General features: G+C 44.7%; 1 protein-coding gene across 2 annotated transcripts; it reads left to right on the top strand.

The window, feature by feature from the left end:
* Window positions 1–32,537: 32,537 nt before the first annotated feature.
* LOC148522979 (monocarboxylate transporter 2-like) lies at window positions 32,538–106,431 on the top strand. 2 transcript variants are annotated; one of them, XM_088473447.1, is made up of 5 exons: window positions 32,538–32,586; window positions 43,626–43,859; window positions 94,883–95,026; window positions 102,116–102,970; window positions 103,463–106,431. In XM_088473447.1, exons 2-5 carry the CDS (start codon window positions 43,655–43,657, stop codon window positions 103,753–103,755), a joined length of 1,497 nt encoding a protein of 498 aa, XP_088329573.1. In that variant the 5' UTR covers window positions 32,538–32,586; window positions 43,626–43,654; the 3' UTR covers window positions 103,756–106,431. The 2 variants fall into 2 exon arrangements, with proteins under 2 accessions (XP_088329573.1, XP_088329572.1); XM_088473446.1 differs by lacking the exon at window positions 32,538–32,586 and adding an exon at window positions 33,245–33,326.
* The last annotated feature ends 37,748 nt before the right edge of the window (window positions 106,432–144,179 follow it).

The raw sequence follows: 144,179 nt of genomic DNA, 5'->3' as shown, positions 1-144,179 counted from the left end.
AATGTCGGTAAGTATGGTGGAAGGTGATTCGCAACTCATGGTGAAGTTCAGCAAGCTGTCATGTCCTGGCTATAGGTGCTGGACACTGATTTCTTCTATGCCGGGATAGATGCCTTGGTGTATCTTTCGAACAAATGCTCAGACAAGTATTGGGACTGTGGAAAAGTAATCTGTACCAAGGCCATACTATTGATAGTGAGAGGTCTTGTTACCTTATTTATTAAACCACCCTGGTACTTTCAAATAAAGATAATAGACGAATCCTCTAAAACTGGGTGCACACTGACAGATACATTGGCCGATCAATTGATCGGCCAATGTATCTGCTGCCCGACATATCGCATTGGCTGTGCTGCACAGCCGATGGACAGTTATGTCTGCAGACCGCCTGCACACACACGGTGGCAGCCGCGAGGAGTGGGGCTAGACACGCCCCCCGCCCGCCGGGACATGCCCCCTGGCCGCCCGGACCCTCAGCAAGACACAGATGATGGCCATTCAGTGTGTATGAACGACCATCTTCTGCAGATATATCTGTCAGGTGTGTACCCATCTTTACACAATCCTGTGCAGATTTCTAATGAGTTTGATACTTTTTGTTAAAAAATTATATAATCCCCCTAATAACTCCAAACCTCACCCAACACTAATCAAAATAATTTAATTATTATCTTTCAGAGCGTTGCATACCTACAGTACAGTAGGTTTGACCATTTCAGTGTTAAGCAATTTAGGGCAGAGAATGTAATAGGCCATACAATCTAGGGAGGGACATAAATCAGGGAATGTCCCAGGTCCAAAATGGCTTCTCAGCTGCCTATTATGGAACCTTTCAGCAATTTCCCCTTCTGTACTTACACAATATATTTATTGCTGTCCTTAAAGACAAATGTTTTTTCACCCAAGGTTCTGGGGAAAAGATCCAAATTCATACCCAAGCAATACCCCTATTTATTTAATAAATAATGATATTAAGCTAATTATTTTTATCTGGCCTTGGGTAATCTTCCAACTAATATTGGCCAGGTAGGGTTTATCTAATTAGACAAAACAATGGACTAAAGGTGCCTATCCACTAGACGGTTAAATTGAGCAATTGAATGATATTGATCGTTCAATCGTTCATAAATCGTTTGCAAAAATGTCTAAAATGACCAACGATGCGCGCGCCCGCCGGTCGTTTAGACATCTGTCATCGTGCAAATATGCTGGACAATCTGGCGATATCGTCAGGTTGAGCATGTTTGCAGATGATTGATGAGCCTGCACTGACCGACTGCTCGTTCAGTGCAGGCTCATCATAGACCGAGAAACGACTGCGCGATTACAATGTCGTAATCGTGCAGTCGTTTTCATGTCTGCTAGTGGATGGGCACCTTTAGGGCATGATTCACTACTGATCGCAACTGCGAATGCAGTAGCAATTAAGCACGCAGTTCCACTGCGATAGTATGCTAATCCATTGCGATTGCTATGCCGTCGCAGCATAACATAAGGACGCCCACCTTACCTTACACACATCCGTAATGTTTAGCAAGCCTGCAAAACCATCGGTACAGTCGAGTACCAACGCAGCCTCACGCACACTTGCACAAGCTCTGACCTTACTCAGAAAATGAAAACTTCATTGCACGCTATGAGTCCTCAAGCTGTGTAAGGCATTGCAGTGGCTAATTTATGCACGCCCCTGGAACGGCGTTCAAACGCACTGGCACGCCTGCGCTTCCCCGAACCCCCTCCCTGTCACCATCATCAAACGGCACTTCCTGTCAATCACTCTGTGATAGTTCTGTGTAGTAACTACCGTGGCCGGCTCGGGCACCCGCAATGCGATGCATGCACAGAACGCAACTGCGATCACTAGTGAATCAGACCCTTAATTTATGAAATACAATGATATTCTGTTTTTATTCTTCTCCTTTTCCATAGATGCTGGGAATGCAAATTATCGAACTCTATGTCCTTTTATGTTTGCAACTCTGAATAAACTTGGCAGAGAGGGTGAACACTTTACATGAATTAAAGTTCTTTACACAAACTCTTCTGCCAAGATAATAGCTGATGCAATGACTACAAGCACCACACACACAGACACACAGGGAATTGTACTCAGCACGGCTGCCAATTGTCACCTTCTAGTTTGCTTCAACAATGGAATCTTTGGCAGAAGCAGATAGGATCAGGATGTTAGTGGGCAGAGGTGGGGGTGTTCTATTATTTAGCAAGAAACACTAACAGTGTGGTTATTGTCTTTAGAATGCAGTATGTAATCTTTAAGTAGAATATGTCTTTAAATGGAGACTACTTCCCATAATTAATTAGTACAAACTCAATTGTAACAGTTAAGTGAAGATCGCTCCTGGGAAGCCCACCATTGGCTCAGGGTTGTAGTGGACCCAGAGAGTTTGTTAGACATGTGTAATTTTGATATTGCAACCACTGTTCTCAACTGTGTTTATTATACTATACATGTAGATGTCATCAGTGTTCAGCTGCTGATACAGTTAGATAAAAAAAAGGTAGCTAGGGGGTGTTTACATCCAGACTCTGATACAGAACGTGTTTCCTTCTTTACTATCCTACATGTTAACAGCAACATGATCAGTTTGCAGCATGTGCTTGATCCTGTTGGTACATAAATAAAAAGATCCTGTTTGATCATACTGTCTGCTGCTCCTATATAGCGTGTCTGCTAACAGGTTATGGGTCCAGAACTGCATAAAAAAAATACAATGACAAAAGTCAGAAACTTAGTGAAAGAAAAGACAGAGGGTCTCATTCAGACCCGCTCGCGAGCGCAGGACGCTCGCAAGCGGGTCGATGGTACCCAAATGCGCATGCGCACGACAGAGGCTGCTCCGTTGTGCGCATGCGCGAGACCCGGCGAGCGACGGGGAAGCCGTCGCTCGGGGTCTCGCACCATTGGGAGCGTGCTGTCGATGGTGAGTGACAGCACGCCCCTTTTGGTGGGCGTGCCGGGGCGTGGCTGCCCAGACAACGCCTACCGTCTGGGACCGGCCCCACTGACATCACTAGTGATCTGATAGAACCAAAATCACTCCAGGGCTTGCAGCAGCGAGACCCTACTGCAGGGTCTCGTCGCAAGCCCAATGGTCACGATGGTCTTGACCATCGCGACCATCATCATGGACGCTCGCATAAGCTGTGGGTGGTAACCCACAGCTATGCGAGCGTCCAGGAGGACGCACCAAAAAAAACAAAAAACGCCCTGATTAAGAGCGGGCGCTCGTTCAGAGCGTCCGGCTCTGAATCAGGCCTAGAGCCCAAAGGAAATGGCAGCTGCTATCACTGCCTCAACCAAATTCACAGTGATGAGTCTATCTAACCAGAATTATCAGACATGGATTCACAGTGCAGATGCTGCTCATAAGAGAAGATATGTGGAAATGTATACTAGAGGCTAAGCCTGACCCAGTCACAGAGAAATGGACTGGGAAAGACCAGAATGTGCACAGTACAATATCTCTCAATGTAGATGATGATCAGATTATGCATCTATGTAACTGTGACAATGCAAGAGAAATGTGGAATGTGCTGCAGAAAGTGTACTTAATAAGAAAGTTATACCAGACTAATCTGCTTAAAGACCAGCACATTCAGGGTTATATAAGATGTATGCTAGAAATGTTAGGACATCTGCGCTATATAGGAGAATAAAGGACTTTCATATAGCAGCACTGCTGCTCAGTGGTCTCCCAGACACTATGAGACACTTGTAACAGCACTTGATGCTAGACCAGATAATGAACTGAACTGACCGTATGTTAAAGGGAAACTTGTGGATTAATTCAAATCGCAAGATAAAAAGTGCAAGTAAGCATGAGACAAAATTAAGAGTAAATGACTGTATTAATAAAAGCACTAGTCAGAGAAAAGAAACAGGTGAATGTTTTGTGTGCTAGAAACCTGCAGATTGCACACACAAAAAATCTGGTTACTTAAAGAGTCTGGAAAGCCAGAATGAATCAGCTAAAGAAACAAGATGCAAAGCAAAACCATGGAGTGATATAAAAAAGCAGAAAAATACTTCTAATGCTGAATGTGCTTTCAATATAAACACAGGCACTGTGAAAAATGCTTGGTGTATTGACTTAGCAGCTACAATTCATATGTCAAATTATAAGACTTTCTATTCTCAGTTAGACCAAAGTTATTCAAAAAGAATAGCCACAGCTAAAGGTCATTATATGGTCTGAGAAGGACTAGAAGGTTATATTTATTGCCCAGTTTTTCCAACATTTACCAGAAAGATAAATGAATGTCTTACATGTGCTTAATCCTGACACCAATCTGTCGTCTGTGAAAAAGCTTGACAAGCAAGGTCATTTAAAGGTGATAAATGCATTATTACAATGGTAGACACACTTGCAGATTGAAACATCATAAATCAACTGTATCAGTTAAAATGTAATGAAGCTGTTAATATCGCTAAGCAGGAGCATATTAACTGTATTCATGTATGGCACCATTATCTGGGGGACAGAAATCCTGAAGTAATAAAAATACTAGCCCAAGAACAGCATGCAAATGGTATAATGATTGATCCCTGCACCCAAGTACTATAATATGTAAGCTCTTTAAAAGGGTATTTGACAAGAAAAAGTAAAAAAAAAAACAGTAACAGGAGAGCTAATTAGTGTCTAGACCAGGGGTGGGCAATAAGCAGCCCTCCAGCTGTTGTTGAACTACAAAACCCAGCATGCATTGCAACTTTTTTTTAGCATGGCCAAATAGAAAAACTGTGGCAGGGCATGCCGGGTTGTGTAGTTTTACAACCTCTGGGGAGGGCTGCTTATTGCCCACTCCTAGTCTAGACCTAATTCACACTAAGTATGATACATGTGGACCAATGAAAAATGGTATTCCAGGAGAAAATAAATATTTTCTCACATTCATTGATGATTGCTCAATGTTCGCAACACTTTACCTGCTGCACAGTAAGGATGAAGTCTTAGCAAAACTTGAAGAATATCTCGCTCAAGAAGACAAGAAGTTTGGACGTTTTCCAAAAACACTACGTGCAGATAATTGGACCGAATATACAAGTGGCAAGACACAAACCATTCTGTAAAGATATGGAATTGTGTTCCAGAAAACAGTACCATACAATCCAGAGCAAAATGGTGTTGCTGAGAGGATAAATCGGACACTCTGTGAAAATAGTCACCCGGTGCAGGGAGGGATGCTGGGTGAGCGCTAAAGCTGCGCCTGTCGAAAAGGGGCGTAGCCTCGCAGGGAATGGCGTGGCCACGCTGGAAGGGGACGTGGCCTCGCGACCGAACCCCAGTGGCCCCGTTATTACTGGGGGGCAAGGGGGTACCGGAGGAGCGGACTGCCCTGTGTGCAGTGCCGGACGGCTCCCTCACAGTGTCAGGAGCCGAGTGCTGCACTTAATTATACAGTGCAGCACCCAGCTCCTGTCACTGAGGGGGAGTCTGCACCTTGGTGTCGCCCTTCGGCGGGTGACACCCGGGTGCGGCCCGCAACCTCCTTGTGACGCCACTGCTTGTAGGCTACAGTGAATCGCAAAAGGGTTACAGAATTCTGCATAAAGGAACTAAACAGGTGACATTAAGTAGAAATGTTATTGATGAAAACTCAGTGTATCAATAATTTTATGAAACTACACACCAGAACAGTTTGAGAAAGAAGTTCAAAAACCACCACCAGAGTAAAAGGAATATGAAACTGAAGTTACTATGGATGATCACTTTTGCCTTCGGTCAGGTACGCTACTAGGTGGAACAAGAATGTGGTTAACTTATCCTACTCGGAGAGCACCGCAACCTGAGCCAGAATCCCGGAAAGAGATGCAGAAACTGGTTATCCATAAAAAAAGAAAAACGGATTAAAGCTGTTGATGAAGAGATGGAATTTCTCAAACAGCTCCAGACATGGGATCTTACAGAGTTACCTCCTAGAAAACATGCAATTGGATGTAAAGTAAATAGGTTTGTGAGACCATGTACTAAACCGTGGATAGAGATAAAGTACCAACCAATCAGGTCTTGTCACTGGCTTTGTTTGACAAATGACAGGAGCTGATTGGTTGGTAGTTTATCTCCGTCCACTTTATATCTCTCCAAGGCTTAGTACATCTACCCCAAAAGTGACTCTGAAGGTAAAGTTTACAGATTTAAAGCTAGATAGAGGCTAATGGCAATTTTCAAAAATATGGTGAAGATTATGATGGCACTTTTGCACCAGTTGCTAAACAGAGTACTTCTAGAAACTTGATCGCCATAGCTGCCTTAACCACTTAACTGACAAATTATTTTTCCAAAAACCGCTCCAAAATTGTCGGTTTCTTTTATGATTGAACTAGGTCAAGAACAGAATTTTAAACTTATCCATCACTATTTTATTTGAAAACACAGTATACCATAATAATAGCAATTTGTATGTTACACTGTAGTGATGGCGATTGACAGCTGTACCATCGATGGTTCAACCATCGTTAGAAGCCATCAATTGTTTAGCAATTGGTCGAGATCTGTGTAGACCATAACTGCCGATGTTTCCTAAACAACAATTGAGGGTTGCCATCGATGGTGCAACATTGATGGCCACCAGCAATGGCAAACCACTTGTTTTTAGTCAGACCATTGATGGTTTACAAACCATCGATGGTCGGTTGCCATCCCTAATCAGAGGCTCTGTGATATGTATTGATATATATATATCTATATATATATATATATATATATACATATATACATAAATATATATACACACACACATATACAAATATATATATACACGGTACTTCCGTATCTTTGCAGCCCCCTGGTTACGCTACATAAGTAGCATAACCAGGAAATGCTATTCGGCCCCTTGCGGGCTCACTGCGCTCGCCACGCTGCGGGCACGGTGTCTCGCTTCGCTCGCCACATGGATTTATTTCCCCTCCATGTCCACTTGGATGGTAGGGAATGATGTTGGATGGTAGGGAATGACGTTGGACACTGGCTCATCTTTACGCTAATGTCCAACATCATTCCCTACCATCCTACGTCATTCACTACCATCCAAGTGGGCATGGAGGGGGAATAAATCCATGTGGCGAGCGAAGTGAGCCCGCAAGGGGCCGAATGGTATTTCCTCAAGTTTACGCTACTTATGTATCTTCACTGAATAGAGAAGATACGTAAGTAGCATAACCAGCATATATATACACACATATATATATACACTCATACATATATATATATATATATATATATATATACACAGTCAGGTCCATAAATATTGGGACATTGACAGAATTTTCAGATTTTGGCCTCTATTCACCACCACAATGGTTTTGAAATGAAACAAACAAGATGTGCTTTAACTGCAGACTTTCAGATTTAATTTGAGGGTAATTACATCCAAATCGGGTGAACGGTGTAGGAATTACAACAGTTTCAATATGTGCCTCCCACTTTTTAAGGGACCAAAAGAAATGGGACTATCAACTCAAAAGCTATTTCATGGACAGGTGTGAGCTATTCCCTCGTTATTTCATTATAAATTAAGCAGGTAAAAGGTCTGGAGTTGATTCTAGGTGTGACATTTGCATTTGGAATCAGTTGCTGTCGACTCTCAATATGAGATCCAAAGAGCTGTCACTATCAGTGAAGCAAGCCATCATTAGGCTGAAAAATAAAAAAAAACCCATCAGAGAGATAGCAAAAAGATTAGGTGTGGCCAAATCAACTGTTTGGAACATTCTTAAAAAGAAAGAACGCACCGGAGAGCTCAGCAACACCAAAAGACCCGGAAGACCACGGAAAACAACTGTGGTGGATGACAAAAGAATTATTTCCTTGGTGAAGAAAAACCCCTTCACAAAAGTTGGCCAAATCAAGAACACTCTCCAGGAGGTAGATGTATATGTGTCAAAGTCAACAATCAAGAGAAGACTTCACAAGAGTGAATATAGAGGGTTCACCACAAGATGCAAACGATTGGTGAGCCTCAAAAACAGGAAGACCAGATTAGAGTTTGCCAAACAACATCTAAAAAAGCCATTACAGTCCTGCAACAACATCCTATGGACAGATGAGACAAAGATCAACTTGTACCAGAGTGATGGGAAGAGAAGAGAAGGAAAGGAACTGCTCATTATCCAAAACATACCACCTCATCAGTGAAGCATGGTGGTGGTAGTGTCATGGTGTGGGCATGTATGGCTGCCAATGGAACTGGTTCCCTTGTATTTATTGATGATGTGACTGCTGACAAAAGCAGCAGAATGAATTCTGAAGTGTTTCGGGCAATATTATATGCTCATATTCAGTCAAATGCTTCAGAACTCATTGGACGGCGCTTCACAGTGCAGATGGACAATGACCCGAAGCATACTGCAAAAGCAAACAAAGATTTTTTTAAGGCTAAAAAGTGGAATGTTATGCAATGGCCAAGTCAATCCCCTGACCTGAATCCGATTGAGCATGCATTTCACTTGATGAAGACCAAACTGAAGGGAAAATGCCCGAAGAACAAGCAGGAACTGAAGACATTTGCAGTAGAGGCCTGGCAGAGCATCACCAGGGATGAAACCCAGCATCTGGTGATGTCTATGCTTTCCAGACTTCAGGCTGTAATTGTCTGCAAAGGATTTGCAACAAAGTATTAAAAAGTGAAAGTTAGATTTAGGATTTTTTAGTTTGTCCCATTACTTTTGGCCTCTTAAAAAGTGGGAGGCACATATAGAAACCGTTGTAATTTCTACACCGTTCACCTGATTTGGATGTAATTACACTCAAATTAAATCTGAAAGTCTGCAGTTAAATCACATCTTGTTTGTTTCATTTCAAAACCATTGTGGTGGTGAATAGAGGCCAAAATATGAAAATGCTGTCAATGGCTCTCATTCAGAGCCGTACGCTCTGAGCAGAGCGCACGCTCTGAATGAGGGCCGGCCTCCATTTTCATGGAGCGTCCTCCTGGACGCTCGTATAGCTGTGGGTCACCACCCACAGGCTATACGAGCGTGCATTGTGATGGTCGCGATGGTCGAGACCATCGCGACCATCGAATTTGCGAGCCGGAGCCTGCGGTTGAGGTTTTCAACCGCAAGCTCCGGAGTGATTTTGGCTCTATCAGAGCCAAAATCACTCCCACTGACATCACTAGTGATGTCAGTGGGCCGGCTTCTGACGGGAGGCGTTCCCGTGGGAACGCCCCCGTCAGGGAGGCACGCCCCCGGCACGCCCACCAAAGGGGGCGTGCTGTCAATGTTGATTGGACACAACGAGCGAAGGACTTTCCTTCGCTCGTCGCGTCTGGCGCATGCGCACGACGGAGCTCCCTCCGTCGTGCGCATGCTCAGTCCATAACATCGACCCACTTGCGAGCGGACAGCCGCTCGCGAGTGGGTCTGAATCAGGCCCAATGTCCCAATATTTATGGACCTGACTGTGTATATACAATGTCCCAATATTTATGGACCTGACTGTATATATACAGTCAGGTGCATAAATATTGGGACATTGACAGCATTTTCATATTTTGGCCTCTATTCACCACCACAATGGCTTTGAAATGAAACAAACAAGATGTGCTTTAACTGCAGACTTTCAGATTTAATTTGAGGGTAATTACATCCAAATCAGGTGAACGGTGTAGGAATTACAACGGTTTCTATATGTTCCTCCCACTTTTTAAGGGGCCAAAAGTAATGGGACTATCAACTCAAAAGCTATTTCATGGACAGGTGTGGGCTATTCCCTCGTTATTTCATTATCAATTAAGCAGGTAAAAGGTCTGGAGTTGATTTTAGGTGTGACATTTGCATTTGGAATCAGTTGCTGTCGACTCTCAATATGAGATCCAAAGAGCTGTCACTATCAGTGAAGCAAGCCATCATTAGGCTGAAAAATCAAAACAAACCCATCAGAGAGATAGCAAAAACATTAGGTGTGACCAAATCAACTGTTTGGAACATTCTTAAAAAGAAAGAAAGCACCGGAGAGCTCAGCAACACCAAAAGACCCGGAAGACCATGGAAAATAACTGTGGTGGATGACAGAAGAATTATTTCCCTGGTGAAGTAAAACCCCTTCACAACAGTTGGCCAAATCAAGAACACTCTCCAGGAGGTAGGTGTATATGTGTCAAAGTCAACAATCAAGAGAGGACTTCACAAGAGTGAATATAGAGGGTTCACCACAAGATGTAAACCATTGGTGAGCCACAAAAACAGGAAGACCAGATTAGAGCTTGCCAAACATCATCTAAAAAAGCCATTACAGTTCTGTAACAACATCCTATGGACAGATGAGACAAAGATCAACTTGTGCCAGAGTGATGGGAAGAGAAGAGTATGGAGAAGGAAAGGAACTGCTCATGATCCAAAACATACCCGCTCATCAGTGAAGCATGGTGGTGGTAGTGTCATGCATGGGCATGTATGGCTGCCAATGGATCTGGTTCCCTTGTATTTATTGATGATGTGACTGCTGACAAAAGCAGCAGAATGAATTCTGAAGTGTTTCGGGCAATATTATATGCTCATATTCAGTCAAATGCTTCAGAACTCATTGGATGGCGCTTCACAGTGCAGATGGACAATGACCCGAAGCATACTGCAAAAGCAACCAAAACGTTTTTTAAGGCTAAAAAGTGGAATGTTATGCAATGGCCAAGTCAATCCCCTGACCTGAATCCGATTGAGCATGCATTTCACTTGATGAAGACAAAACTGAAGGGAAAATGCCCCAAGAACAAGCAGGAACTGAGACATTTGCAGTAGAGGCCTGGCAGAGCATCACCAGGGATGAAACCCAGCGTCTGGTGATGTCTATGCGTTCCAGACTTCAGGCTGTAATTGCCTGCAAAGGATTTGCAACAAAGTATTAAAAAGTGAAAGTTAGATTTAGGATTGTTTAGTTTGTCCCATTACTTTTGGCCCTTTAAAAAGTGGGAGGCACATATAGAAACCATTGTAATTCCTACACCGTTCACCTGATTTGGATGTAATTACCCTCAAATTAAATCTGAAAGTCTGCAGTTAAAGCACATCTTGTTTGTTTCATTTCAAAGCCATTGTGGTGGTGAATAGAGGCCAAAATCTGAAAATTCTGTCAATGTCCCAATATTTATCCACCTGACTGTATATACATATATACATAAAATCCCATATGGTCCGGCACTCCATAAGAACTTCAAACAGCTATAGGCGGTGCCCTCACAAAAAAGTACAATGTAGGCAAATACAGGTGCGTCACTCGTCCCGATAAATAAAAGACATCAGAGTCACGAAATCAACATCGTTTCAGTGTTTATACACTATCTTCAGGAGGAGGAGGAGCTGCTGAGGCCAGAGGGACTGGCCCAGATACATAGCAGAGCGGCAGCTACCAGAGCCGCCGCCGCTGCTTCTACGCAGCAGTGATCACTATGTGGTATCCCGCTAGCGGCCTGCATACAGTGGCGGCTCTGAAGGGGGTGGGGCCGGCTGCCCGATCACTGCTGGCCACAGTGATCAGGTCACAGCAGCCGCGGCTACATGAGCCCTGGCTGCTGGAAGTTCTATGCTATGGAACCGAAGTGAGCCGGGAGGGGGGTGCTGACGGTGCCCGATCACTGTGGCCAGCAGTGATCGGGACACAAAGGAGGGGGAGCCGCGGGTGTAGAGGGACCAGAAGGTCCCTCTGATATAGGTGGCAACGGGAAGATTAACTTCCCGTAGCCGCCTAGTGGCCATTTCTAACTGGTCGTATCTGATACGACCGTGCCAGGCAAGTGGTTAATAAATATACAAGTGAAACATTATGACATCAAAACTGCTTTTTTTGATGGTGATATAGTAGAACTGTACATGACACAGCCTATAGGTTATGTCATAGAGGGCCAAGAACATCTTGTTTGTAGAATACAAAAGTAGCTCTATGGTCTTAAATCCTCGACAAGAGCCTGATATTGTACAATTATTGGTACAAGAGTTCACAAAAAGTAAAGCGGATACATAAACATACTCAAAGTTTGAAAAAGGGAAATGGCTGTTTTGCTCTTATATGAGATTTGATTGATGCCCATGAAGAATAAGAGGAAGAGATCATAAAACTGCCGTTTACAGAGTTATGACAGCGTTCCCCATAGGTACAAAGCTTTGGAAAGCAAAACTTTCTGGAGCTTCTGCCCAGTAGGCAACGCCATCTTCTACCCTCCCATGGTCCCCTGCAGCTGGCATGTTGGCGCGCATGAGTTAATGGATTCCTGGGTCATAAACAATGTCCTTTCATCACAAAGGCCAGCTCTTTTTGGAAGACCTGTCCTTTGCTATTTTAATAGATTTTAATCGCATTTGTACATGCATACCGGTATTTATATGCATGCAGTAAGTGGCGGGATGTATCCAGGGCTGGCGCTAGGCTTTGCTGTGCCCTGCGCCGTCCTCTGTTGCCGCCCCTTCCCTCCTCCGCTCCCTCCCCCTGTACGTATATCATCAAAATAGCGCCGGATGGGAGGGAGGGTTTTTCCTGCACCAGCTGGATCCCATGGTGTCCGGGCGACAGACCGGCTTGCCTGTGCCTGGAGTCGCTAGTGGATGTATCACATGCATAATGCGATGCTTGATACATCCCGCCCTCAGTCTGCTACAATTGGTACTATTCTCAATCAGTTTAGAATGACAGAACAAAAAGGTGTGTCAATGCCAATGGACCAGGGACGTGCAGGCAGTGTAGGCGGAGCCTCCCTTGTCATACTCCTGAGATTTTATATAAAAATTATTAGAATAACACAAAGAAGATATTTATAACTTATAAACATCATCTTTGTTAATTGTAATCATTTTTATAGTTAACACTCACCAGCTTTGTGGAGCTCCCTGGGGCTGCAAGGAGATGAGAGATGAGGCAGCAACAGCTCAGCCTCGCTTCTGTATAGTCAGACACTGCTTGCAGAGCTGGGGGCAGGGCCACACCACCGGCAGTAAGCTGCACAGAAAGAGAACTAATAGAGGCATGCCGCTGAGTATGGTGGGGCGTGCCTTGAACACTGATGGACACCTTGGATGTGTCATGTGATCAGGAAGTGCACTGCAGTGTTTAGAGATCGGAGCTCGCTCAGTCAGCAGCAAGAGAAGACACAGTGATGCAGGTAGGAGAATCAATGGACGTTGAAGCTTAGTGCAGTGAGGAGAGAGTTACAGTGAGTAGGGGGGTGAGACAGGCTCCCAGCACTCAGACCCATCTCCATGTGTGCCTCCCCTGCTATTGACCTCACTGCACCTCACTGCAATGGAATCATCATATCTGAAATTAGAAGGAGAAGATGATCTCTTATTAAATGATAAACAGCATACACAAGCAGAGGGGGCATATTATATTTGGCTACTACGACAAGGTCTGATATTTCAGTAGCTAGTTCTCATCTTTTGTAGACGTGTATGTAAACCTCGTCAAAGAGATTGAAATACATTTAAGCGAGTGAGGCAATACCTTAAGCACACACAAGACTTGAACCTGATATTGTCAGGTAAACTTGAATTACAAGGATATACAGGTGCAGATCGTGCAGGTGATTACACGGATCGCAGGGCAACAAGTGGCCACTTGTTCAAACTTGGTAATAGTCCGATCTCATGGTCCAGTAACAAACAAATGTCAGCTGTCAGCTGCTGTATCACCAACAGAAGTAGAATACATTACAGCAGCCTACGCCAGTAAAGAAGTAGTTTGGCTACATCAGCTACTACAGGGTTTTGGAGAGTCAGTAGCTCAACCGACAGTATTGTTTGAGGACAATGAAGGATGTATAAAACTTGCAAAAAAGTTAAAATATAAATGCTAGAACCAAACTTGTTGATGTGAGGCATCATTACATTTGTGATCTAGTGGAGGAAGATGTGATTCTGCCTATATACCATGACTGAATTTTAATTGGCAGATGTTTTGATAAAGACAATCGCAAGGCAAAGTTTGAGGACATTAGATCCAAGTTGGGACTGGGTTGAGAAGCAGTCGTTGTGTGGGGGCAGGGGCTGGCAAGTCTTGTCTCAGCCTGGGGGGCAAACACAGGCATGTGGCCCTGGATTTTCTACCAACAAACTGCAATGGAAAAATTAATGTAACATAAATCTCGCAGGAGTGGCTTATCTAATGTGGGTAGTTTAAGTATCCATTTAAATATGCAGTATATAAAAAATATGTAAATTGTCAGAAGCCAATTCACCTACCAGTATGTTTTTGGATTGTGGGAGGTAAACCACGCAAACATGGGAAGAACATACAAACTCCACACAGCTAGGAGGACCTTGGTAGTAATTGATCAATGAACACAGGAAATGGGAGTCTCGTGTTGGGCTTTAGGCGTCGGTATTTAGACAGGCAGCATTCAGTCCGCCGGTCTAATAACTGCCTCCCGACCACAGTGCTGCCTCAACAGATAATGTAGTTTTATTACACCTGTGTTTAGTGATATATACTGTGTCTAGTTGCATTATACCAGCTTGTAGAAACTATTAGCTATGTGTCTACAGTGGTGAGTAACTATCTATACCCCCTCCCTCCACATTGTCTATGTATGCAGGGAAAGGAACAGTTATTATGTGTGTATTGGGTATAATGGGTTGTGGAAGGGATTTTGCTCCACACCTGTCTTGCTGCAAACCTGGCTGCATCTGCTAATGATGCTATGAAATATTTACATTACAAGATACAGTTAAGTTATAGGGGCCCATTTATTAAAAATCCCATTTGCGATGCAATCTGGGCGCAACTTGCAGCTATGTCCGAGGGGGGTAACTAGCTGCCAACTGTGCCATGGGCAGGGAGATGTGTAACAGGCCAGCAGCCCCTGGCCAGGGCACATTAACCATTCCCTGCCCATACAGGTCTCATGACATATTACCTATAATATAGATAATATACTGCTGGTACATACCTGGTGCACAGCGCAGGCTCCTAGACACTCTATATCAGTAAGGTACTGTATACATTCGAGATGCAGGGATGGTCATCCATTATTCAGGGAGGACGGTCCTCTTCCTTCTATTGGTCGCTCTATCAGCGGTAGCAGCTGCTGATTGGTTGGTTGGTGTTGCAGTCAGTCACATAAAAGTGAGGAGGCTGGATTTGGTGGCAGCTGATTGGCTGATGCTGCCATCATTCAGATGAGCTAGGATGGAGGGTAGGAGGAGCGACTGATGGCCGGCCCGCGGAGCTGTCATCCAGGAGGTAGGATTGGGGCAACTCCAAGCTGTCCCGTGTTATTGCCAGTAGCCCGACAGGCAGCTGGGAGACAGGCAGTAGACGCTACCCTGCTGCTCTGAGTGTACTAATTACATAATTGGAGCAGCCAGGGAGCTTCTTCTCATTGTCTCCTGGCCAGTGGTCCCCAGCTGTGAAATTGTAGCGGCACCCCTGCCCAGCATGCCCCTGAGTGGGGTTGTTAGGTAGCAAGGGGATGTGTTTCCATATAGACTTTGATATAGAAGAAAGTGTTCCTTCCTTCCTTTCCTCCATATTGAAAGCAGCATGTTAAAGTTTGCAGTATGTATTTGTTCCTATTCAGGGGCATATTGGGCCACCGGGAGCATGGGACAGTTCCCGCTATGCTGTCCCCATGCTCCTCTAAGCACACCAGCACTGTCACTACTAACAGCCAGGTCGATTCATACAGGCTGATGGCTGCCGTGATTGAAGCTCAGCTCCGATTGGGCAGTGTTCGGGCCTCATTGTTTAGTAAGTAAAACAGCTGGGGAGGAGCTGCTGTGCCTGCCCGGCCACAGATGCTCCTCCCATGGGCCTTTGCGGAGCTGAGTCACTCCTCACTGCTCCAGAGTCTAGCCTTCAGCAGCCAGCAACACAGACAGGAGGTAAGGGGCGGCTGGCACTTCTGTTAGTAGTGACAGTGTCCGTGTGTTGTCCTGTCATTTTTTAATATTTTGTTTACAGTGGGACTACAGGTGCCAGCGGCCCAGAATGTCCAGGCATGTTGTTCTAAAAGTGTCAGCATGCTGGGGCAGGCTTTCTGGGACCTGTAGTCCTACTGTAAAGAATAATATTATTTTCGATATTTTACACAATTAAACCCCGCATCCAACGCCACCATGGATTCGGGGCAGAGGCCTAGGCTTTCAGCCCAGGGCTGGCTGATCTTCAGGAGGTGGGACCCCATTTTGTTTTTGGGGTCCCAACTTTCCTGAAGGATTCCAGCCCTGGGCTGTCTAGTTTGGGGCTGTTTTACATTATGGCTGGTTCAGTTCGGTGCTGGTTACTGGAAAAAATGGGGGGACTCCATGCTGGTTTTCCCCCTGAGTTTCCAGTACCAGAATACACCCTGAATAGACGCCGCCGGCCGGGAGACTTGACTACTCTACCGGAGGGCTGGGAGCGACACACGATTTTCGGGAGGCTCCTGACCATTTCGGGAGAGTAGGCAAGTATGATTTACACTGAACATCGCCCCTCCCCTATTGATTTGTCCCTAGTTGAGGGTCTCACTGTGCCCCCCATTTAGCGCACAGCACCACTTAGCGGCGCTGGAAATAATTTTCTTCTTTTTTTAAGGGGGCATGGCCATGTCTCCTGCAATTAGACCACTCCCCCTAAAAGTATTGGGGCTCTGCCAAGCTCTCTATGCCCTTGCATATGCATGTCCCTTTTGTAGTTATTTTATATAACTAGCACCAATGTGGCATAGTATACATTATGCTCCTGATTCTGAATCATACGCAGTGGTGATGTTGGACGCACTAGAGTGATGTTTTATGTCTGGGTATGTATCTTGAGTTGCACCACGCTTGCGTCCCGATGGTTTTAGTATAGAGTCGCAATACAGATTCAGACGCTCACACAAAGAAGTGTATTAGAAATGTGTTAGGCTTCCCTGGGTGGTTACAGGTGGTTGGGAATTAGGGCCTGATTCAGACTCTATTAGAGCAGGAAGCTCACTGGGGCTTGCGGGAACAAGACTCTACCACAAGGGTCTCGTCGCAAGCGCGATGGTCGCGACCATCACCTGGCCATCCACTAAAGCTGTGGGTGGTCACCCACAGCTTAGCGAGTGGCCTGGAGGCCTGGCAAATAAAAAAAAGGCTGCCCTTATTCAGAAAGAGCGTCCGGCTCTGAATCAGGGCCTTAGTCGGCATGTCGCCTCCAGAATCCCGAACACTGACATCCTGGCTGTAAGTATTAGGCTTGGGGTTAGGGTATGGGTTAGGCACTAGGGGCAGGGTTAGGATTAATCTGCTGGGGAGGAGAAGGTTAGGGCTAGGCTGCAGGAGGGAAGGATTAGGGTACTTACCTGCAGGTAGTATGGGCGTGTTTTTGGAGTGTTGCTGAAAGTGGTTGCTTGCATACAGAGACGTTGAATCGCTCACATTGAAGGCCATACTCAGAAGGATGATCTGTACCTAGTATAGGGCTGGTGCACGTTTCATTGGTGTGACTGATAGTGGGGTCTAAAGATGCACAAAGCATGATGGCAGCGTGTGTAGGCACTGAAAGTGGGCGTCTCAGTGCTCGCACATTCGGACGCACGGATGTACACCAGGGAAGGGCTGTGTAACAGCATTAGCGTGAAGTCGCAGACTCAACTGCAGCAAAAGCCGCAAGGACGATCATGACTGCATCCTACCCAGAGTCAGACCCTACGAGGCGGGAGTATCCCACTGTCCCCTTCACAGACCCCGCCCCCATTAGGGCTTCTTCCATATATTTCCTGGGCTGGTTTTCCATCCCAATCCTCCCCTGTTCCTGTGTAAACATAAATAAAGATTTGTTGTTTGATTATACTTTTTGCTGCTCCTATATAGCGAGTCTGCTAACAGCTTACCTGTCATTGCTGCTGACACCTACAGTCAGGTCCATAAATATTGGGACATTGACAGAATTTTCATATTTTGTCCTCTATTCACCACCACAATGGCTTTGAAATGAAACAAACAAGATGTGATTTAACTGCAGACTTTCAGATTTAATTTGAGGGTAATTACATCTAAATCAGGTGAACGGTGTAGGAATTACAATGGTTTCTATATGTGCCTCCCACTTTTTAAGGGGCCAAAGTAATGGGACAAACTAAACAATCCTAAATCTAACTTTCACTTTTTAATACTTTGTTGCAAATCCTTTGCAGACAATTACAGCCTGAAGTCTGGAACTCATAGACATCACCAGACGCTGGATTTCATCCCTGGTGATGCTCTGCCAGGCCTCTACTGCAAATGTCTTCAGTTCTTGCTTGTTCTTGGGGCATTTTCCCTTCAGTTTTGTCTTCATCAAGTGAAAGGCATGTTCAATCGAATTCAGGTCAGGGGATTGACTTGGTCATTGCATAACATTCCACTTTTTAGCCTTACAAAACTCTTTGGTTGCTTTTGCAGTATGCTTCGGGTCATTGTCCATCTGCACTGTGAAGCGCTGTCCAATGAGTTCTGAAGCATTTGACTGAATATGAGCATATAATATTGCCCGAAACACTTCAGAATTCATTCTGCTGCTTTTGTCAGCAGTCACATCATCAATAAATACAAGGGAACCAGTTCCATTGGCAGCCATACATGCCCACGCCATGACACTACCACCACCATGCTTCACTGATGAGGTGGTATGTTTTGGATCATGACCAGTTCCTTTCCTTCTCTTCTCTTCCCATCACTCTGGTACAAGTTGATCTTTGTCTCATCTGTCAATAGGATGTTGTTCCAGAACTGTAATGGCTTTTTTAGATGTTGTTTGGCAAACTCTAATCTGGTCTTCCTGTTTTTGTGGCTCACCAATGGTTTGCATCTTGTGGTGAACCCTCTATATTCACTCTTGTGAAGTCTTCTCTTGATTGTTGACTTTGACACATATACTTCTACCTCCTGGAGAGTGTTCTTGATTTGGCCAACTGTTGTGAAGAGGTTTTTCTTCACCGGGGAAATAATTCTTTTGTCATCCACCACAGTTGTTTTCCGTGGTCTTCCGGGTCTTTTGGTGTTGCTGAGCTCTCCGGTGCGTTCTTTCTTTTTAAGAATGTTCCAAACAGTTGATTTGGCCACACCTAATGTTTTTGCTATCTCTCTGATGGGTTTGTTTTGATTTTGTCAGCCTAATGATGGCTTGCTTCACTGATAGTGACAGCTCTTTGGATCTCATATTGAAAGTTGACAGCAACTGATTCCAAATGCAAATGTCACACCTAGAATCTACTCCAGACCTTTGTTGATAGTCCCATTACTTTTGGCCCCTTAAAAAGTGGGAGGCACATATAGAAACCGTTGTAATTCTTACACCGTTCACCTGATTTGGATGTAATTACCCTCAAATTAAACCTGAAAGTCTGCAGTTAAAGCACATCTTGTTTGTTTCACTTCAAAACCATTGTGGTGGTGAACAGAGGCCAAAATGTGAAAATTCTGTCAATGTCCCAATATTTATGGACCTGACTGTATATTTCACCTATGATCAGCTACTGTATGTGTCCTCCGCTATAACATCTGCAAACATGGGGAACAAGTTTCCTGGCAACCAACATAATGCTTCCGAAAATATCAAGCACCCAGCTACCCACTTGACAGAAGACCCTATGCAGCTAAAGCCTTTTCCGGAAGCAAAGGAGGAAGGAAGATTAGTTGAGATAAATTGTAAAGCACAGTCATGGCTGCAGCTGACTGTCCTGACATTTCTACAGTGACTGATTCATCATTTATGTCCCCACCTTTCACTGTCTTTCCTCATTCCAACGATACCACACCAGCCGAAGCTGCACAGTGCACAGCCATGCCCTACATATTTCCCCACCAGCAGCCATAATTGTGATTTCACTGCCTTATTTATCATTGCTCCACGCACCACAAAAAATGTAAACTCATTTATACGGATCCAGTCAGAATGTCGGCAGTCAGAATTTCGACATGGGCATAAGATTGAAAAGAAAACTGTCAACCATAATGTCAACAGTACATTTTTGTGTTCATTTTAGGGTTAGGGGAAGCTTAAAATATGAAATAGACTGTATGTTGACATGTTAAATGTCAACATTATGAACATGTTGTTTTAGGCATGTTGACACATTGCTTGTCGACCTAATGTCCATGTTGACATTCTAACTGTCGACTTTACATACTACACCCTTTCCTACAGTGATATTTCATATCTTTTCATATAAAAACAGTGGTGGTCTCGCTGGGAAGGGGTGTGATCACACAATAGTACCCCCAATTCAAATTATGCCACACAGTAGTGCCCCTTCGTCACATTAAACCGCACAGTATTGTCCCTTATTCACATTACTTCACACAGTAGTGCCCCTTATTAACATTATGCCAATCAGTAGAGCCCATTCACGTTAAGCCACACAGTAGTACTCCTTATACACATTATGCCACACAGTAGTATTGTCCCCTTATAACACATTATGCCACGCAGTAGTAGTGCCCCTTACACATTATGCCACACACAGTAATGCCCCTTACACATTATGCCACACACACTAATGTCCCTTACAACACATTATGCCACACAGTAATGCCCCTTACAAGTTATGCCCCCCCAACAACTCACCTCCCACTGTGTCCCTCCAGCAGCCTCTCACCTTCCCCTGTGTCCCTCCAGCAGCCACTTTCCTCCACCTGTGTGCCACCATGACTGGCATCTACTTTATACACTAGCATCCATGACTGAAATCTACTTTATACACTAGCGACTATGACTGTGATCTACTTTATACACTAGCTTCCATGACTGGGATCTAATTTATACACTATCCGTCATGACTGGTATCTGATTTATACACTAGTAACTGGGATTGAGGTCTTCTTTTTATACTAGTCACCTAGATTATATTCCAAAATTTAATTTAGCCACCTAGTTTGGGATTTGCAATATTTATTTTCAAATGTTATAAATATATATATATATATAGTATCTGGAATAAAGATCGACAGTGTCAAGATAGACACTCAATAGGTCGACACCAGATGGTTGACAGGGCAGGGACAAAAGGTCTACTGACAAATGGTTGACAGTGCAAAAGGTCGACAGGGACAAATGGTCGCCTTGAGAAAAAATGGTCGACATGTTTTTTCAACATTTTTAGGGTTAGGGATAGGCACTTGCCGGAGGGATAGACTGCGGAAGGGGACTGTTATGGCTAGGCACTAGGAGGAGAGTTAGGCACTAGAGGGAGGATTAGGGTGAAGATTAGGCTTAAATTACAAAAATAATGTCGACCATTTTTGCGTTGACCGTATGTGTCCACCATTTGTACCTGTCGACCTTTCTGTACCCATCGACCATTTGCACTGTCGACCATATGTGTGTGTCTATTATTTGCACCTGTCACCCTTTTGTCCCTGTTGACCTATTGTCTGTCTACCATCTGATGTCTATATATCTTCTATAACACACTCTCTCTCTCTCTCTCTCTCTCTCTCTCTCTCTATATATATATATATAAATATATATACAGTATATGGAGCTACAGAACCTTTTTTCCACAATCAAACTATTTCACATCCACTTAAACCTATGACTCCTGGTTTTGACTCTTATTATTAATAAGCGATAAATGACAGAAAAGCCAGAAAAGGGTCACTTGGAAAGATAGATAACAGAATCCGTTAGTAACTAATTATCACTTATTTCAACAGTAGCGCAGGGGGAACATGAACGACCTGTGCTGTCACTCTGTCACTGACTGGTCGCTTTACCTTTCATTTTATACGTCTATTTCAAAAGATAATGTCAATGCAAGAAATGAATAATCAGCTCATGCTACAAAATAAAAGTAGAGGACAAAGCGGATTATCTTACTGTGCTTAAGGCAATGTGTACTTATCAGTGCTCACATATTTACAGTGCATGACAGTAACTGAGCGTTTATAAGGGTCTGCTAAGATGGCAATGAATTAAATGCTGATTAGTGCACACAGAGGTGTAATGTATGGCCAGGGTGCCCGGAGCATATGCGTGATAAGCCCCCTGCCCCCCCCCCCAGTGTACCATGGATGAGGCATGTCCAGCATGTGGGATTAAATTAAATGGAAATAAAAAATAAACATATGGGGCAGTTACGAATTGGGGCATGGAGGGCTAGATATATATTCCTATTCCACTAATAATATTCAGTTTTGTGTGGATGCAGTAAAAATACACCTTACCTATATTGTGGTTTCTCAGCAACACCAGCCTCCTGTCACCCCACCTCTCTGTCACACCAGCCCCCTGTCACACCACCCCCATCACACCACCCCGTCACACCACCCCGTCACACCAGCCCCCTGTCACACCACCCCCGTCACACCAGCCCCCTGTCACCCCACCTCTCTATCACACCAGTCACCTTTCACACCACTCCGTCACACCAGCCCCCTGTCACACCACCCCCGTCACATCAGCCCCTATCACACCAGCCCCGTCACACCAGCCCCTTGTCACCCCACCCCTCTGTCACACCAGCCCCGTCACACCACCCCCGTCACACCACCGTTCTTTCACACCACCCCTCTGTCACACTAGCCCCTTGTCACACCACCCCCGTCACACCAGCCCCCTGTCACACCAGCCCCCTATCACACCAGCCCTCTGTCACTTCCGTCCCCTGTTACACCACCCACGTCACTCCACTTCCGTCACACCAGCCCCGTCACACTACCCCCGTCACACCAGCCCCCTGTCACACCACCCCTGTTATACCAGCCCCCTGTCACACCCGCCCCCTGTTACACCACCCCCATCACCCAAGCCCCCTGTCACACCAGCCCTCTGTCACACCCGCCCCCTGTTACACCACCCACGTCACACCACCCCTCTGTCACACCAGACCCCTGCCACGCCAGACCCATCACTCCACTTCCGTCACACCAGCCCCGTCACACCACCCCCGTCACACCAGCCCCCTGTCACACCACCTCCATCACACCAGCCCCCCGTCACACTAGCCTCGTCACACCAGTCCCCTGTCACACCAGCTCCTTGTCACACAACCAGCCCCGTCATACCAGTCCCCTGTCACACCAGCCCCATCACACTAACCCCCTGTCACACCAGCCCCGTCACACCACCCCGTCACACCAGGCCCCCATCACACCACCGTTCTTCCACACCACCCCTCTGTCACACAAGCCACATCACACCACCCCTGTCACACCACCATTCTTCCACACCACCCCTCTGTCACACCAGCCCCGTCACACCACCCCTCTGTCACACTACCCCTGTCACTCCACCCCCGTCACACCAGCCCCCCATCACACCACCGTTCTTCCACAACACCCCTCTGTCACACCACCCCGTCACACCACCCCTGTCACACCACCCCTCTGTCACACTACCCCTGTCACCCCACCCCCGTCACACCAGCCCCCCGTCACACCACCGTTCTTCCACACCACCCCTCTGTCACACCACCCCTGTCACACCACCCCGTCACACCACCCCTCTGTCACACTACCCGTCACCCCACCCCTGTCACACCAGTCCCCTGTCATAACACCCCTGTCACACCAGATCTGTCACACCACTCTTCTGCTACACCACCCCTCTGCCACACCAGCCCCCTTCCACACCAGCCCTGTCACTCCAGCCAACTCCTTCCCTAGCCCCCTCTAACTTACTCTCTATTTAGTGTGCATGCTCCTCTTTCTGCTCCTCGGTGCGGTGTGGAGAAAGACGCAGTGGGTGAGCCGCACACGTGCAGAAGGCACATGTTGGTGGCCATGCTGGGACCTAGCGCCCAGCGGCTGTTGGATGACTGCTGCTGTGGCACGCTGGCCGGAGCAGGCGCCTAGAGCACAAGCTCCACCGGCGCCGCCCTAGCTACGCCCCTGAGAGCACATGGTCCTTACTGAAATATCAGGCCTTGTCTATTAAAGAAGCAATCCACAATAGAATATTTTTGCCTTTAAATTATGCACCTTTGAAACATGCATCTGAAAGTTATATTTCTTCTGCAAAATATTATCTATTTTTCAGAATCAAGTTGAAGATGACAATGACAAGTCATTACTAAGGGGTCTTCGTTAAATGGTATCTTCAATGTATCGAAGTATGGCTGCCAGACACAGGGGCGTAACTAGGGGTTTTGCGCCCAGGGCAAGGAAATAAATGCCCACCCCCTCCATCAGTGTCACAGGCCTAATTACCCCATGGGCCTAGTGCCCGACAACCTGGTGGTCTATTGAGGGATTAATGGTAGCCTACCTGTCCAGTCCTGAGATGCATTCTTCTGCCGCTGGCCCATCATGGCCAGCGTCACCACTGCCGGAGCTCTTCTGTCTTGAGCCTGGCGTCTTCTGGCCTCTTCCACGGCCATTCTTCTGGAGCTCTGCCAAACTGACTTTTCTTCCCAGTGGCGTCTGATATCAGATGCAGTTGGCAGAGCGAGCCATTACTCGGCAAGCCACGATTTCATGTGGCTACCGGTCCCCGAGCTGCACCCAGCTTGCAGCTGGCCCGAAATGTCACCCACACTGGGAAGAGTGGGAACAGTCCAGTGAGATGTGTCACATCTCAACGGACTGCAGGACTTCTGTCGCTGGGATCATCACTTGATCCCACTGCCGGGCCTGTCATTTGGCACCCAGGCAGGGGCGTATCTTTAATGGGTGCAGGATGTGCGGGGAACATGGGCCCCTGGGTCCAGGGGGGCCCCCGCACCGCACACCCTGCTCCCATAATATTACTTACCTCTCCGGAGTCCCACGTCGGCGTGGGGGTCCGGCGCTGTAAAATGACTGGAAAATGGCTGCGGCAGCCATTTTCCCGTCGTTTGCATATGCGCAGTACAGGGAAAATGGCCGCCGCGGCCATTTTCCCGGTGACCTGTGCATACACCATAGACTCTGGGCACACTCTAGTGCCCAGAGTCTATAACTCCGGTGCTGGCCGCGCACAGCTCAGTGCACTGCCGGCCGCCGGGCGGAGAGTGCACACGGGCCCCCTCCTCTCTAGAAAGGCCCCTGCGCCCAGGGCAAGGTGCCCCACACGCACCCTCCGTGTTGTGCCACTGACCAGACACATAGACACAAGCCTAATAGCTCTCAGCACGTCATGTGAAGGCAGTGAGAGGCAGGGATAGCCATCAACCATAGATAGTTAAGAGCCATTGATGGTTAACTACTGATGGCTGATGACTTTGCCATCGATGGCAGAGATCCAATGGTTCTCTGCCATCGATGGCAGACTGCAAACCGATGTTTTTTCTTGTTCCCGACATCACTGGGCTTAACTCCGTTCCCAATGCTGATTGGCCCATGGCCCACCGTCCCCAACAGCAGCGTTGGCCATCAAGGGGTGCAAACCATTGTTGGTTAACCGTAGATGGTTTGTGCCATTGATAGTAATAACAGATGAGACCATCAATGGGTAGCCCACTGATGCCCATGCCTAGAGAGAGAGGACAAGAAGGGGAAGGATCTTAAAGTACACAGCACAGACAGAGCTCAGAGGAGCCTTCCAAAGTCTCTCTGCTTACTACATCATGTTGCATGTAGCTGCAGCTGCAATGTTAGTCCATGACACTGCACAGATTTATAAATGATTAATAGTTGCAAAAAAAAACAAAACTGACAGCGCTGTAACACATTGTATTCAATCACTTTACTCTTCCAGTTCTACACTACATTTACTAAAGTTTATGACTAACAGCTTTCGGTAACATCATATTGCAACATTGTATTAAATAAAGCTTTAGAATTTTCCGCAGCAATAACTAAATCATGGTTAAATGTGACACTAAAATTGCTTGAAAATCAAAAGTTGAAGGAAAGATTCACGTAAAACAATAATACAATATATATATTTTTGGATTCAATAGCGAGCATGTTCTCACATTATCAGTTCCACCCACATAACGGATGACACTGCAGCGAGTAGGTGATAGGTGCAGTCAGGGGCGGATTGGGAATTTAAAGTGGCCCTGGAAAATACTTAGAAAGAGGCCCCATGAGCGCGCGCCGAAGGCGCGCGCCTGAAAAGTGGGTGTGGCCTTGTGGCAGGGGTGTAGCCTAATGTGAAAAGTTCTGCCCACAAGCCACTCCCCCCATATTCATCATGCTGGAGGCATGCCCACCGTTCCAAGAGCTGATAGCCATACCCACAGTCCCTCTCTCCAGTGAATAAGCACATAAAGCATGTGAATGAGTAATTTTTTACCTATATGATTTCTCTGCAACGAGGGAACCTCTGAAGAAATCGATCCTTGCTGGACAAGCAGTGTCTTCAGTACTATTCATGCAGGAGACTACATGGTCTGGAAGCCGCCTGTTTGTGTTGTAATAAAGCCAATGTTATTATCATTCAAGAGAGGTTCAACCACATAGTAACAGATGTTTTGGGGCAGGACAAATGTGAGTTTCCCATATCAAGCAATTTTATATTAATAAAATATATTTGCTTATTTGGTTCCATTTGCATCAGTAATATGGCTTCATTAGAATTGTTGTCTTACTGAAGATTATTGTCCCCCAGTCTTTTCTTCTAATAGTACCAGTGATGCTACCATCTCCTCAGTGGCATCATCCTGCATCTCCCCAGCACCATCCTCCTGCCCTAGCACATAATAGCCCACCTCCTCCACACACAGATCATATTCCCTTAGCATAGAATAGCCCCCTCCCCACAGACAGATCATCATCTCCCCCTAGCACAGAATAGCCCCCTCAGACAGATCATCTCCCCTTAGCACAGTATAACCCCTCCCCAGACAGATCATCATTTCCCCTTAGCACAGAATTACCCCTCCCCACAGACAGATCATGTCCCCTTATTAAAGAATAACCCCCCTCTCAGATCATCATTAACCCCCCCTCACACACACACATCCCCCCGAGACAAATCTCTTCATGATTCCATCTCCCTATTAGCCACTTTAAAAGAAAAAAATGTCACCCGACTGCCGATGGAAGTCTCCCAAGCAGCCAGCCAGCCCATCCCCGTCTGTCTCCATTGCACTGATGCTCCCCCGGGGCTCTCATGATTTTAAACCAAACCCAGGTCTGCCTGATTATCCCAGGCAGCCAGCCCCAATTGTCTCCTCTCCACTCTGCCCCCTACCCAGGCTGTAAAGTTAAACCTTAACATCGCACTTCACAGCCTGGGGAGGGGACAGAGGGCCTGATTCAGACCCGGACACTATTTGCGGACGGTCGTTCTGAAAAAGGGGCTGGCTATTTAAATTAAGCGCTCGCTCTTTGCAGTCTGTGGACGCCTCTATGTCTGAGCGAGTGTCCGAAAAATGCGCTCGCTATTTTCTAAAGACGCCCCTTTTCCGTTGGCATCATACGTCATATCCGCTATTTATTAGATTAATCGGGAACATCGAAAGGCATCTGAACTGCTCGTAGTGCCTGTGGTAGGATTTACTTGCCGCTATCACTGCGAGCAGTTCAGGCTAAAAGACAACCAAGTGACGTGACGGATGACGCAGCTTTGTTAATTATGCACACCCATAAAACGCCGTTTTGACCGTTTGATACGCCTGCGTTCGGATCTCCACTCCCGTTTTCAAGCATCTTCCCCTGTTACCACCCACAAACACCTCATTCTGTCACTCAAATTAGCAGGCCCTCGCTGTTTTACGAGTGCACGATTTCCGACCGCCATGACTGGTTGGCGCATGCGCATTACGACCCATACGCATGCGCAGTTGTGCGAACATCGCTCGAAGCGAACGAGCGGCCACTTACGAGCGGCTCTGAATCAGGCCCAGAGTGGGGAGGAAACAATTGGGCTGGCTGCTTGGGCAGCCTTGTAACTTACCCCACTTGCTGCTGACGACTGCGGACCCGCGCGTCTGAGAACTCTTCCTCCAAGGTGCTGGCGCGCGGGCCGGTGCAGCGTCTGACTGACGTAGCTGTTTTCAGAAAACCTCTTCTCGCGCAGGGCCAGCAACAAAAATCTTGGGGCCCGTTACACGGATGCCTTTGGGGCCCCCCACTCAGCCCCTGCTCCACACAATCTACTCAGAGATCGAGGTGTGTATATATATATATATATATATGTATATATACATATATATATATATATATACACACAAATATACAGTATATATACACACACACACACACACATATATATATATATATATATATATAGATACACACACATATATTATATATCACACACATATATATATATATATATATATGTACATACACACACAGACATACATTTATACGCACACACATACATACATTTATACATATATATATTAAAAGAAAACCGGAGCTACAGGTATATGTAAAAGTAAGAAAATGGGCACTTTGTCAATATCAATCAAGAATAATAAGTGGAACACTGTCTGTCATGGGTGTCACTTACCTCCTCAAGCATCTGCTGGGACAGACGGTGGCTGTGCTCAGCTGCGGACGACTCCAATTCCTACTGGCCTCCCTCCACCTCGGTAGATGGACCAGGCGTCGCAGTGGCAAGGCAGGTGAGGGATGCGGTAAGGAGGGCTGGCGCATCCGCGCAGCGTCATTATGACGTGATACACCTAGCGCCGTGGCCACACTCAGTAAGTATGGATGACGTGGCCACGGCCCGGGGGTTTACCTTGGGGGGTGGGAGGCGCGGATGTTTCCCTTGTGCTCCCCTGTCGCCAGGCCTGGGGCCGCGGCAGCTGACAGGTCAGGGCTGCCTGTGATGCTTAAAAAAAAAAAGAGCATGTTAGCCGGGTGACGCGATTCGGGGGGCGGGGCCAAGGTTGAGAAGCGGCCCCACAGACCAATCGGCCCACCGGGATTTTCCCCTGTAAAGGTAATGGCCAATCCGCCCCTGGGTGCAGTGTACACGAGAACGCTACCTTCTGTTATCTTTTACCTCCAAACAGATTTGTTTAATTTCCCCATCCTTAGATAACGAGAAGTCTGTGCATTGGGTACAACTGTACAGTGCCGTAAGCAGGGCACCGGTCTGGCAGAATCGGTATGATTTAACGCCGGACCCATGCCCGGCGGTAGGAATCCCGACAGCGGCATCCCGGCAGAGGAGGAAATCCTGATCTTCCAAGGTAAGTATATACTAACCTATTTCTACCCCCTAACCCTCCCTTAGGGGTGCCTAACCCTAACCTCCCCCCCCCAGTGCCTAACCCTAATCCCCCCTCTAAGTGCCTAAACCTAACCCCCCCTTCCCCGGACACTAAACTTGGGTCCCCCGGGGGGGTGCCTAACCCTAACATCCCCTCGGGGGTGCCTAACCCTAACCCTCCCTACCCCTAGCCTAACCCTAACCTCCCGGGAGGGTGCCTAACCCTAAGTCCCCCTCGGGAGCCCCTAACCTAACCCTCCCCCGCCCGCGGCTATCCGCGCTCGGCGCCCGGCATCACTTCAATTGGGATGCAGGGCGCAGGTCTCCCGGCGTCGGTAAAATGACAGGCGCCTGTCATATAACCCTCGCCGGCATTAAGCAGTCGGGAAGCCGGCTGTTGGAATTAGGGCCCTCATTCAGAGCCGTACGCTCTGAGCAGAGCGCACGCTCTGAGCAGAGCGCACGCTCTGAGCAGAGCGCACACTCTGAATGAGGGCCGCCCTCCATAAAAATGGAGCGTCCTCCTGGACGCTCGTATAGCTGTGGGTCACCACCCACAGCCTATACAAGCGTGCAGTTTGATGGCCGCGATGGTCGTGACCATCGAAACTGCGAGCCGGAGCCTGCGGTTGAGGTTTTCAACCGCAAGGCCCGGAGTGATTTTGGCTCTATCAGAGCCAAAATCACTCCCACTGACATCACTAGTGATGTCAGTGGGCCGGCTTCTGACGGGAGGCGTTCCCGTGGGAACGCCCCCGTCAGGGAGGCACGCCCCCGGCACGCCCACCAAAGGGGGCGTGATGTCAATCAACATCGACAGCACGCCCCCTTTGATCAGACACAACGAGCGAAGGAAAGTCCTTCGCTCGTCGCGTCTGGCGCATGCGCACGACGGAGCTCCCGCTGTTGTGCGCATGCGCAGAGCACAACATCGACCCACTTGCAAGCGGACAGCCGCTTGCGAGTGGGTCTGAATCAGGCCCTAGGTCAGCATACCGGCCTGGCATCACACCCCCCCCCGCTTGACCCCTCCCCTGGCGTATGTGATAATCTCACTCAGCATAATAGCAGAATTAGGGTGGCTGCTGGTTTGCCTTTTTGCGGGCTGCCTTTCCAGGCATGATGCACGGTAGAACAGCATGGTGGGTGCCTTCGGGGTAGCGACTGTGCAGCTCCCTAGGTCTTGCTCCCTGGCTGCACACTGCCCTCGTTGCGACCCTGCAACTTTATCAACACATCACATTCCTTCAACGATACTCTGTTTGGGTCCAACATGATTGTTTTACTCTGTAACAATCAATGCAAGATTAAAAAAAATAAATGATACCAACAAATGTGTGCAATGTGATGCAGAGCTGGAGAAAATCACTCAAAAGAAATGCGCACAGAGACTGGATTGCGACAGGAGGCGTATTTTCAGCAAGCATTTACAAAATGTGACAAATAGCAGGACACAAAGGAAACATTACAGTTATTGGCCGGATAAAGCAGATGACAAGGAGAAGAAGATTGATGAATCTGCAAAGCTTAGCAAAGTAGATGCAAATATAATAGTTTTTTCTTATTTTATAGCAACACTTTCCCTGTCCCTAAATGAGTCTGAAGATTTCTTTATTTGTGTATAATGTGTGCAGCACAGTGTGAAATCACTTATTAAACATTGTTCATTTTTAGGGGCTTTGCAGAAATGGGTGTGTTTCAATGTTTTTGACCAATCACATGCTGTCATCAAATTTACACTTACAGTCATGAGAATCAGAATTGGGGAGTGCACTTTAGACTTTTCGGTGGCCATTTTAGTCGCTCCCTACAAATATAAGCCCACACCACTCCCTTACTGTATTTTTTGCTGCGACTGCACATTCGTTCCAGTCCTGGTCTCAGGGCCTGATTCAGAGCCGGACGCTCTGAACGAGCGCCCGCTCTGAATCAGGGCGTTTTTTGTGTGTCCTCCTGGACGCTCGCATAGCTGTGGGTTACCACCCACAGCTTATGCGAGCGTCCATGATGATGGTCGCGATGGTCAAGACCATCGGGCTTGCGACGAGACCCTTGCAGTAGGGTCTCGTTGCCGCAAGCCCTGGAGTGATTTTGGCTCTATCAGAGCCAAAATCACTCCCACTGACATCACTAGTGATGTCAGTGGGGCCGGACCAAGATGGTAGGTGTTCCCATGGGAACGCCTCCGTCTGGGCAGCAACACCCCCGGCACGCCCACCAAAGGGGGCGTGCTGTCACTCACCATCAACAGCACGCCCCCTTTGGGTGCAAGACCCATAACGACGGCTTGGCCGTCGCAATGTGGTTCTCGCGCATGCGCACGACGGAGATCCCTCCGTCGTGCGGATGCGCACTAGGGCACCATCGACCAGCTTACGAGCGCGCGGCGCTCACGAGCGGGTCTGAATCAGGCCCTCAGTCATCTAGTTGCAGATAGTCTCAAGTCTCAATGTCAAAGAAAACCCTCAAATTGTGTTTGACTGACTCTGATTAAAGCCCAAAGTGCGTTTGACTCTATAAAGCCCATATTTGCGTGTGCGCCCATCACATGATGTCTGGGCTTCCGCAATATAAACTTTCGATGCTGTAGTAAGTAACCATCTCATCAAAAGATTCAATGAAAAAAAATATTCTGATGGTTCATACACGCGCAAAAAAAACAATAGCAACCATCGGAAAGCGGCATCCATTCGGTGTCAGGAGAGGGCCTGGGGGAAGCCCAGGTAGTGACAGAGTGCTAGGCTCTCCCCCAGCCTGACCTTACACGGGAGGCGTGCCAAGCGGGCACGTCCCCAAATAACATCAGGTAGGGGGAGTGGCCTACGGTAATTAGGCCACACCTCCATTTTCAGTCGCGTGACTAGTGGCGCTTTACACCGAGCCGGTACAGGGCGCGGCTAGCCCTTGAGCCGGCCCTGCAAAGCTCACATTTAGCTGCAGTATAGAACTATAGAGAAGGAACTTTATTACCTGAAGCTGCAAATCTTGATTTTCAAGATAGTTGTAAATTTCTGTGCTAAGCTGCCTCTTTTCTATAGAGTGGGAAGGCAGCTGTAAGTAGAGAATGTCACATTTCTCACCAAATATACATGTTATTCATACATTACTTTGAAGAAGCATTTCAGGGAGATTGTGAAAGCAACAGCTATGAGAACGGCGGTAAAGTGGACGTGTCCAGCTACATCTGAGCCATAAAACTGACTTACATACAAATGTAAATGAGCCCCAAAGCAGTTAGTAAGATCTATTTTTTTATGAAAACACACTGATATATTACAGAAAATGCATGTAGCCATAGGGATCATTGGCCGGGATATACTAAGGTTGCGCTGACCATTCTGTCAGTCACCGCAAGCTAACTAATCGCATATATATTAACATATGCGATTAGTATCGCAAAGGACAGCTCTTGCGATAAGAGCTGCCCTTTGCGAAGCAGCCAATGCCGGGTGACGGGATCTCCGTGGAACCCCGCCCCCTCCGAGCCCCGGGAACTTCCTGCTGGTCACATGTGCAGAAAGTCCCAGGCTCCTCCTCCTCCCTGCACCAGGAAGAATATTAGGAGGCGACGGAGGACCCAGGAGGAGCGCGGCCCGGCGACCATGGAGAGCAGGTGGGTGGGGACCAGCACTGGGAGACGGCGGCGAAGCGTCGGGAGCGGGGTGCAGTAAGAAGCCCATAGGCTTCTATAGGGTAACACCAGGTTTTTCTGCCGTTACCCTCTGCAGTGATAAAAGTGTGGCCGGAGCTTAGTACATATGGAAATGTGTTAAAAACCCTGAAAACAGGGTTTTTACCGCATTTTTCCTTTAATACATCCCGGCCATTGTGTCTTATAACCAAATGCAGGGACAAGATACTAATGATCCCATTTAAATGTATATATCTCTGTTTATTTTTATATATAACATTCATAATGGGGGTAAGGTGCAATCAGGGAGATTACTAGGCTCTTGAATCCGTCCTCGCTTTCCAAATTGTTCTGCTGCAGCTTATGTATTATTATTATGTATTATTATTATGTATTATTATTAGACTGCACAAAGTAACGTTAGTGATTACTATATTACCCGGTGTTTGTAATGTATGCAGTTGCTGTATAAGCCTAGGTCTGCTGATGTCTGTATGAGGTCGGCTGAAAACGACTGGACCAATCATGCTCCCCCTGCCCTCTTTCAAAAAAGTTTTCCAGCCTGCCCCTAGGTGGGTGAGGAGTCAGACAAGCCGAGGCTCCTCCCTGTATCCTGCCTTCTATTACAGATAAGGTCTGCATTAAAAGTATTTTCTGCTCTGTCTTATGCACAAAGCTTCACCTTTGCATGCTGGCAGCTCCACGTCAACCAGCAGAACAGGGTAAGTGCATGGAATCCCAGCGCAGCTAAACTTGTATAAGGTTACAATAGTGTGTTCTGGTGTCTCGGTCCTGGAGACACGTGGAGAGAGGAGGCTGAGCCACATCCTGCACTGAGAGAGCTACTGTATGTATTGTTCTAAAGAAAGCTTAGGATAGACTCCAATTGCCAGTGTGAGCGTTTCACCTGCTGTCTGACCATTAGGCTGACCCTGTCTGCTGCATTTACCCTCTCAGGCTTTTGCTGTTTTGCCAAGGGTGATTCCTGTGATATTGGTTTGATGTGTACTGCATTCATTGTCATTGTCATATTTAGATGTAAAAAAATTAAATAAAAATTTGATAAATAATAAGATGAGATGGGTTACTCTGATACCATAGACCCTATACACACACAAGAAGCTGGAATATTGGCTGAAACCGATTTTTCATGACTTTTTTCTTCTGGCTTAATATGTTTAACATAGAAGTTCATAAATATAAGTGTATGTACAATCTAAACATGCTAATAATGGTATATATGATCTATATGTGTGTGTATATGAATAAAATATATATATATATATATATATATATATCTCAATTGTCGGCGCTACTTTTTAATTTTTTTTCTTCTCTCAATTTTATAATAGATATATACTGTATATCATTTATGTGTATGTATGTGTGTGTGTGGTATATACATATATAATGTATAGAAGTATTTTACATATTGTATGTGAAAATGTACAATGAGATATTTGCATAGTTCATGTATGAGGTACTGTCTTTGGGGAGGATGTACCTCAGCAGGGCCGGCGCTAGGCTGCGCTGCGCCCAGCGCTGTCCTGTGTTGCCGCCCCTTCCCTCCTCCGCTCCCTCCCCCTGAGCTTACATATGTGCTATAACGCCGGGAGGGAGGGTGGGCGTTTCCTGCGCCCTCCGGAAACAGTAGCACTCCGGGCGATGGACCGGCTTGCCCGTGCCTGGAGCCGCTACTGTACCTCAGTGTATAGGACACACACACACACACACACACACTAAATTTGAAGACGGGGCGGAGTGACATAGCTGGATATGATTGGTAGCTGACGCCTGGGAGCAGAGGGCCTGATTCAGAGCCGCTCGTAAGCGGCTGCTCGTTCGCTCCGAGCGATGTTTGCCCAACTGCGCATGCGTATGGATCGTTATACGCATGCGCGAACCAGTCAGTGCGGTCGAAATTCATGTGCTCGCTAAATAGCGAATGCCTGATAATTTGAGTGACAGATTGAGGCGTATGTAGGTGGTAACAGGGGAAGGTGCTTGAAAACGGGGAGTGGAGATCCGAACGCAGGCGTGCCTAAAGGTCAAAACGGGCGTTTTATGGGTGTGCATAATTAATACAGCAGCGTCATTGACCACGTCACTGGGTTATTTTATAGCCAGAACTGCTCGCAAAATTGTGGTAGCAAAAACCAACCACAAGAATAGCGAGCAGTTCATACCCTGTTCGATGTACTCGATTAATCTAATAAATAGCGGACATGACGTAGGATGCGAGCGGCCAGGGGGCGTAGTTTCACAAAAAACGACCGCAAGTTTTGTTCGCTCGTTCAGACCTAGAGGCGTGAACAGACCGCAAAGAGTGAACGGTTCATTTGAATAGCCACCCCTATTTTCTGGACGAGCGAGCGCTAATTGCGTCCGGCTCTGAATCAGGCCCAGAGTGTCGGAGGTTCTCCGTACTACAAGTAGCCGCAGGACGCAGGGATTCTAGGAATGTCAGAGGAAGGAGGCGGACTTGCATTGCCAGGAGGGGGGCCATGGGCATCATCTGGGTCCGGAGTCAGTGTTGAGGCAGACTTTCCCTTCATCCCAGTCAGGGAAAGAGCCAGGGGTGTATTAAGAGAGGAGGGGCCCACGTGCATTCCCTGTCCGGGGCCCCCTCCTCTCTCCCCGGTGGCCGGCAGCGGACTGAGGACCTCTTTCGGAGTCGGTCGTCATGACGTCTCTCCCATAGTGCCGAGCGGGAGGAGCAGTAGGACGGCGGCCGTTGCAGGAGCGGGGATTCAGGTAAGTATAGTAGTGTTCACTCGAGCTCCGGCGGCATGCAGAGCGCCGGAGCTAGACAAGGCACTGGGGGGCGTGGCCATTGAAAAAGGGGCGTGTCTATAAGACGCATCACCTTTTCGTCACTCTTGGGGGAGTGCCCTGCCCGACACTTACGGATACGCCGGGCAGCCCCCAAGTGCTGCTGACAGCGTCTTTTCACCGGCGGTGACCGGGTCACCGCACATTTCCCCACCCGCGGAAGACTGCAACCCGCGGGTGAAGATTGCACTCACAGGCTGTGAGGGCAGGGCGCTTTTTGCCTTCCAGAAGGAGGGCAGGGCGCAGCGCCCCGCTAAAACAGCCTAGCGGGAACGCTATATAGTGTTTTGTGTGTGTCTTTTATGTGTAAGGGACACTACTGCTGGGGGCACTGCTTAAGGGGCACTACTACTGGGGGTATTGCTTAAGGGGCACTACTACTGGGGGCATTGCATTAGGGGCACTGCTGGGGGAATTGCATTAGGGGCACTACTACTGGGGGTATTGCTTAAGGTGCACTACTACAGTGGATATTGCATAAGGGGCACTACTGTGGGCATTGTGGATAAGAAGAACTACTGTGTCCTTTGCTGCAAAGTCACGTCCCTTTTGCATGCCACGCCCCCTTTTTCGGGCTCGGTAGATCACAAAAGGTTTTTAGCTTTAAAAGTAGATCAGAGTCCAAAAGTCTGGCCACCCCAGAACTAGCCCAAGGAGGATACATAACAGTGAGGCTCATACAGCTATGGCAGGGGAAACCCTGTGGATGCAGTTATTGCTATTAATAGCTCAACTTTAGACATAATATATTACAGATAAAAAATGTTACATATCTGACAGTGTGTACCCAGCATTAGGGAGTGAGTTTAATTTAATAGAACTTTAAGGTACATTGTATACTTGGATCACTTAGGGATCGGCATATCTCCTATCTGGGATGTAGTTAGCGGACGGCATGCCGCCAGTCTGAATCCCGACGCTAAATCCAACACGGGACTTAAGATGGGCATTGAAATACCGACGCCTATCTTAATCCCAACGCCGGAAGACAGACAAAAAGACAGACGCCAGCCCACAGCAGGTAAGTCTGGGGCATTTTAGCTGTTAGCCCCAGGGGGTGGGGGGGAGGGTCAGATTTAGGTACCATAGCGTGGTTAGCGTTAGGTTTTTTTGGGGGGGAGGTTAGGGTTAGGCACCACTGGGGGGTTAGGCACTAAGAAGGGAGGGTTAGGTTTAGGCACAAAGGGGGGGAGACTTAGGTTTAGGCACTAACCGGGAGGGTCAGAGTTAGGCTACAAGAAAGGAAGGTTAGGGGGTGGAGGGTGAGTATACTTACTGGACCCCTGTCGGGATACCAACCATCGGGGTGCCGCTGTCTGTATTTTGACAGGAGGCATCCCGACAGCCGGAATTACATACCCATTCCCCCCTGTCCTGGTGCAATGTTGGTTTTAACAATAGTAAAAAGTACTGTATATGTTGGTTGTGTATAAATTGTAAGTGCCAAGTATATGCTCCTTTTAAGTATCTGTTAATGTATGTGACATTTGTAGTGTATTCATAGTAACTGTGCTGCTTAACTTTGTAAAAAGTTTATGGGATAGCACTATTATTAGAATTGTGATTTTATATATAGATATATATATATATATATATATATATATATATAACAATTGTACATGCTATCATTTCATAAAATATGCGTTATCACTGCTAAATTTGTGTAGTTACTTACATGGAAGTATGACGTGAGGATCCAAGAAGAACAGGTTTACCTAAGTTTTACACTGTGTTATCCTGTGTCACATTATATGGTTTGAATAGCTCCCTATTAAACCATGGAGATTAGTTATAACATTTAAGTGGGTTCTCCCAAGTAGGCTCATACCGACTATCAGTACTTGGGTGGGGGCACTGATATATAGACACAGTACACATATACTGTACATAACTTACTGTTTCAGATGCAGGGAAAGGCACATTGGCCGGCTGCAGCAGAAAAGGGCGGAGCCAAATCCGGGGGGCAGGGCTTAATCGCAGGCGGCTCCGATGAAGGAAAAAGCAAAACAAAAAACAGTTCATCTTGGGGATTGGGGACAGTGTGTGGGGGCCGCGGGACGACCGCCCCTGTCGCCCTCCCTATAATCCGGCCCTGAGTAACCTAGAGTCCCTTTAGATGTTAAAGGGAGGTTACATATATATGTACGTAACCACAAAACCTCAGTGTGCTAATATTGAATTTTGAAATATAGATGAAAAATCAGCCCCTCCTGAATGATAGTAATAGATCTAATGTACATAAAAAACCTTAAACAACAGAACGGGAAGGTACTCATAGTGTAGTAATTCAATACCCAATTATTAATGAAATTATCAATGAGTTTTATCAAATGTAATGAGTTTTAAAACTGGTTGCGTATGCTAAATGGTGCTCCAGCCAATCAGCTCCCAACTGTTAAGGGGCAGGATTGCTTTCTAATTACTGATAGATTTCAGCTGGAGTCTTGGCTTTCCATGCTATTGAATAGCAACTCAATACACCGCGCTGTTTGGCCGCGCTAAGGATTTCTTTTCGCACCCCCTGCTGGGGCTGCGAAGAGAAATCCGACCAAAGTGCCGGGTGCGCGGCTGTTTTTCTGCATGGCGCGGCGCTAACAACCGCGCACCCGGCACTTTGGTCAGAGAATGCCGGTTGCCGTGCCTTAACACCCTTGTTAAGGCGCGATAACCGGCATTGTCCGACCACACAGCGCACTGAATTGAATAGCTCCGGGAGCTCGCTCTTGGTGCTATTCAATTCGCGTTGGATTGAATCGCCCCCTTTGTGTGTTCAATACTTTTTCCCTGTGTCATTTCACATTATTTATTACTCATAACTTAATTTATGGACCTCTATGGTTTGATTTCTTTGCGTGTGTGGATTGCATGGGTTGTTGCTGACATTTTGTGAATATTTCATTACAATAGCCCCATTACAAATATATTTACTGAGAAAAATGTTGATGTGTTCAATACTTATTTTACTGTGTGTGTGTGTGTGTGTGTGTTACGTATATCATACATGCCTACTCTCCCAGAAGTCGCAGGAGGCTCACGATTTTCTGGGTAACCCCATCCCACCCCCGGTAGAGTAGGCACTTCTCCCTCATTCCTAGTGAAGTGGGCAGAGTGGAGAGAATTTTCCCAGAGATAGGGGGTCCCTGAGTAGGGGGCTGGGCTTAATGACGCAATTAATTTGACCCGTCTCTATTTAAATATGAGCTATTTGCATCAATTTACCCTGAGGGGCAGGGCTTAATAATGCTGAATATCAGGCTCCGCCGCCCCATAGCCATCCACCTGCTTCTCCTGGGGAGGGCCAATTAAAAGTAGGCGTGTGTGTGTGTGTGTGTGTATGTATATATTTATATATATATTTTTTTTATATATATTTCACTACGGAACACAAATGTGAATGCTATAGCGATTACGCACGCAGTTTAACTATGATAGTATGCTAACACATGGCGATCGCTATGCCGCCTCTGCACTACGTAATGACGCCCACTTTACTTTACACACATCCTTAATGTTTAGCAGGACTGTGAAACCATCAGTAACATGGAGTACCATCGCAGCCTCACGCACGCTTGCACAAGCTCTGACCTTACTCAGAAATTTCTAACCTCATCGCACACTGTGAGTACTCAGGCTCCCTACAGCATTGCAGCAGATAATTTATGCACGCCTCTGCAACGGCTTAAAAACGTACTGGCACGCCTGCGTTCGGCCGACCACCCCACATTATCACGCACGAACGGCACTTCCTGTCAATCATGCGTATTATAAAAATTGCATGCGTATTAGCAACTGCGTTCCTTGCTGAATCAGGCCCAGAGTAAGATAGAGCAAGTAACTCTGTACCTGAACAATCATGCTGCAATGCAAGGGGTGCAAATACATACATTATTTTGCATGCAGGGTAAATACTGGCTGCATTTGCATGTAGCCCACATATACTGGACAGCTTTATTTTTACACTGCAATGTAGATTTTAGTTTGGACACACCCCTCCCAAATCTAATTCTCTCTGCACATTTTACATCTGCCCCCCCCCTCCCCCTGCAGTGCAGCATGGTGTTACCAAGGTGCCAAGTTACTTGCTATATCTTACTCTAATCCCAAATCTGATTCAGGCCCTTAGTGCCTCAATAGTGAGGCAGTAAAAGAATGAAGCGGTCATCACATCAGTGACGCAGTTACGTGACATGCTGATCAGACCGTACATTCTAACAGCTAAACTTTGTCGGCGTTCTGATCTCTGTCTAAGGTATTTTTGCCATAACTTGTCTTGAATTGAGTTGAATGGACCCTTTGTGGACAGAAAGCCACCAGCGTTCTCTCTCTCTTCCTGACTTATTATATTTGATTTAAAGGATTCATTAGTAACATGTGACAGGCAGCTCTAATGTGGCTCAACATTTAGTGTGACCAATTCAGCATGATCAAAGGGGCCGTCCAAATGCCAGATGGTGGGGATTATGCCCTAACTGAATCCGATGTGATAAAATCACAGGCACCTTGCCTATAACCAGAGTATAACTGAGAAATAACTCAGCCAGTTCCACAGGACAATAAGTAGAACTGAGCTACATCCTGATCTTAAGGCGGGTATCCACTACCCGATTGAACGATAACTACATCGTTATCGTTCAATCGCTTGTAAATCGGGCAGCTTAATGTCAAAAACGGCCAGCGATGCGCGCTCCTGCTAGTCCTTTTTGACATCTATCATCGCCCGAACATGCCGGTTAATCTGCCGATAAGGACTGATTGGCTATGTTCGGGGGTGAGGGAGGGTGCCTACACTGAACGACTGATGGTTCAGTGTAGGCACAGCACAGACTGTGAAACCATTACAATGTCTTATTCGTGCAGTCGTTTCACAGTCTACTAGTGTATGTGCCCCCTTTAGAGCCGTGAGTAGGGTTATTATTGCTATTATCTTTTATTAATATAGGTGAAGCTTGTTTTGCCCCATTGTGCTATAGTTTTATTTAGGCCCATAATTCCCCTCGCCACTGGTGCTTACAATCCAGTTTCCCTACAACAGATGCAAACACAACACACACTGGGGAACCACCAAGAAAAACGGCTAGAAAATAAAAACTCAATTGATAATAATTTTGTTTAATTTTTAAGGTGCAACATAGTTTCTGCAGCTCTATGATTTCACGCTTGTAGGCGCCACCTGTATGGTTTTTATCAAAGCAGAAAAGAGTTTTGGGATGTACTAGTGTTCATTCTAGCACCCTGCACCTGTCACAACCCGTGCAGTTCCTGCTTGGGGTGTTGCTCTCTTCTCTGGTGCTTCTAGCACACTCTGGCCTGTATCTCAGCAGTTTGATGCATCAGCTGAGTGTGCTAGAAGCACCAGAGCAGAGAGCGACACCCCAGGCAGGAAAGAGGAACAGCACAGGTTGTGACGGATGCAGGGTGCTAGAATGAACACTATTTACTGTCTAGTTTTCAGGTTGCAATGATCACCCAACACTTGAACGTGATGCTGCCATGAGCTCAAATTAACATAATTGCATTAAACTGTACCCATTTACTAACAACAGACACTTTAAATTTTTTTATTTTAAGTATTAGTAAATATTACAGTTAGCCCCAGAAACACAACATTTGATGTTAATTGATTTTCAGGGTCATAACTAGTGGTGTGCAAGCGGTGCGACTGCTGCCAGAATCTCTGCAGCCGCGCCACCTGGAGCGTCCTTAGGACTCTCCAGATGGTCACAATGCTGCCCTTACAGCAGCCTGGAGCATCCTGAGGACACACCGGGTATTGCGGTAATCACCTGCTCCCGGTGCAGTAAACGACCCCTCCGAGAGATGTCATCCAGAGGGGGTGTGGCCTGCACTGGGAGCGGTAGCTACGGCACTGTTGATTTTCATCGATTTATTTATTTTTTTTCTTTCTTTTTTTTTATTTTTTTAATTATTATTTAATTTTTTTTTTTTAAATCAATTAAAATTGCCCTTTAGTAAATATACCCCCTAAGATTTTCTAAGGGCATATATTGCTTGGTTTATTGGATTCACTCATGATTAACGTTTGCACTCCCATGGTTTAAAAGCGCAGGCAATCCCTGTGGACTAGACTGCTACATTCAGTGTGATCAATTACTCTTTGAAATCTAGGTGCTCATAGTACTATCACCAATGTTGCACATAATAATGGAATGTACGCAAGGCATTTGACACTCACCATGCATAGAATCCAAGGTTTATACTCTCTCAGCTGTAGACACATTACATAAGAGAAGTGATTTCATATAAGCAGTGGAATGCAGCCCCACGCATCTCTCCTGGCTCTTTTTTTTTTATTTTTTTTATTTTAGTTACCTCAATGCAACTTTTTTTTTTTTTTTCTAAAGTTTGAATCTTTTAATGGGGCAATTCAATTAATAGTGTTTGCCATGAGAATCGGTCGGAATGCCACTACTATCTCCGCACCCTACAGAGATGCGTAGTCAAATTTGTGATGTTGTTGTTCGGTAATTGCCCGGGAATGAGCGCAGATGAACATCATGAGGTAAATTTACTAAAGCGAGAGTTTTTAGAAGTGGAGATGTTGCCCATAGCAACCAATCAGACTCTACTTAACATTTCACTAGCACAGTCTAGAAGATAATAACTAGAATCTGATTGGGTGCTATGGTCAACATCTCCACTTCTAAAAACTCTCACTTTAGTAAACTTACCCCCTTGAATGCTCATCGGAAATTGAGTATGGGCCTATGTGTTGGACGCTGATCAATTAGGGGAACTGTACACGTGAATACCGTGTCTCTTCTTTCTCATCCTGATGTTCTATACAATTGTCTGTTTGCTGGACTTCCCACATAAAGTGCCATTGGAAGCAAAACTCAAAGTTGGGCGTCCAGCACTGATTCCCCGGCTGTTTTTGTCTTTATTTTTGAAGAGCTGCTGCCAGCTTTTGTGGAACAGAGGGCCTGATTCCGCAGCCTGCGCAAATGCGATGACGCAGGCGGATCGAGCGAATGTTTACCCTCACGTATGCGTGTAAACTTCACTGTGCATGCGCGGCAATTGCAGTGCGATTACGGACGCACAGAAGAATCCATCGCAAAGTGAGTGACGGGCTGTCAGCGTTTGGGGGTGGTGACAGAGTGGTCATAAAAACGCAGTTTGAACGACGTTTCATGGGCGTGCATAAAGTAGCCACTACGATGGCATACGCAGCATGGGAGCTCTCTGCGTGCGAGGAGACTTGCAGTGTTTGCAACTAATCTGACTTGTTGTAGATGCTGTGTACCTCGCCGATGTGCGACAAAAGTACCGATGTTTACACAGAACAGTGTCAGTACACAAGTACCATTTAAAACATTCATTGGGTTCTCTCTGCAATGAGGGGGTCATTCAGACCCGCTCGTGAGCGGCAGTACGCTCGCAAGCGGGTCGATGTTCCCCCACTGCGCATGCGCACGACGGAGGGAGCTCCGTCGTGCGCATGCGCGAGACCCGGCGAGCGACGTGCTCTCCATCACTCCGGGTCTCGCACCAAAGTGGGCGTGCTGTCGATGTTGATCGACAGCACGTCCCCTTTGGTGGGCGTGCCTGCCAGACGGAGGCGTTTCCATGGGAACGCCTACTGTCTGAAGCTGGCCCCACTGAGATCACTAGTGATGTCAGTGGGAGTGATTTTGGCTCTGATAGAGCCAAAATCACTCCAGGGCTTGCGGCAGCGAGACCCTACTGCAGGGACTCGTCGCAAGCCCGATGGTCGCGATGGTCAAGACCATCGCGACCATCATCATGGACGCTCGCATAAGCTGTGGGTGGTAACCCACAGCTATGGTAGCGTCCAAGAGGCCGCTCCATTTTCAGGGAGGAGGGCCCTGATTCAGAGCGAGCGCTCTGGTCAGAGCGTTCAGCTCTGAATCAGGCCCTGAGTCCGTAAAGTACACAAGTACCAACAAATGTATATATTTAATGAGAAAGTGTTGAATGTAGGTTTGGGGAGTGTTTTATTCAAATAAAGTTTATTTAAAAATGTGTGTTTATTTTCATACTATTGCGGTATAATGGGCAGGCACTTTGTTTCATTGTACTGTGGGATCACTGGTGTTTAAAAAATAAATAAATAAAAATAAAACCCACTTGCAACCTAAATATTGTTTAAACAGTTTATTGATGCTATGCTTCCCATATATTTACAATATGATGCTCATGTCTTTTAGGTCTATGAAAATAGTGTCTTGCTTTTATAATGGCTCCAGACTTGGGGTACACTCCCCCAGATGGAGGCTGGGGATGGATGGTCGTTTTGGGAGCTTTTATATCCATGGGATTCTCCTATGCATTTTCTAAGGCGGTGACTGTTTTCTACAAAGAAATCCAGGAATATTTTGGAGCTTCGTACAGTGAGATAGCCTGGATATCCTCATTACTGCTGGCTGTCATGTATGCTGGAGGTAAGTCTGTCTTCAAACACAAACCAGAAAAAAAAAAAGTCTGTGTTCTGTACAGTATCCTATGCCCATAACAGGGACTGTGCTGCTACTGGGTCTCTGAGATGGATCACATAAATATCTGCAGGTCTCCGACAAGCGTTTACAGTTGGGGATAGATTCGCTAGAGTGCGGGTTTATAGAAGTTGACTTCTTGCCCATAGCAACCAATCAGATTCTACTTATCATTTATCTAGCACCTTCTAGAAGATAATAGCTAGAATTCGATTGGTTGCTATGGGCATCTAAAACCCTGCACTTAGTTACTATACCCCCAAGAGTCTATGATACTGATGATGTTTTTAATGCATGAAATTGCTGCCTATCGAGTGGGGAAGCCAATTTTGCCTCATTTTTTCAATCCCGGGTTTCCTGGGATTGTGTTGATCAATGAAAATATTATTATACTTTTTCTAAGATAAAAAATAGTGACAAAAGTGTGAAAATTTACTTTATTTTATTAACATTTTCAAAATACAAGTATTAAAGCCTTTAAGGGCAAACTTAAGTAAGTTATTCAAGTATCAACAGAATAATGATGGTTCCTGATCTGACTATGAATATCTGACAGCCGTCATGTAATAAAGCCTTTGTTTAAAGACAAAAACAGAATGGACCCTGATCTGAGTCTGACTATGGATAATATATCTAATCTGACAGCGGTCAGCAGCAAGTATTAAAGCCTTAACGGCAAACTTAAATAAGTTATTGAACTAATCAACAAGAATGGAGTATGGACCCTTATCTGATAAATGTCATGAGCCCCACAAGCCAGCCCAGCCTCCACCGGTCCACACTAAGAAACACCAGGCTGTGTGACCCTTTCTGTCACACGTACACTCGCCCTCCTCCAGTTCCGATTGAAGAACAGCAAGATTTGCAGAGTGCAGACCCAGCCCAGGGCACTGGAAAGCAGCAACTCACGTCCCTCCCGACTCCCACCGTAGTCCTGTCACAGCAGCCAGTCACTCAACTCCAGTTCTCCTCGTGAGGCCGCAGCCACCGCTCAGACAGCGTGAGTGAGAGTGTTAGCACTCAGACTCCGTTTGGCAGTAGCCGGCCGCCTACAGCAGACACCACAGTGTGGGCGGGGACATGACTGTATAAGGGGCGGGCTGCGCAGTGTGACCCCTATGACTCCATACGCAACCGCACAGCCGTAGGAGGCCAGGGGGCAGCATCTGAGCCGATGGAACTAGTGCTCATCGCCGCCCGGGCTGAAGAAAGATGTGCAGCCAGCTGCAGCTTAATCCTGAAAATCCCGGGATTGAAGGCACCAATCCCGGGATTCAAATCCCGGTGTGTTTTACGCTAAATCCTGTGAGCTAATACCGGATTAGCTTCCCTATTATGAAGTCATGAGGAACCAGTGACCTCACGATCTCCTAGTAGTGAGGCTGAATATTGGTGAAACCTCAGTATGCCTCTACATACATTCTATGCTTGTGATCTTACACTTTAATTATACAGAACATTTTGGATTTAGAACGTCCTTTTTCTTTAGAACAAAATAAATTTTGACCCATCATTCGTCAGGTCGCTTGTTGTTGGGGCTGTTTTATTTCCTTTCTTGTACAATTCTATAGTTTTCCCCAATCTTCCCGTCTGTCTGCTTCCACAGTCCCTCGCTTGGTGAGTCTGGAGCCTGGTAAGTAGGTCTTCCAGGGACACTTAACCTCCGCTATCTTCTGTTCATCCATCAGGTCCGCAGAGAGGGGAGTTACGGGTACTGATTACAAGGGCTTGTTGGATGGGCCCCGGGGGGGGTGCTGGATCCACTGCTCTCCCCTTGAATGTTGAGTGACAGCACGCCCCCTTTGGTGGGCGGGCCGGGGAGTGGCTGCCCAGACGGAGGCGTTCCCATGGGAACACCTACCGTTTGGGGGCGGCCCCACTGACGTCACAAGTGTTGTCAGTGGGAGTGCTTTCGGCCGAAAGCTCTCTGGGGCTTGCGACCACGAGACCCTACCACAAGGGTCTCGTCGCAAGCCCGATGGTCGCGATGGTCTTGATTATGGCGACCAACATCCTGGCCGCTCGCATTAGCTGTGGGTGGCAACCCACAGCAATGCGAGTGGCCAGGAGGCAGCTCCATAAAAAAAAAAAAAAAAAGACCGGCCCTGATTCAGAGCGAGCGCTTTGTTAGAGAGTCCGGCTCTGAATCAGGCCCAGTGTCCAGCACACACCATACAGGATTGTATAATAGATACAATTTTATCTATATTTCACATGTGAAATGTATATAATGAAACTGAAACATTCACACTCCATTTTTCTTATTTTGCCTTTTTCTTCTTTCTGTCTCTACCATAATAGTCTGTATTAGGGACTTGCAACATTGTACCCACTATCCAAATCCGAACACACCGATATTCTATCAACACTCAGGGTCAGTTTTCCTGCCCTCATTCTCAGTGTGTGCCACAGATGAAGGACACTGATTTGGCCAGGATCATCTTTAGCAGAAACGCCTGGGAATCTCTGTGTTATTGTTTCATTTTTACTGTTGGTAACTACTGAGCTGCGTATAATTATAAACTCTGTAAAAGACTGATAAATACCACAAATCACAATTTCAAATATGAACCATGGGGGGGGGGGAGATTCAATTTAGCGCACTGTTAGGGCGACTAATCCAACTGAAGTGCTGGCCGCAATGCTGTTTTCCTGCTTAGTGCTATGCTAACAGCCTCGCAGCTGGCACTTTAGTCGGAGAATGCTGGTTCCATCCAGGTTAAGTTGCGAGAACCGTCATTCTTCAATTTAATAAACAGCGCGCTGAATTAAATAGCTCTGGAAGCTATCAACAGCGCGCTGACTTGAATTCCCAAAATAGAGGGTAAAGAAAACATTGTTCAGTTTTAACCTGACACTGCAGATCTGTCTACAAGTACAGCAATTCCTCCCCCCTCCATTACAGACAGATAGTCTAGACATTTAGGTAATAAACACTCTACTTATTTCATGTATATATTCATTTCAGTAAATTAATATTAAATATTGCATTTTCTTTAACAATAAAATCACTCTATGGCTAGAACTTGCATTTTTGTTTTGTAGGAAAGTAATACATTCAGGTCCGCAGAATGGGGGAATGGTCATGACTGCTTATAAAAAGACACAGGTGCAGTGAGGAGGAATGGCTTTTGCCACCAAGGCTAGCGCAGGGTACTCCGTACCAGTCCCGCCTTCATCTCGATGCCCCTGCATTTATTCTGTCTATGAAAGTTGCTTCACTTTGGGCTCTTACTATTGATGTCAATGCAATTTGCATCCTTTCTTCCCCGCAAATTGGGTATTTTTTTCCAACTGCACTTGCGCCCCAGAAATTCTTGTGTCTTCTCGCAGACTGTGTAAGATGCATTTTGCACTTATACTACTGTTTTCTCTCCTGGTGTAACCCAGGCACATATACTACTGTTCTCTCCTGGTGTAACCCAGGCACATATACTTCTGTTCTCTCCTGGTGTAACCCAGGCACATATACTACTGTTCTCTCCTGGTGTAACCCAGGCACATATACTACTGTTCTCTCCTGGTGTAACCCAGGCACATATACTACTGTTCTCTCCTGGTGTAACCCAGGCACATATACTATTGTTCTCTCATGGTGTAACCCAGGCACATATACTACTGTTCTCTCCTGGTGTAACCCAGGCACATATACTTCTGTTCACTCCTGGTGTAACCCAGGCACATATACTATTGTTCTCTCCCGGTGTAACCCAGGCACATGTACTATTCTCTCCTGGTGTAACCCAGGCACATGTACTACTGTTCTCTCCCGGTGTAACCCAGGCAAATGTACTACTGTTCTCTCCTGGTGTAACCCAGGCACATGTACTACTGGTGTAACCCAGGCACATATACCACTGTTCTCTACTGGTGTAGCCCAGGTACATGTACTACTGTTCTCTCCTGGTATAGCCCAGGCACATGTACTACTGTTCTCTCTTGGTGTAACCCAGGCACATGTATTACTGTTCTCTCCTGGTGTAACCCAGGCACATATACTACTGTCCTCTCCTGGTGTAACCCAGGCACATATACTTCTGTTCACTCCTGGTGTAACCCAGGCACATATACTATTGTTCTCTCCCGGTGTAACCCAGGCACATGTACTATTCTCTCCCGGTGTAACCCAGGCACATGTACTACTGTTCTCTCCCGGTGTAACCCAGGCACATGTACTACTGTTCTCTCCTGGTGTAACCCAGGCAAATGTACTACTGTTCTCTCCTGGTGTAACCCAGGCACATGTACTACTGGTGTAACCCAGGCACATATACCACTGTTCTCTACTGGTGTATTCCAGGTACATGTACTACTGTTCTCTCCTGGTATAGCCCAGGCACATGTACTACTGTTCTCTCTTGGTGTAACCCAGGCACATGTATTACTGTTCTCTCCTGGTGTAGCCCAGGCACATGTACTACTGTTCTCTCCTGGTATAGTCCAGGCACATGTACTACTGTTCTCTCCTGGTGTAGCCCAGGCACATATGCTTTGCTTGTATAGATGCACACATCTTGCATATACAGCCAGCAGGGCAAGCTAAGCAAAATGGATATATAATTTTTTCAGGGAGCATTTTGCACTTGCTATTTAGATGCACATTCCCTCCAACTCAGCATAAGCCCCCTTCTCATTAACCCCTGTTATCTGGACTTCATAGTGTTAAATACTGAGCTTGCTAATACAATAAAATAATTAATTTCAAGATTGTACTGAATAATAGATTCTAAATGCATTCTTTCAGATTGAAGTTCTGTTAGCTTAAGGGTGCATACACACACAGGACAATATCTGCACGATTTGGCCAAATCGGAACGATAAATCGGGCATATCGTGCAGTGTGTATGCCCGATTTGCGCCATCCCGCAGCCACATGCAATATCGTGTGATTGGCCGTGCTGCAGAAAGAAGAAAATACAGATAGTGCAGAATAAAATCTCGGCCTCAATTTCCCGATATCGAACAATGTGTGTAATTTCAATAATCTGCCCATATTTTCTGTTTTCCTGTAACTGTCATCCTCCATGTGGGTGGACATGGGACCTCATTCAGAGTCGGTCGCAAGTGTTGAGCGCTCGCAACCGGCTCGATGGTTAGACCCTGCGCATGCTCAACAGCCGCACTGCGCGTGCGCAAGCCCCGGAGCGAGAGAGAAACTCTCTTGATCCGGAGCTCACTACAAAAGGGCTGGCTGTCGATGTTGATCAACGGCTCGGCCCCTTTTGTAGGGGGGCGGAGGAGTGGTTTCACACACTGAGGCGTTCCTGACGGAACGCTTGCCGTTTTGTGGGCGGCCGCACTGACAGCGGTGATGTCAGTGGGGAGTTTCCTGCTCGATCAGAGCAGGAAGCTCGCTGGGGCTTGCAGTTGCCATGACCCAACCTTAGGGTCTCATCGCAAGCCCTGATGGTCGCGATGGTCTTGACCATCGCGACCATCATCCTGGTCGGTCGCTAAGCTGTGGGTGGTAACCCACACCTTAGCTAGCGACCAGGAGGCCGCACTAAAAAAAAGAAGCAGCCGCCCTCATTCAGAAAGAGCGTTCGCTTCTTGCGACCGCCTCTGAATGAGGGCCATGGTGTGGTGAAAAATCAGTAGCTTCTATGGAAAAATTGCATAATGTGTAGCACAGAAATTGGGGCAGGCAATTTGCTGAAAAATCGCCCTAATCTTGTCCCTGTCAAAAAAATATGACCGTGTGTAGCTAGCTGTAAGCCGGGTACACATGTACAATTATTGCACCGAACAACCGATAATTGGATTATCGCGCAAATAATTGTGTAGCGTGTATGCAGGAGTGTTAGCCAATTAAACTGCTTGAAACGCCCCTAAAACGGTCAGATTTGGATGTACGGGATCTGATGTGCTGCACACAGTATCTCGTTCCCGACCTCCCACACGCGTTGAAGGCATCTGAAGACAGCACACTGGATCTCATTCAGAGCCAGACGCTATTTGCGCTCGCTCGTTCAGAAAAAGGGGCTGGCTATTTAAATTGAGCGCTCGCTCTTTGCGTTCTGTTGACGCCTCTATGTCTGAGCGAGCGTCCGAAACATGCGCTCGCTATTTTGTAAAGACGCCCCTTGGCCGCTCACATCATACGTCAGCTATTTATTAGATTAATCGAGTACATCGAAAGGCGTATGAACTGCTCGCTATTCTTGTGGTAGCATTTTCCTACCGCAATCATGCGAGTAGTTCAAGCTAAAAGACAACCAAGTGACGTGGTCGATGACGCTGCTTTGTTTATTATGCACACCCTTAAAACGCCCGTTTTGACCATTTGGCACTCCTGCGTTCGGATCTCCACTCCCCGTTTTCAAGCACCTTCCCCTGTTACCACCCACAAACTCCTCATCCTGTCACTCAAATTACAAGCCCCTCGCTATTTTACGAGCACACGATTTCCGATCGCACTGACTGGTTGACGCATACACATTACGACCCATATGCATGCGCAGATGTGCGAACATCGCTCGGAGCGAGCGAGCGGCCGCTTACGAGCGGCTCTGAATCAGGCCCACAGTGAGCTAGAAGTTGCTCAGTAGTTACAGGTGCACACCGATCTGATAATCGCTTTGTCGGATCAGAGTGTTTATCGGATCAGCCGAATTTATCTGCAGGTGTGTACCCAGCTCTACTTGTTGTTGTTGTTGTTGTTGTTGTTGTTGTTGAGAACCTTTATTTATGCTCTTCAAAAAGTATGCCCAGTCCTGAATTAGAAAGCTCCTCTATGTCATTTCACCTTATGTATTGCGATGTCTGTTGATGTTTATCGGTGTGGCTTGTGTATTGATGTTATGACCTGGTTGAAGAATCTGTGTGTATGGTACAAACACAGGGTCTTTTAAAATGATTATTTGCAGAACTTCAGAAAATTTACTAACCTGTCAGGTTACATCACATAACTTACTATATAAGCCAAAACATTGATATTTATTATCTTCAGGTTACATAAAATGTTACAATGTAGGCTTTTATAAAGTGCTAGAACTATGTGTACATATATACAGTATGAGGCCATAAGACCTAAGAATCATTTGACTAGTCTACTTTTGTTAAGTACAGGTTGCAGCAAACTAAGGGGGTCATTCAGACCCATTCGCGAGCGGCAGTACGCTCACAAGTGGGTCGATGTTCCCCACTGCGCATGCGCACGACGGAGGGAGCTCCGTCGTGCGCATGCGCGAGATCCGGCGAGCGAAGGAGTGTCTTACCAAAGGGGGCGTGCTGTCGATGGTGACTGACAGCACGCCCCCTTTGGTGGGCGTGCCGGGGGCGTGCCTGCCAGACGGAGGCGTTCCCATGGGAACGCCTACCGTCTGAAGCCGGCCCCACTGACATCACTAGTGATGTCAGTGGGAGTGATTTTGGCTCTGATAGAGCCAAAATCACTCCAGGGCTTGCGGTTGAGAAACCCGACCACAGGGTTTCACTCGCAAGTCCGATGGTCGCGATGGTCAAGACCATCGCGACCATCTTGTTGGACGCTCGTATATGCTGTGGGTGGTGACCCACAGCTATACGAGAGTCCAGGAGGACGCTCCATTTTAATGGAGATGGGCCCTGATTCAGAGCGAGCGCTCTGGTCAGAGCGTCCGGCTCTGAATCAGGGCCTAAATCTGCCCCACTATTTGCTGGAGAGAAGACCGGTGGGTGGCACTGGTGATTAACTCAAACTAATCATCCTGGCTAGCATGCAAAACAACTCGGAATGCTAATTAGCATCTGTTAGTTGAATCCTTAATAAATGCAGCAGTAGCAACACCTAAGGAAGCGCCTATATAACTTCAGGGTATTGGAACACAAATGGTACAAACATGAAATGTACTTCTGGAGCTAGATACAGATTAATTGCAGGTCTCGTGCTTTAGGTTGCCCTGCTGATAAAAAAAAAACAAAACTGGAAGCACCAGTTGCGATATCTCGGCTAATAACGTGATAAATTTAGTACTTAAGCATTTCACTATAGAAAGAATTTTTCAAGTGAATCTGTGCAGACTTCAGCGTCAAGGGGGATATTTATCAAAGCCTGGAGAGAGAAAAATTTGTAACAAATAATACTGCTTTTACACCGAGCTAAAAATCCCGGGTTGATGCGCATCAACCCAGGATTTTTGTCGGTGTAAATGGGTCCAGGGACCCGGGGATCCAAATCTGGTATTTTGCAGGGTTGGCCACGGGTTGTTCCCATGCCACCCTGCAGTATAAACGGAGCGATCCCGGTCACGAGTACCAGGATTGCGTCGCATGCCGGCCAATTGGCGGGCATCAGTGGCGCTTGGAGATGACATCTCCAAGCGTCCACTTCAACGCCGGAAGAGCCGTGTCACTGCAGGTGTAAACTGCGCCGACTCGGGAATATCCTGGGTCGGCGCCGGGGAAGTTCCGGGTCTGATCATGATTGGAACCTTGTACCAACCTCCAGGTCAGACCCGGAACTTTGTTTGGTAAATACCGCTTTTATACCAATCAGCTCATAACTATCATTTTTTAAACACCGCCAGCAAAATGTAAATTGGAAGGTGATTGGTTAGTACTTTATCTCTCTTCCTGCTTTGATAAATACCCACCTAAGGCCCCCATGTATCAAAGCTTGATGAGAGATTAAAATTGTGAGAGAAAAAGTATTAACCAATCAGCTCCTAACTGTCATTTTTCAAACACCACATGTAAAATGTAAGTTAGAAGCTGATTGGTTAGTGCTTTCTCTCAATTTTATCTCTCTCCAGTCTTTTGATACATAGGCCCCATAGACTTTACATTTCTGTTGGGTTTGGTTGTCTTTTTCTTCAACTATTTCTTATTTTTCTTAACTGTGATTATTACTTCTGGTGTTTATTTTTTTTTTAATTAATTCATATCATGCAGTCATAATTTTTATTACACAAGATAACATTTTTAAAAAGAAAAATGCACTCATGCCTTATGCTGGGCATACACTATATAATTATCTGTCCAATCTGGCTGGTTGGCATGAAAATCTGGTAATGTATGGGAGCAAATGACAGTCAACCATATGATCTAAAACACTGGAAAATGGACAAAAATGTTTGTTCAAATTGGTTAAATTCGTTTGATTTAACCAATTTGTCTGAGAACGACCGTTTTTGTCTGTTTTCCAGTGTTTGTCGGCAAATGGCAGATTATCGTTTGCTCCCATACATTACCAAATTTTCATTCCAACCAGCCAGATTGGACAAATATCTGACAGATAATTATATAGTGTATGCCCAGCATTAGGAGTGGTGTTTTCTGCCCTTGTTTATTCATGAAAACACCAACATATACTGTACATATGATTGAACAACCGTTATTCTGTGGTGCACTAGTCCCCATCTCCATCCCTTTGCATAACCTGAGTTTTAAGCCAGTCTAGTTTGCCTTCCTGCACCAGTGAGGTATTCGCATGTGGTTTCTTCCGTCACGTCTTCGCACACACCTGACAATTATAATCATTGGTCCCTACAAGGAATACAAGTAGTAAGCATTTGGGCATTTTTCCAACAGTTACGGCCAAACAGCACAGCATGGATCAAAGCTCTCCGTTGTTTGCCTGGCTAAGCTTTGCTATCCACAATAGGTTTGCAGATGTCAGTTAAGATGTAATTATTAATAATTAATTGACGTTGTAAAATTTCCAAGTTTCAAGCAGGTCTAACAGTTACTACCGTGGAAAAGCTCCAGCGGATGCAGTGTCGCTGGTTTAGCTGGCAGAATGTTAATCGTCAGCTGGTATTTGTGTGTTAGCGCAGCTGGAAGCAATTGCGGGTATAGAGGAGGATTATCCATTTACGAGGATTAGTGACCAGTCACATAATAAAAGAAAATAAATTCTGCAACTCCAAATAGTGAATAAAGTTATTGTGTACAGTTCAGTATAGCTGACCTTTTGTGGGATGGGGTTTGGGAGCACGCATCTGCCAAACCCCTGTCATAGGACTAATAATTAGGGGAGAGGATGTTTGAGGGAGAAAATAGGGATCTCAAAACAGTGTTTTTTTTTAGCTTCTATGTATAGCAAGTTTATTATCCATTATTACGCAGCACTTTACAGCGTAGTTGGATGTCCAAGGCCTAGTGTACTGTAACCTATTTTCATGATCGATTTATGTATTTGATTTACAGAAGGGCCACAACCAGTATCTTGCCTCATAGTGTCTTCAGCCAGCTCTGCTACATGCAAACTCTACACAGATAGTGCCCTGCTTTGAATTTACTCCATGGGGATGTAGTTAACTTACCGGCGTCCGGAATGCTGGCCGTCGGGACCAAAGCCGGACCCGGGACCAAAGATAGGCGTCTAAATCCCAATGTCTATCTTTAGCCAGAAATCCTGTCTGCCCCCATGCCGAACGAAAGCGGGGAATGTTAGGAGTTAGCCGCGCGGAAGGGGGTTAGGTTTAGGCACCCCCCGGGGATGGTTAGGGGTAGGGGGGGTTAGAGTTAGGCCTCCCCCCCGGGAGGGTTAGATTTAGGGTGCGGGAAGGGGGGGGCTTATGGTTAGGCACCAAAGGAGGGAGGTTAGGGTTAAGCACCAGTAAGGGAGAGGGGAGGGTTAGAGTACTTACCAGCCCCAGTCGGGATGTAGTGTGTTCGGGCTTCCGGCATCGGTATTGCATCTGGCGGCTATTCAGCCGCCGGCATTACATACCGATTCCGCTTAATCACTGTCCTACTATATTGTTTAGCACAATACGGTATACAGCTGTATAAAAGGTAACAAGAGCTATCCACATTAAATGTGGATATAAATGGGAAAATAAACATAATTAACAAATGGGGTCTTGAAGGGCGCACAGATGGTGTTTATGGCAAATGAGGTGTTTGTTTCTTAAGATATATAGGAAATGGCAAACTATTAAATTTGAACTTATTTAATATGTAAATATTGTATATATATATATAAAAATGATAGCATGAATGAACAAATAATCTTTAGACGTACATGGGTATAGAATAAAATTGGCAGCAATTTAACAGATGTGAATGTATCACAATAAAGAAAAAGAAAACATTGTTGAAACACTGATAAATTGGTTTGCAAAAATGAAATAAAGTGAAATAAGATAAAATAAAATAAAATTCAATAGGTGCACACAGGTTAATGTAAAATCCTTAAAGTAAGGAAAGTTCCTTTAGAATGAACTCTGTATACCAGGAAAAAAGCATGTGAGTAAATCCGTAAAAAAATTGTCCTGGGGTGCGCGCACCTCCTACCTTACTCAATGCTGCTATACCAGTTGGTGAGGGTGGTTAATTCTGATTGTATATATATAGTTTACTGCAGCAACGGTACCACAATCAGAATTAACCACCCTCACCAACTGGTATAGCAGCATTGAGTAAGGTAGGAGGTGCGCGCACCCCAGGACAATTTTTTTACGGATTTACTCACATGCTTTTTTCCTGGTATACAGAGTTCATTCTAAAGGAACTTTCCTTACTTTAAGGATTTTACATTAACCTGTGTGCACCTATTGAATTTTATTTTATCTTATTTCACTTTATTTCATTTTTGCAAACCAATTTATCAGTGTTTCAACAATGTTTTCTTTTTCTTTATTGTGATACATTCACATCTGTTAAATTGCTGCCAATTTTATTCTATACCCATGTACGTCTAAAGATTATTTGTTCATTCATGCTATCATTTTTATATATATATATATATATATATATATATATATATACAATATTTACATATTAAATAAGTTCAAATTTAATAGTTTGCCATTTCCTATATATCTTAAGAAACAAACACCTCATTTGCCATAAACACCATCTGTGCGCCCTTCAAGACCCCATTTGTTAATTATGTTTATATCCTAGTGATTCAGGAAGGGATCACTAAGGTCTGTGGCAGCCAAAGAGTTACACCAAACCTAATATTGTTTTCCATCTACTTTGCCACTTTCTAACCCCCCCCCTTTTTTTCTTTCCCCCCTCCCCGTTTCCCATTACAACTAAGGAGATAGCGCAGGTACACCTGCATTTTTCCTATAAATGGGAAAATAACCATGGAAAGTCACATAATGGAATATTAGAATCTACAGCATATCTGTAATATTACATATAAATTGTAGTACAGATGTAGGTTAATGTTTGTTGGGCATGGATTGTGAGGTCCTTTCAAACTTTACAACCATTTGGCAGGAAATGTGACCGGTCACATTATCTCTCTTGACGAGCTTTGGATTGCCGGCTCTTTTTAGGTATTCAGAACGTGTTTTAAGTAGTTTTGAATTATTGGAAAATGTTTTGTAATGGAAGACCTCTAAATAGATGGACGTAACTTTAGTGATGGAGCCAGGTTGGGGAGAAGTATAGGATGACTTCAAAATGTTGATGTTGGACTAAGTCATTCCTTAACATGTCCTGTTTGGGGTACTGGAAAAGATTAAAAATTCTATTTCTGTTGGGGTTGGGGTGGGGCACATAGAAATGCGCACACAGTGCCAGCCCCACACACTTGCTGTATGCTGATAAATATTGCAATACAGCTAAGCACTTTCATTTCCGTCGAGGGCGGTTTCAGCAGAGCGGCCGCCTAGGCTTAGCACCCATCAGGGATTCCTCCGCAAAGTCCGGAAATCAGCAGTGCTGTTTGTAGTCCGGAGGCTGTCTTTTTCCCGGACGGGTGGTGTCCCGGAATCCCTGGATGAGGCTCTGTCCTCAGTGCACTGGCCGCCCCACCTCCTCTCCATATTCTTGGGGTATAATAGAAAAAAAAAACAACCTCTTACTGCATAGATAAAACCCTCCCCCGAAGCAGCTCTAAAATACAACCCCTCCAAAGGCAGCCTGAAGCCCATCCCACCTACTGTCTAAAACGTCCCATCTCCATGCAGCCTGAATCTCTCCTTCCCCCCCTGCAGCCCGAATCCCCCCCTTCCCCCCCCTGCAGCCAGCTTGATGCATCCCGCTCAAAGTCACTAGGTTACAGTGGGTATACGTGTTACAGTGCATGTAGCATAATATACTGCTTTGGGCCTGTTATACTGGATTACAGCTTTTATTGGTGCTCTTTATAGGACTGCCCAAGGTGATGTGTGAGTTATGTACAGTGGCACTCCCAGTCCCCATCTGACCTTTTCTTCTCCTGGGCTTTTCGCGAAAGCGCAGTAGCAAAGAATTGCTCAACTGCGGGAATATCTAAACTGCGTCCATCTCTGATTTGGGCCCTTAGTTCAGTAGTAAAGTGCGCATGTCTCCTACACATCGTAGGAACAGCCATTTTGGGGGCTAAACTAGTATGTAGACCAAAACAACCTGATATACTTCAAGGACTGCATGGGTGCTCCTCTTGCTTTCAAAAAGGTCGCACATCACCCTTAATCTCAATAATATAAAAATACACTTAATCAACGAAAGAGATCTATATCTATAATAACACACCAGCAGGCATTTTACACAAGAATTACAAGCTCCAGCAAACCCCTGACAAATAGCCAGAAGGGAGCAGGGGGAGGGAGGGCACAGGTGAAGGCGGCATGTGCTGTTGCCCATCAGTGATTTAGCCTCGAAGGGAGCCCGTCCTGGCGATGTGCTTGGAGTTGTCTCTTCACTCCTGTGCCGGGACTCCTGCGCAATAGTGGTCTACAGACCACGCATGCACGGCGGCTATTGCCAGGGAGGCATCCTCCGGACCCCTCCCCCGGTTAGTTTTGCAATGTGTAGCCCATAGGCTAGAGCCGCACAACGCCATCTTTAGTGGCGTTAGCCAAACTCCGGAATGCTTCACAATCTGGAGCTTGGTAAATATGACAGCATTGCATCCCCCATAGAAACCTATGGGTGTTGCGGCTGCTATCGAATATGAAGAAATCCCTCCATAATACATCTTAGGGGTACTTAAGATTTTCGACTATCCCCGAAAATGGGTGTTTTCGGGGAATATGCCGCAAATAGGTAATAATAAATGGGCCCCTAAACATACGTGTGTGTGTGTGTGTGTGTACTATATAAATATAAATATATATATTTTTAGAAAGAGTGTGTGTGTGTGTGTGTGTGTGTGTGTGTGTGCAAACTGTGCACTTGAGGTTACCTAGGGACATACATTATGCACAAGGCTATGGCATAACCTGGACAATAGGCTTGATATTGTCTAAGGTAGTGGTGTCAAACTCGGGCCCTTCAGCTTTTGTGGGACTACATATCCCAGCATGCCCTGCCACAGTTTTAGCATGCCCTAATAGCAAAACCGTGGCACTGCATGCTGGGATGTGTAGTTCCACTGCAGCTGCAGGGCCCGAGTTTGACACCACTGGTTTAAAGCTTCCAACACCACAACCACTTAATACCAAATCTGTTTTCTATCTGGCCATCTACAGTACATGAATGGCTAAATATGGCAGGTCCAGTCATTTGGTGAGTGTGCTGTACAATTGATGAGCATATTGTCTGCTGTTTGGCGAACACTTATACAAACCTAAAGGATTTATGGCCATGCTTGTTTAGACTGGGTTGTCAGGGTCTGCTGGGACTTTATAGTTCCACATCAGTTGTCACTATACACTCTGCTTACCACTGTGTTCGAAGTAGGCCACAACGACTATACTGGGCGCATGCTTACTTTTCATCCTGTGTCCTGCAGAGTAATGCTGGGCATACACTATACAATTATCTGTCCAATCTGGCTGGTTGGAATGAAAACCTGGTAATGTATGGGAGCAAATGACAATCGTCCATTTGCTCACAAACACTGGAAAAGACAAAAATTTGTCGTTCAGACAAATTGGTTAAAACGCACAAAATGTAACCAATTTGAACAATTGTTTTTTGTCTGTTTTCCAGTGTTTAAAAAATATTGATTGACTGTCATTTGCTCCCATACAGTACCAGGTTTTCATTCCAACCAGTCAGATTGGACAGATATCCGACAGATAATTGTATAGTGTATGCCCAGCATTACTCATCACTTTGTATTCCCATTATTTTTCCATCACCTGTGCTGCCTCCTTGATCGTGTAACAGATTAAACAGTCTGCGTAGCATAAATCAGCAATAATAAGAGGTTCATTCCATCACAGCAAAAATTAAAAAGTGTGAAATCCTCAATGAGCTCAGCCAACGATACGTGACGTGTTTCCCTTGTGAATAATTGTCTGGAAAAGTCTGGGTGACCAAATGGAAAAAAAAATGGAAAAAATGACGGGTTCAGTGATGTTAAAGGGCATGATTTGTGTAAATAGCGTGTCCTGGTTATTAGCTACAAAAAAAAAAATCTATCACAGCGTGACTGCTCATGACGGCTGATTGTAAGCGACGCTGGTAATTATGCAGCTCACTAAACAAGATAAGTACAATTACATTTTAGCGTTAATGGATCTTGAGTCAGTAAAAATGACACAGCACCATGAGGGACAAACAAACACTGTATAGGAAAAGTAGCAGGTCAATACGCCCAGAGAATTAATATGATCAGTAAACCACTCTGGCTGTCAATAGATCACTTAATGAATTATCTGACCTTTGGACTGTCAAATAAACTATTTCATAGAATTTGATGGAGCATCAAAGGCCAACTAGAGAGACTAAATGTGGGAAGGTGATGAACATCATATTTGACCTTTTACAACAATGAAGATAAACTTGATATTAAAAAGCAAGTTGACCCATTACTTTGCGGTAAGCCTGTATATTTTACTGAGCAACAAAATAAAAAGGCAATAAGGGAGGCATTTGTACTTGCATTTCTCTGGCATGCTGATTGCTTATCACTTACTGAATGTTTCATCTTTAAAATGTATTGGAAGGAAATTACAGGGCCTTCTCCTAGGAGAGTAGCTCAGGGAAGGGGGCGGGGCCTCTCAGCGATTTGCAGCAGGGCAGGGTCATAAAGTTGGAATTTGTAGTGAGACTCCGCCCACTTACCAAGTGTAGCTGGTTTTACTATCTCAGGAATCTGGGAGAATTTTTTATTTTTTTAGCATATTATTGATTCTTAGGCATAACTAAATCACAGTACACAATGTGATATTAAATAATACAGAAAAAAGACATTACAATAATAGTACTAAGAGTAAAAAGAATACCAATGACAACTATAAACAAGACTTATGCATTGTCAAACATAAATGTAACATTTGTGAAAAATAAAAAGGGAAATTTCAATAAGTAATAATCAAGAAGTAAGAAGAAGGTGCCATGCCCCCTAAGGGTATGGATACCTATATAAAACCTCTATGCAATCCTGTCTATACCTTCTAAAATTCTGCTTATACCTTCTAAAATTGTCGCTATTTAGCGTAATGAGTCGCACAGTAAATAAATGCTTTCAGACTTTGAATATGGTTCCAAAGCACAAAAAGTTATTATTCAATATAAAAACAGATGGTTACACGCTGTGATCTAAAGACAATTAGCGCAAATATATCATACAGACCTAAGGTACAGTTGTTATATACGCACGCGCTCTGGGCCCAGATACCGGCATCAGCGTTAGAAACCTCCGTCAACAGCACAGCAAGAAGACTCCTGACTGGGGTCAGAGAGCACACATATATACTCTTACAGGGATAGGCAATACAATAGACAAGATTGGCATGATTCCATTGGTTCTTCTTAAAGGTGCTTCTGTTACAGGATAGTTCATAGGTCAATTCGAATGGACACAAACAGCCTCTAACAACCCTTTGTGTCCTTTTTCCCGCTGCATGCTAATCTAAGCTGCTAACATTACAGAGTACATTTTAATGTTTTAAGTCTCTATAGTCCATAGTTTGCAGACGCATGTTGCGATCTTCTCACCGCTGATACCGGAAATCTGTGGAGACAAAGTGGATCAGTACAACACCAAACACGGTCTGCTTACCATGTACTAAACCTTAGATATTAATAACCTTTATTACACAACATTAATAATTACTGCATAAACCTTGGATATTACACTTTAATGCTAGGGAACCTTTTATGTAAGTGTGCAGTGTGTAAGTATTGGGGAATTGGGAAATGACGCTATTTAGCGCTGTGCGACTGTGTTTTGTGGAGTACACCATGGTACGTGTTTTGCAGGGATAATCATTTTATATGTATTAGTGACTGTATTTATGTGGTGAGGACTTTTAACTTCTTTCTATTGCATGGGAATCGCACAACGCTATAATAGCATCGCCGCATGTACTTATAATGGGCGAGATTCACTAAAATGGCGCTGGGCGGCCAGTCGCAAAATGGCGTCTCATTGCCATTTGCAAAATGGCGTCGCACAGATTCAATTTTAAACCGATCCTGTCTCAGCAATTATCCGGCTTTGACAGTCCACCCTTTGATAGCAAACAACATTCTATCATACTCTGATTTTAGAATTAATTTAGGCTTACATTATGACATATTATTTAATATTATATTATGGGATGGCACAAGGTGGTTCTTAATCCATCAATAATGTGTCTCTAGGAGGGGACATAAAACTGCCCTTATACGCACACCGCGGATCTTGGAAGATCATGGGAAAGATGTGGGGATGCACCAATCCTATAAAGAAAGTCTTGAGGGGGGAATAGGGACTTACATTATTTAAGATGTTTTAAAATAACATTTTAATAGCACATTTTATGCATGCCTAAATCTTATACATTATACGATGGTACCTTCTAGTTCAGGGTTGTAATGCAGTTCTACATTTTACTTCGGGAATTCATAATGTTACTACTGACCACCATCATAATTTCATTCTTCCGGTTTACCTTATCTTTACATTTTCCAAATTTCAACACAGTAGGAACACACCTGACACATAAGCTAATTACTATGATGACAACCAGTATGAGGATCAGGAGTTTACCTATGCTCGCAATCATTTCCTGGACCCACTCCCTAGACCTGAGAACCATTTCACTGGGTTCAACCATGAAACCCATTCCTCTACCTTCTCCTCTACTTCAGCCACTGAAGCATTATGGTTCTTTGGAAATTCCCATTTCAGCTGCAGAATTTCATCCATCTTCCAGTCTATTACCTCCTTGGGATCGCTGGTATCGTTTGTAATGTGAGTGCAACACTTTACACCAAATTGGGTGGCCAGAGTTACGCAATACCCTCCAGTGACAGCTGTTAAATAATTTAAGACTAATATGTGTTGCACCAGTTCTTTCTTGTACGCTTGCAATTCCCTACCTGTATACCTGAATGTGTCATCATACATCTCGGTGATATTATCTATTAATTTAGCAAGATCTTGGATATATCTAAAATTTAGTGTACCCCGAGCGATCCTGGTGGGATCTAATGCTACCAAAATTTGAAAGCCAGTTGTCTCACTAATTGACTGTGTGGCTTTATGCACGTCACCAGGTATCATATATCTCTTTTGCCTCTGTGTTCATACTGTGTGAAGATATGGTGATGGTGTGTTTTTATGAATACCAAGCATTTCACCATGTGTAAGGGTCATAACCTCTGGGACTACTTTTCCCAGGTAACACAAACCTTCGGAACTCGGAGAGAGCCACTTATACGCTTTCCTTCCACATATAAAATATACATCATCGGGGAGAACATAATGAATAGAATGCATCATTATCGTCACACACATTTCCTTAGCAAGTGATCCTACTTCAGGTTCTCCCATTTGACACATGCAAGTTTGTAATATCTTGGCACAATATCCATCTGGTACCCTACCAATCATTTCTTTGGTGGAACTTAGTGTATATTTATACCGGAAGTGTCTTCCACCTGACCTAATTTTGCGTAACAGTTCATAATTCATAGGCTCATGGTCAGCTCTTTGAGAAGGTCATCGTCTGGTTATTTCCAGTCACCTGCCAACCTCCTGGTTCATTGGAGTTGGTGATGTTTAAACATAAGTGTTTTATCTGCCTGGTACTGGTGGAGTTTAAAATGGGGTGGTTTGGTGTTAAGAAATTTTTCCATCCAGTGAATGCCCTCTTTGTGATTCTAAATTTTCAGAGACCTTTAACGGGAAGGGCACTAATCCTATATTATGTTGTCCTTGGGGCAAGTGAGAGCACACCCAACAGTCAGTTTGGTTCAAAATTTTGCCCACCATGGTGTGATAATCCTCTAAAGGATACCCACCCGAATACTGATTATACTTGGGTTGACACCGGTTGATGCATCTCTCATCAATTACGGACCCACAGAAGTCACACATACAATAATCCTCAGACGATAGACCTTCACTGTCTCCGAGTATCCAAAATAGCAGATCTCTTAACAATTACTGTACTAAAATTGGTCAAACACTCCCCTGATTGGCATAGTACTCCTCCTTTCGACTCCACTCCATCAATACTGCCATCAGCTCCCATCTCCTCTATCGGTCCCCCGTCACAGAATTCAGAAATCCTCGAACAAATCAGGATGATGGAAACTCTGGAAGAGAATATAAAAATGAACACAGCAGACCAGTCCATTGCCGCAGCAAGGAACTGCAAATTTCTTTAGCTCAGATATCTCACTGCTACCTTTTAACCCTCCCGGAACAAGCTCGCGATCGACAGGTCCACGTTATCAGCCTCGTTTCCGTCTTGTTTCTCTACAGGTTGGTTGACCTTCTTGCAGTGAGTGGAATGGACCCAGGTATCTCTCTCGGCCACCTTCAAAGATGTGGTACTTGTCAGCAACACCTGATACGGACCTTCCCAACGATCAGTCAAACAACCTGAACGCAAGAAATTTCTGATCATAACAAATTCTCCAGGTTCAGCATCATGACCGTTTGTTTCAGGCATATCATGGGACAACAATTTCAGTTTCTGCTGTTGCTGTTTTAACTGCTTACTCATTGTTATAAGATACCTTACAGTTACCTCGTTGTTACCTTTCAAATCTTCCTGTGGACTTATAATCAAATGAGTTTGTCTACCAAACAGTATTTCAATGGGGGACAGATTTAGAGGGGGTCTAGCAGTGGTCATGCTATGTAGGACCAACGGTAATGCTTCTAGCCATCCAAGTCCAGTCTCTGCCATGATCTTACTTAATTTATTTTAATAGTACCGTTCATCCTTTCCACCTTGGCACTGGCTTGCGGTCGGTAGGGGGTATGAAGTCGACTATTAATACCCATCAGTTTACACATATTTTGAAAAACATCACCTGTGAAATGAGTACCCCTATCACTCTCGATAATTTTAGGGATACCGTATCTGCACACAAACTCCTGAACAATTTTCTTGGCAGTAAACGCAGCAGTATTAGTGGCAGCTGGGTATGCCTCAACCCAATTGGAAAACACATCAGTGCACCATAATACATACTTGAGATTCCTGCAGGGTGGTAATTGGATGAAATCAATTTGTATTACCTGGAAGGTCCGTCAGTCGGGGGACTGTGGGATGGTTCGGTAGGGATAGTTTTCCCAATGTATTTCCTCAAGCAGGTCAGACAGGCCATTGCTCTCTTTTCCGCTTGAGAAGAAAAACCCGGTGCGCACCAGTATGCTCTCACCAATTTACACATACCTTGCTTTCCCAAATGAGTCAGACCATGCGCTGCCTCAGCCAGGCTTGGGTAATATGCCTTGGGAGTCTCTTACCTTGTCCGTCTCTCCAGAGTCCAGAGGACTCTTGCCCACATCCCTTGGACCTCCAGACTGACTTTTCCTAGATAAAACACTCATTTTGCATCTCTATTATTTTCAGCATATCAATTGTTTGAAAAGTCATGATTTGTTCAGTTGGTAACCCTGCTGCCCATTTTGCAGCTTCGTCTGCCCTGTTGTTGCCCAGTGACACCGGATCATCCTCACATGTATGGGCTTTACACTTAATTACTGTAACTGCCTATGGCAATTGGATTGCTGTTAATAGTCCTTTTATATGTTTGGAATGTGCAATTGGTGTGCCTGCTGTTGTTATAAATTTTCTCAGATGCCATAAGGCACCAAAATCGTGTACTACCCCAAAGGCGTACCTAGAGTCAGTGTAGATATTAGCTGATTTACCTTCCGCTAATTCACACGCTCTCTTTAGTGCCACCAGTTCCGCCACTTGGGCCGAGTGTGGTGGGCCTAAAGGTTCGGCTTCTATAACATCCTCGTCATTTACCAAAGCATAACCTGTACCTAACTCTACAGTGTCAGTTTGTCTATGACAACTCCCATCCGTGTAAAATGTCACATCTACATTTTCTAAAGGTGTATCCCGTATGTCAGGTCTTGCAGTAAAGGTTTGATTCAGATATTCCATACAATCATGTGCATCAATATACCTGCAGAACTCACCTGTTGCCAGTGGCTCACCTCTCTCCACCCTTTGTGCATCATGTTGCACATATGGTAAATACGTAGCTGGATTTAACGTACTGCACCTTTTGATGGTGATGTTTGCAGGTGCTATTAAGGCTAGTTCCCATTTTGTGAACCTAGCTGAGGAGACATGTCTGGTTTGGGCAGAGTTTAGCAAAGCAGATACAGCATGGGGAGTATAGACAATCATATCATGGCCTAGTACCACTTCCTCACTCTTACTGACCAATAGAGCAGTTGCTGCTACACTTCTTAAACACGTTGGGAGTGATCTTGCCACAGTGTCCAATTGTGCACTGTAGTATGCCACGGGCCTACTGGCTTCACCATGTTTTTGTGTGAGGACACCTGCTGCACAACCATCGGCTTCCGTAAAATACAAATCAAAAGATTTTTCATAATCCGGTATTCCCAATGCAGGTGCGCTTGTCAGACTATCCTTAAGATTAAGTAAAGCCTGCTCTGATTCCTCTGTGTGCATGACACAATCGGGCTTTGAGGAAGAGACTAAGACCCTGATTCAGAGCTGAATGCTCTGACCAGAGCGCTCACTCTGAATCAGGGCCCTCCTCCATGAAAATGGAGTGGCCTCCTGGCCGCTCGCATAGCTGTGGGTGACCACCCACAGCATATGCGAGTGGCCAAAAAGATGGTCGCGATGGTCTTGACCATCGCGACCATCGGACTTGCGACGGAGACCCTGCAGTAGGGTCTCCCTGCCACAAGCCCTGGAGTGACTTTGGCTCTATCAGAGCCAAAATCACTCCCACTGACATCACTAGTGATGTCAGTGGGGCCGGCTTCAGACGGTAGGCGTTCCCATGGGAACGCCTCCGTCTGGCAGGCACGCCCCCGGCACGCCCACCAAAGGGGGCGTGCTGTCAATCAACATCGACAGCACGCCCCCTTTGGTGCGAGACCCGGCGCAATGGCGAGCCCGGCGCTCGCCGAGTCTCGTGCATGCGCACGACGGAGCTCCCTCCGTCGTGTGCATGCACAGTGGGGAACATCGACCCGCTTGCGAGCGTACTGCCGCTCACGAGTGGGTCTGAATAACCCCCTAAGTCCTGTAATGGCAAGGCCAAAATAGAAAAACCTGGGATCCACATTCTGCAGTATCCACACATTCCCAAGAAGGTACGAATTTGCTGTTGATTCTGCGGCAGTGTCATGTTCTGTATGGCCTGGATTCTGTCGTTTGTGAGATGTCGTAACCCCTGAGTTAGGCAGTGTCCCAAATATTTAACCCTGGACTGGCATGGCTGTAGTTTGTCCTTAGCAACCTTGTGTCCTGTTTGCGAAGAGTTTAGTATCATTTAAACATGACATAAATGAATCAGAACATAACAATAATAAATCGTCCACATATTGTATTAGAACAGATCCATTGGCAGGTTGAAAAGATTGTAAACAGTCGTGTAAGGCCTGGGAGAAGATACTGGGGCTGTCTATGAAACCCTGGGGCAATCGTGTCCATGTGTATTGTACACCCCTGTATGTAAAGGCGAATAGGTACTGACAGTCAGGATGAAGAGGTACAGAGAAGAAAGCAGAACAGAGGTCAATGACAGTGAAATGGGTTGCATTGGGTGGGATCTGCATAAGAATGACAGCTGGATTTGGCACTACGGGAAATTGGCTCTCTACCACCTTATTAACCCCTCTAAGGTCTTGTACCAGCCTATAACCCCTCCCACCACTCTTCTTTACAGGAAAGATGGGACTGTTGGCTACACTTGCTGTATGAACTAAAATTCCCTGCTGTAATTATCGCTCAATTATGGGATAAACCCCTAATTCTACCTCCTGTTTCAATGGGTACTGGAGAATTTTAGGAGCTTGCCTACCACTTTTTAGATTTACCATTACGGGACTTACATTTGCCATTAATCCAGTGTCCTGTCCATCCTTGGTCGAAAGTGAGTCTGGAATTTGGGATAACATTTGATCTACCTGAGATGGATTTTCACTTAAACCAGTAGAGTGATACTTTATCCTTTGGGGAGTGTCCAACATATCCCTCACCTCGTGCGCAACTCTCTCTGGGATATCTAGAAATACACCATCAGGGGTACAATATATGACACATCCCATCTTACATAACAAATCCCTTCCCAGTAGGTTAGTAGGAGCCGCTGCTGCCAGGAGGAAAGAATGCCTGGTAAGCAATGGCCCGATAGTGACCTCTTTGGATTTTGTTAAAGGATAATGTTGCACTTTACCCGTTACACCCATTGCTGGTATCGTCTCGCTGGTTACCTGTAAGTTAGCGGGAGATTTTATCACTGACCTGGTCGCTCCTGTGTCTACAAGAAAAGGATATTTAGTACCAGCTACATCAACCATCATCACCGGTTCTTCCATAATACTTCCCGTTAACCTGACTATCTGTAGACTACAGGTATGACCTGACCCCTAGCGTTGACTCTCACACTCCAATACAGCATTTACGGACACAATTGGAGCTGGTGACTGTTGTAGGTTTCCTGTACTCTGTGTATATCCCTTATGGAGATATCCAGGTACTCCCTGGTTACGGGGTCCTACCTTCTTCACCCTACAGTTCCTACTTGCATGTCCCACTTGGTTGCAGTTAAAGCACTTTCGTGAGTGGGGTGGGTGAAAGGATTGCTGTGTGGGTTGAGCGGAAGGGAAAGATGGTGGGTGTGGGTAAGGATATTGAGGAAAATATGGTGGTTGTGGATAGTATGGGTTTTGTGGCTGTGTGATAAGTGGGGTAGGGTTGTGTTTGAGGTGGTGCAGGATTGGTGAGGACGTGTAGCTGTGCAGGTGCAGGTGTGTCTGTTGGCTGTGATGTTATAGTCATTCCCTCTAGTGCTTGAATACTAACAGCCATTAGCTTCTCGCTCTGGGTCTCTCTCTTTTTAAGGATGTTCTTATCGTGTTCAATAGGGATTCTATAAGGGTGTCTACAGTGACTCCCCTCCAGCCAGGTTGTGAGGTCTTTAGGTTCTCTTTTAGACCATCCATGACGATTATTCCCCTGTGGTGAGTGCTATCTTTAATATCTTCTAACCCAGTATACTGGGTGATAGCCTGCAGAGCTCGGTTACAATAATCCTCTGCAGATTCACTCTTTCTGTTTTATGGTGAAAATTTTGCTCCAGTTAACTACTACTGGAAAATACACACCCAATTGAGTTATAATGTGGGAAATGTTACCTTGGTTAATTTCGTCTGTTAAGGGAACATCTCCATCCAATACACAATCCTTGATGAACTTTGTCACGTCGGTATTGCGTGGAAGACAAGCCCTTAACACCACTCGCCAATCTTTATTGGTTGGCTTGTGAGCACTACCCAAATTTTTCTAAAATCTTTAGCATTTGGTTAATGCCTTTTTAGGGTCAGGGAAATCATTCATTATGGAATGTAGCTCTGGTCTTGTCCAAGGACAATGCATTGCTACCTCCCTTGTGGGCACTACACCGTTCGCATCCGCATTCCCATTCGGAACAGTTATTGTCCGGATGGGATGCAGACCAGCCGCACTGCTACTTTTGACCTTGTTACCTGGCTGGGGATTCAGTCTATTACTGCTATGTATAGGGTTAACAACTTCCTCTATGGGTGCAGTGGATGTTAACACTTCCTGTACTATCACTGATGAAGATGGCGGCACCACTTGTGCTTGTTGTGGCGAAGCATCTAACATGTGTACAGCTTGGGAAATGGCAGACATAACAATAGGCTCATCATCCGCATACTTAAGAGAGGGTACGAGTTACGTGTTACATTTTTATGGGTTTTTTCAACAACTGTACCTGCACCCCCATCCGCATAGAGCAGCGGTGGTGCGCGTGAACCACTGGCAATACCTTCCGCAACGCTACCTTGCTGCACATGCACACTATCTCGTGGCGCGCACGCACTGCAGTTTAGCGCTGCATGTGTACTCTCCGATAACATGCTCGTGACGCTAGTTTGCGTCGCGTGCACACCTTTAAGCCACGCATCCCCCTCACGCTGCCATAATTTTAAACACTCGTTATATTTTACCTTTTTCATTCGAGAGCGCACCATACAGATGCTATCTCGGACATTGTTCAATACCTCCTTATCAAAACTGCCAATTCTGGGAAACGGTCTAACACTTTTATTCGTCATTTTAAACCATACATCACAGTACCTAATTGCATAAGCACCGTACTTAGTATGCATCATACTTCCAACAGCAGCACATCATCTAATATCTCTACCATTTGCTTGGCCCCCAGCTGGGAGAACCCATAGCTTTTCAATGGAGATTTAAACTGTGAAAGACAATCAAGATACTTTCACTTACCTGTGGACGTCTTAACAGGACGCGCCACAAACCTATGAAAGACTAACCAGGCTGCTTCCACGCACCTAATCCCTTTTGGACTACCTTTCAACTGCTAGCATGTAGGCATTCCAATAACACCTACCCTTTTCAGTGATTTCGTCCACCCTCTACCCAGTTCACAATCACAATTTAGCCAAGACTGTGTGGTTCAATTACAGTGCTCAAATAACCCTAACTGATCACTGAATACTGTAATCACACTGGGAGCCGAACCTACAACAAAGACAACAACTACACCTGCTTATGTGTTAGAACGGTATCTACTACCGAGCTACTAGGTTGACCCTTGCGCCTAGTCCTTAAGTGTCCTACGATACCCTTAACTAGGGAACTGTTGTCCCTACCAAGAAATACTCACTGTTACACACCCTTTTCCTGCGCAGAAAAATACACGTTTTCCCAGACTATGGCAAAACTGATCAATGTATTTACAACAATGCTATCTATCAATATCACCTTGCACTCAACGGCTTTGTTTAAAACACGTGGCAGCAATACAGGAAATACGTATACGCTATTGTGCGACTAGTCGCATACACAATAATGCGACTACTACACAACATGTATTATGATTTTTACACTATAGTGCGACTGGTCGCATACACAATAATGCGACTACTACACAACACGTATTATGATTTTTACACAATAATGCGACTTCCCCTTTTTAACACAAAAAAACTATCAATGAAGGAAAACAAACTTTTTCCTCCCTCGTCTCTGGATTCTCAATCAGCGCTCCTAAAGCCACAGTAACAGGTAGCGGACTCTCAGCAACAAAGTGGTAGCAGATTTCGAGGGCACAATGCGTTCTCCTGCTACGCGCCTCCACCCTTTTGCTGAGAGATCGCTACAGAGTGTTACCAAGTGACCGGTAGCGTGATTAACACTGCAAGCCCCCAACTATGTATACCTAAATAAAACCTCTATGCAATCCTGTCTATACCTTCTAAAATCCTTCCTATACCTTCTAAAATTGTCGCTATTTAGCATAATGTGTCGCACATTAAATAAATGCTTTCAGACTTTGAATGTGGTTCCAAAGCACAAAAAGTTGTTATTATTCAATATAAAAACAGATGGTTACACGCTGTTATCTAAAGACAATTAGCGCAAATAAATCATATAGACCCAAGGTACAGTTGTTATATACTCACGCGCTCTGGGCCCAGATGCCGGCATCAGCATTAGAAACCTGCGATCTTCTCACCGATGATACCGGAAATCTGCAATCTGCAAAGACACAGTGGATCAGTACAACACCAAACACGGTCTGCTTACCATCTACTAAACCTTAGATATCAAATTACATTTATTTCACAACATTACTAATACTGAATAAACCTTGAATATTACACTTTAATGCTAGGGAACCTTTTATGTAAGTGTGCAGTGTGTAAGTATTGGGGTTTTGGGAAAAAGCGCTAGTTAGCGTTGTGCAACTACGTGTTTGTGGAGTACACCATGGTACATGTTTTGCAGGGTTGATCATTTTATATGTTTTAGTGGCTGTCTGTATTTATATGATGAGGACTTTTAACTTCTATTGCGTGGGAATCGCACAACGCTAAATAATAGCATTGCCGTATGTACTTATAATGGGCTAGATTCACTAAAATGGTGCTGGGCGGCCAGTCGCAAAATGGCGTCGCGCAGATTTAATTTTAAACAGCTTCTGTTTCAGCCAATTATCCGGCTTCGACAGCCAGCACAGTGGCAGTGAGCCCTTCTTCAGTGCTGGCTTTAGGTTGTAACAATAGGGGCCTATTCATCATCACTTATTTTTCACAAAAGCATGTCAAAATTAAAATTTTCACATACTTTTGTAAAACAGAAGTGTCGAGGCCATTCATCAAGTTCCAAAAAAGCATTTTTATTTGGAACTTGATGGTGTTACTGTAAGCCATCCTGAGATGGCGTTCAGTCCCCGATAATCTTCACAGGCTGCTGTTTACACGGCAGCCTGTGAAGAAATAACCTGCCAGCCACAGCAGAGGGATCTATTAGGATCCCTCAGTGCTGTGTCTGCACTGCCGAGCCCCAGGACTCAGCGCTCTGGGGCACTGCAGACATGTGGCCACACTGCTTCTGCTGGACTCACTGCCGGCAGAAGACACGGAGACAGGTATGAGGGAGCCTGGGGAGAGGATGCGAGGGCAGTCGGGAGTATCGGTGGTGGGGGGGGGTTACCGGACCATTGCCGGGCCGGACACCTGGGGGGAGGGAGGGGACTGAGACACTGGAGGACGCAGGGCAGGCAGTGAGGGAGAGACTTACAGAGGTGGTCTGGGCACTGAGGAGACGTGGACAGGAGGTTGGGACAGTGAGGGGGAGACACGGGGAGAAGAGGAAACCAGTGAGAGGGGAGATGCGGGGAGTAAGTGCCGGCAGGGAAAGGTGAGAAACCGGGGACAGGCTGCGGGCAGGGGAGCTCAGAGAGAGGAGACACCGGGGGAGAGAAGGGAGGCAGAGGCTGCAAGCTGGGAGAGGGGAGACACAGGGCAGAGGCAGTCGGCTGGGAGCGGAGACAGCACAAATAAATGGAAAAGGTATCCCTTTTCCCGAAAAGCTGACTCCGGAAAAAGAGCAGCTTTTCTGAAGCGATACTTCTGTTAGTGAGGCATGATGAATGCCACCTAAACATTTTTTAAACTCGCAGCGAGTTTAAAACAAAATTATCACTAGTGATAATTATGTCATGATGATGTGTCGCCTACTATACACTGCGGAGGCAGCCATTTTATGTTTCACTATCAGCCTCACTTAGAGCATACCTTTCAACTGGTATGCTTATTTATTTATTTATTTATTTATTAACAGTTTCTTATATAGCGCAGCATATTCCGTTGCGCTTCACAATTGTAAACATTAATAGAACAAAACTGGGTAATAACAGACAGATATATAGGTAGGAAGGCCCTGCTCGCAAGCTTACAATATACAATCTATGCTTAGAGTTTGATGCAATTTTGTGACCAGGGGCACTGTGATGGGGTGGGCTGGGTACTAAATATTCGGGCCTGGTCAGGGCCACATTAACAGAGGAGAAGGCTGGGTACTAAATACTCAGGCCTGAGGAGGGCCATATTAAGAGAGGTGGGGGCTCATGTGTAGTGTCCTTAGGAGGCCCCTCACCTCTAGTCAGCACCGCAATGGAGTAGACGCTGGCATGGTTTCTGGACAAATCATGTTGCAATGTAAGGGGTGCAAAATGACATACATGTTTTTGAATGCAGGGTAAATACTGGCTGCTTTTGCATGTAGCCCACAAATGCTGAACAGCTTTATTTTTACACTGCAATTTGGATTTCAGTTTGGACACACCCCTCCCAAATCTAAAGGTGCGTACACATGGTACGATTAAAATGAACGATGACGATATCGATCATATCGTGCCTTTTTGGGTGCCCATCGCGGGCACATATGGACTGTATCGATATCGTCCATCACCCATGCATGCAGGCCAACCTGGTCGATATCAACCAGGTTACTATAGGGACCCGTGATTGCTGATCGCTATAGTTGTTGGTGGTGTGCTGGAGGATCGATATCAATCATCCAGCACACCCGGGAGATCGTACTACGTTATCGTTGTCCATCGTCCCGTGTGTACGCACCATTAGTCTCTCTGCATATTTTACGTCTGCAGTGCAGCATGGTGTTACCCAGGTGCACAGTTACTTGTTCTTTATTACTCTATTCCCAACTTTGAATCAGGCCCACAGGCTTTTACTCCCAGCTGCGTTCCATCATTACTGCCACATCCTAGGCCCTGGCCAGCCGAGATGACTGTAACATCCCCCCCTGTGATACATGATTTACCCAATCATCTCCTAATTCTTCAGGTCACAGGATGCTGCTCCAGAGTTTGGGCTGTGGCTGCTCCTCTGCCCTATTTGGGCTATTCAGGCCCTGGGTGGTAACTTTGGTCAGATTTTCTCCAAAAAAAATAAATAAATGATAAAGTGCAGATGTATAAGGCTGCTATCCCAGAATGACTCCTGCATTTTAGGGAGCTCTCCCGGAATTCTTTTGAGCATAGACCAACCTCCTGAATCACTGGAGAAGTTGGCTGCTCGGGGGCTTGACGACATGATTCTCAGTGAATTGCGCAATTATAGCAGCAAATGATGCCGTGAATTACGACTATGTGCAGCGAGGGTTGAATGATGCAAGCCCTGTCACCACAAAACCCCTCACTTCCCACTTGTTCCTCTCCTCCAGGAGGTGAGTCGAAAAAAGTAGCTAAGTATTCTTGAAAGATGTATATAGGGCAAAATTTAACTCCGGGCCTGATTCACTACCGATCGCAACTGAGAATGCAATAGCGATTACGCAAGCAGTTCAACTGCGATAGTACGCTAATCCATTGCGATCGCTATGCCGCCGCCGCACTACATAAGGACGCCCACTTTACCTTACACACATCAGTAATGCTTAGCAAGACTGCATAACCATCGGTACAATCGAGTACCATCGCAGCCTCGTGCACACTTTCACAAGCTCTGACCTCATTCAGAGATTACTAACTTCATCGCACGCTGTGAGTCCTCATGCTGCGTGAGGCATCGCAGTGGATAATTTATGCACGCCCCTGCAACGGTGTTCAAACGCACTGGCACACCTGCCATTCCCACCCCCACCCCCCCCCCCCCGTCACCACCCACAGACTGTACTTCCTGTCAATGACTTCGATGGGTATGTGTAGTCACTGCGAACGCAGTCCCGATCGCAGTGGCTGGCTCGCGCACTGCGATGCATGCACAATACTCAACAATCGGCTGATTGCGTGCGTATTAGCAACTACGATCAAAGCTGATTCAGGCCCTAAGTCCCATTGGTGAATGTTATGAAGGAGTTGACAACCCAAAGCTCCAACTTGCATAACTGCCCAAAATAAAATTAGTCAGAATCTTTCCCCTGAATACCACCGAACATATATAAAACTGTGAAATGAGTGTTATACAGTATATGTCTGCTACATGCAGAAGCAAGCAGAGATAGTAATTGCATTTGCACCGATTTACTTTTTTTATGCTACTAATTTCAAATGAGGCCCTGTAGCCAGATTGGCTCCTAACAATATTCTGTTCCTGGTTTTTCCACTTATTTATTTTCAAATCTAATGAGCTTGGACTGGATAAAGTAATAAATGCTATAGGTTCTTTAACACATTGCTAATGGTTATATTATTACTTGGATATAATGCTAATGGTACATTGATTCACAATCCCTGGTAACTTTACCTATGTATTATATTACTGTTGCCTCAGATTCTTGTGTAGGGGAAAGATTTGCCAAGCACTAGGGCACATTCACAGTATATCTCTGCCTTTCCCTGACACATCCGCATGCAGCAAATCTGTGTCCTGTCCCTGCCACTCCCTAACGGGTGTGGATCACTAGGTCTACAATAAAAAGGTAGACAATGTTTAGGTAAACAGGCAATAGGTCGATAGGGTCTGAAGCCGACTAGTAAGAAGGTCGACAGGGACGGAAGGTCGACTGGGTCATTGTGTCAACACACAAATGATTGACACATAAATGGTCGACTTAATAATAATAATAATAATAATATTATTTTTCCTAGCCCTAATCTTCATCCTGGTGCCTACCCCTAACCGTCAGGGTAGGTGCCTGACCCTAACCGTCCCTTCTAGTGCCTAACCCTCCCTCCTGGTGCCTACCCCTAACTGTCAGGGTAGGTGCCTGACCCTAACTGTCCCTTCTAGTGCCTAACCCTCCCTCCTGGTGCCTACACCTAACCGTCAGGGTAGGTGCCTGACCCTAACCGTCCCTTCTAGTTCCTAACCCTCCCTCCTGGTGCCTACCCCTAACCGTCAGGGTAGGTGCCTGACCCTAACCGTCCCTTCTAGTGCCTAACTCCAAAAAAAGTCGACCATTTGTGTGTCGACCTAATGACTCTGTCGATCTTCTGTCCCCAGCGACCTTCTTCTTACTAGTCAACCTTTAGTGTGTCGACCTTCAGACCCTGTCGACCTGGTGCCTGTCTAACTTGTATTGTCTACCTAAACATTGTCTACCTGTTTACTGTAGACCTAAAGACCGGATACCCTCCCTAACACAAGCATTCTCTCTTGGACACTGAAAATCGCAGCTTCCCAGCAGAACTGTTACGTAGGAAATATCAGATAAGAACCACTTGGCCCATCTAGTCTGCCCCTTTTTTACCTCTTTGGTAACCTCAACCCTATGTGATCCTCAGTTCTTTGTAAGGATATCCTTATGCCTATCCCCAGCATGTTTAAATTGTTCTACTGTCTTAGCCTCTACCTCCTCTGATGGGATGCTATTCCATTTATCTACTACCCTTTCTGTGAAGTCCTATTTCCTCAAATTACCTTTGAACCTCCCTCCAGTGTCAGTGCATGTCCTCGTGTTCACTTCTCTTCTGTTGAAGAATGTCTCCCTCCTGCACCTTGTTAAAACCCATGATATATTTGAATGATGTCAAAAGTAGGTGAAAGTATTGAAATACATTTACCTGGAGTGACAGACGATAATACATGTTTACATTCCACCTTTCTTTACGTACTGTAGTCCAGGGCTTCATTTGGGAGCTCTACTGCTGTATATTATGATCTATCAAAAGGCAGTCCAAGTGTTGACCAGATTGTCCTGCACTATACTGTGCATAATACGTGGTGGTCATACATTGCAGAGCCCTCGCCCACTCCCACCCTGGTATAAAGACACAAGGAGGACGTTCCAGATTGGTCATCATGCTTGTCTACCTAGGTAAAGATATGTCCCTGCTGTTCTAGGGTATCATGGACACAAGCAGCATAATATAGAGTGAATGTGTTATATGGAATAGTGGTCAAAAATAATAATTTTGAAGGTTTACTGATTTAAAAATAAATGACCTCAATAGCTTCGGTATGGAGACGTCACTTCAGCCATTATAACTGGGAACTGGGTTATTGTGACTTTTCCCATAGACATATAGAACTGTTGTCTTTGGATAAATAAACTGTTGGGAATATGTTACTGTACATTGAAGGAACCACAGGGGACTCTTAATACAGTTGAAATCGCACTTTCTCCCCTGCTCCCACACAGCTGCTGCCCTGGTGTCATCATCAACTCGGCCCTTAGTGTTACTCTCCACATCCAGTACTGTACGCCGTCTCGTCACCTCCTCCTACAAAACATTGACAAAATACGCCAACCCTAAACTAAACAAACTAAAATTCTCTCCCACCTCCTTCAACCTCATCCTAACTGGCTTTTCCTTTCCCTTCCCTTCCTCTCTGACATCAGTCCTGAATGCAGCACCACTCTACAAGTCACTTCATGGGTTCCCCATTCCCTCCAGAATCCAATTCACTCCGCTCAACCTCAACCATAAACCCTTCCCCGAGCTTCCTTCCATACATCACTGACTTCATCACAGAATACACACACGGCTCGACTTTTCCCTGCCTCTCATCCCCTATAATAACCACCTCCCACTCCAGCGTCCGACTGGGTTAGTAATTATCCCCCTGCTTCCACAGACAGGAATCCTCAAAATATGACCTGTTGGGGGTAGTTGAGGGTAGTTACATAGAATTTGATGGCAGATTAGAACCACTTGGCCCATCTAGTCTGCCCTTATAGAAACATAGACGTAAACATAGTTGAGGGTTGAGGTTGAAAACCACTGCTCTAGACTGTACGCTCTCACAAGCAGGGACGCTCTCTACTCTATGGGCGGGATGTACTAAGCATCATATACACAATGCTGTACATACTGCCAGTATGTACCTAGAAATTTGCAACGGACCGCTGTCCTTTATGATAGCGGGGCTTCCTGGTATATGACCCAGAAGTCCCTATGGCATCCTTCTGTGCATACACAGAAGGATATGCGCGGCGCTGATAGGGATCTGTTAGGATCCCTCTCAGGGGGCGTCCCGATTAGAAGCCCATAGGGTTTCATTGAATAACGCCAATGGCGTTACCCACCGGGTCAAAGCACCGGTTTGCATTCCGGTGCTTTAGTGCATATGAGAAATGTGCTAAAACCCCTGAAAACACAATTTCCGGGGATTTTACGGCATTTGTTTTAACTCAGTACATCCCACTCTATGTCTCATGTATACCTTGAATATACTTGTGAATGTTTTTATGTTTAATTTGCACCTGTGCGATTTTTATGTTTTAATTTCTACCTAAAAATTTTGAATATTTGCTATTAATAATTGCACTTGCATGATTCATACTGATAATTTGTACTTGTATGATTTGTATGCTGACTGTCGGGGGCTGCAAAATTGATGGCTCCTCACAAATAAATGGTGATGATTGTTATGTACTCTGGGCCTGATTCAGAGCCGGACGCTCTTTCAGATCGCTCGCACTGAATCAGGGCAGCATTTTTTTTTATTTTTTTTTGGAGAGCCGGCCTCCTGGCCGCTCGCTAAGCTGTGGGTGACCACCTACAGGTTTTGCGAGCGGCCAGGTTATGGTCGCGACCATCGGGCTTGTGACGAGTCCCTTGTGGTAGGGTCTCGTCCATCGCAAGCCCCAGTGAGCTTCCGGTTCTAATAGAGCCGGAAGCTCACTACTGAGGCCACCCCCCCAAACGGCAGGCGTTCCTTCGGGAACGCCTCCGTTCAGCCAGCCACCCCCCCTGCCCGCCTCCAAAACGGGGCGAGCTGTCAATCACAATCGACAGCCGCCCCGTTTTGATGCGAGACCCGTAGCGACGGAGCGCCCGTCGCTGGCCGGGTCCTGCGCATGCGCACGCCAGAGCCGGTTCCAGCATGCGCATTGGGGGACCATCGACCCGCTTGCGAGCACTGTGCGCTCACCAGCAGGTCTGAATCAGCCCCTCTGTCTTCTATCACTTTCATTATCTGTTTTAATTCTCTACAGTATGCTAATTGTAATCCATACTTACATACTCCGTAGATCCCAGAGGGGAGGACCAAATGTGGTACGTGCACAGGGTGTACTTATGTACTTTCTGTCATATTGCCCCTCCCCTCCCCCCTCCTCGCTTTGTAATACAATGATTCTGAGCACGAACATAGATATGATGACAAGCCTCCTTTGCCTTAGTTAGGGAGGTGGGTAGGATCTAGTAGGGGACCCTGTGACATTCGGGAGTTTTCTGGACATTGCAGGAGAGTAAAGAAGTATGGGTGCAATTATAAGACTGTATGAACAACTGCATAGTGTCACTTCTCTTGTTCTTTGTGCTGAAAGTAATTCTCAGTGCAAACATTAATGCAGAACATTAATGGTAATTTGACCACTGTCCACATATAGAAAAAAAGCTGGAGATCTAAGTACTATATATGTTGCCTGGCTGCATTACAATTAGTTGCACAGCAACAGCTTCAGATATGCAACATTAAGCTATATAGTTTTGTTTAGAGTTGAAGAAATTGCTATAGAAATCAAAAGGCTGCGGATCTGAACCTCAGTCTTCTTTTTAGTGCCCTGGAGTAAGGCACTAGCTAGGTCCTGGCTCTTTTAGTTAGGTTTAATTTCTTTATTTTCCTTTTTTGGCTTGGGTGCTTATTCCCTGGCAACAGACGGCAAGCACTAGCAGAGTGGGAGTTAGGTAGAAATAGAGGGTTTGTGTGAACCCTGTATCCCACTCTACAGACAGCCCCTGGGAGAGTCACCAAACTACATAGTCTTGACAGACGTCTGAGGGGGCCGCTGGTAAAAATGGTAAGCTTGATACATTTTCTAATGTATAGACCTTGTTGCTGTATTACTGCTTCTCGGCACGCCGCTTTAGCAGAGCGGCCGGGCATGTTACTACTCGCGTGGCAGAGCGGCGCCGGTCCCCTGAGGACTGCTGGACCGAGAGAGTTTGCAGAACAAGAGCATGATGCTGGCTTTTTAGGAGAGGGTGGCTCATTGGCCACGCTCCCATGACACGGTGCCATTGCACACGCAGGCTCACCGCCTATGACAGCTTCACTAAGAGCCGCTTTACACAAGCGATGTGGATATCCGGAGGGAGACACAGGCGGCTAGGGAACGCCTATGATGACATCAGGCGTCCTGATTAAAGCAGGACGCAGACGGCATGCCGGTCACACCCCCATGCAAGTTGAGTGACGCACGGGTTTTCATAGTCCACACCGCAAACACTATTTTGGCAGGTGTTTGAGCGCTGCTGGTTTCCCATATCTGAGACTCTCTGCAAAGTACAGGGGGATGACTGTCCCTTATCAGATAAGCAGTTAAACTAGGATTATTACTTTTGGTAGTTAACCTGGTGATGTATGGTGGTTTTACAACATTTTTATGTGTGTATATAAGCAACTTTACTGCACTATTTCTTTAGGAATTCAGGCAGTAACATACATTGTTTTGTACTGAAGATTCTTTGTTTGCCTTTTTGTATTTTGTGCAAGTCAATGTGAAATTCAAGGAGTCCGGTTTTATTTATTTGCATCTAAACAGATAAGTGATTTCAGGGTATATTTACTAAAGTGAGAGTTTTTGGAAATTGAGATGTTGCCCTTAGCAACCAATCAGATTCTACTTAACATTTAAATAACACCTTTTAGAATATAATAGCTAGAATCTGATTGGTTGACATTAACAACGTTTACACTTCTAAAAACTCTCACTTTAGTAAATATACCCCTTTAGAGTCTTACTAGCCTTCTCACTTTTCCTGTCATTTCAGAAGCAGTGGTTGTTATTCTGGGTAAAATAAAAACCCTATTTTTGTTTTTTTCTATTCAAACAGTGCTACACCTTTTTCCAGAGGAATTTAGGTACCTATCCGTATTAGTTAGTTGTCTTTCTCTCTCTATATGGAGAAGCCAGACAAGGGATCCAAAAAACAGGGATCAGTCACTTTTTATTCTTGTACAAAATGTGATAAAAAGTTGACAAAAGGTTGTGCGGACCCAAGGTTGCTCTTGTTGGTTGTTCACAGGAAAATTTATTACCGGGAAGTTCGGCTGAACAGTCGATGATGCCTGATTGGGCCAGGTCTATGGCTGAGGCCATAGGTGAATTTCGTCACCCTCAAGCAAATTTATATGTTACCCTGTGTTCAAACTCCTAGTTTGTCTGATCCCTCGGTAGAGCCCAGATGGGCCTAGGATATGGGACTATGTATCGCTGAGATGGCAACATCCCTAAATAAAATTGTAACGTCAGTAGGAGCCACAGGCACTAAGAGACGTTCAGGCCAGTCCTCAATGGATTTTCCTGGAGATGAGGCTTCAGTCGCCTCTTCCCAGGAAGAAGGGGAATTGGATTATAACTGGGAAGACACCTCAAACTGAGAGGATGACTCCCATTCTTATTCAGGGGTGTCTATACTGGTAGATAAGGTCCGGGAGACTGTGCATCTGCAGGAAACGGCTATTCCAGTTACTAGTTCAGTTTCTTTCTTTAAACGTAAGAAGAAACCTGTATCCGTTTTCCCAGAATTTCCACATTTTGGAGAAATATTAAAAGAAGCCTGGTTAAAACCTGATTCCAAGTTTCATATTCCGAAGATGGACAACTGGGAGGCGGATTTCTTAAGTCGTCACAGTGTACATCCAGGGGAATGGGAATTACACCAGGAAGTGTTGTTGAAATAGTTTCCAGACATAGATCTAATGGCTTCCTGTCTCAACAGGAAACTTCCAAGGTATGGATCCTGGTCCCAGGATCCTCAGGCGTCCCTGGTGGATGCCATGACAGCACCTTGGTATTTCCGGCTGGGATACATCTTTCCTCCTCTGGTAATGTTACCAAGAGTACTTCAGCAGATTTGATCAATGGCACAGACTCATTCTGGCGGCTCCAGACTGGCCGCGTTGTCATTGGTACGCATTTCATTGAAACATGTTGGCAGACGTTCCGTATCGTCTGCTCCTGCAGCCAGATCTGTTACTTCAGGGTCCATGCTGTCACCCCGATTTGCCTTGCATGGCTTTGATAGCATGGTTCTTGAATCCAGCATCTTGAGGGCCAAAGGGTTTTCAGAATCTGTTGTATCACGATATACAGGCTTGCAAACCAGTTAATTCCCAGATTTATCATCGGGTATGGAAGTTATATATTTCTTGGTGTGAACGACACAAGTTTAAACCTGAAGGATTCAGAGTGTCTCGCCTTTTGTCCTTTCTGCAGAATGGTCTGGTTAAGAGTCTTAGTTTGTCCTCCCTTAAGGGACAAATTTCGGCCCTATCAATCTTGTTTCAAAGGAAAGTGGCCACCATTCCTGAAGTTCAGGCCTTCTTGCAGGGGGTTCTTTGTATACAGCCTCCTTATGTTCCGCCGGTTCCTCCTTGGGACTTAAATTTAGTTTTGGAGACTCTTCAAAAGGAACCGTTTGAACCATTGGAATCTGTAGAATTGCAATTCCTCACTTTGAAGGTTGTATTTCTTTTGGCCATTGCCTCGGCCAGAAGAGTTTCTGAGGTAGCGGCTCTTTCTTGCAAATCTCCGCTTCTCATTTTTCATGAGGATAGGGTGGTGTTACGCACTAAACCTTCCTTTCTTCTCAAAGTGGCATCTGCTTTTCACATCATATGATCCTTTCAGCCTTTCGCCAGGCTTCAGTGATTAGTGAAGCTTCTTCTTTAGCATTGTTGGATGTGGTACATGCATTAAGCATTTACTTGGAGTGCACTGCGTCTTTGATTCTTTGTTAGTGTTAATTGATGCACCAAAAAGAGGCTGCTCAATCTCAATAGGATCCATTGCTAGATGGGTCACTTCTGTCATCTGGCAGGCATATTTGTCTTCAAATGTGACGTTTCTGACTTCAATTTGGGCCCACTCGACTTGTGCTGTCGGTGCCCTGGTAGAGCAGCTGTGCAGTGCAGCTACCTGGTCAACCATACAAACTTTTACAAAATGTTACGGCTTCCATACATTTGGAGCGAGGGACGCCAGTGTTGGACTGAAAATTATTTGAGTGGCTGGTTCCTACGCTTCCTTCCCCCACCCCTTAAATTGGCTTGCTTTGGTAGATCCCAGAGGTAATGGCATCCCCCAGATGGATGAAAAAGGAAATCCAATTTTTACTCACCGTAAAATCTCTTCCTTGGAGTCCATCTAGGGGATGCAGGGATCCCTCCTTTTGTTTGATTTCATACTAGTTATTTGTTGGGTTTCTGGTTCTCTCCGTTCTCCCGTGGGTCTTTCTTTGGCTTTGTTAAACATAGTATATGTTTAACAAAGCCAGAGAAAGAACTATACTGAGGTTCTAGTGGAAGGGGAGGGGTTATATAATGGGTGGGAGCCAGTCTTCGTTAGTGCCCGACTCCACAGTTCACTATACATAACCCAGAGGTCATGGCATCCCCCAGATGGACTCCAAGGAGGAGATTTTGCGGTGAGCAAAAATCTTTATTTATTTTTTCTAAGTGGACTTCTCATCCAAAACCACTTTCCCCTTTTTAGATGGAGTTATTTTAAGCTGCATTGCCACTTAATTTGGCATTACTCTTTTTTTAAATTAACCATTATAAAATGGCTACCAAGGAGCTTGTGACCTGGAGGACAAAGCAGAGGACAGTGTGTTCATGTTCTTAAAATTGGTCCTGCTGCTAACACCACCTCCTCTCTGTCACACAACCCTGGTTTCGGCTAGGGTTGAGAGCACACATGTGCGCACCTAGGGTCCCGAGTGTGCCCAAGCACACCTACTGTCAGATGTCAGTGAGTGAGGGGGAAATGTATCAAATCTCTTAATCACTTAACTGGCTAACTTTTTTTTTTTTTTTTTTTTAAATGGCCCCACAATTGTAAAGAAATGTTATTATCAAATAACGTAAATTGTAGTTATTTAAACATGTTTCAGTGTGTGTGTGTGTCTATATGTATATAATATAACCTATTGTATGTGCGGCACTCGGAGGCTTCAATAGTATTCAAGACAAATATCTTCCTGTGGTCAATGTTTCACCGGAAAGCATTTTCATAATTGAAACGTTGAACACGGGAAGATATGTCGCGAGCATTATCGAACCCTCTGAGTGCTGCACATATAATATGTTTTAGTTACAGCGTCTCCACACAGACACATCAGTGCTGGCAACGGGGTGAAGTATTCATCTGTAATAGTGAGTGCTGGATTGTGTGTGTGTGTGATATAAATAATATACACAGTCAGGTGCATAAATATTGGGACATTGACAGAATTTTTTCATATTTTGGCCTCTATTCACCACCACAATGGCTTTGAAATGAAACAAACAAGATGTGCTTTACCTGCAGACTTTCAGATTTACTTTACCTGCAGACTTTCAGATTTAATTTGAGGGTAATTACATCCAAATCAGTTAAAGCACATCTTGTTTGTTTCATTTCAAAGCCATTGTGGTGGTGAATAGAGGCCAAAATATGAAAATTCTGTCAATGTCCCAATATTTATGCACCTGACTAATAAATAAATATATATATATATATATATATATATATATATATTATATAATTTATTATTTATTTATTTTTCTCTATGAAAAGAATATATTAGTGAGTGCACAAGTGACAAGCAATGATCCTACAAACAGAAAATGTGTGTTTTTATAAAGTACACCTAGCTCACATGAGTGGCTGCTAGGATATATTAGTCATATAAAGTGGTAAACCATATATAAATCGATTAAATAGTGAAAAAATCCCAAGCGCAAGAAGGTGAACCGATCATAAAGATAAAGTGAAAAATATGTGATTACAAATGGAAAAGCAACTTCTCTTTAATAGAAAATCTTCGGTCATTGACCAACCATAATTCAAACATAAAAGGAAAATGGGGGACTGATTATAGTTCCATCAACTCCTAATTTACACAGTGATGGCTGTTTGATTGATGCAGTATTAAGATGTTACACACGATGTTTTGCCTTCCTTTTTCCTTTTATGTTTGAATTATGGTTGGTCAGGTGACCGAAAATTTTCTATTAAAGAGAAGTTGCTTTTCCATTTGTAATCACATATTTTTCACTTTATCTTTATGGTCGGTTCACCTTCTTGCGCTTGGGATTTTTTCACTATTTAATATATATAATATAGTGTAAGAGATAAAGAGGCGCACTCGGTTACAACGTGGCACTTAAAATACACCCAAAAAGATATTCAAAGTAAATAACAAATAGTGACACACCTCAAAAATCATTGAGTGGCAACTCCAAAAAAGTGATAAGGTATGGCACCCACAATAACAAATATAAAGTGAAATAAAGGAGCGCCTACTAGTGTACAAAAAACTTCATAAACCTAACGAAGGATAGTGAATGCTCAGTGAAAAAATAAACCGTGATATATCCACTACTTATCTGAGAGGATGTTGCTTCGGTCAAATGACCATTAGAAAAGATATGAAAAAGAGAAAAAAAGAAAACCACATCCTATACTGCGCATAGCTTCATAATAAATAATAATCGGCTAGACCCTTTTGGAAAACATTCCTATTACCTAGAAAATTATTTCAAGGCGCATTGCAGGGTCAGAGACAGATTATATTAAAAACAATTTCAAATTTTAATTGACACAGTAACCGCAACATCCTCTCAGATAAATAGTGGATATATCACGGTTTATTTTTTCACTGAGTATTTTGTACACTAGTAGGCGCTCCTTTATTTCACTAATATATATATATATATATATATATATATATGTGTATGTATGTATGTATGTATATATGTATGTATTGTCAGAAAATGAAACAAGTATTGGTTGTCCCAAAGTTTGCTGCTTCAGTGTTTTTGGACCTTTTTGTCAGATGTTACTATGGTATACTGAAATAAAATTACAAGCATTTCATAAGTGTCAAAGGCTTTTATTGACAATTACATAAAGTTTATGCCAAGAGTTAATATTTGTAGTGTTGACCCTTCTTTTTCAAGACATCTGCAATTTGCCCCCGGCATGCTGACATTCAACTTCTGGGCCACATACTGACTGATGGCCGCCCATTCTTGCCTAATCAATGCTTGGAGTTTGTCAGAATTTGTGGGTGTTTGTTTGTCCACCCGTCTCTTGAGGATTGACCACAAAGTTCTCAATGGGATTAAGGTCTGGGGAGTTTCCTGGCCATGGGCCCAAAATTTTGATGTTTTGTTCCCTGTGCCACTTAGTTATCACTTTTGCCTTATGGCGAGGTGCTCCGTCATGCTGGAAAATGCATTGTTCATCACCAAACTGTTCTTGGATGGTTGGGAGAAGTTACTCTTGGAGGATGTTTTGGTACCATTCTTAATTCATGGCTGTGTTCTTAGGCCAAATTATGAGTGATCCCACTCCCGTGGCTGAAAAGCAACCCCACACATGAATGGTCTCAGGATGCTTTACTTTACTAAAGTGCAGGTTTTTAGAAGGCCTTCACAGTGCTGCAAGATGAGAAGCCAGCAGCAGGGGGTGGATGATCCTGAAGATCGCCTATCACTGCTGCTGTGCTGCCTTGGAGATGGGGGGAGAGGCAGCGCCAGATTCAGACTGTGGGTGATCCTAACAGGAACATCGTTCAGTCTGTGTGGAGAGCTGTGCGGACAGCAGTGAGCTCTGTGAGATCGGGCTGCAAACACTGCTCCTTTCTTTGTGCCTGTGGTGGAAGGGGCTGGGAAGGATCTATGACTGAGCAAAAGCACCGACACTGCCTACTGAGCTCGGCAGCTGCTGGAAGTTAATCTTGCCGGTGGGCATTTCTGACACGGACGCATCTAATGCAACCACGCCAGGCAAGGGGTTAAAGAGTGGAGAAGATGGACACCTCATCCGATCAGCTTCTACCTATCATTTGTTGAAAGTACTTGATAAATGCCAGTTAGAAGCTGATTGGTTGCTATGGGGCAACTTCACTCTTTTAGAAAGTTTGATGTATTTCTCCCTATGTCACCGTATGTCTTGCAAACCTAGCAGTGCATAGGTGACCTATGTCCTAATTATCTCTACCACCCCCAGAGGAGCCGAGGATGGAGCAGCGCCTTATTTTGTACATGTGCGCTACATATGCAGTTCTGTTTGGCATAATATGAATTAGGGGCAATAGTGTGTGGCTTAATATGCACCCCCTCCCCCAACCCTAACCCTCCCTCCCTTAGGGGTGCTTAAACCTAAAAGTCCTGGGGTGGTGCCTGACCCCAAGTTCCCCGGGGGTGCTTAAACCTAACCACCACCCCCCCTTCCCACAACCTAAGACTAACGCTACCAGGGGGGGTGCCTAACCCTAACATTTCCCCACAAAACTTAACCCTAACACCGCTACACTCCCTAAACCTGATACCCCATAGGACTTACCTCATTCGTGCTGTCGTCCTAGACGGTCCGGCATCAGGATTCAAATAGGCATCGGGATTTTGACGCCTATCTGAAGTCCCCCGTTGGGCTTCTCATTTCAGGATATAGACTGGCAGCATTTAGTTTGCCGGTCTATAAACTGCATCCCAGTTCTAGATACACCAGTGGGTTGGCTGGATTAAGGGCCACATGGGCCTGGAGCTGAAAATGTTTAAGGGCCTATAGTGAGAACGGGAGGAGCTGTGACCAGTGCTGAGTGGGTGTAGCCAGAGCCATGTGGGCATGGACACTCCCTACACTATCGGCCCCAATGTCTCCCTAAATGCATAAAAATAGAAAAATTGCGTAATTTTGTGGGAAAACTAGAAAAAACTATTTTAATACTTATGATTTATGGCCGACTGTGTGACCATGATGAGAACACAATACAATATGAATACTTATGATGATGGGCCTATTTTTATGTGGAGGCCTGGAGCCGTAGCTCTATCCACCCAGGGCCGATGACTAGCCGCACCAGGCCCAGGTGATGTGGTGTGGCCTAATCGCGGGAGGCGTGGCCTCCCGCCCTTAGAAAAAAAATGACAATAATAATTTCAGCGCCGCGCACTGGGGAGGGGGGCGCTGTGTACTCCTCAGCCCGGCGCACAGCCAAAGGGGGGCGCGATCAGCGTGATCGCTCCCCCCATAAGCATAGGAGACTACTCCGGCTGCTGCTTTAGCAGCCAGGAGCAGTCTAACACTGCAGCCCAGCACACAGCAGCGTGTGCTGGGCTGCTGTGACTTAAGATGGAGGGGGAGGGGTGCCAGACCCTGGCCCCCACCGGGCCCCTACAGCATGCCCGGGCCCAGGTAATTTGTACACGCTCCCCCCCCCCCCCCTCTCTCGGCACTCCTGCATCCGCCCCTTTGTTAATCCGGCCCTGTCCCGCTCTAAATTTCCTGGGGACACACCCTAATGAAACGGCTGAGAGACTAACTTTACCTGGGAGTGCTGCTTTTAAAATGACTGAGCTGACAAACTTACACCAGGTCAAACGATGCGTGCTGGAATGCTTGTTAGAAACTAGTGCAAACAAAAGTGTGGCTGTCAGAAGTAGAGAAAAGGAAATGAAATATACAAATATAATGAACACTGTTGTGATCAATACTACAGTACCTATCGTATTGTTCTGCTAGGTGTGTGATAAGGCTTGGCTGCTGTCGTGTGTTTGACTCAGACTAAAAGATTCATTGTTATCGGTCAAGTTCTGACTTTTTTTTTTTTTTGCACAAATAGGCACTCTTGCCTACTTTTGAAAAAGCATTTCAGGGAGATTGTGAAAGCAACACCTATGAGCGTGGTGGTAAAGTGAGCGGGTACTGCTACTTTTGAGAGGTGTGCCATAAAATTGACTTTCAGCCAAATGTAAATGAGCCCCAGCTTATAACAGCTACATAATGGGGGTTAGATACAATCAGGGAGATTGCTAGGCTCTTCAGGGAGTCGGGGAGATTGTCAGGGAGACTCCCTGAAATAGTAGCAATCAGGGAGAGTTGGCAAGTATACAAACAGGTATTATCAGGGGCGTATCTATAATGGGTGCGGGGAACACGGGCCCCTGCATCCAGGGGGGGCCCCGCGGCCATTTTCCCGGTGACCTGTGCAGACACTATAGACTCTGGGCACACTCTAGTGCCCAGAGTCTATAACTCCGGCGCTGGCCGCGCACAGCTCAGTGCGCTGCCGGGGGGAGAGGAGGGGGCCCATGTCGGGGACTGCACACGGGCCCCCTCCTCTCTAGAAACGCCCCTGGGTATTATTTAATATGGAATAATTCCTTGGAATTTTTTTTTTAAGTGCCTACACACCGTGGAGGCAGACATTTTGTGAGCTGAAGCAATATTCAGCCTAAAGACACTGGGGAATGAAAAGTGCCTTATGCCTCCAGTGATTTTCACTCACAGTGATGGCAGACATTTTGTGTTCATGAGAATGCAACTTATCAATTGTCTGGGAATCCGTGACATCACAGAGCGAGGCATGAGGCATCTTTCAACTGAATATAGGTACAGCTCACAAAATGTCTGCCTCCACGATGTATAGACTACCGGTACATTAACAGGTATCAGTAGGAATTATTGTATTCAATTTTTGTCTGTGCCGAAAAATCAGACTTTGAGCGATTACAATCAGAGATGAGCAGTTCGGTTCTGCTGAAAACCGAACACACCCGAACTTTGGAGTTTTGAGTTGAACCGAGTCCTGGCTCAGGTCTTCCCGCAAGTCGGATCTATATAAACTGGATCTTGCATGTTTTTTATTGCATGCAAGTCCTTCCCTCCTGATTTCAGTTGCCAAAATTGGTCGCAACTGACTGGAAATGACTGTTATTAATGCTATAAGAACAAAAACAGGTCCAACATGATTTTAGCTGTTTTTAAAGAAATCCAAAACAGGAACCAACACACTTGAGGGTGGTAGTTTCAAAACACGACAATGATTTAGAACGAAAACTAAAACACAGGGGTCTGCGCACATCTCTAATTACAATGCGTGTCCTGGTATGAGTCAGACACTAGACGCAGCAGTTAAATATCTGATTCTGATAAAGAGGTCAGGGCCTTGATGATGTGATTACGTACCTTACGGCTGTCTCCTTATGACAAAGTGCATATCACCTTGGCCACACTTCAGTGGCGTAACCAGGGCAGGTCAGCCGGGGCTCGTGCCCTGGGCACCGTCGAACCGGCAGTGGGAGGGGGGTTCGGTAAAGGCAGTGTAGTGCGGACTGCACTGTGTGTGTGTGCGGTCCACACTACACAGTAACATAGACGCCGCCGGCGGTGTGTGTTTCAGCAGCCAATGAGAGTCAGACAGACTCTCATTGGCCAGAAAAAAACATATAAGATTTGCGCTGCTAGGATATGATTAATCACTGTTTAATAAATAATTCCACATGGAATATCAAGGTATAATACCTCCGATAAAAAACACATTAATATAAAAACAGAAAGAAATAAATAATAATAGAAATATAGGAATCTGCACATGTAGAGCCCTTAGAGACAAATGTGAAACAAATTGACATGACACAAGAAAAAAGAAAGGATATTTCAAGGTTTAACCATGGTTAAATAACAACTTCTGAAAAAATCAGCTAGTAGCTAAAAAAATGAACAGTTGCTCTGTTCAAACGAGTCGAGTCGTATGCCTCCTTCAGAGGACAAAGGGTCTGATTCAGAGCCGGACGCTATTTGCGGACGGTCGTTCTGATAAAGGGGGTGGCTATTTAAATGAACCGTTCGCTCTTTGCGGTCTGTTGCCGCCTCCATGTCTGCACGAGCGACCAAAACATGCGGTCGTTTTTTTGAAAAATACGCCCCCTGGCCGCTCGCATCATACGTCATGTCCGCTATTTAATAGATTAATCGAGTACATCGAACGGCATCTGAACTGCTCGCTATTCTTGTGGTTGGTTTTTCCTACCGCAATCTTGCGGGCAGTTCTGACTATAAAATAACCAAGTGACGTGGGCAATGACGCTGCTGTATTAATTATGCACACTCTTAAAACGCCCGTTTTGACCTTTAAGCACGCCTGCGTTCTGATTCCCACTCCCCGTTTTCAAGCACCTTCCCCTGTTACCACCCACATACGCCTCCTCCTGTCACTCAAAATAGCAGGCATTCGCTATATTGCGAGCAAACTATTTGTGGCCGCACTGACTGGTTCGCGCATGTGTATTACAAACCGTACGCATGCGCAGTTGTGCGAACATCGCTCGGAACGAACGAGCGGCCGCTTACGAGCGGCTCTGAATGAGAACCAAAGTCTGTTTGAGGTTTAAATGCGTTCCCTATATAGGGCAAAATGCTCAGTTGGTACACTGGATAGTCCCGCTATTATAGGCATCAACTTGTATATAAGCACTCACAGTTTAGTAGACATGTCCCGGAATCACGGTAAGGCCGTTGGTCCCCGATATTTACTATGACCTGATAGAGCTACGCTGTGTGAGTAGCGCGTAGGTCAAAGGGAGATCCAAAGTCTGTGCACAGGTAGACACCGGATCCGTCCGAGCGTCCTCTGAGCTGAGCGGGGATCGGGACTGCACTGGCGGCTATATAGGAGTGCAGTGATTGTCCAGAGTAAACAAATGTGCAGCCTAATGGAGCAACAGAGAGGTGTATTCCCTCAAAGCAGGATCCAGGTGCTCCGCTCATCTCTGTGGTTCAAACGGAGTTCAAAAGACAACGGCAGTGATGGCTAGAGGAGTCGGGTTCTCCGGTGTGTGGCTGCTGCGCCCACTGCTGGAGCCGGACTGGAGCTCACTCATGAGCTCCGGCTCCCACAGTGGGTGATGGGAGAGACGTCATGATGTCTCTCCCATAGTACAGAGCAGGAGGACAGAGGAGCGAACATCAACGGGTGCGGCAGGAGCAGGGATTCAGGTAAGTGATTTGTGTGTGTATGTTGTGTTATATATGTAAGGGGCACTACTGGCCAGGGGCACTCTATAGCGGCACTGTATCACTACTGTTGGCACTGCATAAGGGGGGGCACCGCATAGGGGGGACTGTATAAGGGACACTACTGGGGCACAACTACATGGGGCACTGTTACTGGGGACATTGCAAGAGGGGCACTACTACTGGGGGCATTAAGGTGCATATGGAATGGAAAGGAATGTTCCCAGAGTGACAGAAACGGGGGGGAGGTGTAATTTTTCAGTGGCCATGCCAACTTTTTCGGCGCACGCAGATAGGGGGGGGGGCTCCGTTTTTTATCTTGCCCTGGGCTCCAAATACTCTAGTTACGCCCTACCACACTCCCTCCTTTTGTTGCGCAGTGGGGGCGGTGCTGTGATGATGTAAATCATTACTCCACTTCCCCTGCATTTGCCTTTTTTGCACTAGAGGAACCCCACACAAACACAGGATAGAACAACATACAAATGCCACGCCCCCTTATGGGAACTGAAACCATGGTTCTAGCACCATGAGCCGCTTGGCTATATTACAGTGCGAAAGTCACTTTGGGGGAGACGTAGCAAACCTTAGAGGGAGATAAAGTGGAGAAGTTGCCTATTAGCAACCAATCTGCTTCTAACTGTCACTTTATAGACTGTTCTAGATAACTGATAAATAGAAGCTGATTTGTTACTATGCTGCAAATTTTCCCCTTTATCTGTCTTAGGTTTGACACATCTCACTCTTTGGGGTCTATGTACTAAGCAGTGATAAGTCTGTGATAAGTGCTAGCCAATCGGCTTCCAACTGTCATCTCACAGGATTTGTTTGAAAAATGACAGTTGGGAGCTGATTGGCTGGCACTTATCACAGACATCACTTTTCACTCTGTCACTTATCACTGCTTAGTACATAGACCCCTTTAAGAGTAAATAAACCCTTTGGGGTTGATGGACAGAAGCACGTGGGCTAAATACGCATAATTTACTTCTAGCTTTACTTGAGTCCCTCTGTGTTTTACTTTTTTTTTTTTTTCTTTGTTTAATAACTAATATTTCCTCTTTAGTGGCAATCCGCTATTTTATTTTTACATTATTTGCGATGAAGCAGGATTTATGCTTTATGGGCACTGCACATTTTATTTTGCTTGTTATGGAAAATGTATGCTTGCACTGTGTTTTTTAACCATAATGGGTTTCCCGTCCTGGTTTTAGATTCAGTACAGTACCTCTACAGGATGATTTACAATTCTCATGTATAATGCTTCAGGAATTAGCCTCTTCATCTCTTATTCTCATCTCTCCCAGAAATAATTCTATCCCATTGCTTCTATCGCTTTCACCTTGGCGAGAAAATTCTTTTATATATATTTTTAAATTGTGCTCTATTTATTTGAGACACCGAGTGGCCATTATTATTATTTTTTTTGTCTTCGTTGTAATCTGGCATACCTTGTTAAATTGCTGAACGCAGAGGGAAGAAGCCATTTATTGTGCAGGTAATGATGCTCGCCTTGTATCGCCAGAGCATGTAGTTGCTATCTGAAAACCTTTAACGTGATTTGATATCTGCAACTTTTATCCTGCATGATCTCTGTGACTTTTTAGTTTTTATATAGCGTTTTTTTTTTGTTTTGTTTTGTTTTTTACATTGTGGGGCAAATGTATTAACAGGAGAAAAGTGGCAAAGTCGCGATGTACCGTACATATAGGGCCAAATGTAATAGGGTGAGAGTTTAGAAAAGTGAGAGTTTCTGACACTTTTTAAACTTTGCCAATGTAATAGAGTCCAAAAACAAAATAACAGAGCGAACTTGCATGTTTTTTTAGACTTAAAAAACTCTCACGTTTTAAAATCTCATTCAGATGTTTTCCCATTTTGAAGATAAAACTCAACCAATGTGAGAGTTTATTGCTAAACTCTCACCCTATTACATTTGGCCCATAGTCTCTCGATATGGGCGTGATGTACTAAGCATGGCATCCGCGATGGGTAACATCCCGCATTTCAGCGGGTACATACAGAATATCGCAAAGGACAGTTTTCCCAATAAGAGCTGACCTTTGCGGTGCCCCTGATAGAGAGACTTCCGGGTTTAACACCCAAAAGTCCCTCTGGCGTCCTTCTGTGCGTTTCGATAAGAAGCCTATAGGCTTTTATTGGGTAACGCCACCTGAAGATGCATTTACCACCGGGACGAAGCGCATTCCGGGGGTTTTACTGCATTTTGCCTACTTCCCTATGCTACGGTATATAAAAATGCGTGCATCTGCATGTGAAAGCCTTAGCCGACCACTGTTCTTACCTCAGCAGCCGCAACTGTAAACTTTAGTATTTGGACTTCCATCCACTCCATTCAGGCTGCAAAAGATCTGTTTATAACAGGCGTAACATCTCTGTCCGCACGCTACGTTCAAGCACGGAAGTCGGCACACACGCCCATGACACTCCCACAATATGCAACAGTTCCATGCGTTCATGTGAGCGCCACACAGAAACCCCTATTTTATGGATAGAGTGTACCTAGCTTTAGATAGTGGAAGAAGCAGGGTCCTCCTACAGCACAGAATAGTGAGGCAACGGGTATATTTACTAAAGTGAGGGTTTATAGATGTGGAGGTGTTATCCATAGCAACCAATCAGATTCTAGCTATTATCTTCTAGAAGGTGCTAGATAAATATGTAGAATCTGGTTGGTTGCTATTGGCAATACCTCAACTTCTATAAACCCGCACTTTAGTAAATATACCCCAAGTGTCTCCTCAAACAACACTTGCCTATATTTTAAATATCCTCTCTGGGAAATACGAGAGGGAAGTTCCAAGGGGCACCTACGTCGTGACATTCATCACACAGCCGGGGGTGGGGCTATGGTGATTCGTCATCATGCAGGAGAGAAAAGCAGCATCTGTGAGGGTGGGTCCGTTCCGGGAGTCCTTGAATACTCCCCAAGATTGTACAGTGTCCCAGACATTCCTGGGAGAGCATGTGCGTCAAACTGATGGAGGAATATTGGCCGTCTAAAGCTCAGATTTCAGTTACACTTATGCTGGCCATACACGCTACAATTATCGGGACGGTCCGCCAGATATCGGCGGATCGCCGCGATAATTGTAGCGTGTGGGGGGGCGACCGAGGGTTAAATATTGCTCAGTCGGGCATACTGGATTGTCCAGCATGCCCGTCTGATGCGATATTTCCCGTTAAACTGTCGGCCGCATCGGGCAGTGTATGCCCAGCGCAGCCGACAGACAGACATTTCCTATGTTCCTTCCTACAGGGAAATGTCTCCTCCCCCGGGACGGAGCGCAGATGTCTGCCAAATACACTGTGAGATTTCTCTCACAGTGTATGCCGGCGACATCTGCGGCTGGCCGGCTGCCAGATAAAATGTGTGCCGGTCTGACAGACATTTTATCTGGCAGTGTATGCCCAGCATAAGTAATAGAAATGAAGAAAAAAAATTGTTACAAATAAAATTATTATTGTTATTAATAATAATAATAAAAAAAAAATTGCCAGTGATAACCAAAATGGCTTTTGCGTCTTTACATAAATATACCCTTAAATCATACAGATCACAAACGCCATTAATATTGTATGTCAGTTAGTTTTACAAAGTATCCTATTCATACTATATTATTAATTTTCATTAATATATTCCTTATTATTATGGTGCCTTGAGTACATCTTATAATAATTATCTTGTTTAACATGTTTTAGGTCCCATCAGTAGTATTTTGGTAAACCGATATGGCAGCCGGCCGGTGGTAATATTTGGTGGTCTCCTGAGTGGAATGGGTATGATATTAGCCACCTTCTGCACAAGCATTTTACAGCTCTACATCTGTGTCGGTGTTATTGCAGGTAATGAACCATTATTCCTAATATACTGTACTTAATCTCGTTTTACCATATGGATTTGTTGCTAGGCAGTTGACCTGCCAATCAATGAGCTGGTTTGCAATGTACATTTTATGATCAGGCAGAAGCTCTAAAGGTTATACCCAGCAGTCAAGATTTAATTTCACATTAACATATGACTTCAAAGTCTGGTCAAAAACTAATATTGTACGACTCTTCGATTTATGCATTTGCAAGGTTAATGATAAATTCAGATGTCCTGAGTACTAAATATTCATGGTCTGGTTTCTTTTCTCTTATCAATATTTTATTTGCATTTATAAGTCTAGAACATCTTTTGAAAAACCATATTATTTTAGTGAAAAAAAAGTTCATATGTTCAAATTGTATTATTACCCCCCTTTCCCTAGTGGCAATAGATCCCGCAGTGGCCTTCACGCCGTAGAGAGTAATTACTGGCCCTGGTGATGGGGAGGCATGGCCAACTCCTGGGGATGTGCCAACGCCCACCCCAAATAAAGAATAAATGAAAAATACTATGCGCAGCGACAGCACGCGTCAAGGACAGGGGGCATTCCTTCCCTTGCACAGCTGGCCTTGCCCCATGTTGGGCTCCTTAAACAAGCCTGGGCCCAGATAACTAGTACCGCCCCCCCTCTGCGCATCCCTTGTGACATTCTGTGGTGCAAAACTAGCAGTGATGTTGGCGGTTAGAAAACTACTACATCACTGCAGAACTGATTGAGGGGTCTATTTACTAAGCAGTGTTAGGAGACAGAGTGACAAGTGATAAGGTGCCAGCCAATCGGCTCCTAACGGTAATTTTTCAAACACGGCCTGTGAGATGACAGTTGGGAGCTGATTGGCTGGCACCTTATCACTTTCTTATCACTTTTCACTCTGTCTCCTAACACTGCTTAGTAAATAGACCCACCAATCTTAAACGCCAGGGGACAGTGAAGGAGCGCACTGTTACATGGGATGCGACCAGGTTGGAGAAAGCCGATCTGGCTGCAGTCACATCCCATGCAACCATGTGACAGTTAAGTAGTTAATACATAGGGAAATTCAAGGGTTCATTAATCGATATTTTTTTAAGAACATAAATTAGAGAATAATTTGATTCCATCCAACTTGCCATCAAACTGAGAGGCCAGAGACACATGTTCTGTAATGAGTTAATACATAAAGCCATTTTGGTTGCATTATGACTTTAAAATCTTGATAATGGGTTAGACAGAGCAAAGGGGTTTGTTGTCATGAAAGGCGGCAGTGACATTAGCAATAACACCACTTTTTTACTGAAGTCCCACCGAAATGGATTGCCCATTTAAAATAATTCTGTTCCTTCCCGATTTTAGCTTTAACACCCCCTAAGCTGTTGGTGTCATGAATGCACCTTTTCACTAGTTCTTATTAAACCCTTTTAACCTTTTAAATCCAGATTTTAAATGAGACACAGATAATAAAAAAAAAAAAAGCAAATGGGATTTATCATTCAGTAATGTTGGCATTTGTTCACATTGTAGATATAAGGTAACACCATGAACATTGCGCTGTAATTTCAGATGTGGTCTCGTACACCAAGCCTCAATACGCAATGCATTTATTGGATGCGAATTACATAGTATCCAATATCCCTGCGCTGCGCTGTAATAATAATATAAATTCCAAAGTATTTTAAAAATTCACCATAAATGCAGCTAGTCCATCTACCAGTACCAGCTGGTCAACGTCTTACATATACCACTAATTAAACATTAATTGGACTGCGCTTTTATGGTTAATAACTGAAATTATGGTTATATGATGAATAATTTGACCTTAGGAGCAATGGTCTGAATATTTACAACAAAACAAGGCTTCACTTAAAAATGAACAAATGTATTAAATCATAATGTGATACACATACCCCACTGACATGACATACTTAAAAACAATACAATACTAGATACGTTTATAACAGAGCGACTGAATTGCTAATCGATAGCAGTATTTTATTACAAATAAACTAATACCTAGGAATACACATCAAATGTAAAAGATGTCCACAGTCTTTTAATGCTTCTTGATAAATGTGTTAACTAATTTTTAACAGAAGAAAGTGCAGCAATCGTATTACACAGCCCGTGTATCGATGCAAGTTCTCTTACCCGTCAGCAGAATACTAAATCCAAATAGGTGCAAGTCTTGGTGTCTGGTGTCCCACGTAGTAAATAGGACATCCCGACTATACCTGTCCCCAGCTAGTGGGTTTTGATCATACTCACTGTCTTTTCAATGCTTCCCTGCAAGCTGAAAGCTCCTAGTAGAAGGTATGAGCAGCAAGGCTCCATGAATCGCATCATTACAGCTCCGATCTGCGGCATCGTGCAGTGGGACAACAATTATTCAATTCAGCGCAAGTCTTGTCATCCATCTCCTGTACCACTCACTTCCCTAGGGCTGAGGACGGGATGAGGGAAGCTGGTCTACTCTTAAGAAATTTGGGAGTCTTCCAGACATTGCTGTAGAGTAGGCTTGTGTGGTTTTATAAAAAGTTGACAATCCATTTAAAATTCCTCTCCCCAGAGAGCCGTAACTACTAGCAACCAAAATCTTCTTGTCTAGTATTGTCCAACTAACAAAAGCTAATATATGATTGGTTGTAAAAATATAGCATATTATGTTATACTTTCTCTGTCTTGTTATGTAAGTCCCATTTTCCAAAATACAAATGCTGAACATTTCAATGCAAATATTTTCTTACAATACAGATGAATCTATAGGGGGGAATTCAATTAGGTGTGATTACCAGCGAGTAAGTGCGGCTATATGCTGCACATATGGTACCTCTCTACTGTGGCGTCATTAGGGGGGGTGCGGGCCTCACCGGGTGCAACCCCCTTGGATGGTCAGCAGCAGTGATGGTCATCCACACATCAGCTCCCAGAGCACTGAGTAAGGCCCCCAGCGTGACGAAGATGGGGGCATGACATGCACATAGCCACGCACCCTATTCGGTGCAAGAAGCAGGTGAGTACCGCATCGGGTGTCATTACACCCGGTGACAGCTCTGCCTCCGTACTTGTGGATTTTTGTTTGCACACCCACAGAGCTGTGAGCAAAATGTGCAAGTCTATGCTGCGAGGGGGGCAAGTTCTGATGCCGTTGCAATGGCTACTGGCCACCCTCACATACGGGAGTTAGATAATCACACCTAATTGAATTCTTCCCAATGGGTATATTTAATAAAATATATATATTTGAATAATATATAATATCGTATATGTGCGTTTGTGTGTGTATGTGTGTGTGTGTGTGTGTGTGTGTGTGTGTATATATATATATATATATATATATATATATATATACACATACATACAGTCAGGTCCATAAATATTGGGACATTGACAGAATTTTCATATTTTGGCCTCTATTCACCACCTCTATTCACCACCACCACAATTTTCATATTTTGGCCTCTATTCACCACCATATTTTGGCCTCTATTCACCGCCTCTATTTTGGCTTTGAAATGAAACAAACTAGATGTGCTTTAACTGCAGACTTTCAGATTTAATTTGAGGGTAATTACATCCAAATCAGGGGAACGGTGTAGGAATTACAACGGTTTCTATATGTGCCTCCCACTTTTTAAGGGGCCAAAAGTAATGGGACAAACTAAACAATCCTAAATCTAACTTTCACTTTTCAATACTTTGTTGCAAATCCTTTGCAGGCAATTACAGCCTGAAGTCTGGAATGCATAGACATCACCAGACACTGGGTTTCATCCCTGGTGATGCTCTGCCAGGCCTCTACTGCAAATGTCTTCAGTTCCTGCTTGTTCTTGGGGCATTTTCCCTTCAGTTTTGTCTTCATCAAGTGAAATGCACGCTCAATTGGATTCAGGTCAGGGGATTGACTTGGCCATTGCATAACATTCCACTTTTTAGCCTTAAAAAACTCTTTGGTTGCTTTTGCAGTATGCTTTGGGTCATTGTCCATCTGCACTGTGAAGCGCTGTCCAATGAGTTCTGAAGCATTTGACTGAATATGAGCATATAATATTGCCCGAAACACTTCAGCATTCATTCTGCTGCTTTTGTCAGCAGTCACATCATCAATAAATACAAGGGAACCAGTTCCATTGGCAGCCATACATGCCCACGCCATGACACTACCACCACCATGCTTCACTGATGAGGTGGTATGTTTTGGATCATGAGCAGTTCCTTTCCTTCTCTTCTCTTCCCATCACTCTGGTACAAGTGGATCTTTGTCTCATCTGTCAATAGGATGTTGTTCCAGAACTGTAATGGCTTTTTTAGATGTTGTTTGGCAAACTCTAATCTGGTCTTCCTGTTTTTGTGGCTCACCAATGGTTTGCATCTTGTGGTGAACCCTCTATATTCACTCCTTGTTAAGTCTTCTCTTGATTGTTGACTTTGACACATATACATCTACCTCCTGGAGTGTTCTTGATTTGGCCAACTGTTGTGAAGGGGTTTTTCTTCACCAGGGAAATAATTCTTTTGTCATCCACCACAGTTGTTTTCCGTGGTCTTCCAGGTCTTTTGGTGTTGCTGAGCTCTCCGATGCCTTCTTTCTTTTTAAGAATGTTCCAAACAGTTGATTTGGCCACACCTAATGTTTTTGCTATCTCTCTGATGGGATTGTTTTGATTTTTCAGCCTAATGATGGCTTGCTTCACTGATAGTGACAGCTCTTTGGATCTCATATTGAGAGTTGACAGCAACTGATTCCAAATGCAAATGTCACACCTAGAGTCAACTCCAGACCTTTTACCTGCTTAATTGATAATGAAATAATGAGGGAATAGCCCACACCTGTCCATGAAATAGCTTTTGAGTTGATCGTCCCATTACTTTTGGCCCCTTAAAAAGTGGGAGGCACATATTGAAACTGTTGTAATTTCTACACCGTTCACCTGATTTGGATGTAATTACTCTCAAATTAAATCTGCAGTTAAAGCACATCTTGTTTGTTTCATTTCAAAGCCATTGTGGTGGTGAATAGAGGCCAAAATCTGAAAATGCTGTCAATGTCCCAATATTTGTGGACCTGACTGTATGTATATATATATATATATATATATATATATATATTATATACACACACACCACACAAAATATATATATATATAAATATTATAAACACTACAAACATATATACACACAAACGCTTAATGATGTTCGTCCTGACGGACCTATTTCTGCTAACTGTTAACTGGGGAAAGAAAAGCATTTTGGAGTCTAATTTGCAGCAAGAATTTTGTTAGTGACCTAAAATCACTTTAATGACAAGTCAGCTAGAGGAGTGCTGTGTAGGAGCTATCACATACTCTAATTAATGCTAGTAAAATGAAATTATAATAAATTAGATTTGTGTCAGTGGAAAATTAATGATGAGATAATAGGGAGCTGTAATTGATTATTACCTAAATGGGTAGTTGGCATTCAACGGAAAGCTGCAGTAGATGCTGTTTGCCGGACAATTTACCCTATCTATTAACAATGCCTCTTATTACTTATATTGAAAATTCATAAACAGGTGCAAATATATTTAGGAATTAGGCTTATCTGATTACTTTCTTGGTCCTTTCCACTCTTTTTTTTTTTTTTTCCCTTGGGCAGGTTTCCAACATCAACTCATATCCATAGTGTAGTTTGTTTATAAAATAGTGTTTAATTATAATATAAATGAAAGGTATTGCCTGTAAATGAAAAAAATAAATATCTGCTTATTTTACGAAAGTTCACTTTATTTTTTGTTCTGAAGGTTTCCAATGTTTTTTCTTTTGTGAAGAATGTCCTACAGAGAGGATCCAGAAAGGTGCGGCAGTACCCTAAAGCAGTGGTTCTCAAACCCTGTCCTCAGGACCCCACACAGGTCACCTTTTGCAGGTCATCCAGTAAGTGCACAGGTGTGTTCATTACTCACTGACGCATTTTACTAGATCCAAAGGTGGAGCTAATTTCACTTCACTGATTGTGTCAGGAGACCTGCAAAATATGCACCGTTTGGGGTCCCAAGGACCGAGTTTGAGAACCTGTGCCCTAAAGCATAGTAGACCAGACGCGTTTTGTCCCGCTGGGTTTGACTTTGCAGACTTCATCAGGGCGACCTCTCCCTAGGACTTTTATTCACAAAGAAAAATACATCCGAACTGAAAGTTAAAATGGACTATCAGGTCCACTGTCTTTTTGATGCTGTCTTTGAATTTTTAAATGTATGGCCAATACTTTTTTCCTTCGAGCATAGTAAAACACTGCATTACACATACAACACATGGATGAGAACTGTAAGAGAACCAGTCCTGGGAAAAGTGTGGAAAACACCAGATGACTGATCAGATCAGCCTAATTACTAAATACATTTGGTTCACACCTATTTATGAATATTCACTAATTAATGAAGCTCATTGCACTAGAAGGTTTCTATTTATTTTAACCCCTGACTCACAATAAGAGGTAATTGGAACTAACAGAGACTCAAAGAGGATGAGGGAAATGTAATGAACTACAATTTAGCAAAAAAATGATGGCGGGGGTTCCAGTGATTTTTGCAATGTGAGCTATGGGGTGATTCTATTCCATTTAAAGCAAACCAAGTTTGTTTTGCCTTTTATTAAAATCTCTCCTTTAAATCCCATTGGCAAATCACAGTTCATCACATTCTCTTACTATTATTATTATTATTACTACTTATTTTTTTGTGTGTTTTATGATTTTTAAGTATATGCATTGTGTTTTATGTGGTTACTTACAAATGGTGCTAGAAGTCATCTTTTAATTTTTTTATTGTGTCTGTGTCACGATTCTAGCGAGTTATCCCATATTTTTAAGGTGGCAGTCATTTAAAAGACAAAACCAACATGCTTTTGCCTTTTTAAATTATTGCTGCTTTAATAACATGTGCAGGCTCACCGGAAATGGACCGTACTAATTATAAATATAGAAGAAGTCACCTAATAGTTCCCTGATTACGTATATCTTATGCCTTTTTAGATGGTCACCGAACTCCACAGTAATCTAGTTATAGTACATTATGCCTTTTCATATTTATTTTTTTTTTTTTTTTTTGTAGGGTTTGGTTTTTCGATGAACCTCCAGCCTTCAGTCATTGTGGTAGGGAAGTACTTTCTGAAACGACGCCCCATAGCGAATGGCCTTGCGATGGCTGGAAGCCCTGTTATACTGTCTACACTGGCACCTCTGAACCAGTTTTTGTTTGACCAATTCGGGTGGAGGGGCAGTTTCTTCATCTTGGGAGCCCTGCTGCTTAACTGCTGCGTTGCGGGTGCTCTGTTCCGACCCTTAGGACCGATGTCCTCAAAAACAAAAAAGAAGGACAAGCCAATCCAAGAGAGCGACCCAGAAAAAGTTAACATAAGTCTAACGGAACAGGTTAAAGTTGTGACGCCTGAAAAGCAAGAGAAAGAAAGTTGCCTGACCAGGTTTAATAAAGTCCTGGACTTGTCCCTTTTTAAGCACAGGGGATTCTTGATCTACCTCGTTGGAAATGTCCTGATGTTCATTGCCTTTTACGCACCTATAGTGTTTCTAGCTCCTTACGGAAAGCATCTTGGTGTTGATGAGTATTCAGCTGCTTTTCTGTTGTCTATACTTGCCATCGTTGACATGATATCCCGACCAGCAACTGGGATCATCGCCAACACAAAGTGGATAAGGCCAAGCATCCAGTACTTCTTCAGCTTTTCTGTGACATTTAATGGCCTCTGCCACCTCTTGTGCCCTCTAGTTACAGGCTACGCCGGCCTCGTGGTGTACTCTGTGTTTTTTGGCTTGGCTTTCGGCATGGTGTGTGCTCTGCTCTTTGAAACTCTTATGGATCTTGTTGGAGCCAAACGATTTTCCAGTGCTGTTGGACTGGTCACCATTGTGGAGTGTGTCCCTCTTCTCCTTGGACCCCCGATTGGAGGTAAGTTTCCAATCACACTCTTAAAAAAAAAAAAAAAAAACTTATAGATACTGTGTATAAAGAAACATTAATTTGATACTTTAAATGAGCGATGTGAAAGATGTTATATAACTGTAATGTTAGTTTTTTAAAAACATTTTGGACTTGGTTGCTTCTGAGCCAAGTGGTTCTTCTTCTCTTCTGTGATAAATAGGGTGAGCAATGTCCATGATGGGTCACTGCGATGAACATCAGCATATAGTGCACCTGGGTTCTGGAAATGCAGGAGTGCCTTTGGCCAGGTTAGGTGTCTCCTTGGAGATTAGAGAGCCAGGTACCTTCAGTATAGCCTGGGCCACACTCCAATACTAGGCGACCATCAAGCAGCGGGGCCCACCGGGTATTGACCTGGTTCCCTGCTGGCCTTTCCGACCCTGTCTGTGCACCAAATTTTTAAGTAAACCACTCTTAAGTTCTATTGTTGTAATATTTTTATGTGTTTATCATTTACAGGTGCAATTGTAGATGCCTTTGGAGATTACCGGTATATGTTTATTGAATGCGGGGCCATCATGGTGTTTGCCGGTGTCTTCCTTTTCTTTGGGAATTTCTACAACTACCGCATGCTGAGGAAAGAGGCGCAGGCGGCAGAACAAGACCAAAAGAAAGAGATGGAAATGACGGAAGGTGCCAGTCTGGTTAAAGAGGGCAATGATCAAGTGACAAAAAATGGCGGCGAAATCCCTTCTGCAAAATGCGAGACAGAGAAATCTGAAGAAGTGAATGGATCGGGTCATACAAGTTAGAAGGACTTGGGGCCACCTTAACAGGCGTCCTCATTTGTAGGCGTGATTTGCCTGTGGGTCAGTTTTGCGCTCTGTCAGTCCGTATGTCCGCAAAGTACAAACGCCACCCCTTTGTGTGGCATCGTCCCAGGCAAATTACTTTACACTGAATATTAGGATAAAGGACAAATCTCATGTATATGTAATTGATGTTGATATATCACGTGTTACTTACTACATGCAAACAGTTTGCAAGAAGGAGAAAACATGCTTAAACTGATTACACCTTCTCACATTCCATGCTAATGAAGAATTGTATGTTTAATAATGTGTTCATATGTACATACATGATTTTAATGTATACAACATGAAGGGCGAGATGCAGCAAAGCCAATTTTGCGGTCAAATGCCGCATTCGGAGGTTTGGCCGCTTCCCGCGTAGGCATCAAGCTTCGGAATGCGATACATTCTGGAGCTTGGATGTGGTGGGCGTTACACGGTTCCCTAATAGAAGCCAATGGGCTTCTATTCGCATTTCCCCTCAGAGGGATCCAATCGGATCCCTCCCAGCCCCCCCCCCCCCCCCCCCGCAGCGCATGTGTTACTCGACGCATGCCCAGAAAGAACTTCTGGGTCCTAAAGCCGGAAGTCCCTCTATCGCAAAGGATAGCTCTGTCTTTTGTGATTTTCTTCAAGCATATAGTGTTAGTAAATGCCGTTATGCTTGCGATGAATGGTGGGATGCTTCAAATTCAAAATGCAGTGCGTCCTGCATTCCGGACACAGTATTGCTAGGGGTAATAAAAAATAATTTTAAGATCTAATGACATATAAAAATATGGCAGGCCTGCGGCTGCTTACAAATAGGGGAGTTGAGACTAGGACTTGAATGGGCGTGCAGGTGCAAGCAGTGGGCCTAAAGATGAAACCAAAGTACAGTAAGAGGGCGTGGTGTGGGTGCATAGTCATGACTTGCACCTATTATGGCTGGCAAACAGTTGCCTGGAGGGGCATAATTTGCATTGCTAGAACTATAACAAAAGTTGCACACAGATGCATCCGATTGGTCGCAAACGATAAAAACACACCCATTTATGCAAACGCATGAAAACTGTATTTTGTATTTTGAAAGTCACTTTATACCACAAATGACACAATTGTTTTACACAGATAAAGAATGCTTCATACTCAGTTGACAAAGGGGAAACCTGCACATATATTTTAAGCATTGTCATAACATTTCCACTGCTCACTTTCCACCCATTACCTGTAATCTGTCTCCCATTATGTATTGTGATTTGATTTTTTTTTTTTGTTTGCATTTTTCAGTGATCACAGTGAAGCCACGCCTTCAGTCTTTTTCCAGCCGCACTACAGGCCTATTTCAGAGACGGACGCTAATGCGATCGCAGCTGCGTTTTCGTACGCAACGCAGCTGCAAAAATATGCTAATGTTAGCGCAGATCACCTGAGCTTAAAGACGCTCACTGCTGCCTTCTTACCTGAGTGCGACTACGCATACCTACGTAGTGTTCACTCTAGGTCCGGCGCCAGCCAGGGCGCCGGACCTAGAGAGAGGGCACTTCTGCGCGCGCACCCGTAAAGGGGATGTGGCCAATGAAAAGGTGTGTGTCTTTATGACGAGTCCCCTTTCCGTCACACTTGGGGGCGTGCCCGGCACTTATTACCGGGCAGCCCCCCCCAAGTGCTGCCTTCACTGTGAATGAATGCTGGGCGCATGCACCCGGCATCCATTCACCGGTGATGACCGCTGCCACGCCATTTTCCCCACCTGTGGGACACTGCGGCCCGCGGGAGGGGACAGAACCCAGAGGTTGTTTCAGCGGGACACCGCGCCAGAGGACAGGGTGCTTTCTGACCTTTAGAAATAGGACATGGCGCGGCGCCCCACTTAAACAGTCTAGTGGGAACGCTACCTACGTAAACATCGAAGCATATCGGCGGCAATCTTACCATTGCGGCAGGTCTGAGCTGCCGCTGCCTAGGGTGCTCTTATGACACGCAGAGCTGCGTATGCAATAGCAGTGGCTAATTTATGCACGCCTGTGTAACGGCGTTTGAACGGACAGGCACGCCTGCGGTTTTGTGACCACTCCCGATTACCACCTCCAAACGCTGACAGTCTGTCACTCACTCAGCGATGGCTTCCTCTGAACATGCATAATCGCAATGCAATCGCAGCACACGGCAAACAAGCACTCGCTCTGCGTTAAAGTTGTATTAGCGTTGGTCTCTGAATCAGGCCCTATATGCAACTAACTGTGAATAGGCCACAAAAATGTGACTTATTTTATGAAATGCATATTCTGTTTGTGTCACGCTCTGAATAAGGCACATCGTTTGCAGACATATCTGTATATTTGTACTAATATATTGGATAAGCATGGATACCCTTAAAACCGGGACTGTAATGGTGGAATTTGAGAAGCTCTGCATTGACCTATGGCTTGGATAATATATATGAAGCACAGGGTGAATTAATAGAGGCTGCATTCCTACGTATAATGGTTTGGCCCCAAAATGACTGTCATCACTAAAGGTGCCCATACATGGTGCAATTTTTTTTTTTATTTACACGATTTGCCCATTTTCCCCAGCATCGTGTATCCGCAGCGTAGATTAACTGAACCTGCAGTAAGATTTCGACCTACAGTATTGTGTATTTCGAGCATCTAATCCAGGCATGTCAAACTCGCGGGCCGCATGCGGCCCAAAGAAACATTTTAATGCGGCCCAACAGTGTGGGCTCAAATACGTATATTATGCGGCCCAATCACCCCTGCCGTGATCGGAGCTCAGCTCCGATCGCAGCAGGGGTGACTGGGCCACATAATATTTGTGTTTTAAACTTGAAACACTGTCTCTGAAGCGATCAGAGACTACAGAATCCTCTGATCGCTTCAGAGGCCAGCGTTCCCAGTGATGCGGCACGCTGGATGACATCACCCGCAATCTGAGCGGTCTGCCCTGCTGGATGTTGTTAGATCCAGTCAGCAGCAGCGTCTCTGAAGAGAGGTAAGTAAGAGAGAGGTAAGTACTGCATAGGGGAGTGGGGCCTGTGTTATACTTGGAGGGGGCACTACTAGGGACATAACTGGGGGCACAACATAAGGGGCATTAATGGGGGCTCTGCCTATGGGACTCTAATACAGGGGGCATTGCATAAAGCGCTCTTATGCAGGGGCCACTGCATAATGGACACTACAGGGGGCACTGCAAATGGGCTCCAGTACAGGGGCCATTGAATAAGGGACACTATTGGGGGCACTGCATAAGGGGCATTACTGGGGGCACTGTGTGGGGCTCATACAGGGGGCATTGCCTAAGGAGCTCTTATAAAGGGGGCATTACATAAGGGGCTCTTATACAGGGGGCACTGCATAATGGGCACAACTACAGTGGCATTTCATAAGGGGCATTACTACAGGGGGCATTGCATAAGGAGCTCTTATGAAGGGGGCATTACATAAGGGGCTCTTATACAGGGGGCAATGCATAAGGGGCACAACTACAGTGGCATTGCATAAGGGGCACTACTACAGGGGGCACTGCATTGGTTTTTATTAATAATAAACCTTTTCAAAATTGCATATAAGATTTTTTTTTTTCTCTTGCGGCCCACACACACTTAGACCTTGAATATCCGGCCCGGTTGGTATTTTGAGTGACATGCCTGGTCTAATCGTATGGTCGTTTGTACAATCGTTCCATTGTTGGCACAAATCGTAAAGAATTTCAAGGGAATCGTATACGAGATCGGATCGTATATAAATCGCATTGTGTATGGGCACCTTTAGTTTATGGGACAGGTCACACTATAAACTCCTCATTTATCTGATAGTTCTAAGGCCCAGATTTATCAACGAGTGATATTCATGGTATGTTATCACTCTCTACTAATCTTAAATGGTGCTCCAACCAATCAGTTCCTAACTGTCATTTTTCAAACATGACAGAAGCTGATTGGTTGGAGCGACCATTTAAGATTAGTAATGAGTGATAACAAGAATATCACTCATTGATAAATTTGGGCCTATGTGTTTCTGCTGCTAGCTGTGACTGTCTCTCATACCTTGGGCCTTATTTATCAACGAGTTTTATCATTCACAACAAGTGATAAAACCCGTTGCGTATGATAAATGGTGCTCCAGCCAATCAGCTCCTAACTGTCCTTTTTCAAACAGATGATAGTTGGGAGCTGAGCTCCAAAGACTGCTACCGTTCTTTCCCGCCACAAGAAAACTCGACACTAAACAACTCAATGAATAAGGGAGGAAGGGCGGGAAACAGCCGGGTCCAGAGAAATTTCTGTGAAATGGCTGCCAAACAGCAACTCTGAAATAGCACTGAAAACCCCACACCTGCCAAATCCTATAGGCTAACCAAACCTAACTCCAACCCCTACCAAATCCTATAGGCTAACCAAACCTAACTCCAACCCCTGCCAAATCCTATAGGCTAACTATCCTAACTCCAACCCCTGTCCAATCCTATAGGTTAACCAAACCTAACCCCACCCCACAACACTACCTCCCTAAACAACCAGCCCCTTCTTGTCCAGGGGCCGACACCCACAGGCTCGGGTGTTTAATTACCTCCATGCATATGAAATGCACTCCGTCCTACTGTTTTGATGCAGTTTGTGGAAATTTATTATTTTTATTTGACACTTGAATAAAATTTGAAGAAAAAAAACCCAGCATTACTGTATGAACACATTGATAAACGTACATTCCAGGACTAAAAAATGTAATATAATCTTACTCCAAATAACTTAATATGGTGAAATAGAGATATAAGTACATGTACCAACAGTCAAGCCCACCTTGTATCTTTCTTTCTCACTAGTCACTGACTGTTAACTGTGGCCCACTGCTTTTTCTAGTAACACCTTAATTCTGTTATTCTGACCCAACTAGTATAGTATATGTTCCCATCACAGTCAGAGGTACACCACAGTGAAGAGTTAATATGTTACCTTACTACATTGCTGATTTAGTTTATGGGTAATCTCACTATACTGGGTCGCACAGCCCAGTAATGGTCATTTTCCCTTTTAAAGAGTGGACCTTGGGGGGACTACTTGGTGGAAGATGGTATGATAGGAAAAACAGGTGCCATTGGGTGGCTGTACACCATGGGGGGTGCATTACGGTTCTCACTGCTGTATGGAGTACATTAAGGTATGTGGGGGACCCAGTCTAAAGCAAGAAGTAACCTGATAAATCCCGGAGTTTAGCGTAATGTAACAGAGGTTATATAAAAATGTCCTTCATCAGTAGACCCAAGCTCCCAGGCTTAATATCAAGACCTCCCCAACAACAGTGATGACCAGTCCATAGTGTTTGTATTCCCAATTTATGTGGTAAATAATTATTATGCTGGGCATTTCTACCAGGTGCTATTAAATTCACAATGGTGCAACAGTCTCAGGTCCACAAACAGTCACTTCCTGTCAGTCTCTCTGCGATGGGTCTGCGTAGTCACTGAGGGCCTGATTCAGAGCCGGACGCTCTGACCAGAGTGCTCGCTCTGAATCAGGGCCCTCCTACCTAAACTTGGAGCGGCCTCTTGGACGCTCGCATAGCTGTGGGTTACCACCCACAGCTTATGCGAGCGACCATCGGGCTTGCGACGAGACCCTGCGGTAGGGTCTCGGTGACCGCAAGCCCTGGAGTGATTTTGGCTCTATCAGAGCCAAAATCACTCCCACTAACATCACTAGTGATGTCAGTGGTGCCGGACCCAGACGGTAGGCATTCCCATGGGAACGCCTCCGGCCCGCCCACCAAAGGGGGCGTGCTGTCACTCACCATCAAGAGCACGCCCCCTTTGGTGCGAGACCCCGAGTGACGGCTACCCCGTCGCTCGCCGGGTCTCGCGCATGCGCACGGCGGAGCTCCCTCCGACGTGCGCATTTGGGTACCATCGACCCGCTTGCGAGCGTCCTGCGCTCGCGAGCGGGTCTGAATGAGACCCTGAGATCGAAGTCCCGACCGCAGTGTAGTGTTTGCGCAAAGTGATGCATGCGCAGAGCGCAACAATCTGCCGATTGCGTGCGTAACCGCAATAGTGATCCTCGATGAATCAGGACCTGAGACCGTTCCTATGGGTATCGGGCACCGGATAACTACTGAGTAAACGGTTAGTTTATGTAATCAACATAACATAGGCCATAGGGAAGTGGTTCCCAAATTGTGCCGCTGCACCCTGGGGTGCCACGGACACTTGCAGGGATGCCTCTGGTTGGTGGTCCAGCACCAAATCAAATTATTTACGGTCAATGTAATGTAAATATGTGAACAAACAGAAGCGCCAACCTGTCCATCACCACATAACTGAGCCTAGGGATGACAGGTAAGCACAATTTACTTCACTTTACAACATTTTTTCTGAATTACTCAATAACAACAATTTTGGCTTCGGGGTACCGTGAAAACAATGCTGATACTCTATGGCGCTGTGATTCAAAAAAATTGGGAACCACTGCCATAGGGTAATAAAATACATCTGTGGGTAATACTCCTATGTAAATGTGTTTCTTTTACTAATTATATAATGTGTAGGCATGTGCGTGTCAGGATTTTAGAAATTCAAACCCCCCCGCTCTGAGCCGGGAACCGAGCCCGGCTCTGGTTTTCCCACCAGACTCTGTTCCCAGAACGAGGCAAAACGTCATCCTTGTGCTGTGTGATTCTCACGGGCTTTGGATTCTATAAAAGGTCCCCGCATTGGTGCCATTTTTCTCTCCGGCTGTGGACAGTGAAGAGGGAGGGTGGGGGTTGCTGTGCTGGTGCTGCTGTTGTCCATAGGGGCTGTGTCCAAAGTTCATAGGGGCTGGCTGGGCTGTGTCGTGCAGTGATGTTGTCTCATAACGGCTGTGTTGTCCATAGGAGCTGTGTGCAGACAGAAGAGGGGGGGCTTCAGCAGCTCCTGTGTCACTGTAGTCATAAAGGGGTGCTTTAGTATTGTCCAGGGGGTGCTCTGTCCATCAAGGGTGCTCCCCCCCAAGTGCAAAAATAAAATTTTTCCGTGTTTCTGTGCGTGTTAGCCGCACGTGCATCAACGAAGTAGCAGCGCCAAGTGTGTGCCTGTGTCATAAGTCAAGGGCCGGCTGGTCTTTTGAAGGGTAGTGTAACCTCCAAAGTGGCCAAAAAAATTAAAACATTTAAAAAGTGTTTATTTTTATGTGTTTGTTTGTGTGTGTGTTAGCTGCATGTGCATCAACAAAGGATGAGTATTACACCTTGCCTCCGTAGAGCCAGTTTGTGCAGGGACAGATTAATTGCCAGCTTGTTTTGTGGGGGCCCAAATGAACCAATCATTTCAGCCACAGTCGTGTGGCAGACCCTGTCGCTGAAATAATTGGTTTGTTAAATTGTGCATGTCTTGTTTATGCAACATAAGGGTGGATGGGAGGGCCCAAAGACAATTCCATCTTGCACCTCTTTTTTTTTTTTTGCATTATGTACTGTTTGGGGCCTAGTTTTTTAAACTGCCATCCTGTCTGCCACTGCAGTGTCACTCCTAGATGGGCCTCGTGTCGCTTAGCATAGTCATCCAGGTACCTCGGTGCAACCTTTTGGCCTAAAAACAATATTGTGAGGTGTTCAGAATAGACTGGAAATTAATGTTATTGAGGTTAATAATAGTGTAGGAACAAAAAAAAAACAAAAAACAAATTCTGTGATTTTTAGCTGTTTTTATGCTTTTTTAAAAAAAAAAAAAAAAAAATACAGATCCAAAACACGGAAGGGTGGTTTTTGCAAAACCAATCCAGATCCAAAACACAAAGAAAGATCCAGATCCAAAACCAAAACACGAAAAGTGGCCAGTGCACACCCCTAATAATGTGTTAGTCAAATCTTTATTTGTTTGGTAAAGGTGGTGTTGATTCTTCTGCAGATTAGTCTCACTTCCTATCCAGCAGCTGTTCTAACTGTCTGCAATGTGCACATGAAACAGGATGGAATATTGGTCTGCGCACCCGAATTGATAACATTTATTCAAAAGTGCTACACCGCTGTGGTTGTCTCATCAACGTGCAAACCTCAGTACAGAAACACACTTTGGGAATGTTGCTGGGGGTGCAAATGCATTTATTTATTTCATGCAGGGGAAATACTGACTGACTGCTTCTGCATGTACAGTAGTGAACAAGTACTGGGCAGCTTTATTTTTACACTGAAATGCAGAGTTAAGCTTAGGACACATCCTTTCTTTAAGAGTGATACATTTTTGCTTACAATGACCTAGGGGTCTATTTACTAAGCAGTGTTAGTAGACAGAGTAAAAAGTGATAAGGTGCCAGCCAATCAGCTCCCAACTGTCATCTCACAGGCTGTGTTTGAAAAATGACAGTTGGGAGCTGATTGGCTGGCACATTATCACTTTTCACTCTGTCTCCTAACACTGCTTAGTAAATAGACCCCAAAGTGAATGGAGAATCAGCTTCTAACTGTCATTTTTCAAACATAGCCTGTAAAGTGACAGGAGCTGATTGATTGGTACTTATCTCTCTCCACTTTATCTCTCTGCAAGGCTTAGTACACAGACCCCAGAGCTCGAGGCACTATAGTACGTACAGAGTTCCGAAAGTGCATAACCCTTTTAAATCAGCATTTTCTAGTACTGGGGTTAAGCCATCTACTGTAGTTGAACAATTTTACCTCTTTAGAGGCTTAGAGAATACAAATATTCGGAGCCTCTATAACGGTTACTGTGTATTCATAGGCTAATGAGAAGAAATTATCCTATGATTAGAGCTGCATCTTGTCCTATGTGGCTGTTTCGGTCTCAGGGGAAATTACAGACAAATTGCACTTTAATTCAGCAAAGTGATGTCTGGTAATGTAATATGCTCACCAAGGTTTGCATGGCTTCTAGTTATACTTGAAAAAGTTTATTAACTATTCCCCCCCCCCCCCCACCCCGACATTTCTAATTCCAAGAATTGACATTTTTGGATAATATTGTATAAAGGTACTTTCCTCCATACCGGACCAAATAGTGTTACCTGTGCCTACAATATCTCTTCTGGTTATAATAATGTACATGTGGAACAAAATTGTTTTGAAAATTATTGTATGTTCATGAATACTGTACTATTAAATTTTTATTTACAATTACAAGAAGTTGCTTCCTGCCGCTGTGATTTATATTCAGTCAGGTGCATAAATATTGGGACATTGACAGAATTTTCATATTTTGGCCTCTATTCACCACCACAATGGCTTTGAAATGAAACAAACAATATGTGCTTTAACTGCAGACTTTCAGATTTAATTTGAGGGTAATTACATCCAAATCAGGTGAACGGTGTAGGAATTACAACGGTTTCTATGTGTGCCTCCCACTTTTTAAGGGGCCAAAATATGAAAATTCTGTCAATGTCCCAATATTTATGCACCTGACTGTATTCCTCTGCAGAATAAGTAGAAGGGATAATATAACACTGGCATATGACAGGGTGTGGGTAATAGCTGGGAACATATTAAATGCATGGAAAAAGTAGGAAAGCATAGTAAATATATTGAAAAAGCTGGAAATCGCAGTAAATGCATTGAAAAGTCCGGAAATTATATTACATGTATTGAAAAAAAACAGAAACAATAGTAATCTTATTGAAGCCTTTAGAATGGTTTAGTTTCTGGCTTTTTCAATACATTTACTACGGTTTCCGTCTTTTTCTAAAAGTTTACTTTTGGTTTACGGCTTTATCAGTACATTTACATTTACAATGGTTTCCGTTTTTTTCAATACACTTTACATGGTTTCCGGCTTTTTCAATGCATTTAATATGATTGTCTTTTTCAATACATTTACTTTGGTTTACGGCTTTTTCAATACACTTTACATGCTTTCTGGCTTTTGCAATGCATTTACTATGTTTCCAGTCTTTACCCTCTTCCCATATGACATTACGGAGCACTGCTCAAACTTCCTGGCTGGAACATTGGTACAAATTAAATCACATGCCATACGCAGTTAGATCGCATGTGATCGGTCCGTGCTATGCTCTTCCCTATGAGATCCCTTTTAGCCCACTGAAATCAGGATCACCTGCAAAACCTGGAGCTGTTGAGGGGTAAATAATTAAGGTTTATTGGTCCATGAACACGGGTGACATTCTCACAGTAGTATGCAGTATTATTAGGAGAAGTTTGGATGCTACCAATAAAGGTAATAAAGGCAAAATACAATCAAAGCAATAGTATTGTACTACCCGAGCAATATGCCAATCCGACAGGACGAGACTCTTCTGGCAAAAATAGAAAGTCTTGTCAGGTTACTCTGAATTTTCTTGGATGTCAGACCCTAGCCTGGGTGCAGCATGTTAAGTTAACATGAGAATGCCAACATGGTCAAAATTTTTGACCTGCTTAGCATTTCGTCAGTGGTCATGTTGACATTCATTATGGTGGCCCAGCGGTTACTTACCTGGTCCTGGCGGCAGTGGCGTCTCCAGGGTCTTTTTCCAGGTCTCGGATGTGACCGGCAGAGTCATCTGATGCGCTGGCGTTCCGGTAAGCATACCTTCCTAATTTCTGCCTCTTAACTCTCCCTCTAGTGCCTCTCTTTCCTTCCCCGCCCCCTACAGCCTTATCCTCTCAGCGCCACCTAATGGTCAACATTCTGAAAATGTAGACATTTCACTAGGTAACATTTGAGATATCAATATTATGAACATGTAAACATTCTCAGGGTGTCGACCTGGTGCTGACATTATGAATGTTGGCATGGTAAATGTCTACCATGTGACAGGATACCCCCCTAGCCTTGTACATTGACTATTATTGCCTATATCACTACCGGCAGTTAGCTTCTATATATAGGTTTTATTAAGAATTTTATCAGAAGTTTAAATATTTTATAGAGGCAAAATCTCCCATTGGATGTTCATTAAAAAGGCACTTCCATAACAATACATATTATTATTATTATTATTATCCATTATTTATAGGATGTCACAAGGGGTCCGCAATGCCTTACAAACCGCATATACAAGTACAATGTAAACATAAGACATAAAGGGCGTGTTTCAGAGTCACACGCTGTGACAGTGTTCACGCAGACTGTTTTTTGTTTTTTAAATCACGCATGTGTCCTGAGTGATCAGAGGGCCTGAATCAGCCGTGTATGCAATAGCGAATATACATGCAGTCGATCGGTTGTTTACCATTGCGCATTCGTACAGCCGCACTGCATGTGAGTGACCAGGACGTCAGCGTTTGGGGGTGGGGACGGGGGAGTGGTCGGAGAAATGCAGGCGTGCCTGTCCATTTGAACGTGGATTAATTAGCCACTTGCGATGGCATATGCAGCATGAGAGCTCTCAGCGTGCGAGGAGACTTGCCGTTTCTGCGGCTGGTCAGACCTGATGTAAATGTATACGCAGATGTGCGAGGATGAACGCATACGAGAAAGCCGCCGTAGGCGTCTATGCTGGCTGAGCTGTGGCAGGCGTTGCGTGCGATTTCGCAGCTGCGATTGCAATTGCGATCTGTACTGAGTGAGGCCCAGAGTTACGCTCTCACAGCCCTCCCTACCAGGCTATCTTTTGAAGATCTTTTCGGACCTTGTTAAATAGCCACATATTTTAGTTCCAATAGAGAACTATTGGGACGACTGCTGTGATAGGTCAGTGAATGCTGGTGCACTGCGATCCGATTGGGAGGGTTTCATATATAGAGGGAACAAGTCCTCTGTTTAATAGACTATTTGGGTATTGACAGATTATTTCCAAATTGTAGCTAAACAGCCACTAAGCTTGTTCACTAGTGTGTTCTACCTCTTTAACAGCCTGGGTTTAGCCTACACTAACAGGCAGGGCCGGCTCTAGGGGTGTTTGACCTGAGCGGTCGAACAGGGGTGCCACCCATAGAGGGCGCAACCTTCCCAAGCATCCTGATTTTAGCGGGACAGTACTGCCCGTGGGCCAAAGTGGCCTGCGGGTGGTCAAATCGGGGGTTGGGGACCCCCACCGCCGCAGCTGTACGGTGGTGCCGGGACCCTGTAGTCTGAATGTCGTAAGAGGGCTGGGGGAAGCCCAGCTAGTGAGGCTCCCTCCAGCTTGACGTTATTTGGAGGCGTGCCATGCGGGTACACCCCTCGGATAACGACAAGGAGGGGTGGCCTATGCTAATTAGGCCATGCCCCCAATTTCGGTCGCACATGGTGCAGAGCACTCTGCTGGCACAGGGCGCTAATAGCCCTGGAGACGCCCCTGCTAACAGGGAAACTCAGCTGATATCTGATAGCTGGCTAAAGGTGCCCATCCATTAGGCGACCTGAAAACCTGAACGTCTAGCGTTCAGACCTTCAGGTCGCCGGGCACGGTGCCCGCACTGAACGGCATTCACAGAACATCTTTCAGCGCAGGATCCTGACCTCCTATCTCGGAACATAGGGAACCTGACGAGCGTCGTCAGGTTGAAAAGTGTATTGCGTAGATAGTCGGGGTCAGCAAGGACAAAGCGTGCATGCGCCTCTCTGGTCCTTGCCGGTGATCCATTACACGACTTTGTGAACGATGCGACCAAAACTTCCTGGTCGTGTAGTGAATAGGCCCCTTAAGTATTTCTGCCTAGTCACAGCTTTATAAATGAACACACCCACGTAATATGTAGGTGTGAGCTGTATACTCTGTGTATGTTTCTGTGCTTTTGTCTTTTCAATTCCGAGCTGAACATGTACAGTATGTAAAGGGCCAATTCTGTGGTATGTATCAGCTTAGTGCTACTAAAATCTTTTAGTTGTTCATGTTGGAAGAGATGCGGTCCTGTGTGGCCTCCCTCCAGCATCTGACAGATAGAGCCGCAGGTCACTAGGACCTGTCGGAGCTTAGCTAGAGAGGTCCGACCTCAGACATGCTCCTCCTGCTCTGCTCCCTACAGCATCTGCAAATTATAATAAAAAATATAGAGGTCACTCACATCAGCTTAATGATATTGCACAGGTGCTTGTAAAGAGTGGGGTTTACACTGAACCACAGAAGAAAATGGTATTCCCTCCAGCACACTGCAACAATATCAGCAAAAAATACTTGAACCCTACATGATTATAGATATTCAGAGCTATTAGTTGCATACATTTGCAAATATATGATTAAGAGCCGGGCCAGCGTCAAGGCTCCTCTATACCGGCGTCCCTAACATTCAGTGGTTCACGTCTGAGGCGCAGGGCACCCCAAAGAATCGAGCCAAGGACCATCCCCAGGACATCACACGAAAAAGGGAAAGAAGGTGATAGTGAAGTGTAAAGTATAGATGTGTAAAGATAATAAATAAGTGTTAATATACTAAAAGAGAATTAAAATTACATAAATAATAAACAAATAGGTGATGAAACAGTATCTATGTGAATTAAGTGATGATGTCCTGAAAAAGGCCCTGCCAGAGCCACTCCAGGGGCCCCACGCCCAAATGCTCACCCCAAAATCAAAAGTAATTAATGCTACCTAATAGTAGCACCCACTCTGGGTCATATAATTACATATTAATGTGCTGCATAATAACAGCACATATATAAATATATACGGCGAGAGCTGTATGCTCCCCTCCATTTGATGAGTCTGTGTATGCATAACTGTGAGTACGACTGTACATTTCACGTTATTGCAGAATAAACCACCCCACTGGTTAAGCACTGGGCTCTTCGTTGACTCAGGGCATCTGCTGGTGTGTATCTACACTCTGCCATATCACCACCTGTTGTTCACACACATTCCAACAAGAATATCTTTTTGGGAAAGCTATCTATAACACGTAGAGACCAGAGATTGGAGAGTGGGCTGTATGGTTGGATACTTATTGTGGTCATGGGTTTATGAGATGCTATGTAATGTTGTGTTGGACATACTGCACATGTACAGAACCAAACTCCTTCGTGGGGGCACTCTTACCTTCAAACAGCTATAAGTGCTGAAAATGTATATACTGCACATGTACAATGATTAGAACAGATTTGGGGGGAGTTGTGCTAATTACGTCAGCCCCCCCCCCCCCAAAAAAAAAATAATAGACATGTTTCCTCCTGAAAAAAAGCTGATGTAAATGAGAAACCTTCTATGCACTATATATATATTATATATATATATGTTTATCTTACATAAATAAAGTTTCATAGATCAATAATCAAAGGCAAATTGCTATTTTATAGCCCTTAGTAACCCCTCACCTGGACCAATTGACAGTAACCATAGTAACTGCATAAAATGTGGATGGAGGATGGCGGACTACTCCAAACCTATTCATCTGTTTTGTCTTCTGCAAAATACACAAAGGCGTCATCAGGTCTGGTGACACCCGGTGCGCACCCTGACTATCCCTGCGCGCCTGCGCCTGTAAAAGGATTGTGGCCCTAAATAAATGGGCGTGGCCTCACGGGGGATCCCGATTACTTCACTCCGGGGGCAGCCCAGCATTGCTGGAGACTGGGCTGTCGACACCGTCGGCTCCTCTTCTATGACAGGAGCCCAGGTGCTTCAGGCGAATAAGACACTGCAGCTCCTTGCTCCTGTCACTGCAGAGGAGCCGGCATTTTGGTGTCACCCCCTCCGAGGGTGATACCCGGGTTGGACCCGCACCCCCCTCATTATGCCGCTGAAAATACATTTCTGTTTTTTTTGTTGCCCCCTATTACTTTTATATCCAGTCCTTTTAGGCAGAGTTGTTGTTTTGTACCATGACCATAGGCATACCACAAAGCTGTTCTATGGATATAATTACATGCAATGCAGACAGTAGTGCAACAAAGTTGTGTCATGCTTGCCTGCTCTCCTGGAACGGCCGAGAGGCTCCCTAAAAAGTGGGTGTCTCCCAGGCCCATCCGCACCCGCGCACACATCCCCCAGCAGCGGGGGTCCATGATTCAATTGGTGCTGAATTGCATCATTGTGGCCCCGCTCCCTGCTTCACAATGCTGGTAATATTGGCTTTGTTATGGAGACAGGGCCACGATGACCCTCAGTTTGCATCCAATGCCGTATCAAGTCCCCGCCACCCATCTCTTATGTCACGCCACGCTCCCTCGGTGTGCCGACCTGGCTGCCATACTGGCATTGGATAAAAAGAAAACAATTCTGCCTCATGAGGTAAAGGCATGGCTAAAAAGCAAAAAACATAAAATAAAGGGCCCTATACATCAGGGGGCTGTTTCCCCGATCTGACCGGCACCGCTGATCCGTCTGGGAATTGGTGAAATTCTTCATGTTAAAAACTCCCGATTTGATGATCACGATATTTTAGTCGGGATCGGCAAATCAAGGAAATGCAACATGTTAGATTTCACCCATGCCCGACCCCGTCGCTTGGGAACTAGGGGTAATGCGACAATCCGTCGCTGATGTATGGGGGCCTTTACGCATTGAATAAAAGTTACCGAAAGATAAACACAATTAAGTATAATTACAATGATCCAACATTGCCTTATTCATGAAAGGAAACACTGATAGGAGTGAGAATGCTGTCTTACCATCTTTTATTACCTACAGTTATTATATCACCTGTGACACAGGACAGGAACCTCCTTATGGCAAGTGTTAATACTCCGCCATTACATTCCAGGTTTTAAGGATGTCAATGCTTAAACCCAGATGGTTAAATCAAATTGACTGAGCTTGGATATCCTTAAAACGTGGACTGTAATTGCAGTGTTCGGGAACCTCTGACATACAGTATATATATATATATATATATATATATATATATATATATATATATATACTGTAACTAATTATTAACAAATCCTTGTTCTCCGTATGTGCATTAAAAACATTGGGCTAGCAGAAAGTAATCTTTTTTTTTTCTATATATATATATATATATATATATATATATATATATATATATATATAAAGATATATATATATATATATATTTTAACCCTGTTTTGTGGTTGCACCTGAGCTGTGTGAACAGCAATATTCTGGGTTAGAACATCTGACAAATTACAATTAATAGACAATGGAAGGATACATCACCATCTGCTGGCCACACTTGGTACTGGAGCAGCTAATACACACTACCACTTAAAGCAGGGGTGGGGAACCTTTTTTCTGCCTAGGGCCATTTTGATATATATATATAACCTTATTCGCAGGCCATGGGGCAGATCCACAATTGCCAGTGATTGCAGAAATGACCGGAGTATCCTGAGGATGCTCTGGGTAGCTGTAAGGGCAGCGGTGTGACCGTCTGAAGCATCCTAAGGACGCTCCTGGCTGCACTGCTGCATAGATTCTGGCTGCAGGGTGTTATTCTAGGCACCATGCTAGCCAGATGAGGCTAGCAGAGAAAAGCTCAGAGGGCCAGACCAAATGATTCCGCAGGCCTTATACGGCCCCCGAGGCTGAGGTTCCCCATCCCTGACTTAAGGGTAATTATGAAGAGGCAGAAATCCAGGCCAGTGGTACCTGTACACATAATTGTTTAGCAATATAAAGTACCTATTTTTGCTCAAAGTAGCTCAATGCTTCCAAAGTGCTGGGAAACTGAAAAATGGTAAGTCTATGGGGTAACAACATTTATCATTTTCTGATGGGGGAAGCTGAACGGATCAGTGATGTTTCTAACTAAGGTATTATTATTTTAAATTATTATTAGCACTACCATATAATGCAGTGCATAACATATTTAAATGAGATTCATGAATGGAAGAGGGTGCATATACATAGACGTTTGTACAGGGGCCACAAAGCATTTTGCACCCACATATAAAGCAGCGTTTGTTTATACTCCATCAGACGTGGACCTATTTTTTCAATGTCACTAGTGCACTTTCAATAGCAAAGACCCCTGTACACTAGATTATTTTTTGAACGATATGGCCGATTCCGATGCATCGGAATGACAAATCGTCAGGTATTATGTACGCACTATGCGCCCTCCCATGGCGTTGTCCATCGCATCTTCAGATCTTCTCTACATGCAGCTCAAATTGTCAGTCTCGTTAACGATTCCCCACAGATCTACCGAATGACCAGGCGATATGGTTACATTATATAGTTAACGATCTAACCACCAAACGATGCAAGATATATCGTTTGGTCGTTTGTTAGATTGCAAAATGTGTGCATGTACTAGATCGTTTGTCTGGGAGTTCAAGGGAAATCTAGACGACCATCATGTTGTTTACAAGTGTGTACCAGGTTTAAATTGTATTTATAGGTATAAATTTACCAAAGTTAAAAAATACCATTAAAATGTACAGTAGTTATGTAATAAAGACAGTCTTCATGTGCACTCGCTCTCAGTATTTATTTAAAACATAAATGAGGCTGCCCTGGAATATATTCTAAGAGAAAAATATTAGTAGATTTCCCTATTGAACTATGGAGCTCATTCAGACCCGCTTGTTAGATGCGTTCGCTCGCACCCAGCGTATGCAAATCCAGTGCACGCCCAGCAAGGCAGGCGATGGCACGGCAAGGCATTTATCGCCCACTATGTCTTGGCATGCGATCACTTTGTGTATGCAGACGCCCACCAGCCATTTATAAGACGCCCACTTTGCACGTCATCTCCTGGAAGTGTATGAAACCATTGGTACATCGAGCACAATCGGCGTGATCGCATCGCTTGAAGTTAATTATACCCTTCCGCAAGCACTGCGATCAGTGTGAAATCCCACCAGGTGACATGTACAATGACGCTGCCTGTTAATTATGCACGTCCTCTGAAACGACGTTGAGACACTCGGGCACGCCTGCATTCGCACCTCCACTCCCCCGTTTCTAGTGGACTGTCCCTGTTACCACCCACAAATGGCCTCTCCCGTTACTCATTCAGCTGGGCTGTCTATGCTGGGCGAGCAAACGCTTCCCGATCTTTTGCAGTGGTTTGCGCCCGCGCATTGTGATGCATGCACAGATTGCAAATATCGGCTAGTTATGAGCGAACGCATCCTAGCGAGCGGGTCTGAGTCAGCTTCTATGTGCAGTTCACCTATGGCCGCAATCCAGCAAAAGTCTATCTTTTCTGTATGCGATTTTATTATGTCAATTTCCATCAGACTGTCACTATTCGCGGGCCCTGAAAGGGGTGTAGCCTTAAAATAATGTGGGCATGGTTTACGTGGGCTGGAGGGGTACTTATAAATAATCTGGAGCACTGTTTTGGCAGCTCAAGGTGGGATTTAGACATCTTTAATGCCAGAGGCTTATTCATACAGTTAACTACGTTTTATACCTCCCCGCTGGAAGATCACGGTGGGAAGGTCCTAATGTCGACGTTGGGCAACACAATCCGCATCATCGCAGCCCCCACCCCCTCTATATGATGCTGTCATTTGCTCAGGGCTAGAATGATAAGAATTGTGGCAAATCAATATATAAAGTCCCTACCCTCAGGGTCCAAGAGGGTGCCCTGTTCTATCGTGCATCACCTGGACATTCTGGGAGAATAGGAAAGTTTAGGCTTATTGGTGGCAGGAGCCCTATTTGTTTTTATTGAAATGTTGGGAGATAGGATATAGTTTCATCATTTTTTTGTGTGTTTATCGCAATTTTACAGTCCATTTGTGAGGCATACACGGTGTAGACAGCCATTGCCTGCAATAAGGCACTGTAGAATTGATAGGCTACATCCTATTGAATATGGGCTCCGCTCACAAAATGGCTGCCTCCACTGTTTATAGGTGCACTTTTATTTGCTATGATTTGGGGAGTGCGGTAGTGTCCTTGTTTGCTTCATGTTCACGAGAAGAAAGATTCAATTAAACCAAGTGCGGAACAGAATTTCCTGTTCTAAAACAAAATGAAAAGTCCCGGGTCCTGCTCTGCTCCTGCATCCAGCTCTGTCACTGACTGGAGAATACAAGACCTTCTTTCATCAGTCATTCTGCTCACATGCCTGGATGCCAGAAGTGAATCTATTAATGAAGGTAATTAAACATCCATCTATAATTAATTTCACACACTTCCCTGCTTCTGACAGACAGTCTGGATATAAAAATCTCTGAAAACACAGACGTGGGGTATTACATTATCCATGTATAATGCCAGGCAAACAGTATTGTGATCAGCAGCAAATCTATTTAATCCTTAAAGTAAATCTGTTATTTCCACAGAAAATTGCATTTTATATATATATATATATATATATATATATATATTAGGGGTGTGCACCGGCCACTTTTCGTGTTTTGTGTTTTGGTTTTGGATCTGGATCTTTCTTCGTGTTTTGGATCTGGATTGGTTTTGCCAAAACCACCCTTCCGTGTTTTGGGTTCTGGGTTTTGTGTTTTGGATCTGTATTTTTTTTAAAAAAAGCATAAAAACAGCTAAAATCACAGAATTTGTAGGTTTTTCTGCTCCTATGCTATTATTAACCTCAATAACCTTAATTTCCACTCATTTCCAGTCTATTCTGAACACCTCACACCTCACAATAGTGTTTTTATGTCCAAAACGTTGCACCGAGGTAGCTGGATGACTATGCTAAGCGACACGAGTGGGCGGCACAAACACGTGACCCATCTAGGCGTGAAACTGCAGTGGCAGACAGGATGGCAGTTTGAAAAACTAGGCCCCAAACTGTACATAATGCAAAGAAAAAAAAGAGGTGCAAGATGGAATTGTCCTTGGGCCCTCCCACCCACCCTTATGTTGTATAAACAGGACATGCACACTTTAACAAACCAATCATTTCAGCGCCAGGGTCTGCCACACAACTGTGGCTGAAATGATTGGTTCGTTTGGGCCCCCACAAAACAAGCTGGCAATTAATGTGTCCCTGCACAAACTGGCTCTATGGAGGCAAGATGTCATCCTCATCCTCCTCATCCACCGATTCCTCACCCTCTTCAGTGTGTACATCCTCATCCTCACAAAGTATTAACTCGTCCCCACTTGAATCCACCACCACAGGTCCCTCTGTACCTTCTGGAGGCTGGTCTCCCTGGAAGAGCTGATAATTCATTTTGATGAACATCATCTTCTCCACATTCTGTGGAAGCAACCTCCTACGCCTTTCGCTGACAAGGTTCCCGGCTGCACTAAACACTCTTTCGGAGTACACACTGGAGGGGGGGCAACTCAGGTAAAATAGAGCCAGTTTGTACAGGGGCCTCCAAATTGCCTCTTTTTCCTGCCAGTACAGGTATGGACTGTCTGCCATGCCTACTTGGATGCTGTCACCGATGTAATCCTCCACCATTCTGTCAATGGTGACAGTATCATATGCAGTGACAGTAGACATGTCAGAAATTGTTGCCAGGTCCTTCAGTCCGGACCAGATGTCCAAACTTGGTCCTGCCTGCCCTGCATCACCGCCAGCGGGTTGCTTAGGATACCTAAGTTTTTTCCTGGCAGCCCCAGTTGCAGGAGAAAATGAAGAAGGAGCCGTTGACGTGTCACGTTCCGCTTCAGCTGACAGTGTGTTCACCAGCAGGTCTTTGCACCTCTGCAGGCTTGTGTCGGCTGGAAAGAGAGACACCACATAGGCTTTAAACCTAGGATCGAGCACGGTGGCCAAAACGTAGTGGTCTGATTTCAACAGATTGACCACCCTGGAATCCTGGCAAAGCGAATGAAGGGCTTCATCCACAAGTCCCACATGCCGAGCGGAATCGCTCCGTCTTAGCTCCTCCTTCACTTTCTCCAGCTGCTTCTGCAAAAGCCTGATGAGGGGAATGACCTGACTCAAGCTGGCAGTGTCTGAACTGACTTCACGTGTGGCAAGTTCGAAGGGCTGGAGAACCTTGCACAACACGGAAATCATTCTCCACTGCGCTTGAGTCAGGTGCATACCCCCTCCTTTGCCTATGTCATAGGTGGATGTATAGGCTTGTATGGCCTTTTGCTGCTCCTCCATCCTCTGAAGCATATAGAGGGTTGAGTTCCACCGCGTCACAACCTCTTGCTTCAGGTGATGGCGGGGCAGGTTCAAGAGTGTTTGCTGGCGCTCCAGTCTTCGGCACGCAGTCGCTGAATGGCGAAAGTGGCCAGAAATTTTTCGGGCCACCCAAAGCGTCTCCTGCACGCCCCTGTCGCTTTTCAGAAAATTCTGCACCACCAAGTTTATTGTGTGAGCAAAACATGGGACGTGCTGGAATTTGCCCAGATGTAATGCCCGCACAATATTGGTGGCGTTGTCAGATATCACAAATCCCCAGGAGAGTCTAAGTGGGGTAAGCCACTGGGCGATGATTTCCCTCAGTTTCTCTAAGAGGTTGTCGGCGGTGTGCCTCTTACTGAAACCGGTGATACACAGCGTAGCCTGCCTTGTAACGAGCTGGCATTTCTGAGATGCTGCTACTGGTGACGCTGCTGCTGTTGCTGCGTAAGGTGATACATCTACCCAGTGGGCTGTCACAGTCATATAGTCCTTAGTCTGCCCTGTTCCACTTGTCCACATGTCCGTGGTTAAGTGGACATTGTGTACAACGGCATTTTTCAGGACACTGAGGACACTTTTTCTGACGTTTCTGTACAGTCTCGGTATCGCCTGCCTAGTGAAGTGGAATCTAGACGGGATTTGGAACCGGGGACACACTACCTCCATCAATTGTCTAAATCCCACTGCACTAATGGCGGATACCGGACGCACGTCTAACACCAACATAGCAGTCAAGGCCTCAGTTATACGTTTTGCTTCAGGATGACTGCTGTCGTACTTCATCCTCCTCGCTAAGGACTGTTGGAGGGTCAATTGTTTAGTAAAAGTAGTGGTGTTCCTACTTCCTCTCTGGGATGATGAACGACTCCCAGCAGCAGCAACAGCAGCAGCGGCAGCAGTAGGCGTAGCAATGCAGGATCCTCCGGAGGAATCCCGGATAGGAGAGTCAGTCATGCCAGTGACATGGCCTGCAGGACTACTTCCAATCCTAACTAAGGAGGAAATTGACGAGGAGGGAGTTGACGGTGTGGTTTGCAGGCGCTTGGATACAACAGGACAACGGGATTTAGGTGTCCCTGGACTGCTTACGGTCTTAGCCAAAGTTTCTGAACTTGACAGTAACTTTTTATGAACGCGCTGCAGGTGCCGTATAAGGGAGGATGTTCCTAGGTGGTTGACGTCCCTACCCCTACTTATTTCACCTTTACATATGGTACATATGGCAAGACAGTTGTTGTCCGGATTTGGATAGAAATATTGCCAGACCAAAGAGGTGGAATGTTTGGTCTTCTGCCCAGGCATGACCGTGATGGGCTTTTTCATCCCACGGACAACAACTGTCTCCCCCGGAGCCTGATTTAAACAAACCACATCACCATCAGAATCCTCCTCGCCAACTTCCTCCTCAGCGCCAGCTACACCAGTATCCTCATCCTGTTGTACTTCAACAGTGACATCTTCAATTTGCATATCAGCAAGTGGACTGTGGGTGCTCCTTTCAGCACTTGCAGGGGGCGTGCAAATGGTGGAAAGAGCCACCTCTTCCCGTCCAGTGCTGGGAAGGTCAGGCATCGCAACCACCACCACACTTGGACTCTCCTTGGGGATTTGTGATATCTTCTTAGAAAGCACAGTTCTTCGCTGTGCTTTTGCCAGCTTAACTCTTTTGATTTTTTTAGTGGGAGGAGGGCTTCCATCGTCATGTGAAGCTGAACCACTAGTCATGAACATACTAGGGATCGACCTTAGCCGTTCCTTGCCACTCCGTGTCGTAAATGGCATATTGGCAAGTTTACGTTTCTCTTCAGCTGATTTAAATGTCTTTTTCAAGGTCATTTTCCTGAACTTTGCCATTTGGGATTGTATGTGCCCTCTACTATGACATTGGGCATCGGCCTTGGCAGACGACGTTGATGGCATGTTATCGTCTATGTCATGACTAGTGGCAGCAGCTTCAGCACTAGGAGGAAGTGGTTCTTGATCTTTCTCTATTTTATTTTTATCGGAGAAAGTTTGGTCCTCCATTTATGTTATATCGATTTGATATATACGTGCGGCTAAACACAGAAAATAATTTTTTTTTGGGTTTGGACTGGAGTGTACTTTGTGGGTTACAGCACCCTTTAACGGTCAAGCCAGCCGGCCCTTTACTTATGACGCAGGCGCACGCTTGGCACTACTTTGCTGATGCACGTGCGGCTACTGCGCACACAATTCACAAACACAGAAAATAATTTTTTTTTGGTTTGGACTGGAGTGTACTTTCGGGGGTTACAGCACCCTTTAACGGTCAAGCCAGCCGGCCCTTTACTTATGACACAGGCGCACGCTTGGCACTACTTTGTTGATGCACGTGCGGCTACTGCGCACACAATTCACAAACACAGAAAATAATTTTTTTTTGGTTTGGACTGGAGTGTACTTTCGGGGGTTACAGCACCCTTTAACGGTCAAGCCAGCCGGCCCTTTACTTATGACACAGGCGCACGCTTGGCACTACTTTGTTGATGCACGTGCGGCTACTGCGCACACAATTCACAAACACAGAAAATAATTTTTTTTTGGTTTGGACTGGAGTGTACTTTGGGGGTTACAGCACCCTTTAACGGTCAAGCCAGCCGGCCCTTTACTTATGACACAGGCGCACGCTTGGCACTACTTTGTTGATGCACGTGCGGCTACTGCGCACACAATTCACAAACACAGAAAATAATTTTTTTTTTGGTTTGGACTGGAGTGTACTTTCGGGGGTTACAGCACCCTTAACGGTCAAGCCAGCCGGCCCTTTACTTATGACACAGGTGCACGCTTGGCACTACTTTGTTGATGCACGTGCGGCTACTGCGCACACAATTCACAAACACAGAAAATAATTTTTTTTTTGGTTTGGACTGGAGTGTACTTTCGGGGGTTACAGCACCCTTAACGGTCAAGCCAGCCGGCCCTTTACTTATGACACAGGCGCACGCTTGGCACTACTTTGTTGATGCACGTGCGGCTACTGCGCACACAATTCACAAACACAGAAAATAATTTTTTTTTGGTTTGGACTGGAGTGTACTTTCGGGGGTTACAGCACCCTTAACGGTCAAGCCAGCCGGCCCTTTACTTATGACACAGGCGCACGCTTGGCACTACTTTGTTGATGCACGTGCGGCTACTGCGCACACAATTCACAAACACAGAAAATAATTTTTTTTTTGGTTTGGACTGGAGTGTACTTTCGGGGGTTACAGCACCCTTAACGGTCAAGCCAGCCGGCCCTTTACTTATGACACAGGTGCACGCTTGGCACTACTTTGTTGATGCACGTGCGGCTACTGCGCACACAATTCACAAACACAGAAAATAATTTTTTTTTTGGTTTGGACTGGAGTGTACTTTCGGAGGTTACAGCACCCTTAACGGTCAAGCCAGTCGGCCCTTTACTTATGACACAGGCGCACGCTTGGCACTACTTTGTTGATGCACGTGCGGCTACTGCGCACACAATTCACAAACACAGAAAATAATTTTTTTTTTGGTTTGGACTGGAGTGTACTTTCGGGGGTTACAGCACCCTTAACGGTCAAGCCAGCCGGCCCTTTACTTATGACACAGGCGCACGCTTGGCACTACTTTGTTGATGCACGTGCGGCTACTGCGCACACAATTCACAAACACAGAAAATAATTTTTTTTTGGTTTGGACTGGAGTGTACTTTCGGGGGTTACAGCACCCTTTAACGGTCAAGCCAGCCGGCCCTTTACTTATGACACAGGCGCACGCTTGGCACTACTTTGTTGATGCACGTGCGGCTACTGCGCACACAATTCACAAACACAGAAAATAATTTTTTTTTGGTTTGGACTGGAGTGTACTTTCGGGGGTTACAGCACCCTTTAACGGTCAAGCCAGCCGGCCCTTTACTTATGACACAGGCGCACGCTTGGCACTACTTTGTTGATGCACGTGCGGCTACTGCGCACACAATTCACAAACACAGAAAATAATTTTTTTTTGGTTTGGACTGGAGTGTACTTTGGGGGTTACAGCACCCTTTAACGGTCAAGCCAGCCGGCCCTTTACTTATGACACAGGCGCACGCTTGGCACTACTTTGTTGATGCACGTGCGGCTACTGCGCACACAGTTCACAAACACAGAAAATAATTTTTTTTTTGGTTTGGACTGGAGTGTACTTTCGGGGGTTACAGCACCCTTAACGGTCAAGCCAGCCGGCCCTTTACTTATGACACAGGTGCACGCTTGGCACTACTTTGTTGATGCACGTGCGGCTACTGCGCACACAATTCACAAACACAGAAAATAATTTTTTTTTTGGTTTGGACTGGAGTGTACTTTCGGGGGTTACAGCACCCTTAACGGTCAAGCCAGCCGGCCCTTTACTTATGACACAGGCGCACGCTTGGCACTACTTTGTTGATGCACGTGCGGCTACTGCGCACACAATTCACAAACACAGAAAATAATTTTTTTTTGGTTTGGACTGGAGTGTACTTTCGGGGGTTACAGCACCCTTAACGGTCAAGCCAGCCGGCCCTTTACTTATGACACAGGCGCACGCTTGGCACTACTTTGTTGATGCACGTGCGGCTACTGCGCACACAATTCACAAACACAGAAAATAATTTTTTTTTTGGTTTGGACTGGAGTGTACTTTCGGGGGTTACAGCACCCTTAACGGTCAAGCCAGCCGGCCCTTTACTTATGACACAGGTGCACGCTTGGCACTACTTTGTTGATGCACGTGCGGCTACTGCGCACACAATTCACAAACACAGAAAATAATTTTTTTTTTGGTTTGGACTGGAGTGTACTTTCGGAGGTTACAGCACCCTTAACGGTCAAGCCAGTCGGCCCTTTACTTATGACACAGGCGCACGCTTGGCACTACTTTGTTGATGCACGTGCGGCTACTGCGCACACAATTCACAAACACAGAAAATAATTTTTTTTTTGGTTTGGACTGGAGTGTACTTTCGGGGGTTACAGCACCCTTAACGGTCAAGCCAGCCGGCCCTTTACTTATGACACAGGCGCACGCTTGGCACTACTTTGTTGATGCACGTGCGGCTACTGCGCACACAATTCACAAACACAGAAAATAATTTTTTTTTGGTTTGGACTGGAGTGTACTTTCGGGGGTTACAGCACCCTTTAACGGTCAAGCCAGCCGGCCCTTTACTTATGACACAGGCGCACACTTGGCACTACTTTGTTGATGCACGTGCGGCTACTGCGCACACAATTCACAAACACAGAAAATATATTATTTTTTTAGCACTTGGGGGGAGCACCCCTGATGGACAGAGCACCCCCTGGACAACACTACAGCACTCCTTTAGGACTGGGACACTGCACAGGACTTTGGAGTGGACACAGCCCCTATGGAGAACTGACTGCACAACACAGTCCAGCCAGCCCCTATGGACTTTGAAGTAGTGGACACAGCCCCTATTAACAACAGCAGCACAGCACAACACAGCCAGCCCCTATGGACTTTGAAGTAGTGGACAACAGCAGCACTACACTACACTACACTACACTACACTACACAGCCCTAACTCCCACCCTCCCTCTTCACTGTCCACAGCCGAGTGAGAAAATGGCGCCGACGCGGGTACCTTATATAGGATCCAAAACCCGCGAGACTCGGAAGGCGGGATGATGACGTTTTGCCTCGATTTCAGATCCGAGTCAGGCGGGAAAAGTCGAGCCTGACTCGGATCGGACTCGGATCGGGGGGGCTCGGGGGGGTTCGGATTTCAGAAATCCGAACCCGCTCACCCCTAATATATATACATACACTCACACAATACACTGCTTTGGCAATTGTCTTTCTGTCCGCCGTAGTGCTGTCTTTCTTTTTACACTGTTAGCAAGTCTGCTGAATCTGTCCCCTCATTTGCGTACTGTAGACACTAGCATTAGACTGACCGGAGATTTAAATAAAAAATACAATTCTGTACTAAACAACAAGCACAGTGTATAGGTACAGTATTATTTTTACACACTGTGTATCAGAAAATATGATTTTCAAAAATATTAACTAAGGCTGATGGGTCGTGTTTAATGTGATAATACATATCCCCATATTTTCTGTGGACAGTATCCCCATATTTTCTGTGGACAGTATCCCCATATTGTCTGTGGACAGTATCCCCATATTTTCTGTGGACAGTATCCCCATATTGTCTGTGGACAGTATCCCCATATTGTCTGTGGACAGTATCCCCATATTGTCTGTGGACAGTATCCCCATATTTTCTGTGGACAGTATCCCCATATTGTCTGTGGACAGTATCCCCATATTTTCTGTGGACAGTATCCCCATATTGTCTGTGGACAGTATCCCCATATTTTCTGTGGACAGTATCCCCATATTGTCTGTGGACAGTATCCCCATATTTTCTGTGGACAGTATCCCCATATTGTCTGTGGACAGTATCCCCATATTGTCTGTGGACAGTATCCCCATATTTTCTGTGGACAGTATCCCCATATTTTCTGTGGACAGTATCCCCATATTGTCTGTGGACAGTATCCCCATATTTTCTGTGGACAGTACCGTCAGTCGTGGTTCATAAATCAGGAATGTAGCCAAGACAAAGCAGATTGGGGCAGCATGGTAATGGTGTGGTCAGCATTGCCAAGATCTTCTAGCCATAAATGCTGGCAGGTACAGGAAATATATTGACGGGATCTAATTTCACGCATTCAGGGGAATTACGTTCTACATCTACAGTACGATGGCCCAAAGTGCTCTGCTGAAAGTTGTCACTCGGCAGCCACTAGACTGCCAAACGTTAAACTCTCACTATTTCTGACATTTGGCTTAGTATTCCCCATACTGTAGCTTCACATTATTCTTGTAGAAGAACAAAGTGTGTGATTTTCATGGTAGGGACTACACAACTTGTATTTGTTGGACTAAAAATATTCATCTTTTATGCATATGTACAATCTACAAAATGTGCATAAATAAATCCTTGATCTGTAGGGCCCCCTGAGCGAGGGAGTGAGGCCCAGTCAGTGTGCCCCTATGCCTCCACTTAATACGTCTCCTGCAGCGCCGATTATTCTGGGCGCAAACTGTTTATTAGTCACAGTACTATCTATGAATGCAAAGAAATCTGCGATCTGCATCATCAGTGTCGTTGGGCCCCCACATCAGCCCGGGCAACTACGTCTGTGCCCCCTGTACCTCCCTGATGATGGCACTGCCAAATAGCATAATACAGCCCGCTGCACCGTGTAACAGGATATCACTTTTTCCACCTGATATCATGGTAGTGTTCCCCACCACCCCATAACTGAATATAGCACCTCAGATCAGTACCATTCCGATAATAACAGATAAAACAGGTAACAACAGCTAGCCTTACATAATAAGCCCAAGTAACCGCAGCTAGCCTTACATAATAAGCCCAAGTAACCGCAGCTAGCCTTACATAATAAGCCCAAGTAACAGCAGCTAGCCTTACATAATAAGCCCTAAGTAACAGCAGCTAGCCTTACATAATAAGCCCAAGTAGCAGCAGCTAGCCTTACATAATAAGCCCAAGTAACAGCAGCTAGCCTTACATAATAAGCCCAAGTAACAGCAGCTAGCCTTACATAATAAGCCCTAAGTAACAGCAGCTAGCCTTACATAATAAGCCCAAGTAACAGCAGCTAGCCTTACATAATAAGCCCAAGTAACAGCAGCTAGCCTTACATAATAAGCCCAAGTAACAGCAGCTAGCCTTACATAATAAGCCCAAGTAACAGCAGCTAGCCTTACATAATAAGCCCTAAGTAACAGCAGCTAGCCTTACATAATAAGCCCAAGTAACCGCAGCTAGCCTTACATAATAAGCCCAAGTAACAGCAGCTAGCCTTACATAATAAGCCCTAAGTAACAGCAGCTAGCCTTACATAATAAGCCCTAAGTAACAGCAGCTAGCCTTACATAATAAGCCCAAGTAATATAAGCCCAAGTAATAGCAGCTAGCCTTACATAATAAGCCCAAGTAACCGCAGCTAGCCTTACATAATAAGCCCAAGTAACAGCAGCTAGCCTTACATAATAAGCCCAAGTAACCGCAGCTACCCTTACATAATAAGCCCTAAGTAACAGCAACTAGCCTTACATAATAAGCCCTAAGTAACAGCAGCTAGCCTTACATAATAAGCCCTAAGTAACAGCAGATAGCCTTACATAATAAGCCCAAGTAACAGCAGTTAGCCTTACATAATAAGCCCAAGTAACAGCAGCTAGCCTTACATAATAAGCCCTAAGTAACAGCAGCTAGCCTTACATAATAAGCCCAAGTAACTGCAGATAGCCTTACATAATAAGCCATAAGCAACAGCAGCTAGCCTTACATAATAAGCCCAAGTAACAGCAGCTAGCCTTACATAATAAGCCCAAGTAACAGCAGCTAGCCTTACATAATAAGCCCAAGTAACAGCAGCTAGCCTTACATAATAAGCCCAAGTAACCGCAGCTAGCCTTACATATTAAGCCCAAGTAACAGCAGCTAGCCTTACATAATAAGCCCTAAGTAACAGCAGCTAGCCTTACATAATAAGCCCAAGTAACAGCAGCTAGCCTTACATAATAAGCCCAAGTAACAGCAGTTAGCCTTACATAATAAGCCCAAGTAACAGCAGCTAGCCTTACATAATAAGCCCTAAGTAACAGCAGCTAGCCTTACATAATAAGCCCAAGTAACCGCAGATAGCCTTACATAATAAGCCATAAGCAACAGCAGCTAGCCTTACATAATAAGCCCAAGTAACAGCAGCTAGCCTTACATAATAAGCCCAAGTAACAGTAGCTAGCCTTACATAATAAGCCCAAGTACCCAAGTAACCGCAGCTAGCCTTACATAATAAGCCCAAGTAACAGCAGCTAGCCTTACATAATAAGCCCTAAGTAACAGCAGCTAGCCTTACATAATAAGCCCAAGTAACAGCAGTTAGCCTTACATAATAAGCCCAAGTAACAGCAGCTAGCCTTACATAATAAGCCCTAAGTAACAGCAGCTAGCCTTACATAATAAGTCCAAGTAACCGCAGCTAGCCTTACATAATAAGCCATAAGTAACAGCAGCTGGCCTTACATAATAAGCCCAAGTAACAGCATCTAGCCTTACATAATAAGCCCTAAGTAACAGCAGCTAGCCTTACATAATAAGCCCAAGTAACAGCAGCTAGCCTAACATAATAAGCCCTAAGTAACAGCAGTTAGCCTTACATAATAAGCCCAAGTAACAGCAGCTAGCCTTACAAAATAAGCCCTAAGTAACAGCAGCTAGCCTTACATAATAAGCCCAAGTAACAACAGCTAGCCTTACATAATAAGCCCAAGTAACAGCAGCTAGCCTTACATAATAAGCCCTAAGTAACAGCAGCTAGCCTTACATAATAAGCCCAAGTAACAACAGCTAGCCTTACATAATAAGCCCTAAGTAACAGCAGCTAGCCTTACATAATAAGCCCACCTAACAGCAGCTAGCCTTACATAATAAGCCCAAGTAACAACAGCTAGCCTTACATAATAAGCCCAAGTAACAGCAGCTAGCCTTACATAATAAGCCCTAAGAAACAGCAGCTAGCCTTACATATTAAGCCCAAGTAACAGCAGCTAGCCTTACATAATAAGCCCTAAGTAACAGCAGCTAGACTTACATAATAAGCCCTAAGTAACAGCAGCTAGCCTTACATAATAAGCCCTAAGTAACAGCAGCTAGCCTTACATAATAAGCCCTAAGTAACAGCAGTTAGCCTTACATAATAAGCCCAAGTAACAACAGCTAGCCTTACATAATAAGCCCAAGTAACAGCATTAATAAGCCCAAGTAACAGCAGCTAACCTTACATAATAAGCCCTAAGTAACAGCATCTAGCCTTACATAATAAGCGCTAAGTAACAGCAGCTAGCCTTACATAATAAGCCCAAGTAACAGCAGTTAGCCTTACATAATAAGCCCAAGTAACCGCAGCTAGCCTTACATAATAAGCCCTAAGTAACAGCAGCTAGCCTTACATAATAGGCTAAAGTAACAACAGCTAGCCTTACATAATAAGCCCAAGTAACAGCAGTTAGCCTTACATAATAAGCCCAAGTAACAACAGCTAGCCTTACATAATAAGCCCAAGTAACAGCAGCTAGCCTTACATAATAAGCCCTAAGTAACAGCAGCTAGCCTTACATAATAATCCCAAGTAACAACAGCTAGCCTTACATAATAAGCCCAAGTAACAGCATTAATAAGCCCAAGTAACAGCAGCTAACCTTACATAATAAGCCCTAAGTAACAGCATCTAGCCTTACATAATAAGCGCTTAGTAACAGCAGCTAGCCTTACATAATAAGCCCTAAGTAACAGCAGCTAGCCTTACATAATAAGCCCAAGTAACAGCAGCTAGCCTTACATAATAAGCCCTAAGTAACAGCAGCTAGCCTTACATAATAAGCTAAAGTAACAACAGCTAGCCTTACATAATAAGCCCAAGTAACAGCAGTTAGCCTTACATAATAAGCCCAAGTAACAACAGCTTGCCTTACATAATAAGCCCAAGTAACAGCAGCTAGCCTTACATAATAAGCCCTAAGTAACAGCAGCTAGCCTTACATAATAAGCCCAAGTAACAACAGCTAGCCTTACATAATAAGCCCAAGTAACAGCAATAATAAGCCCAAGTAACAGCAGCTAACCTTACATAATAAGCCCTAAGTAACAGCATCTAGCCTTACATAATAAGCGCTAAGTAACAGCAGCTAGCCTTACATAATAAGCCCAAGTAACAGCAGTTAGCCTTACATAATAAGCCCAAGTAACCGCAGCTAGCCTTACATAATAAGCCCTAAGTAACAGCAGCTAGCCTTACATAAAAAGCTAAAGTAACAACAGCTAGCCTTACATAATAAGCCCTAAGTAACAGCAGCTAGCCTTACATAATAAGCCCAAGTAACAGCAGTTAGCCTTACATAATAAGCCCAAGTAACAACAGCTAGCCTTACATAATAAGCCCAAGTAACAGCAGCTAGCCTTACATAATAAGCCCTAAGTAACAGCAGCTAGCCTTACATAATAAGCCCAAGTAACAACAGCTAGCCTTACATAATAAGCCCAAGTAACAGCATTAATAAGCCCAAGTAACAACAGCTAACCTTACATAATAAGCCCTAAGTAACAGCATCTAGCCTTACATACTAAGCGCTTAGTAACAGCAGCTAGCCTTACATAATAAGCCCACTTAACAGCAGTTAGCCTTACATAATAAGCCCAAGTAACCGCAGCTAGCCTTACATAATAAGCCCAAGTAACAGCAGTTAGCCTTACATAATAAGCCCAAGTAACCGCAGCTAGCCTTACATAATAAGCCCACGTAACAGCAGCTAGCCTTACATAATAAGCCCTAAGTAACAGCAGCTAGCCTTACATAATAAGCCCTAAGTAACAGCAGCTAGCCTTACATAATAAGCACTAAGTAACAGCAGCTAGCCTTACATAATAAGCCCAAGTAACAGCAGCTAGCCTTACATAATAAGCCCAAGTAACAGCAGCTAGCCTTACATAATAAGCCCAAGTAACAGCAGCTAGCCTTACATAATAAGCCCAAGTAACAGCAGCTAGCCTTACATAATAAGCCCTAAGTAACCGCAGCTAGCCTTACATAATAAGCCCAAGTAACCGCAGTTAGCCTTACATAAAAAGCCCAAGTAACAGCAGCTAGCCTTACATAATAAGCCCTAAGTAACAGCAGCTAGCCTTACATAATAAGCCCTAAGTAACAGCAGCTAGCCTTACATAATAAGCCCAAGTAATATAAGCCCAAGTAATAGCAGCTAGCCTTACATAATAAGCCCAAGTAACCGCAGCTAGCCTTACATAATAAGCCCAAGTAACAGCAGCTAGCCTTACATAATAAGCCTAAGTAACCGCAGCTACCCTTACATAATAAGCCCTAAGTAATAGCAACTAGCCTTACATAATAAGCCCTAAGTAACAGCAGCTAGCCTTACATAATAATCCCTAAGTAACAGCAGCTAGCCTTACATAATAAGCCCAAGTAACAGCAGTTAGCCTTACATAATAAGCCCAAGTAACAGCAGCTAGCCTTACATAATAAGCCCTAAGTAACAGCAGCTAGCCTTACATAATAAGCCCAAGTAACCGCAGATAGCCTTACATAATAAGCCATAAGCAACAGCAGCTAGCCTTACATAATAAGCCCAAGTAACAGCAGCTAGCCTTACATAATAAGCCCAAATAACAGCAGCTAGCCTTACATAATAAGCCCAAGTACCCAAGTAACCGCAGCTAGCCTTACATAATAAGCCCAAGTAACAGCAGCTAGCCTTACATAATAAGCCCTAAGTAACAGCAGCTAGCCTTACATAATAAGCCCAAGTAACAGCAGCTAGCCTTACATAATAAGCCCAAGTAACAGCAGTTAGCCTTACATAATAAGCCCAAGTAACAGCAGCTAGCCTTACATAATAAGCCCTAAGTAACAGCAGCTGGCCTTACATAATAAGCCCAAGTAACCGCAGCTAGCCTTACATAATAAGCCATAAGTAACAGCAGCTGGCATTACATAATAAGCCCAAGTAACAGCAGCTAGCCTTACATAATAAGCCCTAAGTAACCGCAGCTAGCCTTACATAATAAGCCCAAGTAACAGCAGCTAGCCTTACATAATAAGCCCTAAGTAACAGCAGTTAGCCTTACATAATAAGCCCAAGTAACAGCAGCTAGCCTTACAAAATAAGCCCTAAGTAACAGCAGCTAGCCTTACATAATAAGCTCAAGTAACAACAGCTAGCCTTACATAATAAGCCCAAGTAACAGCAGCTAGCCTTACATAATAAGCCCTAAGTAACAGCAGCTAGCCTTACATAATAAGCCCAAGTAACAACAGCTAGCCTTACATAATAAGCCCTAAGTAACAGCAGCTAGCCTTACATAATAAGCCCACCTAACAGCAGCTAGCCTTACATAATAAGCCCAAGTAACAACAGCTAGCCTTACATAATAAGCCCAAGTAACAGCAGCTAGCCTTACATAATAAGCCCTAAGAAACAGCAGCTAGCCTTACATATTAAGCCCAAGTAACAGCAGCTAGCCTTACATAATAAGCCCTAAGTAACAGCAGCTAGCCTTACATAATAAGCCCTAAGTAACAGCAGCTAGCCTTACATAAGAAGCCCTAAGTAACAGCAGCTAGCCTTACATAATAAGCCCTAAGTAACAGCAGCTAGCCTTACATAATAAGCCCAAGTAACAACAGCTAGCCTTACATAATAAGCCCTAAGTAACAGCAGCTAGCCTTACATAATAAGCTCAAGTAACAGCAGCTAGCCTTACATAATAAGCCCTAAGTAACAGCAGCTAGCCTTACATAATAAGCCCTAAGTAACAGCAGCTAGCCTTACATAATAAGCCCAAGAAACAACAGCTAGCCTTACATAATAAGCCCAAGTAACAGCATTAATAAGCCCAAGTAACAGCAGCTAACCTTACATAATAAGCCCTAAGTAACAGCATCTAGCCTTACATAATAAGCCCAAGTAACAGCAGTTAGCCTTACATAATAAGCCCAAGAAACCGCAGCTAGCCTTTCATAATAAGCCCTAAGTAACAGCAGCTAGCCTTACATAATAAGCTAAAGTAACAACAGCTAGCCTTACATAATATGCCCAAGTAACAGCAGTTAGCCTTACATAATAAGCCCAAGTAACAACAGCTAGCCTTACATAATAAGCCCTAAGTAACAGCAGCTAGCCTTACATAATAAGCCCAAGTAACAGCAGCTAGCCTTACATAATAAGCCCTAAGTAACAGCAGCTAGCCTTACATAATAAGCCCTAAGTAACAGCAGCTAGCCTTACATAATAAGCCCAAGTAACAACAGCTAGCCTTACATAATAAGCCCAAGTAACAGCATTAATATGCCCAAGTAACAGCAGCAAACCTTACATAATAAGCCCAAGTAACAGCAGTTAGCCTTACATAATAAGCCCATGTAACCGCAGCTAGCCTTACATAATAAGCCCTAAGTAACAGCAGCTAGCCTTACATAATAAGCTAAATTAACAACAGCTAGCCTTACATAATAAGCCCAAGTAACAGCAGCTAGCCTTACATAATAAGCCCTAAGTAACAGCAGCTAGCCTTACATAATAAGCCCAAGTAACAACAGCTAGCCTTACATAATAAGCCCTAAGTAACAGCAGCAAGCCTTACATAATAAGCCCAAGTAACAGCAGCTAGCCTTACATAATAAGCCCTAAGTAACAGCAGCTAGCCTTACATAATAAGCCCTAAGTAACAGCAGCTAGCCTTACATAATAAGCCCAAGTAACAACAGCTAGCCTTACATAATAAGCCCAAGTAACAGCATTAATAAGCCCAAGTAACAGCATCTAGCCTTACATAATAAGCGCTTAGTAACAGCAGCTAGCCTTACATAATAAGCCCAAGTAACAGCAGTTAGCCTTACATAATAAGCCCAAGTAACCGCAGCTAGACTTACATAATAAGCCCACGTAACAGCAGCTAGCCTTACATAATAAGCCCAAGTAACCGCAGCTAGCCTTACATAATAAGCCCTAAGTAACAGCAGCTAGCCTTACATAATAAGCCCTAAGTAACCGCAGCTAGCCTTACATAATAATCCCTAAGTAACCGCAGCTAGCCTTACATAATAAGCCCTAAGTAACAGCAGCTAGCCTTACATAATAAGCCCTAAGTAACAGCAGGTAGCCTTACATAATAAGCCCAAGTAACAGCAGCTAGCCTTGCATAATAATCCCTAAGTAACAGCAGCTAGCCTTACATAATAAGCCCTAAGTAACAGCAGCTAGCCTTACATAATAAGCCCAAGTAACAGCAGCTAGCCTTACATAATAAGCCCTAAGTAACAGCAGCTAGCCTTACATAATAAGCCCAAGTAACCGCAGCTAGCCTTACATAATAAGCCATAAGTAACAGCAGCTAGCCTTGCATAATAAGCCCAAGTAACAGCAGCTAGCCTTACATAATAAGCCCAAGTAACAGCAGCTAGCCTTACATAATAAGCCCTAAGTAACAGCAGCTAGCCTTACATAATAAGCCCAAGTAACAGCAGTTAGCCTTACATAATATGCCCTAAGTAAAAGCAGCTAGCCTTACATAATAAGCCCTAAGTAACAGCAGCTAGCCTTACATAATAAGCCCAAGTAACCGCAGCTAGCCTTACATAATAAGCCATAAGTAACAGCAGCTAGCCTTACATAATAAGCCCAAGTAACAGCAGCTAGCCTTACATTATAAGCCCTAAGTAACAGCAGCTAGCCTTACATAATAAGCCCAAGTAACAGCAGCTAGCCTTACATAATAAGCCATAAGTTACAGCAGCTAGCCTTACATAATAAGCCTTAAGTAACAGCAGCTAGCCTTACATAATAAGCCCAAGTAAAAACAGCTAGCCTTACATAATAAGTCCAAGTAACAGCATTAATAAGCCCAAGTAACAGCAGCTAACCTTACATAATAAGCCCAAGTAACAGCAGCTAGCCTTACATAATAAGCCCTAAGTAACAGCATCTAGCCTTACATAATAAGCCCAAGTAACAGCAGTTAGCCTTACATAATAAGCCCAAGTAACCGCAACTAGCCTTCCATAATAAGCCCAAGTAACAGCAGCTAGCCTTACATAATAAGCCCACGTTACAGCAGCTAGCCTTACATAATAAGCGCTAAGTAACAGCAGCTAGCCTTACATAATAAGCCCACGTAACAGCTGCTAGCCTTACATAATAAGCCCTAAGTAACAGCAGCTAGCCTTACATAATAAGCCCTAAGTAACAGCAGGTAGCTTTACATAATAAGCCCAAGTAACCGCAGCTAGCCTTACATAATAAGCCCAAGTAACAGCAGCTAGCCTTACATAATAAGCCCAAGTAACAGCAGCTAGCCTTACATAATAAGCCCTAAGTAACAGCAGCTAGCCTTACATAATAAGCCCAAGAAACAACAGCTAGCCTTACATAATAAGCCCAAGTAACAGCATTAATAAGCCCAAGTAACAGCAGCTAACCTTACATAATAAGCCCTAAGTAACAGCATCTAGCCTTACATAATAAGCCCAAGTAACAGCAGTTAGCCTTACATAATAAGCCCAAGAAACCGCAGCTAGCCTTACATAATAAGCCCTAAGTAACAGCAGCTAGCCTTACATAATAAGCTAAAGTAACAACAGCTAGCCTTACATAATATGCCCAAGTAACAGCAGTTAGCCTTACATAATAAGCCCAAGTAACAACAGCTAGCCTTACATAATAAGCCCTAAGTAACAGCAGCTAGCCTTACATAATAAGCCCAAGTAACAGCAGCTAGCCTTACATAATAAGCCCTAAGTAACAGCAGCTAGCCTTACATAATAAGCCCTAAGTAACAGCAGCTAGCCTTACATAATAAGCCCAAGTAACAACAGCTAGCCTTACATAATAAGCCCAAGTAACAGCATTAATAAGCCCAAGTAACAGCAGCAAACCTTACATAATAAGCCCAAGTAACAGCAGTTAGCCTTACATAATAAGCCCATGTAACCGCAGCTAGCCTTACATAATAAGCCCTAAGTAACAGCAGCTAGCCTTACATAATAAGCTAAAGTAACAACAGCTAGCCTTACATAATAAGCCCAAGTAACAGCAGCTAGCCTTACATAATAAGCCCTAAGTAACAGCAGCTAGCCTTACATAATAAGCCCAAGTAACAACAGCTAGCCTTACATAATAAGCCCTAAGTAACAGCAGCAAGCCTTACATAATAAGCCCAAGTAACAGCAGCTAGCCTTACATAATAAGCCCTAAGTAACAGCAGCTAGCCTTACATAATAAGCCCTAAGTAACAGCAGCTAGCCTTACATAATAAGCCCAAGTAACAACAGCTAGCCTTACATAATAAGCCCAAGTAACAGCATTAATAAGCCCAAGTAACAGCATCTAGCCTTACATAATAAGCGCTTAGTAACAGCAGCTAGCCTTACATAATAAGCCCAAGTAACAGCAGTTAGCCTTACATAATAAGCCCAAGTAACCGCAGCTAGACTTACATAATAAGCCCACGTAACAGCAGCTAGCCTTACATAATAAGCCCAAGTAACCGCAGCTAGCCTTACATAATAAGCCCTAAGTAACAACAGCTAGCCTTACATAATAAGCCCTAAGTAACCGCAGCTAGCCTTACATAATAATCCCTAAGTAACCGCAGCTAGCCTTCCATAATAAGCCCTAAGTAACAGCAGCTAGCCTTACATAATAAGCCCTAAGTAACAGCAGGTAGCCTTACATAATAAGCCCAAGTAACAGCAGCTAGCCTTGCATAATAATCCCTAAGTAACAGCAGCTAGCCTTACATAATAAGCCCTAAGTAACAGCAGCTAGCCTTACATAATAAGCCCAAGTAACAGCAGCTAGCCTTACATAATAAGCCCTAAGTAACAGCAGCTAGCCTTACATAATAAGCCCAAGTAACCGCAGCTAGCCTTACATAATAAGCCATAAGTAACAGCAGCTAGCCTTGCATAATAAGCCCAAGTAACAGCAGCTAGCCTTACATAATAAGCCCAAGTAACAGCAGCTAGCCTTACATAATAAGCCCTAAGTAACAGCAGCTAGCCTTACATAATAAGCCCAAGTAACAGCAGTTAGCCTTACATAATAAGCCCTAAGTAAAAGCAGCTAGCCTTACATAATAAGCCCTAAGTAACAGCAGCTAGCCTTACATAATAAGCCCAAGTAACCGCAGCTAGCCTTACATAATAAGCCATAAGTAACAGCAGCTAGCCTTACATAATAAGCCCAAGTAACAGCAGCTAGCCTTACATTATAAGCCCTAAGTAACAGCAGCTAGCCTTACATAATAAGCCCAAGTAACAGCAGCTAGCCTTACATAATAAGCCATAAGTTACAGCAGCTAGCCTTACATAATAAGCCTTAAGTAACAGCAGCTAGCCTTACATAATAAGCCCAAGTAAAAACAGCTAGCCTTACATAATAAGTCCAAGTAACAGCATTAATAAGCCCAAGTAACAGCAGCTAACCTTACATAATAAGCCCAAGTAACAGCAGCTAGCCTTACATAATAAGCCCTAAGTAACAGCATCTAGCCTTACATAATAAGCCCAAGTAACAGCAGTTAGCCTTACATAATAAGCCCAAGTAACCGCAACTAGCCTTCCATAATAAGCCCAAGTAACAGCAGCTAGCCTTACATAATAAGCCCACGTTACAGCAGCTAGCCTTACATAATAAGCGCTAAGTAACAGCAGCTAGCCTTACATAATAAGCCCACGTAACAGCTGCTAGCCTTACATAATAAGCCCTAAGTAACAGCAGCTAGCCTTACATAATAAGCCCTAAGTAACAGCAGCTAGCTTTACATAATAAGCCCAAGTAACCGCAGCTAGCCTTACATAATAAGCCCAAGTAACAGCAGCTAGCCTTACATAATAAGCCCAAGTAACAGCAGCTAGCCTTACATAATAAGCCCTAAGTAACAGCAGCTAGCCTTACATAATAAGCCCTAAGTAACAGCAGCTAGCCTTACATAATAAGCCCAAGTAACAGCAGCTAGCCTTACATAATAAGCCCTAAGTAACAGCAGCTAGCCTTACATAATAAGCCATAAGTAACAGCAGGTAGGCTTACATAATAAGCCCTAAGTAACAGCAGCTAGCCTTACATAATAAGCCCAAGTAACAACAGCTAGCCTTACATAATAAGCCCAAGTAACAGCATTAATAAGCCCAAGTAACAGCAGCTAACCTTACATAATAAGACCTAAGTAACAGCAGCTAGCCTTACATAATAAGCCCTAAGTAACAGCAGCTAGCCTTTTATAATAAGCCCAAGTAACAGCAATTAGCCTTACATAATAAGCCCTAAGTAACCGCAGCTAGCCTTACATAATAAGCCCAAGTAACAGCAGCTAGCCTTACATAATAAGCTTACCTAACAGCAGCTAGCCTTACATAATAAGCCCTAAGTAACAGCAGCTAGCCTTACATAATAAGCCCTAAGTAACAGCAGCTAGCCTTACATAATAAGCCCTAAGTAACAGCAGCTAGCCTTACATAATAAGCCCAAGTAACAGCAGCTAGCCTTACATCCAAGTAACAGCAGTTAGCCTTACATAATAAGCCCAAGTAACCTCAGATAGCCTTACATAATAAGCCCAAGTAACAGCAGCTAGCCTTACATAATAAGCCCACCTAATAGCAGCTAGCCTTACATAATATGCACTAAGTAACAGCAGCTAGCCTTACATAATAAGCCCTAAGTAACAGCAGCTAGCCTTACATAATAAGCCCAAGTAACAGCAGTCAGCCTTACATAATAAGCCCAAGTAACAGCAGCTAGCCTTACATATTAAGCCCTAAGTAACAGCAGCTAGCCTTACATAATAAGCCCAAGTAACCACAGCTAGCCTTACATACTAAGCCCTAAGTAACAGCAGCTAGCCTTACATAATAAGCCCAAGTAACAGCAGCTAGCCTTACATAATAAGCCCTAAGTAACAGCAGCTAGCCTTACATAATAAGCCCT

The sequence above is a fragment of the Taudactylus pleione genome, unplaced genomic scaffold, assembly GCF_031769625.1.
Source record: "Taudactylus pleione unplaced genomic scaffold, aTauple2 ptg000135l, whole genome shotgun sequence".
Classification (NCBI taxonomy): Eukaryota; Metazoa; Chordata; class Amphibia; order Anura; family Myobatrachidae; genus Taudactylus; species Taudactylus pleione.
This window is presented reverse-complemented; position numbering and strand designations above follow the sequence as displayed.

Bases quoted from the DNA above. Each gene is read 5' to 3' on its own strand.
- LOC148522979 (XM_088473447.1), top strand. From the start codon at position 43,655: ATGGCTCCAGACTTGGGGTACACTCCCCCAGATGGAGGCTGGGGATGG. The intron at 43,860-94,882 runs GTAAGTCTGTCT...AACATGTTTTAG, and splicing joins GGCTGTCATGTATGCTGGAG to GTCCCATCAGTAGTATTTTG. The intron at 102,971-103,462 runs GTAAGTTTCCAA...TATCATTTACAG, and splicing joins CCTTGGACCCCCGATTGGAG to GTGCAATTGTAGATGCCTTT.